At 35.3% G+C, this 144179-nt stretch overlaps 2 protein-coding genes across 2 annotated transcripts; both read right to left on the reverse strand.

Moving 5' to 3' along the window:
- Positions 1-2191: 2191 nt before the first annotated feature.
- LOC131034686 (uncharacterized) lies at positions 2192-88634 on the reverse strand. Its single transcript, XM_057966258.2, has 4 exons — positions 88124-88634; positions 86430-86484; positions 3336-3543; positions 2192-2737 (listed from the first exon to the last, which is right to left on the reverse strand). Exons 1-4 carry the CDS (start codon positions 88632-88634, stop codon positions 2192-2194), a joined length of 1320 nt encoding a protein of 439 aa, XP_057822241.2.
- Positions 88635-100581: 11947 nt separating this feature from the next.
- Positions 100582-131658, reverse strand: LOC131034651 (ADP-ribosylation factor 1-like). The gene is made up of 3 exons (XM_059221839.1): positions 131265-131658; positions 117451-117459; positions 100582-100703 (listed from the first exon to the last, which is right to left on the reverse strand). Exons 1-3 carry the CDS (start codon positions 131656-131658, stop codon positions 100582-100584), a joined length of 525 nt encoding a protein of 174 aa, XP_059077822.1.
- Between the last annotated feature and the right edge of the window lie 12521 nt (positions 131659-144179).

A 144179-nucleotide genomic window follows, 5' to 3' on the forward strand; every position in this document is an offset into this window, starting at 1 on the left:
TTTATAATATATTTATTTTAATACAATAATTTAAATTAATTTATAAGAAATCAAATTTAAAGTCATGGGTTGGAAGAGAGGAAGACACAAGATGGAGAGATATGTTAAAATTTGAATATAATTTCCCTACCATAGTTTATTTTAATATGTTACAAATTACTTAATGACAAACACCAGAATTAATGTTTAAATTTGACTTATAGTAATATTTAAAAAGTAATAACAATCATTTATCAAAAAAATAGTTAGAAAAGAATTTAAATTTACATTAAATAGATTATATGTTAATCATTAGTTTAAATTTTATTTCAATAAATGTATTATATCATAATTTAATTTATTATTATATGATTCTTAATTTCAATATATAGAATATTATTAAAATTATTTTTTGGTGAATGTACAACTTGCACAAAATTGACTTAAATCTATTTTATTAATCATTTAAAATTCCTTTTCTAATTGGTGTGGGACTTGCTAATTCATCTAACATTAATGAACTCTTTTATGCGATCACTTTAGTTGTAGTCCAGGTTCAATGATTATATTATATAATAAAATTATAATATTATAACATTATATTTTAATGTTTAATAATTTAATAAATATAAGTTTTATTGCATTAGATTATATTTTATTATAATAATAATTATATGTTTCTTAATTTTAATATATAAAATATTATTAATTTTTTTTTATAATTAATAATGTTTAATTATTGTAATATAATATTAAATTGAATTTTCTATTAAATACATAAAAAAAAAATTAAGCTATCTATGTATCTCTTTTTATCCATATGCTTCTCTACCTCCATCTTCCCCCTTTACTCCCTACCTACAGGGGCTATATATCTCTCTATTTCTACTTCCATCTCTTATTTTTCAATCATGACCGCCCAATCAATAGGGCTCATGACTTACCCTCAAGCTGCAAATCATCCCCTAATTATATATTTATTATATATAAAAATTTAATATTATATTAAATTTATTATTAAAATATAAAATATGATATACATCATTAAATATATAACAATATAACATACAATTAATATTTTTATCCATATGTTTCTCTCTCTATTTCTACTTCCATCTCACTTTCTCTTCCCATATCTCTCTCTCTCTTCCCATATCTTTATTTCCCCCTCTTTCTATCTCCCTCTATTTTATTTTGCAAAATGACCTCTAATTCATGACAACACGGTCTTAAAAAGTTAGCATCAACAAACCACATCAACTACAAAAAAAAGAGATAGTAATCCTCGTGATAATTATATTTACTTTCATCAACTTCATTACATAAAAAGAAGCCATATCAATGATGAAAATCAAATCTATTCACTATAATCTATTTCACTTATGACATACTATAAATTATTATTACAGTTAATTTCACTTATGACATACTATAAATTATTATTAGAGTTAAATTCAATTCTCGCATTCTTCAATATATTTAATAATATATATTTTACTATCGATATAACCATTATACTTCCTTTTAGTATAAGTGTTAATAGAATACTTGTATTCATTAGATATAAAAAGAATAATAAATATAACAACATAATATAATTACTCACACTTACAAGTGTAGACTGTAAATTTTAAAACAATTTACTATAAGATTTTTTTCCTATTTTATAAAAAGTCTATTGGTGACTGAACATATCATTAAAGGTAATGCTCGCATCATCTCTAACACTATGATTCAAGCATTTTCTTAGACTTAACCCTGCTGAAATGAAACATTCCAAATCAGACAAATTTATTGCAGAACCATTAAAAAAAATTGTGTCCCAAATTTTTTGAATGAAGAATAAGTAAACAAAATATGAATCCAGAAGGTAGTGTTCCATTTAAAACCCATCCTGGAAACTATCCAACCCTTTTGAAATGGATGAATGTCTCATATGAGAGGAAATATTTTCAATAGTATTTCGATTTTAATAACGTTTACAAGATCAAACTATCATATTTAAAAACAACATTCACAAGATCGAAGCAGTCTATAAGATTCAAGAACAACACAGTTTATAATATTCAAAAACGACATTCACAAGATCGAAGCAGTCTATAAGATCCAAGAACATCAAACTTTTACAAAATTTGTAATCTCCTCTCAAATCCGATCTTGTAATCTCTTCTAGAAATTTTGATATCATCGAATGCTTGCCAAAACTGAAACCCTAAACATTATTCGAAAGCCAATCTAAGCCATCAAGCAACCCTTTGCCAGAAATAGCACAGGAGCCCTGAACATGCCATCGACGCTGAGTCAAAGACTGCAGATCAAGCTTCTCCCTTATCTCATCACAAGTCATTGCATTGGGAGAATCCTGCTTGTTTGCAAAGAGAAGAAGAGCAACATTTCTCAAAGACTGCTCACTCATTATCCTGTGCAACATCTCAGTTGCCTCATATATACGCTCTCTGTCACTGCTATCCACCACATACACAACACCTTTGCATGACTTGCCAATGTATTCTCTCCACAGATGCCTCATGTTTTCCTGGCCCCCAACATCCCAAACAACAAACCGGGCATTCTTGTAGTCCAGAGTTTCTACATTGAAGCCCACTGTGGGAAACGATCGGATCACTTCCCCAAGCTGTAAGTTGTATAAAATGGTAGTTTTGCCTGCTGCATCAAGACCCAACATCAGAATTCGGCTCTCCTTGTCACTCAAACATTCTGAAAGTTTGCTAAATTTACAGCCCATTTTCTCCAAATTCTTAGAATTACACACAGTGCTTTCAGAAATCACACACAACAAGATGTCTACACCAAATGCTTGTTTATTATCTCATTTATATATAACTCTTATGATTGAAATACTTGCGTAAAACATGTTCATACTTAGCCGACAGCTACCTAAGTTTAATATTTTGTTCAAATGATGTCTTGAAGTATTAATTGAACTTATAATAGCTGCTTTAGAATAGACTTTTTATCATTAGGGAATTCAAGTAGTAATAATTATAGTATGAATATTTTAAATATCTCATTTATAAAGAAATGTCGAGAGATATCAATTGAATCTATTTAATTTACTTTAAAAATATTTTATTTTACTTTAATTTATATTTTATTATATATAAGAGCATTTAAATTTTATTGTATTTACACCATTTTACTATATCAAACTATTGTAATGTACCATTTGATATATAATTTAACATTTGAGCATTATCTTGAATAAAAAAAACACAAAACAAATCAATTAACCTAGAAGTCATAGATTTTTAGCAAGCTCTATGTCTAAGAAGATTTTTATCAAATTTTATAGATGAAAAAGTTTTTCATCAACCTCTCTAGATCAACAAAATCACCTTCATGTAGTTGCTTAGCCTCAGCCCTACACTAGTACATTCGGGGCTAATTTCCGACGGCCTATCGTCAGAATTCCGAACACCTTTCGTCATACTACCGACAAATGAAGTCGTCGAAAACTTGTCGTTGGACTTTCCGATGATGCCATTGAAGGTCGGCATTTCGAAGACACCATGAACTCTTTCGATGACGACCATGATTGCTCCTCTGGCCAAAAATATCATCAAATGGACATTGGAATGCCGACACACCCCCACTACTATGCATCGATGACCGTCCGACAAGGAAATGTCATCGGACATACAACATCCTCGTCAGATGTTTCTTTAGTTGGCGTCGGACGTCCGACGGATACCAAAAACTTTACACCGACGAGAATGTTCTTGGTCCAACGGTTCAGTCGTAGGTGCAAAGTTTGGTTCCCATCGGAATTCCGACGGCAATTTATTTTGTTAAAAAAAAAATTGATTATTCCGTACTATGGCTGGTTCTCCTTATCTAGACTTAAAGCACACCTCATTGATATGTATAGGGAATGGTATTCTATCCCCATCAGCTACCAATAGGGGGCATAGGTTTCAAGCTAATATGAGGGGCACTGGTTTCAAGCTAATATGAGACGCACCATGGTTGAGATGGTCCAACTCCTAAGAGGACTATATGAACCACTGAGTACTGGTAAACCTATTAAAAATGGGATCAAAGGGAGTAGCTCTGGTGCTGATAGGGAATTAGCTAACCCAAATAAAAGAGCCTTTAAAGCCAATTTTCTAGAAAAGGAAGGGGCAGCACCAATGGAAGAAGAGCAACCCAATCAGGGAGATGCAATGACTTTATCTACTTTATCTAAGTTAGTTGCTCTTGTTCTTCTTTGTTATTTTCATAAGTTAGTTGTATGAGTCACATTTGGTTTGCAATGACTTTATCTACTTGAAACCTACTTTGGATGTTTTTCTTAAGCTTGTAGCCTCTGACTCCCTTGCATGTTTTCAACATTGCCTCCTATCAGGTTTCCATTTTAGGTTATCAACCTAATGGGAATGGTACAACTCTATCTTAGTAGAAAAACCCATTTACCTTTAACATATTCTCCCCAAGTTTGGTATCTAGCTCGAATGACCATTTATCATATTCTATAAAAAATCTAGTACCATAAAAATTTCATAGCACCAGTCACATAGAGGTTCACATTCACTAGAATCAAGGCTTATTCACAGACCAATTGTTCATATCCAACACCTCCTAAATTCCAAATAGATGTCAACACCTTCACAAAACACTTTACAATAAGTTTAAGGTATACTTAGCTCTAAAATTTCTCTCTACTTGGGTGGTTTTTTTTCCATTATTTATGGGTTGGGTTTTATCTTTCTTTTGGAAGGGTTTTCTTCTCTTGAAGCATTTCTATGCTAAGCTCACTCTCTCTTTCTCACATTGTATTTGTGGTGAAGGATTGAGGGTCCGATATCTCCATGTATCAGACATTTGAGGACAACAAGATTTCATATACACCATGTTCAATGAATAGAGATTAATTCACCTTGTGTTTGGTGATAGAGAGATGTGTGGGGGCCTTGTGCATCTGATCAACAAGGTTGGAGACCATGTTGTAAAGGAAGAACACAAGCACTATTGATTGTCCTATAAGGACAGACTATGACAAATTGAAATTACTAGTGTCATTGTTGTAAAACATAGTCTTGTTGGAGGGTTTGGGAGGTTGGAAGTCCAAGAGATTGGTCCCAGTTCTTGTGTAGGTTCTGCAAGTCAGTTTCAAGGGGTTTTTTTTTAAGGTATAGATGTGTTGATTTGGCCTTTGGCCATCAATATTGACAGTCCTAATTGCAAAGGACTAGTAACCATCAATGATATTATGTGTGACATTGTTGAGATCCACTAAGGCACTTGTTATGATGTCACAAGCCCAAGACTAGTTTACCACGATGTTTATATTGCCTTGTAATGGGATCAAGCCTTGAAAGGGTGATCAAATTCTAGTGGCCAATAGATATGTCCAAGGGTACCCATAAAGGATGGGATATGAAACCATTGTCATTGTGAATTGAAACACTTGTGAATTTTTAATTTGTGAATTCTCATGTTATGGATTTGTTAATTATTGTTATCTAGTGAATGACCTTTTGGCCATTTCCTTATATTAAGTTCATTTCTATATCTTCTTAAGCATATTTGAATATTTTGCTTCTCCCTAGAAAAGTGAATGCAAAGAACCTATTGAATATCTTATACTTAGTTCTCATAATCACGAGATGATTGTGCTTGATCAAGTATTAGAGTGCGACATATCTACACACCAACAATACTATAGGTAGACTAAAATTAAATAACAATTAACAAAATAGTGGAAGAACGTTAAATTTATAAAGAATTACTATCATACTTACAAACTTACAATAATGTCTTGAAAGTTATTTTCTTTGTCCATCATGTCTCTCAACTATCTTCAATTTCTATTTGTTAGCTCTCTTAGTTTATCTCAATTTATATATACTGGTGAGCATGCTAACATGAGTACAAGGATCATGTGACAAACACGATCTCTTGCCAATTCTAGGGTTTCTACATATAATCAATCTATGCATAATGAATTGGTCCCTAAGGAACCCTTGAAAGGGATTTCTATCAATGGGTCGACAAAAGTGACAAAGTTTGCTCGAGGAGTTGCTGTATATCCTTCCTCAATTGTGTAAACTACTTTATGTAAAACTCCATTGGATTTATATCTTAAGACTGAAATCTAAACTTAATTATTATTATAATGACATCAAGCAAACAATAAGGTAAAGAAAAATCGAAACCAAGCAAAACCTTAGACAAAAGACCTTCATCATCATCACCTGAAGTACCTACAACATCCTGATCACAGCCACCAGTTTCATGAGGGCGCATAAATTGCTGTAAAAACAATTTATACATATTTTAGTTAATGCTATAAAAGAGAATAAAATATAAACCATTATTGAACTTTTGTTATAATTAAAGATTTCATTACTACTTACTTGCAAGCTTTCTGTTGTCCGAATCAATACTTGCACCCTCTCTCGTATCTCATTAGTTTGAGGATCCACAGATGCCAAAGCAACAATCTCTCTACTAATTTTTCTAAGAGACCTTTTTATCAATTCCATAGGGTTTGTGGAATTTCTAGGGTCATCATCACTTAATCCAGTTGATTCCACATCCTTAGAGAGGTTCTCAAGTATTGCAGCTCCCTTTCCCTTTCCCCGAACATTCATCTATGTCAAGAATATCATTAACAATTATAAAATTAATCTAAAACACTCAAGAACATAATAATGTAACAGTTTGCTTCTATATAATTTGTATAATTACAATGAGGTTTACCTGCACAGTAGAAGTGTCACGACGTACATCCCTGTCTGCGCTATGTGATGGATCCATGTCGCCCTGTGACAAAGAAAAAATATAAAAAACGTTAGCAAAATTAAACCAATAGACTAGGCAAAAAAACTTTATAATAAAATGGTATATTGGAGTCATTAATTGGACGTTGGTTAATTTAAATGGTATATAGTATGTACTACCCCCATGATAGTAACTGTGTGTATCTATACGATTCAAAATGTAATTGATTAGAAGCTCTTCCCCTACACTTATTGATTTTATCGCACATACGAATACATGATTTCCCTCACGCACCTCAAATATGCAATTGGGTTGTTTATTAGTTGACCCAAGTCATGTACTATTTATAAAACCTGGAATATTCCATGTTTCTTTTGGCCTTCCATCAATGTATACAACCACTCATTCACTTTGATCATTATCTTTCTATTGTATATAGTTTGTTGACAGTGCATACCTACAGATACTTTTTAATATCGAATAGTCTACATCCAATTAGTGTAATTGTAACAAGGTCCGACAAACTCCATCAATTCAGCAACTTTGTTGTAACAGACCTTTATGCCGTCCATGGAAAATAGGTCGAAACCATGTAACGATGAAGGTGCTATGCGATATATTCTATCATTAACACAAAAATCAGTGTTTATTGGAGGAAGTTCCTTGGGTACCCATTGTTTCTGGAGATATTTTTACCTCAAGGGCACCTCAATGTCACCTTTGGTCTCATCATCATAAGAACATGAACCCCCTTGAGCAAGGAAAAATTTAATGCGTTTATTGAATTTTCTTCTAATCTTTTGACCTCTAGTTGATCTCCCTATTGTAGACCTACTACATGTCTCACTTTCATTTTCTATTCCTGCATTTCCCTCACTCGAGGAAGACACATCTGACAAATATCTATTTGGTGGTACTTGCACTCCATCAAATGAGAGAGTTAGTTGGTAATGAGATAGATATTTTGCAAATGAGGGTAATGTTATGAAGAAGTCAGCCCTAAAGTTGATAATTGTATAGATTTGCTGATAATGTCAAGGTTTGAAAAACTGAGGAAGTTTGTTTTCCAAGTTATTTTTAAAAAATAAACTATTTCTATAGGGTGTATTGACTAGTTATACCTGTCAATCCATGAGACTGTGCAGGATCCCCGTCAAAGAGTTTCAGGTTCCTGCATGTGTAATTTGTGAGAGTTGAGAAATACAATACCATAGGAGCCTAAAGATCTTTGCAAGTTGAATAACCTGTTACAAGGAGAAGCAAGGAAGCAAATAACTTAAAAAACAATACACAGAAAAATATGCTCAAAAGATGAGAGCTCAATATTCACAAAAATATGTAATGTGATAATAATACAAGGAAAAGAAAATTAACCTCTAATAGGTCAAGAAACCCTAAAAGGGAAAACCTAGGCTTGCACATAATAATTAATAAAAGAATTAATTATTATGCACCTAATGTTAGTTTAAGTGTAAAAAGAAATAATAGGGAACTTAAAGAATTAAACAAATGTTGTTTAATTAATCAAGTAAAGACCTAATTACTCTAACACCCCCCCTTAAGCTAGACTTAGGGAGAAGCTAAAACCTAGAACGGCTATTGAAAGCAGGAAAGATGGGTCCCAACAACAAGGCTTGATCAGGTACCCAAATACAATGAAATCTCTATGAAACGGAAATTTCCCATGTTTTGGAGGAAATGGTGGTTTAGAATCAGACTTAGGAGGTGGCTTGGAGGAATGCTCACTGCCTGCAGAATTCTTCTTTGGCTTCGATTTCTTCTTTTGCTTCTCCTTAGAGGACTAAGCAACCAATGCTTTGTTATTGGCCCTGAGAGCATGTCTAACTGAGAAAGATGAGACTGTTCATGAGACAAATGCTCGCAAAAGAGATCATAGGTAGGCATGGTGAAACGAGCACCCAAGCCATCCATGGTGGAGTAGAAAAAAGAGGCAAAAAACTAAAAATGACCCCGAAGTTTCGAAAGAATCAAGTGAATGCACTCAGTGTCTGTCTTGATCTTGCCACATCCCTAAAGAATGGATCTGGTAGTCTTGAACTTGTTCAAAAAATCCTCAATGGTGGGAAAGGAATCAGGTGACAAGGAAACAACCTCTGCCTCAATCTGTAATGCCTGAATCTCATTAACCCTCCCGAAGAGAGACTCAAACTTCAACCACATAGCGTGAGGAGTGAGCAACTCATCAAGGTGAAACAGAAGATTGTCGAAGACATGCAAAGAGAGCAAACCCATGGCCTCATCCATCTTGTTTCTGTGCTGAAGAAGCTCATAAGGACATTGCAATAGAGGTTGAACCTCATCCAAACAAGACCATAACCCTCATTCCTAGAGAAGCTTCGTAATGTAGGGCTTCCAGGTGTGATAGTTGTGTGATGTCAACAACTCAACTGAAGGATCTATCATGAAAACTCTGCACCTGCACTTGCTTGTTGATTTTGTTTATTATGTGATCTTTCAGAATAGACAGAAGATGCAGAAGGGGTTATTTGTTTTGAGAGTTTTGGTGTTCTGTATTTCTGATATAAATGATAGAAGTGAGAAAAAAACACCCCCCCACAATAGATAAACCCAAACTCTAGTACATATTGATGAGAAGGAAGTAGTGCATAAGCAAAAAAACTTCAAACTGAAATCTCATGTACCTGATGAAAATTTTGAGAAACAAGATCACATATCTGAATAGAGCATGCTGAGATTTTTTCAACACCTATTCTTTTTTGAAAAATAGAGTCTGTTTGCCCATTCTATGGCCCTGGAAGTGCATAAAAGAGACCCAACTTTGACTGGAAAAAAGTATAGTCAAACAGAAAAATACAGCAAAAATTCTAATACCATGAGGTCCGACTCAGAACCAGATTTCTGATGCCTATTTGTTTTTGAAAAAATGACTCTGTATTCTCGAGATATGGCCAAAAAATGAACCCCTCCCCCCCCCCCCCCCCTTAAAGAGACAAGAGGGTGGAGGTCCAGTGGCAGGGGCTTGGTAGTGGTGGTGCTCCCGTGGCGCTCCGGGGAGGAGCAGTGGAGTGGCAGAGAGGGAGAGGTGGTGGCGGGAAGCGCCAAGGTGGCTAGCAGCGAGGAGAAGGGCTTTGGCGGGCGGAGCGGCAGGCACTAATGGCGGGAGCAGGGGCCAGCGGGAGCAGGAGCGGACGGTGAGGAGGGGAAGCTGGCAGTGGGGGCAAGAGCCAGCGGGGGTCGGGGCTGGAGGGTACCCTGAACCCCAACTTCAAAAATTTTGGTTTTTCAAAAACTTTTTTTTTTTGCCTTTTGCCAATAAAAATAAAAATAAAAAAATTTCAAAAAATCAGCTTGCGTTCCATAAGAAGGCAAAAAATTTTTTTTTGAAAATTTTTCTCGAGCTACGTGTTATGGCCGTACGACCTGGTACTGAAGAAAAATTACCCTCAGATGCTTAGGATTCAAAACTAGGCAAGTTTTATATGACTATAGGTGTTTTTTGGCCTTTTGAGAACGATGGTGAGGTCTATTTAGGCCCAAAGGGCTCAGAAAAAAGGCCTATCCCTAAGTACATAAAAAAACTTCCTGAAACCCTAGATCTGCTTCCAATACAAAAATTCTCAAAACAAGAAAAAATAGCTACAAATCTGAAGCGCTGATACCATGTGAGAGTTGAGAAATACAACACCATAGGAGCCTAAAGATCTCTGCAAGTTGTATAACCTATTACAAGGAGAAGCAAGGAAGCAAATAACTGAAAAAATAATACACAAAAATATATGCTCAAAAGATGAGAGCTCAATATTCACAATTTTTTTTAATGTGATATTAATAGAAGGAAAAGAAAATTAACCTCTAATAGGTCAAGAAACCCTAAAAGGGAAAACCTAGGCTTACACATAATAATTAATAAAATAATTAATTATTATGCACCTAATGTTAGCTTAAGTGTAAAAAGAGATAATAGGGAACTTAAAAAACAAATGTTGTTTAATTAATCAAGTAAAGACCTGATTACTCTAACATAATTCAATTATCTTATGTTAGCTAAAAATTACATAGTACACAACATGAACAACATGAATTTTGTAGACAAAAAGAGTATTAAATAAAAAAATATGTTGTCATCATAATCATTGTAATTTTTTTAATTCATTACCTTTACTTTATATAGACTATGCAGGATCCTCAACTAAATGGGTGATGATGTCTATAGTCAATGACTTGTTCCCACCAAGGGTGACAACATCACACAGGGACTATATATCAAATCAACACCATCAATTAAGCATCATAAACATTACATTTGTGAGTTGATAAACAATAAATACATACATATCATAAGCATCACATGATGTATCATCATATATGTAATTGAGCATCATAATTAGCATCACATATGTGTCATCATAAACATGTAATCCATCACATATGTATCATAAATCACCATCCATCACATAGGTAATAAACAATCCACATTCTATAAATAAACACAAAGTTCAAAAAATGTCACATGTATCATCATAAACAAGTAATCCATCAATATGTATTTTAAATCAACATCCATCACATAGCTAATAAACAATCCAAATTGCATAAATAAACACAAAGTTTGAAAAATATCACATAAATAGTCACTCTCCCTATCTCCATCTCCTCGAGGTGGTATAGTTCTACTATAAGGACCCGCTAGAGGTCATGGAACATGAATTAAAAACATTAAAAGGTGCATCATGAATTAATTATGTAATGGCATTAGAATTCAAAACATAATGAAAGAATTATGTAACCATATAAGTCAAAAAAAATCTATCAAGAAATCAATATTAAATAGATAATATAATAATCATGAACCTCATACATTTCATTCATCATCATGACCATCATCATCATCACCACCATCATCATCATCATCATCATCATAATCATCATCACCACCACCACCACCATCACCATCATCATGTTTGTCATCTCATCACCATCATCACCATCACCATCACCATCACCATCACCATCACCATCATCGAGAAACTGTCAATCGTGATCATCATCTACTTCATCTTCTACTTCTTCGGTATCTTCTTCTTCCATCACATTATACTTTCAGTAATACATTTGCACTAGATTTCTGATGGAGAAGGTATATTGTGGCCAAATTTGATTTTTTTTGGAAAAAATGCCCGCATTCATTGTAATTCCAACAACAATTTCCCATTTGGTTTCGATGAAGAAGGCATTAACAATGAGAATTTTTTTATTTTTTTAAAAGTGCTCGAGTTCATCGTAATTTTTATGACAATGGCCATTACTTAAAAAAAAAGAAGAGGGGAATTCATGTTTGTGCATTGTAATCCCACATAGGCATTTGTGGGGACTTCAACCCCCAAGAACATCAAACCCACATCGAAGGCATTTGTGGCATTGCTTGCAATCCTGTGCAGGAGGTAGATTCAAATTGCCCTAGTTTTTAATTTCATGTTGCAAAAAATATACATGTGGTGGTTAATTGCCCTAGTTTAATCTCGTAAAACCATAGAACTATGATTGAGGAGTGAGCATTCATTTTTGTAGCAGCAATCCCTTCCTCCCGTATACGCGTGTGTTGATTGCGGCATCGTATCAAACAATTCACAAGCCTTGTCCATGTTTCCAGATTTTGCATTCATGTCAAGCAGGGCATTTGCAAGTACAACACCTAACAAAATTCCTCTATCCATTATGCTCTGATGGATGTCCATACCCTATTCCAAAGCTCCCATTTTTACACAGGCAAGGAGGATGCTGGCAAAGGTTGTGGAATTTGGCTTTATGCCTTCCAATTTCATTTGCTTGAAAGTGTCTAAATCCTTTTTGACAAATCTATTTTGTGCATATCCAACAATCATTACAGTCCACGAGACAACATTTCTTTCAGGCATTCTATCAAACAGTTCACATGCCTTGTCTATGGTTCCACATTTTGCATACATGTCTACCAAGGCAGTTGCAACTACAACATCTGACAAAATTCCTCTATCCTTTATGCTTCGATGAATGTCCATACCATGTTCCAAATCTCCCATTTTGGCACAGGCAGGGAGGATAGTAGCAATGGTCGTGGAATTTGGCTTTACACATGCCGATTGCATTTGCTTGAAATTTTCTAAAGCCTTCTCAAAAAATCCATTTTGTGCATATCTAGCAATCATTGCAGTCCAGGAAACCACATTTCTTTGAGGCAATCCATCAACAGTTCCCGTGCCTTGTCTATGCTTCCACATTTTGCATACATGCTAACAAAGCAGTTGTAACTACAACTGACAAAATTCCTCTATCTTTTATGCTTTGATGTGTTGGGAAAAATGGTGTCTCAACCTTGCATTTATGCGAGGTTACTATTTATAGTAAGTTTTCATTTGAGCATGAAATGGTGCGAAACTCTCCCTGAAGCTTCTGGTTGGCTAGATAAGCATTTCGGTAAAGTTGCGTCGCAAGGTCACAACTAGTTTTGAAGATATTAAAGTTTTCGTCTTGGAGGGGTGCAATAAAATGTTTAAACTTAATTTTGGGGACTTTAGAGGCTCTAAAACGCCCTGAAAAGTGGCTGTAACTGGCGAAGTGGGTTACGAGGTGATAGAGCACTTCGCGAGCTTTCCGACGCTTCAAACGGTTCGTCAATCGGATACCCGGTTCTCAAGTTATGGCCTCCGGAAGTTTGTACTCCTGAAATAAGAAAAAATAATTTGTATCGGATACATAAATGAGCTGTAAAAGGGAGTGACACATGTTGATGTGTGCTTTAACATGTCATAGGGCATCTAGAAGGAAGATAAGGTCAGCTACACCTTATTGGGTGGTTTTAGCCCATGGTTTTGTAATACCGTTTGACAGTTTCTTGTATTGTATCTCCTATTTATGAGGTGTGAGAGATAGAGGCTGTGTGTAAGAGTCTTATGGCTATTGAGTTGCCTCTGAATCTTTGATTAGTGGTACTCCTGTGAAGAGATTTCTCTGCAAGTATGTTGTAATCTATTTTTGATTGCTGAATAAAATATTGAGCTGCTTTTGGAGGGTGGGGTTTTTCTCCCGAAAGGGTTTTCCCCATGTAAATCATTGTGTTGTGGTATGAATGTTATTATATCTATTTCTATTTTCTATAACTATTGTAATGATCTGAAAAAGTTTTGCATTACCCTCCTCTCAAGGTTAGTGTAGGAAGTTGTTTCCGCTACTTAACTTCCTTACAAGTGGTATCAGAGCCTGATCACCTTTGGTTTCAATTGTGGGCAGTTGGGTTTTTTGAACTAATCCAGATTTGAGTGGGAGCTTGTGCAGAAGATACTTTTTGATCTTGTTGCAGGAATATTCAGATGGCGAGTTCGTCAGGGAGAATAGAGGTGGAGAAATTTAATGGAAGTAATTTTGAGATGTGGAAGCTGAAGATGGAAGATCTGCTAATAGATCGAGATCTTTGGGATGCTGTTGATGCGAATGTCCAAAGGCCCTCAGATCCTACTGCGGCAGCTCAGTATGATGTTATGGACCAAAAAGCCAAGGGTCTAATCAGACTATGCCTGGCAGACTCTGTTCTAATCAATGTCCATGAAGAGAACTCTGCAAAGAAGCTATGGACTAAGCTTGGTGAGATGTATCAAGTGAAATCTTTATTAAATCAAATTTTCTTAAGAAAGAAATTGTATTCCTTGAAGATGGAAGAAGGTGGACGAATTACAGACCACCTGGAAGCATTCAATATGTTGGTGGCTCAATTAGTATCCGTCGATGTTAAGATGGACGAGGAGGAGAAATGTCAGATCTTGCTTTGTTCTTTGCCTGATTCATGGGATTCTCTTGTTATGGCTATTGGTAGTACTTCTGTTGTTTTGAAATCTGAAGACATGGTGGGTGTCCTACTCGGTGAAGAGATGCAAAGGAAGGTATCCATCAGTTCAAAGGAAGCCCTAACCGTTCGTGGAAGACCTAAGGAGAAAGGCAAGAAGAATGAGAAGCACCACAAGTCCAAATCCAAAGGGAGATCAAAATCTCCTGGAAAGTCCAAAGTCATTTGCTAGAATTGCAGTAAACCGGGTCACATCCGTAAGGACTGCAAAGAAGAAAAGAAGAAGAAGAAAAAGAAAAAGTTCGATTCTGATTCTGAGTCCGACAAGGAAGATGGCGATGCATTTATTGCGGCTTTGGCGACTCATGCAGGTAATGATGCCTGGCTAATTGACTCAGGTGCATCTTTTCATATGACTTCCAATAGAGATTGGTTTTCTGAATATGAAGGATTTAATGGAGGTAAGGTGTACTTGGGTGATGGTTCACATCTAGACATTGTTGGTCGAGGTAAAGTTAGAATCAGGTTTTCTGATGGTAGAATAAAAAGGATTAATGGTGTGCTGCATATCCCTCGATTAAAACGAAACCTGTTATCTATGAGCAAACTGATAGATGCGGGTGTGCAGGTAGTCTTTTCTGAAGCAGGATGTAAGATGATTAAAGGTGCTATGGTAGTTGCTAGAGGTGTCAGGTTTGGCACTTTGTATAAGCTTGAAGCATACACTGTTGAGTGTAATAGCACTTCTATAAAAAGTAAATCTATGGATACTTCACTGGAAGATTTGAAGGTTTCACCTTCAGCAGATGGAAATGGTTTTTGGGTACCTAAGGGTGCTCTTTCGTCTGAAGAAAAGTTACCTGTAGAGAAGACTATGTTATGGCACCAGAGACTTGGCCACATTGGAGAAAAGGATCTAAGGACCTTGAAAAATAAAAACCTTTTTGAAGGTTTGAATGACTGTAATCTTGACTTTGATTTCTGTGAGCATTGCATTTATGGAAAACAAAACCGCGTTCAGTTTTACTCGAGTTCTCATAAAACTTGTGGTGTTTTGGATCTTATCCATTCTGATGTGTTTGGTCTAGTAGATGTCTCTTCGATTGGAAAATCCACATATTATGTTTCATTTATTGATGATTTTAGTAGAAGGACATGGGTTTATTTTCTAAAGAGTAAATATGAAGTTTTTAGTTGTTTTAAAGAATTTAAAGCAATGGTTGAGTTGCAGACTGGAAAGAAAATAAAATGTTTGAGAACTGATAATGGCGGTGAGTTTTGCTCTAATGATTTTGATAGATTCTGTAAAGACTGTGGAATTAACAGGCAGAAGACAACTCCATATTCTCCACAGCAGAATGGAGTTGCAGAAAGAATGAATAGGACACTGATGGAGAAGGCTAGGAGTATGTTGAGTGGTGCTGGTCTCGAACAAAAGTTTTGGGCTGAAGCTGTTGCCACTACTTGCTACCTGATTAACAGGTCTCCTACATCAGCTCTTGTTGATAAAACGCCTATGGAAGCATGGTCAGGTCACAAGCCTTCATTGAGACATCTTAGAGTTTTTGGTTGCGAGGCATATGCACATGTGCCAAAGGAGAAGCAAACAAAGTTGGAGAACAAGGCTGTGAAATGTATCTTCATCGGGTATAGTTATGGTGTGAAAGGATACAAGCTTTGGGACCCTGTTGCACAAAAGGTAATTAACAGTAGAAGTGTTATTTTTAGAGAAATTAAGTCTCCTTCTATTACATTGCAGCCAGGACAGACTAAAAAGGAAGATGTGATTCAACTTCCTTCTACACCTAAAAGAGTTGAATCGAGACCCCTAGATAGGCAAGAATTTGAGGAGAGCTCGTCTAGCTCTGAATCTTCAGAAGAGGAGGAAGAACCTCCAACTCAGCTTGTTCGAAGGTCTACAAGACATAGACAACCACCTGAAAGGTATTCACCTAATGATTGGAGATGTATTTTTGCTCTGAATACTAGTGTGGATGAACCGAAATCTGTAGAAGAGGCATTAGGTATGAATGATGCAGAATCTTGGAAGATTGCTATGAAGGAAGAAATGGCAGCTTTGAAAAAGAATGATACATGGGATCTTGTACCATTGCCTGAAGGACGAAAACCTGTTGGTTGTAAATGGGTGTTCAAGAAAAAGATTGGTTCAGATGGAAGCATTGAGAAGTATAAAGCAAGGTTAGTTGCAAAAGGCTACTCTCAGGTTGAGGGTGTTGATTACGGTGAGATATTTTCTCCTGTTGCAAAAATGATGTCCATTAGATTTTTGCTTTCTATTGCTACTGCTTATGATTTAGAGGTTGAGCAAATGGATGTGAAAACTGCTTTCCTTCATGGTGATTTGGAGGAAGATATTTATATGACACAGCCGGAGCACTATGTGGTGAAAGGCAAAAGTAATTTGGTCTATAAATTGAAGAAATCTTTGTATGGCCTCAAACAAAGTCCTAGGATGTGGTACCGGAAATTTGATACATATGTGTTGAGTTTGGGATTTGAACGTTCTAAATTAGATCACTGTGTTTATTATAAATCTTATGGTGATCATTTCTTATTCATTGCATTGTATGTTGATGATATGTTATTCATTGGCAAAGGGAAAGGTATGATTTCAGAACTGAAGTCTCAGCTCGCTGCTAAATTTGAAATGAAAGATCTTGGTGCAGCAAAGCACATTCTTGGGATGGAAATTAGAAGAGATAGGGTGAAAAAAAAGCTATGGCTAGGCCAGAGTAAGTATGTGAATTCAGTATTACAGAGGTTCAACATGCAGAATTGTAGACCATTGAGTGTTCCTTTTACAGTTGGAACGAAACTATCTATTTCAGATTGTCCTACATCCCCATTGGAGATGGAAGACATGAGCAGAGTGCCTTACCAGAGTGCAGTTGGAAGCTTGATGTATGCTATGGTCTGTACTAGACCAGATATTGCCCAAGCAGTGGGAGTAATTTCTAGATATATGTCTAATCCTGGTAGAGTTCATTGGGATGCAGTCAAAAGAGTCTTCAGATATTTGAAGGGTACTTCAGAGTATTCTTTGTGTTATCATGGTAATTCAGTTGGAGACATGAATTCCCTTGATATCCATGGTTATGTGGATTCAGATTGGGCAGGTGATATTGATAGCAGAAGATCCACGAGTGCTTATGTGTTTACTTTGTTTGGTGGTGCAATTAGTTGGATGAGTAAGCGACAGGCTATGGTTGCTTTATCCACTACTGAAGCAGAGTATATGGCAGCTACTCATGCTTGTAAAGAGGCCATTTGGCTTAAGAGACTGTGTTCGGATATTGGAATAAAACAAGGTACGGTGACAATTTACTTTGACAGTCAGAGTGCAATTAGCCTAGCTAAGAACCCAGCATTTCATGCCCAGACCAAACATATTGATGTTCAATATCATTTTGTTAGAGATATGGTCGAAGATGGTAGGGTGAAGCTGGTTAAGGTGGAAACTTTGATGAATGTTGCAGATGCTTTATCTAAGGCTGTGAGCACAGAGAAGTTCAGATGGTGTTCAGAGTCTATGGGCCTTATGGCCCCTAGCAATTGATTCATTGTGTTGACATTCCCTTCCGCTCTTGCAAGGTGTTCGACAAGTGGGAGATTTGTTGGGAAAAATGGTGTCTCAACCTTGCATTTATGCGAGGTTACTATTTATAGTAAGTTTTCATTTGAGCACGAAATGGTGCAAAACTCTCCCTAAAGCTTCTGGTTGGCTAGATAAGCATTCCGGTAAAGTTGCGTCGCAAGGTCACAGCTAGTTTTGAAGATATTAAAGTTTTCGTCTTGGAGGGGTGCAATAAAATGTTTAAACTTAATTTTGGGGACTTTAGAGGCTCCAAAACGCCCTGAAAAGTGGCTGTAACTGGCTAAGTGGGTTACGAGGTGATAGAGCACTTCGCGAGCTTTCCGGCGCTTCAAACGGTTCGTCAATCGGACACCCGGTTCTCAAGTTATGGCCTCCGGAAGTTTGTACTCCTGAAATAGGAAAAAATAATTTGTATCGGATACATAAATGAGCTGTAAAAGGGAGCGACACGTGTTGATGTGTGCTTTAACATGTCATAGGGCATCTAGAAGGAAGATAAGGTCAGCTACACCTTATTGGGTGGTTTTAGCCCATGGTTTTGTAATACCGTTTGACGGTTTCTTGTATTGTATCTCCTATTTATGAGGTGTGAGAGATAGAGGTTGTGTGTAAGAGTCTTATGGCTATTGAGTTGCCTCTGAATCTCTGATTAGTGGTACTCCTGCGAAGAGCTTGCTCTGCAAGTATGTTGTAATCTGTTTTTGATTGCTGAATAAAATATTGAGCTACTTTTGGAGGGTGGGGTTTTTCTCCCGAAAGGGTTTTCCCCACGTAAATCATTGTGTTGTGGTATGAATGTTATTATATCTATTTCTATTTTCTATAACTGTTGTAATGATCTGAAAAAGTTTTGCATTACCCTCCTCTCAAGGTTAGTGTAGGAAGTTGTTTCTGCTACTTAACTTCCTTACATGATGGATGTCCGTACCCTATTCCAAAGCTCCCATTTTGGCACAGGCTGGGAGTACATTGGCAAATGTAACTAAAGAAATGCAATGATCAGCTCCAAAGACATCAAACCACTACTAACAAAATCGAGAGTCTAAAATATGATAGGGAATAGTGTGAGCTGTCCTGAAATAAAATATTTTATTTTCAATTTCAACTAAAACATAATTAGTCAGCCATTTAATGATATTAATAAGTGTTTAATTTATGAAAGAGATAAATGGTTGGCCACAAGTACATGAGTTTCTAAATGCACACAAATAAGTGAATTTGATATTCAAAACTATCTACAATGAATTCAATTCTTGTCCATTAGTCATTTATGTTTGCAATAAGCATCTTTCTTAGTTTTTCTTAATCTTTATTCATAGTTATGTGCATATTTCACATTCTATAATTAGGATATCAATTGTTATGCTGAACACTACCATGATGTTTGTGTTAAGGTATAGATGCATAGAAACATAATTATGGGATTGTTATATTATAGAGATCATAAATCTAGATATGACATATTAGTTCTAGCTCTTCTTGGATTGAGTCTAAAGTTGACATACAATCATAAAGCCATTATTAACAGATCTATCCATTTCTAGTAAAGATAATTGAGAAAGTCATTTTGATATTGAGAGTTTCTTATTTGTTTACCTATTGATCATTATTAAGCCATAATATTTAGGTCTATTTATCTCTCTTGCAAAACCTCTGTAAGTGTCCTAGATTGTCCCTACTACTCACTCTTCAATGAAATAGTGGAGTTCTAAAGATTTGTTGCACAAGATGGTGTTGAACGTATCAACAAGGATAGCATGGAAGGCATGTTCAAGCTTCCACTTGTACAACTTACAACAAATGATTTGTTGATAGAATAAATTCTTGAAATAGGGATACAATCAAAAGACAAGTAAGTACATACAAACCTCCTCAGTTGAAAGTAAAATTTATGTATAAAAAGAGTACATTGAATCCCAATCCATAAACACAATAGAGATACCAATGGAGACTTAATTGGATGTAGCATGTCAAACCAAAGTTGTTAGAGTATGCTAAGCTAGTACATAATGTTTCCTAAAGCCACATTAGTATTTTACCCAGATCATTATCTACCAAAACTAGATATAGTAATCCTTTTGAGGATTCATTTCATGGTTCTAGATCTTCATTTAGTTCCACTTCTTGTTGGAGAAAAGAACAGTTATTTCTTGAGGTAGATGAATATCCCATCAACAAAGGACAAGACCCTTTCTAGAATATAACAAATTCTACTCCAACAAAAGATCATGGGGGTTTCACTAGAGATATTGAATAAGAGATAGACTTCTACTACTACATTAAAAGCATTGGCATGTTCTTCATTTATTGATGTAAACTCTCTATGACGCCACCACAACCAACAAAGGTGTAAAAAGTTGTTTGCAATGCATGGATTTTTAGGATTGTCCTTTGAGAAAATAGAATTAAAGTATGGAAGCAGGATCTGCCAGCTCCTGAGGGAATCTTGATAAAAAATAACTGTAAAATATTTGGGAGAGCTTATATGCAAAAACTCATGCTTCCTGATGGGTTTATGTACATAAATAAGAACGAATTAAGTGGTAAAGGGGCTTCTAGAAATAAGAGGGACAAAGAGGTAGTGGAAGTGAAAACTTCTGGTATTGTGTTTGCTCCATCTCAAAATGGGAATGGAAAAGGTGCTATAAGAGGAGCTGAGAAGGGTGTTGGAAGAAGTGGGGGTGTTTACATTCCCCCATTTAAGCTAGCTCAAATGATGAAAGATGTGGAAGACAAGAGCAGTGTGGAATACCAGTGCATGACATGGGATGCCCTTCAGAAGAGTATCAATGGGTTAGTAAACAAGGTAAATGCATCTAACATCAAGAACATCATTCCAGAGTTGTTTGCAGAGAATCTCATTTGTGGGAGGGGTCTATTTTGTAGGTCTTGTATGAAATCCCAAATGGCATCCCCTAGATTTATAGATGTTTTCGCTACGTTGGTTGCTATGGTAAATACAAAATTTCCTGAAGTTGGCAATCTGCTTTTGTGAAGAATTATTTTGCAGCTTAAGAGGGCATACAAATGCAATGACAATCACATGTTGATAACAACACCCAAATTCATAGCTCATTTAGTGAATCAACAAGTTGCACATGAGATCATTGCCTTGGAACTTCTCACCCTTTTACTAGAGAACCCCACAGATGATAGTGTAGAGGTTGCTATTGGGTTTGTGAAAGAATGTGGTTCTTTGTTGCAAGACCTTTCACCCAAAGGTCTCTATGGGATTTTTGAAAGATTTAGAGGTATTCTCCATGAGGGGGAAATTGACAAACGAATACAATTTTTAATTGAAGGCCTTTTTGCAATTCGCAAAGCTAAGTTTGAGGGTCATCTAGCTGTGCATCCAAATCAGTTAACACATGAAGTTTTCCTAGAAGATGAATTTGATCAAGAAGTTGGTTTGGATGTTTTCAAGCCAGATCCTGATTTCTTAGAGCATGAGGCAACCTATGAAAAACTGAAGAAAGATATCCTTGGAGATGCTTCTTCAGATGAAGTAGAAGGGGAGAATGATTCAAGTGATGATTCAGATGATGATGATGATGATGATGAAGAGGAAGGTGAGGAAGAACTGAGAATACAAGATGAGATAGAGACAAACTTGGTCAATTTAAGACATACAATTTATTTGACAATTATGTCAAGTGTTGATTTTGAGGAAGCTGGTCATAAGCTACTAAAGATCAAGCTTGAACCTGGTCAAGAGAGAACATACCTTCGTTATTATGGTCTTCTTGGGAAAAGATTCTGTATGATCAATAAAATTTATGAGGAATTTTTTGATAAGTGTTTTGTACAGCAGTATTCTATGATACACAGATTGGAAACAAATAAACTGCATAATGTTGCAAAGTTTTTTGCCCACTTACTTGGCACATATGCTCTTCCATGGAATTGTCTTCCTTATATACGTCTGATAGAGGAAGATACTACCCCCTCTTCCCATATTTTTATAAAGATTCTCTTGCAGGAGTTGGCAGAGCAGCTTGGTATATTGTTGCTTAATGAAAGGTTGAATTATCCAACAATGCAGGAGTCTTTTGATTCAATTTCTCCAAAGGACAATCCCAAAAAATCATGGTTTGCTATCAATTTATTTACTTCTATTGGTCTTGGTGGTATCACTGAGAGTTTACGTGAGTATTTGAAGAATATGCCAAGGCTTGTAATGCAGCAACAAAAGTCTATTCCTGAGTCAGATGAATCTACCTATAATGACAATTCTTCTAGTTCATCAGGTTCGTCAGATTTTGATACATCAGACTCAGATTCTGAGAGTGGAACTGACTGTGAGAGTAGTAAGAAGTCACCAAGAAAGAAAAATAATTCAAAGCATGACAATGAGTATGAAAAAACAAGAAGAAAAAAAGGGCGAGGGCATCTGACTCGGAGGATGGAAGTGATAGTGAAAAAAATAGAAGGAAAAAGAAAATGAATTAAAAATCTTTCTAGTCAGTTATTCAAGGCTCCAGTAGACACTATTTTCCTGGACTGTGACAAACTAAAGAATAACTCCCAAGTGCTTTGGTTTTATAACAGATGATTATAAGATGCTACAATGTTGTCTTATGTATTTTAATAGCCACAGGTTTTAGAGTTCTGTACTTGACAGGTAATGGATAAACAATGTTAGGAGGAAAAAATATTGAAGGCCAAGTGCAGATTGTGATAATACTAGATCAATGAATCCTATTATTTATTGAGTATTTCTTGTTTTCCATGTTGTGTGATGTACCATAAGCAAACTAGAAATCTAAATTCAATTAGTTGCTTTGTTCAATGATGATAATTTCTATTTTCTTGCCTATGAAGAAAGACCATGTCAGACAATATCAACGAACAACAAAATAAGGAGACAATTGCTAGATTGTGGTCTAACTTGAAAAGAAAAGGTGATGGAAAATGTTATTGTCCATGCAAAATTTGTAAGGGGTTAAAGACTAGAAGACTTCTAATCAAAACAACAAAGAAACATTGTAGGCTGCATGGTCACATTGAAGGTGGACATGATTATCATCCATTGGTAAGTTTTTCATTATATCATTTTGACAATTTATGTACATAATAAATCACGTGATGATGAGATCATGATCATGGTTTATTTATGTTTATCAATTTTATATAGGTCGAGCACCTCGGAGCACATGGTATGAATCAACACAACCCTGAGAATATGGTTTTCAAAGTGGATAAATATGGAGGTGTGAATATCGAAGCTGAAGATAATGATCCCATGGAAGATGACGATCATGAGCTATAAAACACAATTGAAGATGATGGTACAAATACATTGATCCATGACTCATTTATTACTCACACATCTGATCATGATGATGAAGGTGACCTTGATGTTGTTCATGATGTCCCTCTACTTGAGAAGGCATTTGAGGCCCTTTATGAAGGCTCCCAGGCAACTCTTCTCTCCATTGTATTGTTGTTGGCGAACTTGAAGGTTATGAATGGTTTATCCAACATAACAATGTCACGTATGTTAAGGTATGTCATATATGTCATAATAAACTATGAATCATGTTGTACCATTAATATTCTTTATTATAATAAATTATATTTTTTTGCTATAGATTGATAGGTGAGTTTTTGTTACCACCATCAAATATTCTACCTCGCTCATACCAAGAATTATCTACCATTATGAAAGATATTGGAATGGAGTATCAAGCAATAGATGCTTGTCCCAATGATCATATTATATATCACAAACAACATGAATTTCAAACTGAATACCCTAAATGTCATATCAGTAGATATCAAACAGATCAAATAACAAAAAGGGTTCCTCACAAGGTTCTTCGCTATATTCCCATTATTCCATGTATGCAACGATTATTCAAGTGCACTAGCTTGGCACAATTTATCGATTACCATGCATGCAATAAAAGTTGAGATGATATTATTTGAATGCCTATGGATGGTTCAACATTTATAGACATAGAGGAAAAGTGGCCACACTTTAAAGAAGAACCTTGTAATCTCAGGCTTTCATTAGCAGTGGACGGTGTCAATCCATTTGGATAGATGAGATCTATTTACTCAGTGTGGCCTGTTTTTATTATCAACAATAACATTCCTCCATGGATGTCAATAAAGAGGGAGCACATAATGTTGGCAATGATTCTTCCAGGTATTTTATCATTTAAATATAGTCGTCTAAATTTAATTATAAATATTGCAGTAAAATGATCATAATAATTATGTAATGTTTTTGTTCATTTCATTAGGTACGTACCAAGTTAAAGATATGAATGTATATATCGAGCCTCTTATCGACAAGTTGCTGGAGTTATGGAATGGTGTCACTATGTATGACATCTCTAGACCAATAGAACAAAGACAATTTCAATTCCATGTGATGCTTCTATGGACAATACACGATGCCCCGGGGCTAACACATTGTTGTGGTATGTTATAGTGTTTAAGTTGTGCATGAACATTATAATTCAAAAAATTATCATATTTAATGCAATTATACATTATCTTGTAGGTCTTCAAACAAAGGGAAAATTTGCATGTCCTGTTTGTTGTCCAAAGATGAAATCTCATCATTCAAAAAGTTTACGAAAGCAGATGTTTGATGAGTATAGGCACTTTCTCCACAAAAATCATAAGTATCGAAATACTGAAAAACATCTTTTCAATGGGAAAGAAGAGAATACATCAAAGCCACGAAGAATGACACCTCACCTGTGGAAGTTGGAATATAATAGAATTAATCATCAAGGTAATGCCATTCCATCTATTGGTTTGTCATAAAACATCTTTTCTATTTTGTTTTGTTTACTGATGATGTGATTGATGATCATGAAGGTCATGAAGGCATAAATGACCACCTTCCTAAGGGACTAAAAAGTTATCCCAAAAAATTTAGTAGGTTTCCCTCTATGAGCAGTTACAAATTGTTCATTTGTTTGATAGTATGCATATTGGAAAGAATATAATAGAGACAGTATGGAAAATATTGGATGGAAGGCGTGACAAAGAAAAAATTGTCAAAATATGTAGTGAGATTCAGGATTCCAATCATGCAATGATAAATGCCATTCAATCAAATAGCCATGGAGACCAGATTAATATAAGTGAGCTTCCTTGGTTATTAACGGACCAGCAAAGCAATGTTATAAAAGAAGTCATACGAAAAATTCGATTTCCCACAGGATTTGCTGCGAACATAAACAATCTCATATCAAAGAAAAGTGAATTTGGGCCAGGGATGAAAACGCATGATTGGCATACCTTCATTAAGGTAATTCATGCTCTTGTGTTTTTAGTATGTATATTAGTACTACGCGTACGTGTACTTTTTATTATGTTACAAAAAAATGAAAAGATAATTTTATAATTGTTGCAGTACATTCTACCTCTATCTCTCCCAGACGACTTTGACAATAATGTCAAGCAAGTCATATATGATCTTGGAAAATACATGAGGTAACTAGTGATATTTGTTTAGTTCATTGTATAGATATTATATTTGTGATTTGTTTTACTTGTTATGTAATATATTTTTTTGCATCTTGAATACCTTGTAGGTGGTTGTCATGTAAAGAAATCCATAAAGATGATATTAAATATTGGAAGAGAAAAATTCCTCATTTAATGTATGAAATGCAAAAGTGTCTACCTCTAGCTTTTTTCAATGCATAAGAACATACCTCATACACCAAGTTGAGGAGATTGAATTGTGTGGACCTGTACACACTAGGTCAATGTGGATGGTTGAGAGGCACTTGAAATTTTTGAAGGCTTTGGTTCGACAAAGAGCACATCCTGAGGGTTCTATTGTGGAGGGATATATGGTATACCAGACTATGGTGTACATTTCTGAATATCTTCTTAAGTTTGCAACAAAGATCCACATGGATCGCATTTGGGATCCCAACACCATTAACAAATTCGAAGGGGAGTACTTGATGGGAAAAGGTAGATTACAGAAAGTGAGAGTTAATTATAAGATGTTATTGTAGTTAATTAATTCTTAATCTTCAAAATAAATCGATTGTAAGACGTCTATTTATTTTTTGTACAGTTGGTCAAGAGTGGGATGCACTACATTTGTATATTGCAAACAATCTTGATTGGATGACGGTATGGATTGAACGTTGTCAACATTTTGGATGCACGTTAACATGGGAAGGTGTGGCTTCATTGGTTAAAGAAGCACATCATAATGGAGATTCCAATGTTACGCAAAGGGAAATTAATTTAGCATATGGTTTAAGAGATAAACAGGTACGTATAAATTTATTAATCACCCATATGTTTATCAACTCACAATACAATAAATTTTACATGTTTGACATATCGTAGGTCAAACACCACTATGCTATGTGCTGCAATGGTCATAAATTTAGCATTAAAAAGTTGGATGACACGAAGAAAACTTGTGATTTTGGCATCACTGCAGTCTTTGAGGTGACAAATATTTCATCGAGAAATGACATACATCCTCAATAGTTTCAAAACCGATACTATGGCATTTTGGATGATATACTTGAGTGTGACTTTAATTCCTTCAAATTAGTTTTGTTCGTCGTCGAATGGTACAGGCTACGATTGAATAAAAATGATCCTGATAGAACTGTTATTGAACATGATAATGGTTTTATAATGCTAAATACAAGGTCATTTGAACCAATTGGGGATGAGCCCTATGTTCTTCTAAGCCAATGTGAGCAAGTATTTTACCTAGAGGTTCCACATAAACTGGGTTGGTCATTTGTTGTTAGACATGATCCAAGAGGAAGGCTGATAAAGTATAATGTGATGGAAGAAGAAGATACCAAAGAAGTAGAAGATGAAGTGGATGATGATCACGATTGACGGTTTCTCAATGATGATGAAGAAGAACAAGAAGAAGAAGAACAAGAAGAAGAAGATGATGATGATGATGGTGATGGTGATGGTGATGGTGATGGTGATGGTGATGGTGATAATGGTGATGATGATGGCGAAGACATTGGTGATGATGATGATGACAATGATGACGACAACGACGATGATGATGATGATGACGACGACGATGACGACGATGACGACGACGACGACGACGACGACGACGACGACGACGATGATGATGATGATGATGATGATGATGATGATGATGATGATGATGATGATGATGATGATGATGATGATGATGATGATGATGATGGTGTTGATGTATTAAAGCTTCTTGTATCATTCCATGATATGTGAGTGAGGTTTGAATCAAGTCCTAAAGGGATATCTTAGCTTGGGTTGCACAAAGTTTCTCAACAATATCACACTCGTTACCAACATGTTGTGAAATATGAAAGGGGGGGGAGGAGGAACTAGAAGAGGTTGAGGAGGGAGAAGAACATTAGAATATTGCTTGTTTTGATTATTATATGTGTGAGGTACTACATGATAATTAGGTGGGTGATTCACTCCACCTTTAACAACAATGACTGGTTTATTTTTACATTGAAGGACATCTTAACAAAGGTGGACAAAAAATTTAGGCTTCTCCTAACCAACAAAATGATTGACTTGATCTTGGTTAGATTCTTTATCTACTAGAGCTTCATGTTTAAGAGAGAGAGAACATTGTTAGTGATATCTTTCACCTACAACAAAACTTCTTCATGAATAGGATTAATTCTGAGAGGACAAGAAAAACTCATCAATGCTTCATCTATAGAGGGAAGGTCAGTGAAATGATAAGAAACTAAAGCTTTAATAAAGGGATTGTCAATCATATCATCCTCTTGTACCAAAATAGAATCCACTTACACAAAGGTACTCTCATGAGAGGGAGACACATATTAGGAGAATAATCATCATCATTCCTCAATGATTGATTCCAAAGAGAGATATCAATGAGATAAGTTCTAAGAATATCTTCTTGCACTAAAATTCCCTCATTGGGTAGAGAATCTTTAGGATACATGTATGGTGATATAAAAAAGGCTAAAGCAACATCACATGCATCAAATTTATTCGATATAGTACTACTAGGAAAACACAATGCAAAGACAAGTGAATTGAAGGTCGAGGTTTTATCTTAAAATTGATTGCAATGTGAAAAGATTTTAAAATGCCCTTTTTTGTCTATGATTTCTAATCCATTGGAACAAGAAATGAAATTAAACAAAAATTTCTTTCTACATAGGCAGTTAATGAACCAAGTAATGCAATTATATAAAGTAAGAAACACATGTACATGAATTAAGAAATGCAAGTACATAAGTAATAGATGAATATGTCTAAATTTGAAAAATTTGTGCAATAATTCTAGATCTAAAAGTAAGAATAAAAAATATGCAAGTGTAAGACATGTTGGGTTCACCAGAATGTAATGTATAGAAATAGGGTTCACTAACTTATGCATGCAAACTAGGAACAAGACCTACTTCACAATCATGTCCAATTCACCAAAATGTAAAATATAGAAATATGATTCACTAATTTATGCATGCAAACTAAAAACAAGACCTATTTCACAATTATTACATTATACAAAGAATGAACTCAAGATATTTAACTTCAATTTTGTTAGGAAGAGGGCTGAATTTAGATTGGATTCCACTCCTTTTAATTGAGTTAAAAATGAGTAACTAAAAGGATCTAAGAATTAGGGCTAGAGGGTACAAAATTAACAATTCACAACATAAACAAGTAAATGTGGAACTGATAATCACACAACCAAATTAGATTTACAAAAGGGATATAGATAGGAACATGTGATTTAAACTTGACTTAGAACTAAGAGCACAAAGGTGCCCAAAATAACCTTCAAGTCTAAGCAATGAATTCATACACACTAAGCTAGATTTGGGCCTATGAGATACTACTTTGGCACCCTATCAAATTTCAGCCTAGCCTAATATGGGAGGAGAATGGCACCCCGAGAGCTCTTGTCTAGGACAATGACATCTAGAATGCCCTTGTCTTGATGTTTGTGGGTGAAATTTTTAGATATGGCCTCTCTCAAAATTTTGAGTGCATTTTGATCTTTTGTCTTTGCATATAGGAATACGATATACTGAAATGAGTGCTAGGAGAGTTTGAAATTGGACACTCTAAATAAAGATGTATAATTTATGATGCTAAATGTTATACAAAGTTTACATATGATCAATCTCTTGCAATCTTAAATCAAACACAAAGAGAATCGATAAATTAAATCAAGAAAAAAAGATTCAAAAGTAGTGTTTATCATCCAATAGAGAATACATGATTCCCCCCCCCCCCCCCCCCACCCCAACAAATTGCTCCAACTACAAAACAAGAACAAGATTTGTTGTAGAATGAATATTAGGAAGCCTAGAAATTGAAATCAATTAAAATTCATATTTTTTGAAGAGATGTTGAAAATGTATCCATGGAAGAATCTGAACCATAAGTAAAATGCAATTTTTTTATTACGAAACAAATAGGTTTTGAAGGGACCCAAAATCCTTTAACAGGGAACTACATCAAAAAGTTGCATAAAGATAAATAGTTCCACTATAGCTCTAAACATGACAAGAAACTAGTACAAAACCAAAAGCTAGGAAAGAGACAACAAAAGGATAAAAACTAGTACAAGTTCTTAAGGGCCTCAATGAAATCTGTTTCCAGCTAAGTCATGTTCAATGCAATCTTCTTCATCTCCTGAATGTCCTGATTAACTGATTTCTTCTTCAGGTTAGCCCTTGTTCTCTTGCATGGACCCATTGTATCCTTAATATTTTTATCCAACAACTCCACATCCACTGTAGCACCTTCCTAGTGGTTGGCTTCCATATTTCCAACCATGGTATTTATACTCTCAGTCAAGATTTTAGCCACTTTGTGACTAAACAAACTTAGAGATATCAAGTTTTCATTAACTTTTCAAAATTTGTTTTCTATCTTACTCATTCTTCCTTTAAAATGTTTCTTTTGAGTTTTTCCTCCAACTAAGAAATCCTATAGTCATAATCTTTCTTCATATCACTGATTGTACCCATAGTCTTCTACATTGAAGCCACCCTTTCCTTTTTATGATCCACCGTCCATTGTTCATTAGTTTGAGAGTCTTGTTTATTGCTAATAGCCCTCATTTCATATTGATATCTTTAATTTCATGAAAGGCCCATTTAAACATCATGAAATTATCAACATCCATATCATGGGCTACAACCGTAACATCATCAGGATTCTCCTTTTCCATATCGAGGAAAGGGGAATTAGCATTGAGCTCTTTCAAGAAGGGGGGTCTACCACTTTGACTTGACACCTTAATAGATTTGTCTGGGAGTGATTGATGAGATGATAGGGAATAAAAATGTGATGTGGACATAGGGGATGATTTACCCCATTTGTCTTGGTGGCCACTCTTTGAAGAAGACCCAGAATCAGAGTCTGAACCTTCCAAATTTATGTTCCATTCTTCTTCATTCGAGGAAATATTGATATGATCCCCTTCCTTAGAATCACTCAAAGCTTTAAGAACCCTAGCCGAGGGGGAGGGTAGGGTTTTTATGTATTCACGAATGAGGCAAAGAAAACCACCATGAAAAATAGGGGAATTATTGTTTTTATGGTCCTTTATGCTAGCATTAATTGAAACCATCAGATAGAAGGGGAAATAAATTTTATCTTTACGCCTAAAACGATTAAGCAACACAAAATGATGCACGTAGGCCCTAGTAATCTATCATCTAAGGTTACATACTTCATCAAAACCACCAAAACAAAGAGCTAAATGGATTTTATGATACCCGTATCATAGATGCTTTTGTCGACTTTCGCAAGCTTAGCCCTTTCCTTCTTGTTTTTGAGAAATTTTTTGACTACAACATCCACCATTTTCCTATCCCTATAAAACTTCACCCCTTTCATAGAAAAACCCATGACTTGAGAAATAAGTTTCTCATCAATATCGACCATTATGCCTTCAATTTTAATTTTTTCATCCTGTAAACCTTTAACAAATTTCTTAGTCACATTTGCATGGACACCATTTAATCTTTCTATGAAGGGAGTGAGCCCTCCCCGATCTAGAATGCACCAAATTATTTTATTTTTCTTGAGGTATTCACAATTTAAGGGCTCCACCCTCTTCCCTTCTCCGCCCATGGCTTCAGTATTGGCAGTATTGAGTAGGGTCCAATAGTTGTAGAGAAAGCTAGAAAGAACCCAAAAAATGTGTGACCCAAGCATGAGTAATGCCAAAATGACATAAATAATAATTTGAATGTGAGCCGTTAAAAGAGGGTATTTTGTGATCATTTAAAATATGTCTCCCCTAGGCCAAATCATATAACATTAAGGCCTTTATTCCTAGCCCTCATACTTTTTCATCATTGCTACTAACTCCAAGTTTAGCAAAGTAATCGACCAACCCATTGGCTTCTCGATAGGCATGAGAAATATTATGGTTTTGGAAACTTTTTAATAAATCTCTCACAACCAATAACATGATTGACAAGGCCTGCTATATAGGCAACCAATAAATCTCTATATAAGCCTCCTTATATAGGCAAGGCTATATTCATTGTATGTAATGCTTAATGATCCAATTGATCATATTTTTCATCTTGATAGAATATAGTTTATTTCTATCATCTATTTTGTTCTCTCTTCTTTGTACTTTCCATTACCTCTTGATCTTGGCAAAATCTCACATGGTATCAGAGCCATTAGAGTGTCATTGGTTTGCCAATTGAGAGAAATTTGATGCTATTTGGGGTTTGCATTTTGGATCTTTCTATTGCAGGTTATTATTGAAGCTTGATGGATCAAATCTGAGGTTACCATTGGATTGAGGAGGTCCAAGAAAGTCAGTTTTGCCTCTTGTTTCATCCAAATGGGACTTCGGGGGCCAAATCTAGAGGCACTTGAAGTTTGACACAATGGAAAGCACAAATAAGAGAGAAAAAAATATATGATAGAAATAAATTGTATTCTATCAAGATGAAAAATATGATCAACTGGATCATTAAGAATTACATACAATGAATATGAGCCTGCTTATATTATGTTGAGACATGGACTAGCTAGGAATCGAACCTAGGACCTTCCATATGTTGCTGGAGTGCTCTACCATTGAGCTACTGGCCCCTCTTGGACCAGTCCATCATTGGTCTGGGTGTGGCTTATTTCCAACACCAACACCCCCCCTTAAGCCACACCTCTCGTGTGCTTAGGGCTCCTAGCCTGGACTTGGCTTTGATACCTGTAAAGCGGAAAATCGCAATCGAACCCTAGTTGCTCTCCCCTCTTCCAACTCCAAGGAGAGAGAAGGGAGGTTCACTAGGGTTGATGGTTTTCACTTAGGGGAGAGACTTTACATTCAAAAGAGGAGTTGAAACCCACAAGATCCAATCCCACGCAATGCAAGATTGTGCATAGAAAGTGATAGAGATGCATAGAAAGTGATAAAGATTCGCTTATAAACTGAGTTAGGGATATAGTATGAAGCTGCGGACCTGGAATTAGCAGTAAAATGTCGATACGGCGCTGTCCTGCAAATTTGAGCAAAATTTGTCGAGACGATGGCGCCCGGCGCCACGGTCCTCCAAAAAATCCGCGAAACGAAGGGGGATCTGTTCGTCTCTGCACAAGGATTCTAGATCTTCAATTTCAGTCGCGTACCTGCAACCTACACACAGAAAAGCAAAGACGATTGGGGGGTTAGGGATTAGGGGTTTGCCTTTAGGTCAAACCCCGGTTTTGGAATTAACCAAGAAATGAGCAAGTGCTGTAAATGTAAATGACTGTAAAACAAGTACTAATACCTTGTTCTAAGGATGTTTGTATCCTTATGTGCGAAGGTTTAGATGTTGTATGTTGTATGTTGTAGTAGTATGTGATCTCCTCTTCAATGGTTGAATCCTTGTCTTGAATGCAACACTTAGCCTTGAATGGAGACTTGAAATGATCAATTGCTTGAAGGAATGCTTGAATGCTTGAATGCTTGAGTATAGTTTCCACGCCTTTTCCATCATCATCGAATGAAAGAGGAAAATGTAGTTTATATACTTGTCATTTAGGGTTGATAGACTGATTTTCCTGACCTTATGCCGACCAGGAAATGATAATTTCCAAATTGCAAACAAAAAGACCCGAGACCCCTTAGGAGACCGGGCCCAAAATAGGACCCAGGGACCAGGGCGCTGGGCGCCCTGGTCCTGAAGGACCAGGGCGCTGGGCGCTCTGGTCCCACCTCCCGGGACAGCAGGGTGCAGGGAGGTTCAGGCCAGGGTGCTTGAAAAATGCAGTTTTCAGTGTCATAATCAGGTTTCGGGGTCTCCATTCAGGTTGCGTGTTGCGTCGCCATCGTGAAGACCGAAATGCAGTCGAAATTGCAGGTTATTATTGAAGCTTGATGGATCAAATCTGAGGTTACCATTGGATTGAGGAGGTCCAAGAAAGTCAGTTTTGCCTCTTGTTTCATCCAAATGGGACTTCGGGGGCCAAATCTAGAGGCACTTGAAGTTTGACACAATGGAAAGCATAAATAAGAGAGAAAAAAATATATGATAGAAATAAATTGTATTCTATCAAGATGAAAAATATGATCAACTGGATCATTAAGAATTACATACAATGAATATGAGCCTGCTTATATTATGTTGAGACATGGACTAGCTAGGAATCGAACCTAGGACCTTCCATATGTTGCTGGAGTGCTCTACCACTGAGCTACTGGCCCCTCTTGGACCAGTCCATCATTGGTCTGGGTGTGGCTTATTTCCAACACCAACACCCCCCCTTAAGCCACACCTCTCGTGTGCTTAGGGCTCCTAGCCTAGACTTGGCTTTGATACCATGTTGAGACATGGACCAGCTAGGACTCAAACCTAGGACCTTCCATACATTGTTGGAGTGCTCTACCACTGAGCTACTGGCCCCTCTTCGACCAGTCCGTCATCGGTCTGAGTGTGGCTTATTTCCAACACCAATAGTTATTAGAGTCCCCTTCTAATCAAACTGCCTTAGCATTAATTTTTTTGGCCAACAGAACCCCATGATAGGTGGCTACAACCTCAACAAGGTGGTTTGTCTAACATCCCAAGGGGACTGCCACCGCTACCAACAACCTCAGTTAAAATGTGAATTGTTTAATTTTTTTGTGGCTTTTATTTTAATTTATAGGTTTTTTCCTATCAAAATGAACAATTTTTTTTCCACTTCTTTTTAAATCAATCTTTAAATTTTATTTCAATTTAAATAACATATTTTGAATTTTGACTTGTATAAGTGACTCATCTTAAATCACACTAATAAATAGAAGTGTGATTCAGATGAATGACTTAAACAAATCCTATGCTTTATGTTTAATGACGTGCCTTTCAAATTGAATTGAATTTCTTTTTTATTTTATAAATAGCATTCAAATTATACATTTAAAATAATATTAATAGATGACAATATTTTTTCAAATGAATTACCTTAACAAAATTTTATGTGTTAGGTTTGATGTAATGCAATCCAAATTGAATTGAAAGAATTTTTTATTTTACAAAAATAGTGTTGAAAGTATACACTAACCTAAAATATTAATGGGTGGAAAATTGTACCGACTTGTTTCTAATCTCGATGATGAGAATTAGGTTTTTTTTGTGTTACTGACCTAGTTGACTTGTATTTAAGGTCAATGAAGTTTTTTGTAAAGGTTATTGGCAATATTGGCAGAAACTTGTTGAGTGCGTAGTTGCCTAACCGGTGAATGGATCGGCACTTTGAGTGAAGGAAGATTAAATCTTAAAAGGATCTAATCAAGTAAATGTAGTGCTACTCAGATAGATCAAGAAAACCTCTTGTTTTCTAACAATTACAGTAGAAGTGAAATCCCTTAACCGTGTAAGCTCTAACAAGCTTGGTTACTCATTAAATTCTCTAAAAAGGTGGTCCATTAACTTGGATTCTTAAATCCTCCAGCAAGGTTACTCCTAATAGGCTATTGTTCTTTTCATCAAGGCATATTTGTAATTCCCTTAACTGGGTGATTCCTAACCGAAATTAGTTCTTAATAGGACTTATTGTAAAGTTTTAACTGGATTGGATCCTAACAAGGCGGACTTTAGAAGAGTTTAGATAGATTTCCTTGTGAGTCTCATCTCACCGTGGTTTTTACCTATTTGGGTTTTCCACATATAAGCATTTGTGTCAAGTGGTGAATGTTTTTGTGGTTATGATCTTAATTTTTGATTTGATTAACTTCTGATAAGGCATGATAACTAGAAGCATTGAGAGATGAATATGTTGAATTATGATTAAGCATTGTTGATGTTTACAAGATTAAAGTTGATTACTGTTAAGTTTTCATAACAGTCAAACCAGTTGATGTGAAGTATTCTTATGAATATTGATCTTGACTGAGATATGTTTACTTTGTGTGATTGAATTTGAATTTGGGAACTTTGTATCCGTTTTTCAGTATACTGATTCACCCCCCCCTCTCAGTATTCTACTAGATACTTATTCTTTCATCATACCATCAGCCAGCTATGAGAAGTATTACTCATTGTGTGGATTTGATTCTTAATGCATTTTCCAAACAAATAAAAATATAGAATGCCACCAAAAGAGAATGACGAGATAAATAGGAAGGTGCAGAGTTGCTTGTTAAGGTGTTGATTATAGAAAGTTTGAGTTTGTGTGAGGTTATAGTGGTGTTGGCACCAAAGAAGGATGGAGATTGGTGAATGTGTATAGATTTGAGGGAAATAAATAAGATAACCATAAAGTATTGGTACTTGTTGCCAATAATGGATTATATGATACATTTCTTGAGTGGAACCAAATAAATCGGTAAATATTTTTTGAAGAATGGTTGCCATCAAATAAGAATAAGAGAGGTTGATGAATGGAAGACCATGTTCAAGACCAAAGATGGATTGTATGAATGGTTGGTGATGCTATTTCAATTTATGGATGCAACCAACACTTTCATGAGGTTAATGAATGAAGTTTTGAAGGTCTACCTTGGTAACCTTGCGATTGTATATTTAGATGATATTTTGATCTTTAGTAAGACAAAAGAAGACCACTTTCAAGATGTTAGAGCAGTCTTCCAAAGGCTAAAAGAGAAGTTAATAGTGATGAAAAAGCAAGTAATTTTATGAACGAAGAATTGGTGTATTGGGGTTTTGCTTCTAGTAGTGGTCTAAAAATAGACCCAAAAATGGTGTACTGATTTGCAAATAAACCCATAAAAGGTAAAAATAATTATTGATTAGCCTTCATCGAAGTGTATGTTTGAAGCAAGAAGCTTCCATGGGTTAGCAAGCTTCTATAGAATTTTACTAGACTTTTTAGTGGGATTTGTGCATGGATTATAGAGACAATGAAATAAAATATAAAAGAATTTGTTTGGACAACTACAATGAAGAGGAGTTTTAATATTTTGAAGGCAAAGGTAGAAAAGCAACTTGTGTTAGCACTTCTTGACTTTGAAAAAAGGTTCCAAATTGATTGTGATGTAAGTGGGACAAAGATCAAGAGAGTTCTAAGCCAAGAGAGAAAACTAATAGCCTACTTCAATGAAAAATTAAATTAGGCAAAGAGGAATTACTTCGCATATGATCAATCCCTGTAAGTAATTGTCCAAGCACTCCACAAGCGAAGACATTATTTTCTACCAAAGGAGTTCATGTTGTATATCGATCATCATGCATTTCAACTCGTAAATAGACAAGGTAAATTGAGTAAAAACATGTAAATTGGATTGAGATTCTATAACGTTATTATTTTATTTTGAAGAATAAAAGTGGAAAATCAAATAGAGTTGTTGATGCATTCAATAGGAGATGTTTGTTATTGAATGATCTAAGAGTAGGTGTTGTTGGTTTTGATTGTATGAGAGAGTTGTATGAAGAATATGCACATTTAAAATAAGCTTGGGTAGAGTGTAAGAATATAGTTGGGACTAATAGAACTCCATGGTTGGAGTATTTTACACAAGAAAAATCATTGTTCAAAAGGAAGAGGTTATGCCACCTCAAAGTTGAATGAGGGAGAACTTGATGAAGGAGAAACACAGTGGGGCTTTGACTTGACATTTTGAAGTTGACAAAAAATTACCATATCTAAATGAGAGTTACTATTAGCCGAGGATGAGTTTAGATAGCAAAAATAATGGTGTAAATTTTTTATAAATGTCAACCTACCAAGGCAATGAAGCAAAACCTTTGATTATACCTGTAAATGCAGTAGCATGGATTTTGTTTTGGGACTGCCACAAACAAAAAGAGGTAATAATTTTATTTTTGTTTTAGTCGGCATATTGTTGAGGTTCTTATCAAATGCATATAAGATTGAGTTCGATATTTCTCCATTATTTAATGTTGCAGATTTATATAAATATCATGAAGGTGAATCAAGTGAATTGTTAGGACCAATATGGAAAGCTAATGTACTCAGAGGGGAGGGGTGAATCAGTACTCCAAAATTTTTCTTGAATAATAACTTTACTGTTATGCATAAACCAAATAGTGCAGTAACATCAAATAAAGCTAAAACAAATAGATAACAATCATACATGATTCACTCCATAACACATATATTTTGGTTACGTAGAAACTCTTGGTTAGAGAGAAAAACTGTGGTGGGGATGGCACCCACAACTTCACTACTGCAATAATAAAGAGTGCTCTATTAGAGCTACACGTTTAGCTATTTCTAATAGCTTACCCTGTTAGGAGTAACAAGATCTGTTAGATCTACCTTGCTAAAGGATTTTACAACACTTAATCTAAATGTTGCACCTGGTTAGAGGCTTTACAATTTATAGACTTGATTAGAGTCTTTTACCCTGTTAAAGGTTTCTCTTTCAACTTCAAAATATTACAATAAAATCATTACAAATATCTGCAACTTTACATCTGAAATGTTATAGCAGATTCTATGTGCTCAGAATAAGATTACCTTTCTTATAGCATACCTTGGTAACTCATATAGTAACTCGGTAAACCCTTCTGTTTACTCTGTTCTTTGACTATTCTCTGAAAACCTTCTCGGTGACCTCTGTGTCTTTGTAACAGTCTTCTTATATTCATACATACACCCTTAACTCATGCTATATAAATAGATCTCTTAAGACGGTGATCCAATTTATTGCTTCGATCTTACAAACACGATTTATAACCATGTAAAATATTTCATTGGTTAGATGACCTCGAAATCATACATAATCTTCTAGTGCAATTTCCAATGTGATAACGGTTAGATGTGCCTTGATCTTGTAACACGTTTTCATATGCATGTCCAGGTTCAATGAATCTGGTAACATGTTTCACTCGTTGTGTCATCTTTGCTACTCGGTAGACATGAAAAGATACTTGGTAGATAACTCGGTGTATACTGCGTTCTGTGACTGCTTTCTTCTATAACCGACTAGACTATGCATACCGACTGAATATTTTGGTAATAGATAATCGACTAGAGTATATATTATAAATTTGACATAAAACTAATGGCAATCTGATAAGTAGTAACAATCTCCCCTTTTGACATTAGTTGAGATGTTTGACAAAAACTACTTGCAAAGTTCTAACTCAAAAATCTATATACTTTGCAAAATGACTATACTGATAGTATATACAATAGTCAATGAAATAGTATATTCAGATATATTCCCCTTATCATTATACTATACAAAACTCTGATTTTGCATGCTTGGTTCTATATACTGCTCTTGGATACTCTGCTTATTCTGCTCGGTATACTCCCCCTGTATACTATACTCCAAATACTATATCATTCTCTCAATACTGTATCAAAATTGTATCACTCCCCAAATATATTGTATCACTCCCCCTTTTTGACAAACATCAAAAACTTAATTTCCATTCGGGGGTGGTAACTGGTCAAAAATGGATTTGTACTTGTTCCGGGCGTCGGTGAGAGCGACAGAGAGTGCATCCTTGACACTATCCATTAAAGAATTTTGCGCTTAAATATCAGCCAATAGTGATATTAAGCCATCAAGAGTGCTTCCCTCTTGTGTAGTAGACAAGTATGTGGCTTAGTTGATCTGTTCTTGTATGGATGAAAGATGAGGAAGGAATAATGTCTGAAGTGTCATTATGTCCATCCGGATCTTGTGTTCTTCATTTCTTGAGTCCAATTGTTGAGCCATGAGCTGTTGTAACCTTGTATAAAAATTCTGAATTGAATTTGGCTCTGTGGTCAACTTGCTTGAGAGATCAGTGATCTCTTTCTCAATTGTCTTTGTTTTATTCTTAATGTCTTTAATGAATAAAGAAAATGTGCAAAGTTTCTGAAATAAATAATGAATGTGCTTGAGTTGAGGAGTCAACTCAGCAATAAATTTGACAAGTTTGACTTTGCCAATGGCTAGAGCTTTCTGTACCTCTTCTATCATTTTTGCAGTGAGCTCCTTGTCTTTTAGCTTGCTCAAATACTCAGATGCATCAACTCCGGATGTTTCTATTTGATTAAGGAGTTCATCCAGTTGAATATGGATGGCTGCATCAGTTGACACTGTAGCTGTAGGTAGCATATCTGATAGCAGTGTCTTCACCTTCTGAAGTACTTTATTCTTCTTTTGTATGGCCATCTATTTTTCTTGTTTGGCCTTTGCTTTGCATAGTTCACCAAAATCAATGAGTGCTTGCCCCTTTAATTTTGATATATCCACATTGGGCAACACTATTGGTTTAGAAAAATCAACTTTGAAACTATGCTTTTTCACTTTCTTCTCTTTACCTTTGGCTGGTTGGATCAAGACAATAGCTTGGGAGGCTTGCTGACCCTCGGTAGGTTGCTCGGTAGAGGCAACACTTTGGTCGGTTCCTGTAGCCTCTGTGGTTTCTTTGGGTGTCTTGGTACTGGGTGTCTCAGCTACAACATCTTTCAGTTCTCGAAGGTTCTTGTGAGGTCTATTCTAAAGTAGTATCTTCTCTTATTGTAGACTTGTGACCTTTGGTGCCTTGTGTTGTATCCTGAGGAGCTTCAGGAGAGACAGGATGATTGACCGGGGGATAACACTGAACTTGTCCTAAAATGGATTCACTAGATACAAGTTTTGCATATGTAGTGCCTTCTATCATTTCTTGCTCTGGTTCCTCTATATCCATGACATCTTCATCTATTTGAATAGTGTTAGCAGGGTCTTGTTCAGTAGCATCAAGACCTTGCTTGGTGACATTAGGATCGTGCTCGGTGACATCAATGATTTCAACTATAGTTTGTTCACCGACATCCTTGATTTTGAAGATTTCCTGCCACTTTGCTTTTGTCTCATTTTCTATGTCAATATATAGCCCATTCATCAGTTTTAAGGCTCTTTGTTTGACAAGAAACTTTGAATTGTAGGTTGTCAGATTTTCCTTTATTTCAGCTACTGACATATCAGGAAAGAGATGGACTAGACTTCTTTCTCTGATTTGTTTCTCTAAGTCCATTGCATACTTCCACCTATTATCAATATGCAAGTAAAGTTCATTTGGAAGTGACTTTACTAGTTGTAGACACCTAAAATTGTCATGTCTAATTAAATAAATATTTTATTTATTTAATTATCTAAGCTTAATTCTTCTATTAATTAAATAAATCTTTATTTATTTAATTAATTCATTTATCCTCTTCTAGCCTTATTTCTAATTTAAATAAATACATTTATTTATTTAAATTGTCATTTTCCTAAATTAAATAAATATCTTATTTATTTAATTGATCCCACTTCTTCTATTAATTAAATAAATCTTTATTTATTTAATTAATTCATTAACCTTTTCTACCTATGACACATGTCATTCATCTCTTAATTCATACACTACCTACCCCTTTCATTATTTTATTATTTCTTTTACCTACCCTCTAATCATAGCCGACCTCCTTTTACACCTCTCAATCTTATCCCTCCATTTCATATAGTGTCTTCTATATAAGGAGATGCTTCCTTCATTATCAAACCCTAATGATGCATCCTAATGAAAAATCTTAAGGACTTGACTACACTACGATCCTACTTGCAACCACATTCCATTATTTGTTGAGCTCTTGTGCATATAAAATCTGAGAGCAAATATATCAAGCAAGATCAATGGAGATAGGAAGAATGGAGATCAAAACCCTATTGGACATGTAATGGTATAATCTTTGTGATTTCATTTGATTTGCATTGTCTTAGGTAATCTTCATATGTTATGGTGGATCTTTGTTGTTGTTAGGCTAGGGTTTTGTGGTTGAATTCATTTAGCCTTTCAATATTGTTATTATTGTTGTTATCCATTTTCACCATAAACATTTTGGCACGCCTAGTGGGACTCTTGTCCCTTTTTGCATTTAACATCTTGTTGTAGATTTTGTATTTTGAAGTTGCAGATCCGACGTCTTCGGCAACATTTTTGATATTTCCGCATCTGCATACTTTCGGATCGCATTTTTGATTTTCTGGCACATCTACGACATCTGGAATCACGTCTGTGTTATTGGCGATATTTTATTTTGTAGGTTCCAGGAAAGCACGTTTGTGTTTTGAAGTTGCGTTTGTGATGTTTTTAGCCGCATCTGTGTCCAGAAGCCGCGTCTGCGTTCTGTAGTCGCGTCTGTGCTTCACAGAACCACGTCTATGTCACCAAGTCACGTTTGTGTCGAGGGTAACCGCGTCTGTGTTCACCGGTTTCAAATTTTGGATTTTTATTGATTCAGTTTTCGGATTTTGCATTTAGGGTTTCAGATCTGGTTTATTTTGAGCTAACATTTTCAGATCTAGGTAACAAAATTGGTGTAGCTTGTCTTGAAGGCTAAATTGTTTGGTTGAAGGCCCCTATTTTCACAAAGTCTTTTGGGTTTAAAATTTACCTAACTAGTGTGCTTGCAGGAAGGGGTAATCATTTGAAACAATCCAAACTACTAACAAATTTTTGTTGCAAGGCCTTGGCAAGGGTTTTTGGATTTTTGTTGTGTGCCTTGTTTTCATAGACTAGCAAACACTTCAATTGGTGCACTAAAATTGAATCATTTTCTTTTGTGTCTTGAGCAATAGGCTCTTTTTGTTTAATCTTTAGAGGGCCTGTCTTCCCGTGTGGTCATTAGGACTACTAGTGAGAAGAAAATGACCCAAGTGGTAGCAAAAGAAAAGCCATCTTCTTCCAAACCACTATAAATAACTGTATTCATGGTGAAAACTATGAATGACGTGTGCTGATTAGTTCATACTGACACTATGTCTCCCCATAAACCCGTTTGATCAAATTTATTTGATCAGTTGTAGGGTGTAACCCCTACCGGTTGGGAGCCTTCTGTATTTACAGAGCTGAAAGTGCCGCATGTATGGCCACACGAGCAGATGCCCTTACTAGCACCTTTTTGTTTTAGAAGCCCAAATCCTTCTAGTTGTTGAGGCAGGAGGTCAGACCTCTAGTAGCGGCCCACACACATACGGTTCTTAGTAGAGATACAAAGTTCGCCATGGGGAGTTTTCGTGGGGACTGATGCTTGGCTGACCTGAGAAGTGAGTGTCGAGGGTGGAACCAGTGAGGTCAAGCATCTAAGTATCTGCTCTAAATAGCGTAGCCTCAGGGGTAGAACCCCATGTGGGATCAACAACTATTGTCTTGGTCAGCCATAAGAATTGTGCTTGACTTATGTTAAACATTCAAAGCATTCAAGACCAAACAGGAAAACATTGTGTCTTTTGTGTCTTCAAGTGTATGCAAAACATTTGTACATAAAGCAACACATTTTCTTGGAGTCATTTTTGAGTCTAGACACTTGCAAACATTGAGTCCTCATCAAAATTGTGTCCTCTTGTCACAAAAAAATAGTCAAACAGTCAGATTTGGTCACAACAAAACGACTTCACAGATTGGAAAAAATTGCACAAATTTTACAGAAACGTGTCTGTGTCAGACATAATAGCATCTGTGTTGTTTAGCCGCATCTGTGAAGGGCAGAAACGTGTCTGTGTCCACAAAATCAACATTACACTTTGCAAAAAATCTCAGAAAGCACATCTGTGTTAAACAGAGCCGCGTCTATGTTAAATAGAGCCGCGTCTGTGTCAAGAAACCACGTGTGTGAAGTATACAGGCGTGTCTATGTTCAGAATTGAAAAACTATTACAATCCAGCAAACAAACACAATTAGTTTCGGAATGCTTGAGCTTCCTAGGTCATTTCTCCAAGGTTTCATCTAGCAGTCAACCTGTCCTTGGGTCTCACAAAATCCATCATTGCTTTACATCTCTCATTACATTCACAATTGTCTAAACTTGAGTCAAAAGGTCACTTGCTTGTCCTCATCATACTTTGTCAACACACTACATAAAACAACATTTTGCTAAGTGGTCCCTTAATAAGGTTTCTTACCTTTGGGTCTCATTTGGTCTTACTTAGAGTCAAGGTCAACTTACCTCATCAAGAGAAACTATCCTCTCTTTGGAAGTCACACCTACTCTACTACATACATACTTGGTCTTACACTTTGGACATTGCAAGTACACCTCAGATTCATTTACATTCCATCCAACTCTTGGTCTTCCATACTCTTTCCATTTTTCATCTAGTCTCACACATTTTTGTCAATACCTAGTTCATGGTTGAAACCCGTCTTCAAAAATCTAGGAGAGAAAATAAAGAGGCTCAAGAGTCCGCAAACATGAGTTCTTATGAGTATGATAATGATATCTTTTTCAATTCCGATCATACTACATTACCTAACATGGATGCCTATAGAAACATTCCAAATGTTGAGAACATGGACACTAAAAACAACAATGCTACACACAATGACAATGTCAACAACTTTTCAGTACATTCAGCAGATGTGGAAGAATCCATTATGAATCCCCATTTCAATCAACTGGTTGAGGAAATAATGAGGAGGGATAGACAATACTTCTTACAAATGATGGCACAAAGTGGAGCCAAGATACCTCATGATTTTGACATATCTCAAATAATGGAACATAGACCTTTGAAACCACCTCACTCCAACATGGATCAAAGGAGACCTAATAGTGGAGGCAATAGAGGACCACACATGGTACCTGAATCACCATTAGCTTTGCTTCAAAAACTAGAGGTCCCATATACACATGGTCAAGCATATGATACTCACCTTCATAGACCATTATGGAAGTCTTCTACAGATAGATATGCTCAATCACATACTAATGCTAGGGATCAACCACTAAAGCAATTGGATATTCAAAGGCATGCTCAAAATTTGGACACAAGGAAACCTCATGTCAAATTTGGGGGCAACACATTAGAACATGACATGCCTGTAGAATATGGTATACATGCGCAAAATAGATATGGCATTCCTCAACATGAATCTATACCAAGTGGTCCATATACACAACATTACTATAGACCTCCTCCATATGAACATGTGTATGATCAATATCATCCATATATGCAACATGCTCCTCCTCCAATTGGTGCCTCAAGCATGGGGTATGGTCCAAGAAGTCGATCTCCACCTAAGAGCAATTTGGAGCAACAAATCAGGGACTTACAAAAGAAAATGGAGGACATAAATACACCGAAGCCAACATACACAATGAGAGACACATGTCCTTATCCATTTGACAAGAGCATTCCAATGCCTCCATTTCCTACACACTTTGTGATGCCTAAATTTGATAAGTATAGAGGAAAAGGGGATCCTAAGGCACACATAAGACAGTTTTTCATAGCTTGCATTGAGGTAGCAGCAGAAGAGACATATTTGATGAGATTATTCCCAGAAAGCCTAGGCGATCAAGCTATGGAATGGTTCTCCCAACTTCCACCTAGAATTAAGTCATCGGGTGATCTAGCAGAGGCATTTATTCAACATTTCTCCTACAACATAGAGATAGACATATCAGTCACTACTTTGTGCAACACCAAGCAAAAAGAGGGAGAGTCTTTTGCATCATTTTTACAAAGATGGAGGAATCTAGCCAGCAGATGCTCTTGTGAAATTCCACAAAAACAAATGGTAGAAATGTTCACCCAAAATGCTAACAAAGACATTGGCTATGATCTAAGGAAAGCTTGTTTGTCCACCTTCAAGGACATTATTGAAAAAGGCTTAGCGACAGAAAAGGTCCTAATTGAACAAGGAGTCATCAAGATATTTAAGGAAAACAAAGATGACTTTAAAGGAAAAGACAAGCCAAGATTTTGGAATAAAAACAAGAACACAGTCAATGATGGTGTTGTTGATGCCAACACAGTGCAACCCAAATTCATCTTTTTGGGATCAAGTTCTACAAACAATCAAGTGAATACTCAAACAACTTCCAGATCACGAAGGAAGTACACTCCATTGGGAGAACCACTTGAGTCAGTTTTCAAGAAGCTAGTGGCAAACAAAGTAATCACAGTTCCAGATTTCCCGCCATATGAACCAAAGGTTAAACCAAATTGGTGGAATGATGATGAGTATTGTGAATTTCATAAGAGAAAGGGTCATAAGATAGGAACCATTCCCAAAGCATGACAAGGGAAAAGCTAAAGCCACAGAGGATCAAACCAACTATACCAGAGCATCTTACAACTATGATTCAACCATCAATCACATCTCGATCGACAATTATGTCTCTACCATTATCATCAAGGACAAACCCCCTGAGAATTCTACCCAGAGACCCAAGATCATTTTGAAAGGTGTTGGATCTTCTTCTGAACCTACCTCTGAATGTCATGTTACAACCCGCCGAGGTAAAATCACTTTGCAAGGTGCTCCAACTAAAAACACCACTTCTTCATCAACCAAACCTGAATATGACCTTGTAGAACAGTTAGGGAAGACACCCGCGCTCATCTCCATTCTTGAGCTCCTACGCATATCTCCTGCTCACAAAGACATTCTTGACAAAATCTTGAGAGATACTACTATTCCTACTGATCTAAACGTGGACCAGTTTCAAGCCATAGTGGGATACCTTTCCGTTCCACACTCCCTTACTTTCATAGAAGCCGATGACGCCTCTGTAAGTCAGCCACATAATGCACCATTACACATTGAAGCCTTCATACACAAACATCAAATAAAAAGAGTCCTGATAGATGGAGGAGCAGGTCTAAACATTTGCACATTAAGCACTATTACACAATTGGGATATTCTGATAAAGCTATGAATTCTACAAATCAAATCACCATTAAGGCATATGATGACGAAGAGCATTCATCCAAGGGCACAGTCACCTTACCTCTCAGAGTTGGGCCAGTTACAAAGGATGTGGTTTGTCAAGTCCTGGATTTAAATCTCACTTATAACATATTGTTAGGACGTCCTTGGATTCATGAAATGAGGGCATTCCCATCCACATATCACCAATGCATTAAGTTTCCTCACAATGGCATGGAAGTAACAGTTAATGGTGATCCTAATCCATTCATATACTGCAATAACCTAAAATCAAAGACCGAGACCATCATTCCTAGTAATCGTGAGGTTGTTCCTTCCTCGACATATATTGATCCTGAGTCATTAAAACCTTCAACATCAAAACAAGGTGAGCTTAAAGGAAAGTTTCAGGACAAAGGCATGGGGGAATATACTTTCAATCAAACCATGCACTTATGACAAGTCACGAGTTCCTTGAAAGAATATGGAAGACCACATCCTAACAAGCAAGTATCCATCATGATGCTCAAATGGAACCCTACTACCTTTCAAAGATGGGGTGAACTAGAAGAGGAAGATTTATACAAAATGCTTTTCAGGGACAATGAAGAGGAAACACAAGACCACATCAACCTACCATGTGAGAAATATGGCAAAGGCTTCAAAATTCTACAAAAATTCAGGTATGATGGAAAAATCCCTCTGGGGTTACGAAAGGAAGGCATCATTGAACCTTTACAACCTGAATTGACCTTCAAAAAGGAATGCTCGAAAGGACTTGGTTTCTTAACTTCCAAGGTCCACACCCAAAGGACAGAAGAAGCTTTACAAATCAAAGTTGCCAAAATTCAACAAGAGGATCACTATTCCACAGATTCTAACGAATGGGAATGGGGTTTAGACAAGTCTTCCAGTGACTACGAGCTCAATGAGATGTTCAGAGAGCCAGATGAACCCATAGAAGAAGAGGAATTTTATAACAAGTTCAGAGTTGGTCAAGAAACAACCCAGGAGGATTCCACACAGTCCTTGTCTCAAGGTTCTAGGTTGAAATCACATAGGATGAGAACACCTGTCCCCAAAGGTGCTACTAGTGATGATAATTTGGATTCGCTCGTGATTGAGACTGATGAGGAGAGTGTCATCGATGACCTCGATAATTACCTTGACATACCCGAATATAACTCCATCTTCACTCTTAGCTCCCCTAACTTCAAAGACATTAATGGCCTTCCCCTTGTCCACCACCAACTCATTGACTGGGATCATGAAGGACTTGCACAGTTTGATACATTCCAAAACGATGAAGCTTTTATTGACTATCTGGGCATACGAGATGATCTTCCTCCTAGAGACCAGAAAGTGGGATACACTATAGAACTCAATAGCATGGCATATTTTGGTGAGGGTGTCGGACCTTCCAGTCGCAAAAATGTGAAAATAAGAACAAACCAAGGGTCTAATGGCGAAAACCACACTGTGGTGCTGTCTGACCCCAAAAAAGTAAAAAGAAAGGACGTATCTGAGGGTGAAAACCTCTTTGAGGCACCCGAAGATGGAAGGCTTGACATTCTCCCAGCATCATATGAGGAAAAGTCATCCATGTTGGTAGAGGAGACTATCAAAACAAACATTGGTACAGAAGAGGTTCCACACAACATATTCCTAGCTCAATCATTGACAGAGTCCAAAAGGTCAAAATTCATAAGTTTCTTCAAAGAACGACAAATCAACTTTGCCTGGTCATATGCTGATATGCCTGGATTAGATCCAGATTTGGTAATGCATCATTTGATAGTCAAACCAGGGGCAAAACCAGTGAAACATAAATTAAGAAAAATGCATCCGCAAGTGGCATTACTAGTCAAAGCAGAACTTGAGAAGTTGTTGGATGTCGAATTCATACACTCAATCGATTATCCTGAATGGATCTCCAACCTAGTGCCTGTCAGTAAACTAGATCGCAACATCAGAATATGTACAGATTTTAGAGACATCAACAAAGCTTGTCCAAAGGATGACTTCCCATTACCAAATATTGACTTAATTGTCGATCTCACAGTAGGTCATGAAATGCTATCATTGATGGATGGATTCTCTGGTTATAATCAAATAAGGATCACACCCGAGGATCAACACAAAACATCATTTACTTGTCCATGGGGAACTTTTTGCTAGAATGTCATGCCTTTCAGGCTAAAGAATGTAGGTGCTACATATCAAAGAGCCATGACTACTATTTTTCATGATCTTATGCACGTAATTGTGGAAGATTATGTTGACGACCTCTTGGGCAAATCAATAGACAGAAATACACATTTGGACATACTTTCAGTCGTCTTTGATCAGTTAGAAAAATACAAAGTAAGATTAAACCCCAAGAAATGTGTCTTTGGAGTAACCTCCGGGAAGCTCCTAGGATTCATTGTATCCAAAAGAGGAATTGAAGTTGATCCAGCAAAAGTCAAGGCCATCTTGGAAATGCAACCACCAAGAAATATCAGTCAACTTCGATCCTTACAAGGCAGACTCCAGTCCATATAAAGATTCATAGCACAACTGGCAGATAAGTGTAATCCTTTTCAACACCTGCTACATAAAAGCATCAAATTCAAATGGGATGATAACTGTCAACAGGATTTCCACACACTCAAAGATTATCTTCTAAATCCGCCAGTTCTGATGCCACCAGTTCTAGATCAACCACTGTTACTATACATATCAGCTACTCCAACATCACTGGGGGCACTCTTAGCACAACAAATTGCCGAGGGCAAGGAAAAAGCAGTATACTACATCAATCTCATGTTGGTGGGATATGAGCTAAACTACACACCAATTGAGTGTGCATGTCTCACCATGGTATTTGCTTCGTAGAAATTACGACATTACATGCTCACTCATAAGACTAAGTTAGTTGCAAGGATAGACCCATTGAAATACCTTCTCAATAAAGCAACACTTACTGGGCGACTGGCCAAATGGGTAATGATCCTAAGTGAATTCGACATCGAGTATGTGGACAGAAAAGCAATAAAAGGACAAGCCATCGCAGATCAATTAGCAGATGCTCCCATGATAGATGATGTTCCTCTAAGTTCAGAATTTCTAGATGAATCCATTTTGACAATGTCACATGCAAAGCCATGGCAACTGTACTTTGACTGCTTATACACATAGCATGGGGCAGGAGCTGGCATCCTCTTTATAACTCCTCAAGGAGATTCTATACTAAAATCATACTGCTTATCATTTCCTTGCACTAACAATATAGCAGAACATGAGGCATTAACAATAGGATTACGAATTCTAGTTCAATGGAAGATCCAGGAACTTCATGTTTTTGGGGACTCCCAACTTGTCATCCATCAAGAAACTAATGATTACCAAACAAAAGATGAAAAATTAATGCCTTATAAACAAATGGTGGATGACCTGAAACAACACTTCACAAAGATAGACTTTGAGCAGATACCAAGAGAGCAGAATCACGCCGTAGATGCCATGGCTACAATTGCTTCCCTGATTGATTTACCTCCAAATGAGACCCGCTATGAGTTCTTGGTGGATAACCTTTTGGTTCCTTCATATGAGATCATGCCTACTGAGATGATATGCATTGTCAGTCCTGAGTCCCAGTTATATGGTTCCATTTTCACATACCTACGTGACAATACCTTACCTCCTGATCTATCAAATAACCAACGTCGCACTTTCATTCACCAATCCTCTTGATATGTCATTTTAGCTGATATCCTATACCGGTGAGGTCTAGATGGCACTCTTCTTAGATGTTTAGAAAGTGACGAAGCTCAGATTGCATTATGGGAAGTGCATGAAGGGATATGTGGTCCACATGCTAGTGGTCCTACCTTGGCCAAGAAACTCATCACGACTGGATATTACTGGCCCAATATGGAGAAGGACTCATATCAGTTTGTCAAGAAATGTAAGCAATGCCAAATTCATGGAGACCTCATACATGCGCTAGCACAAGAACTTCAACCACTTGCGTCTCCTTGGCCCTTTTGTCAGTGGGGACTCGATCTCATAGGAAAGATTCACCCTCCTTCCAACAATCACAAATTCATTATCACTGCCACAAAGTATTTTACAAAATGGTTTGAAGCTGTGCCTCTCACACAAGTTACTGGAAAACAAATTGCTACATTCATCCTCAACTATATCATCTGTCGATACGATATTCCTATTTCCATTATCACTGATAATGGGCGTCCCTTCAAAAATCAAGATGTTCGTGAACTCTGTGACTGCTTTCATATTTCCCATCGTTTCTCCACACCATATTACCCCCAAGGTAATGGCCAAGTTGAGGCGTCTAACAAAACAATCCTTAAAATCCTAAAGAAGACAGTCGACGATGCTGGCCATAATTGGCATATCCAACTTAATCCTGCACTTTGGGCCTATCGTACAAGTGTCCGCACACCTATAGGAGCTACACCCTATTCACTTGTCTATGGCGCCGAAGCTATCTTTCCTATTGAGGTTGAGTTACCCTCTTTACGGGTATCTTTGCAAAACGTCATTAGTGATGAAGACTATAGGGTCTCTCACTTACAAGAGCTGGAACTACTAGATGAACGAAGACAAACTACTTTTAATCATCTCAAGGCCTATCAACAACGAATGAGTCGCAGCTATAATCACAAAGTCAAGCCTCACACATTTGAGGTAGGGGACTTAGTTCTCAGAGAAAATCCTAAAAATCAACAAGACAGAGAGAAGAAGGGCAAGTTCAAAGCAAACTGGCTTGGTCTCTACATTATTACAGCAACATATGGATCTGGTGCATATCAGCTTTCAACTACAGAAGGTGAAATTTTGGAGGATCCTATCAATAGCATGCACCTTTGCAGGTTGTACACATAGCTCTTCAGAGAATCCTAATTCAAAAAATACAAAAAAAAAAATAAAAAATTTCAAAAATACAAAAAAATTATAAAACAAAAAAATCATTACTTGGTGAAAACCTGGCAAATAGGCACCTTGTGACACAAAAAACATTGAAAAATCAAAAAAAGTAAAGAGAAATAATTTTGTCCAATGGTGAAAACCACTTCAGTGGTGCCCTGGGCAAGTACCATGGTGAAAACTGGGTCACCAGCACCATGTGTAGAGACATTGCTCCTCCCTCCTTCAGGATTCACTTTCATCCTTTCACTTTGCACACACTCACAACCTATTCGTCCATAATAAACTTACCCATTTCCATCATGGCTTGTTATTGATCTACCCAAGATTGGTTATCCATTCATAATAAACCTCCCTTTCCATCCATAACAAATCAGATCCTATCTGTGGCTAAGGCAAATCCTACGTCTAGTGATGGGTGTGGAATTGAGAACATCACATGTTTCGAGGAGTACAGTTTCCTCCAGCTTCCTTCAGTCTGTCCGCGCACACTCTGCAATAAAGAAAAATTTGCATCATAGATCCGCAATAAAGTTTCATCTTCTCCACAATAAGGTATCAGTTTCATGGATTCAGTCAGTTTCAGATGAGACACAGCAGCAACAATGGGCTTCAACAAATCAAATCTTTCAACAGACTCAGACAACTTTATGGTTTAGTGCTATCTATCCTTTTGTGAAAGTAAACATTGTGACCACAATCAAATAAGACTTATACAAGTGACAAGAGACATTAAACTTGAGGACTATAGTGGATTTTGGTGTCGAGTCTTGGTTTTCTTTTGATTTTATCTTTTGGTGACATGTCTTTTAGCTTTTCCAGGATGTCTCTGACTAGAGATTCTATCTCCAGGATGTCTTTGACTAGAAAGGCGAGGATGGGGTATCATAACCTATTTGTATTTGCTGTTTGTGGATTGTCTCTTAGTAATGCTATGACTTGTCCAAGGATATGAGGACACTGAGAGTCTAGTGTGAACTGGGGCATTCCTTGTTTGTGACTGTCTTATCTCCATGCAAACAGGTACAATGACTTTCTGGGTCGAACATATGCCTCGATTGTCATAACCTACTTGCCATAATAAAGCTCAATGATGATAACACACAAGAAGCTCTTTCAATTTCATATCCTCTGTCTTTCATCCCCCTTTCTTGATTGACCTCCATCATCCTTCTCAAGTCCGTGTATCCTGCTATCACATGACTGAGTATAATGACACACCAAAAACATTTGCATTGCATGTAGTTGCACCTACATTACCACATATAAGCATTTCATACATACATATAGATATCACATCCTGCACACAACACCTATTAGAACAATTTACATTTACATTATCATATTCATTTGCATTTTATACATTCACAATTGCATCATGCATACACATTAAAACATAAAAGAACAAAAATATTGCATTGCATCATATACATATTTGCATCCATATCATAAGCATCACAAAAGAACATCTCATCACATAGGTACACATGCATATAGCTGCCGCAAAAATGAATCATCTCATATATATAATCATAAAGTGTCATGATACAATGATGTCAAAATCATATGGCTACGAAAAGCACCTATAAGTGTCTACAATACAAAAATGGTACAATACTGATACATAGGGAGCTCTCTACGGCTATGATGAACTCCCTCCCTCGGAGAAACCTGGCCTCGATGGAATCTGAGCCCCTAAAGGACATGCCCCAGGATCATCCCTCCTATCCCCTCTATCTGGTGGTGGTGGAGGACCCATAACCCCACCACTCGATGCCTGTCTCCTCCAGCTCCCTCTCATAGCTATCACTGTACGCGACGGTCTATGGAAGCTCCTCACCAGCTGATCTACTGGCACTGCACCATAGTAGAGATCTCACCAGTAGGCAATCTCCTCCCCTGCCCGTAGGACATAAGCATATCCTACCCCTGTATCCACCGCTGCCTGTCTCCCGACCCTCAGTGCTGTCTCAGCCTCTGTATAGCGTTGAATAGCCTAATCCTGCTCCTGCTCAGTATCTCTGAGCCTCATCCTAAGCTGATCCATCTCCCTCTCCAGCTCTTGGATCTCATCTACCTAGCCTTGGCAGATCTCCCTCAGCTCTAGCAGCTCCTCCTCCACTGGGTCAGCCCCCTCTGCCTCTGCCTGTGGCTCCCCCTGTACGGGTGCTTACCCCTGTGTCTATACCTGTACCTGTACTGGTTCCTGTCTCTGTCCCTATCCTTGTATCTATACCTATCTGGGACCCTGTGCTACTGGCACCTGTAGCGGCAATCCACCATGACCCCTCACCACCCGAGCCTGCCTCTCCTCGCCACCCTCCCTCCGAGGTGCAACCCTCCTCTCTCCAACTACTCCCCTCCTCCTCTGTCAACCTCTGCCCCCATCACCTCCACCATCATCCTCATCACCACCCCCATCTCCATCCAATGCCTCTCCCGGATCTCTCAAGCGTGGGAAGGGATGCTCTGCCCAATAAGCTGTGTACTCAGCATCCATGTTGGCATCCTCGATCTCTAGCCACATGTCCCAGGGTAGGGGCATCATCTCTACCAGCTGTGTCACTGCCTGATCATATGACAACAAAGGCCCAAACTATTCCTGATCTCTGACCATCCGGGCATACATGCCTGAGCCCCGTGGCATCCTCTGGATCCTACCAAATTGTCGGCCAACCCTGTCCACAAGTTGTCTCTCTAGCACATAGGGCATCCGCCCAATCAGGTACTTGCTTTGGAAGGTGTAGGGAAGCTCAACTGCATCATCCTTCCACTACTCATAGCCCAGGTAATATCATCTATCACTCACCGCCAATGCTCTAGCCTGCCAATCCGTGGCTGCGATGTGATCATGTCATACAAATGAACAAAACTGCATCCATGACCCCTGCCCCTGAAGTGTATCAGTCGAGTAACCAACAAATGCTCAGAGGCCCATACGTACAGCAATGTCACTCTGCAGCCCAATCCTACGGATCCATGATATACAAACTGATGCAGCTCATAATACAAGTGTGCCAGCACACACGGTCCCCAGGCATATCTGGTGTGCTGTGTCACCAGTGTCTGCAGTGCTCCTCCCCAACCTAGAGCCAACCCCTGTGTTTCCCTATCCAGACACAGGAACCCACTAATCCCTCCTCCTATCACTGCCGGTAGCGCTAGCCCTATGGATGTCATGGTAGCCCACGCCACATGTCCTTCCCTCATCTCCAGTCCTGGGTCCTGGAATACTCATCTCAGGGCCTCCCTGTCTCCATCTTGATCGTATGGGATCAACTCCCCATTGATCGGTATCCTCAATATCCTGTATACATCCTCCAGGGTGACTATCATCTCACCCATCGGCAAATGGAATGTGCACGTCTCAAAGTGCCATCTCTCAGCTAATGCAGTCAGCAAACCCATGTTCACCCGAAACTCGGGCACATACAAAACATGTCTCAATCCCATCTCCTCGATGGCAGCTCTATCCTCGAATGACAACTCAGGTCGCAACCTCTGAGTAGACGGGAATCTCTCCCGTGACTCTAGCATTGGCAAATACTCCTGCAGTCAAGCAAATCACTCATGTCAGTCATAGTGGCATTCCCTGTTTATCACAAAATGCTACTTATTATCTAAATGCATCTGGCTATCTATCCTAGTGATAGATCTCCTGAGCTACTCAAGGATGCACTAAGCTACAGAAGCAACAAAGAAATCTAATGTTTTCTTTGGTTTTTTGTCTATAAGGCGATCGTTCATATGGTGCAAACTTGTCTCGAGACATGATTGGAAACATATCATTGAAGATATTTCCCATTTTGCACATTACAATGGTCAACTCTTGTCTGTACTTTTATGCAAACAACACTTAGGTCATGTTGGTTCAATTATACCTCGATGCTTGTGTCATTTTGCCATATAAAAAATCATGAAAGTTATACTCAGGTCATCATGGTTTAATTATACCTTTGATGTTTGTATTAACTTCCAACACTTCAAAAGCTCAATCAAGACAAAAAGGGCCCAAACAAGTGACTAATAGGAATGACAACGACATGATTAAAATGATCATTTAGTGACATTTCATACAATTAGTTGCATTCATACATTTAGCTGCATTTATCATCTCATATCATTATCATTCACATCTCATTTTCAAGATACATCTCATATCATTATCATTATCATTTACATCGCATTTTCAAGATACATCACATATCATTATTATTATCATTTACATCTCATTTTCAAGATACATCTCACATCATTATCATTATCATTCACATCTCATTTTCAAGATACATCTCACATTATATCATTTTCTAAAAACATTACATTCAGATTGCATCACCATCATGTCTCATATCAAAGTACAATCACATACATATCAATAACATCCATGCATCATCACATTATCAATATACATGCATATCCAAAATATCATCATGAAACATACATTCACATCATCATGTGATCAATACATCTAAAATCAATATTATAGAATCAAATTAGGAGCACCATAACATAATCATATTAAATCATGCACATCATAACTCAATCATCATAAATAACACATCACATGTGAATCAAAGAGAATCAATATCATATATCATATAAATCTCACAATAATGTCAAAATATACAACTGAGTATCATGTCTATCAATACAATAACAATGATCCATGTCACAAAATCAGGATTTTGGGTGTGACTATCCCCTAAGGTAGAGGGTCTCAACATGGATGTTCCTGCTTCTGGATACCCACCAGAGGGATCACGTCGTGCTAGTCCTATCACCCCTCTACTCTTTGTCCTCAAATGACTGCATCTAGATCAAGTGGATGCAACTGTAGCATAACTAGGAGCTCTATGCTCTCAAGGGACCATATCCTCATATAAATGCCGATAGTACTCGACATCCTTGGCCGAGTACTGTATCTCCCTTAGTGTATCCTGAAGCGGGGTGCCTGTAGTGACTCTATCTAACCTGTCAGCAAGGGCCTCTAGTCATCCTTGGCACTATTGCATTAGCACCTATGCTTGCAACTATTGTACAAAGGCCTATAGGGCCCTGATCTGTGCATACTGCTGATGTGTCAACACCCTAATCAGGATGGGTACCTACATCATGGTCCTTGATGCACATGTCCCTATCTGAGGTGCTAGTGGTGGCAGAACATTAGATCTCCTCCTCTGCGTAGGTCATCTACCGCCCTCCGTACCACCCTCCATGCCTCCCACAATAGCTAGCACTGCATGACCGCCCGCACCAAACATGAGACCACCTCTACCACCTCCACCATCACCCCTATCACCTCCACCATCACCCCCATCACCTCCACCATCACCTCCATCCTCTCCCTCATCCTCCTCTCTCTGCCTCTGACCACCTTGCCTCTATGACCACTCCTCCTCATCATCACTAAAAGATGGCAACGGCTCCGCTAGATCAGATATATACGATCCATTGCATGTGCAATGAAGTAAGCCAAAAACTCCTTTGTCATCCCAACATCCACTACCTTGGCTTTGTACTCCCATATCTGCCTTGCTAGGCTCATATACTTCACCACTACTGCAACACTATCTATAGTAGGCCCCCACTTGGGCACATCCTACTGCCAATGAGCATAAAAACATGCTCCCTATGGAATACCCTACTATCTCCCATACTGTTTATGGAAATGATTGTGAAAAAATCTCTCAATGAGGAAGGGTGTCCGCTCAATCAGATATATCGACATTTAGACATAGGGCATCTCTATCTCATCCTCGTCCCACACCTCATAGTCCATGTACAATCTCCAAACGACCGTGCCTATATCATCCAAGGCCCTGCACTAGTTTTCTAATTTTCCCAGCTTACGTTGGAAAACTACACCTATGTACCCATATGTGTATGTGCTCCTAGGCCCACAACTGTAATATTGTCACTCTGGCTGATAAACTGGTGTATCCCCGATACACTGCCTAGTGGAGCTCCATGTATAGGTGGGCCAACATGCAGAACCCCATGCAAACCTGCATCCCTATGTAACCATGTCCTCTAGGACCAAACACCATCCTACAACCAGTCCTTTTGACCTACGGTCAGGACAAATGAAACCACCAATTAGACCTGTGAAGACTGAAGGTAGAGGCGCATAACCCAAATCCAAGAACTTCTGCCAAGGGATCTCATAACCACTAATATGGTCATCCTATAACACCTGTCAGAGATCCTCTATGCCACCCTCCTCTATCTGCTCATATGGTAATAAATCCCCAACCATAGGAATCCGCAAGATCCAATAACAATCCTCAGGTGTCACCGTCATCTCCCCGGTCACCAAATGAAAGGTATTGATATCACTGTGCCCCCTCTTTGCTAGTGTTGTCAACAGACCTCAGTTAATGATATATTGGGGCATGTCAAGTAGAGATGATAATCGACATATCTCAATGATATCTTAGTCGACCTGTGTCCACCAGTTCTCACTTCAATAAATTTTATAAAAACAAATCAACTCAAAATTGTGAATCATATCAACTACATCATATCATGTTCAATCAGAAACATATCAGTAGTAAATATCATATAAACCGCATATATCATGATAAATCAGAAACATATCAGTAGCCAATCTTACATCACAAGTATCAACTAACAAACAATCAGTGATCCATATCAACATCATATCAATAATATCTGTAATCCATATCAAAGATCCATATCAACATCATATCAGTGATCCATATCAGTGAAATATTTCAATGCAACAAACAGTGACCCATTTAGCACTCAATATCATTGATTCATAAACAACAACCCATATCAATACACCATATCCACACAACATATCAGACAATTGATCCAATGTCTCATATAAGATACAATGACTCCATCAGACCTATATTAACATCTAAATGAGCTATCAAATCGATCACAACCTACCTCAATCATAACTCATCTCCGAAAACAATTTTTCCAAATTTTCTATCTCACGCGCTACATCAGACCTCCAACATGCTAAACTACCACACATGAGCTACTTTTTTTGTCAAATGAGCTATTAAATGTTCCCAATGCACTATAGACATACAATGCACTAAATCATAGCTCCAATGCGCTACCCTATTTTCCCTATGCGCTAAACTAGTCTATGTGCTAATTGTCACATCCACTGCGCTACAGTTAATTTCGTATGCGCTAATTTGCACCTACGCCCTATTCTACCTATCCTATGCCTAACAACCTAAGCTAGGGTTTCTATGCACTACAGTTAGTTTCGTATGCACTAAAGTCCTACTTCTACACGCTAAACCGTGAAAATTGACCCAAAAAATTGAAAAACATGACAAAAATATCCAAAATCGATAAAAAAACACAAGGATTTGAGCCACTTACTAGTGGGCCATACACGATGGGTCTCCGGTATTGCCTGACGTGCTCAAAATGGTGACAATGGTAGGAAATTGACATTGTGATCAGACTCCAAATGTCCAAATTACAAGACGACAATTGTAAAATCACTTTTCAAAATCACTTTTTACCTTTTAAAAGGGTAAACCCTAGGGTTAATAAGTGGGGCATGTTATTTTTTTTCATCTTTTTCATTATTAACCTTATCAACATATTTTTTTGGGAGATGAATCAAATCATGCGTATCCGACATGTTCAATAGTATCATATCATAATCAACTCAAGCGATCACACATTTTGACAAATTTTACAAATCTTTCACACATACCCTTGATTCATCTCCCAAGGAGGCATCATCAAGATCATTTATCAAATCCACATATGGGGCATCATATCAAACATTTTGACACATAGCATCATATCGATAAAATTTTGGTAGCATATCTAGCGATTTTCTTTGAATCAACATGTGCACACACATCACTTCAAAGAGGGGCAAAATCTAGATGTATAAATATTACCACCTTATTAAATAAATATTTAAACCACATTCCCTTATCAATTAAATCTTATTTAATTAATTTCTTCATTTTCATCTATTTGATTAAATGAATTATTCAATTTATTTAATTAAATTCATCTAACCCCCTCCCTTTCTAGCCTTTAATTAAATAAATCACTTTATTTAATTAAATCCCCTTTATCCATTTTAATTAAATTGATCCTTGCATATAAATAATAAAATTTATTTATACCCCCCCACTTGTATTTTCCTATAAATGGAAGTTGCAACCAACAATTGAAATAAATCAAATTTTATTTTAATTAAATATTAAAAATCCTCCCACTTACGTTCTCCTACAAAATCCACTTGCATGCCTAAACCCCTTCTAGATTCTTCTAATAATCCTAAATTAGCCTAATTCATCTCTTAAACATTTGCACATTAATTAAGAGAAGTCACTTCTCAAAAATCCCCCAAAGTCTTCAAAATGCATTAAAGGCTTTATGCCTTCAACAAGTTAACCCTAAAAGTCTCCCAAACAATTAATGGTTAACTCAACCTTACCACATGATTAGAGACTTTCTCTCTAACTCAACCCTCATCTAACCCAAGGCTCTCATCAAGCACTAATGGCTTTGACCCTAGTTATCCTATTAACCCTTGCACAAGAGTTTACCCTTTAGGTAAAAGCTTTATCCACTAGTTAATCTTAATTAACCCTAACCACACTCTCCTAGTGTCAACGTCATGTCTTCTCAGGCATTTAATGCCTCTTGCATCCCCTCTTGCATCCACCTCTTGTTGACAATTGTCACCATTTCATTGGTGAAAATTGTAAACATGGATTGAGTAACTTTCAATCCTATCCATTGTTAAGATTATTGAATCTTAAGCATCCATTGCCCTATTTCATCTATAAATAGAGCTCACATTCTTCATTCTTCACAGATATCCAAGTTTCATGCATATACATTATAGTCTAATTATATCAATCATTTTAGCCTCTCTTTGTTAGAATAGCATTTTAGCATTAAGAAACATTTCATATCATAACATATCCATGTTAGTATATCATGTTAGGTTAGTTTGTTAATATCTTCATCATATCATTATCTTCATTCTAGCTTAATATCAGGATTTTGAATATATCATATAGATCTTAGAATGCATTCATGCATGTAGATCACAATATTACTCGTTCTTGGAGTTGTCATTCATAAGTAATTTTATCAATGATATGAGAGAAAAACACCAATTTTAGGGATCCTTTGAGATAGAGAACAGTGGGACACACCTTGGGAAGTTAAACTAGTTTAAATATAGTTAATTCTTGCACTCAAGAGTCTCATTGGTATGTTGGCCATTTTGATCTCAATCTTGATATTTTGATCACCATAAATTCTGCATACAAAGATATCATTAGAAATTTGGTTTTGATACTAATATCAATTTATAGGTGGTTTCGTTAGACTCTGCACCAATTTTTCATACCAGGCCTCTAAACTTTCGTTAGACTCTGCACCAATTTTTCATACCAGGCCTCTAAACTTAGTCTTTAGTTTTGCATTTGTGGGGCCATATCTTGCACATCTGAATTCCATTTTTTGAAAACTAGATATCGTCGGAAAGATCTCAAAGTCCTCTATCTAGATCTTAGGTTATTTTTACCAAAAAAATATCAAGTAATAAAAGATCTGAATCTTTTTTATTTTTCAATTTTCTTAGAAAACATGTTAATTGGTTGATTTTTCTGTAATTAAAGTGATTTTTTTTTTTGCATTGAGAGGATATATTGTCAAGTATCAATCCATTTTTGTATTTTTTTTCATAATTTGTTATTGATCTAAATCATAGTGCTCCCCTTACTCAATTCAATTGCTATGGTTAAAAAAAACAAATGGAGATTCACCTAAAGTGCTAGGGGTTATACAAAGTGACCATGGGTACATAAGCTGAGCCTACATTTACTACTAAGAAGAGAAAGTGGTACAATAGGTGTGATGAGTCTTTTGGGACATTATGAATGTCTATGTCTCCATATCTTCTTTTTCATGTTGAGTCTTGCACCACAACCAATTAGATATGGACTACATTAGAGTCATTGTTTGGGAAGCAAGATGCGTTAAGGGGATTTCAATTGAAGAATGAGCTTAGTGGCTTGAATCCTATATATTTTGATAGTATACAAGACTACATTAGAAGAGACAAGGGTAACATTGGTGAGTTTGACTCAAGATTTATTAAGGCTATATTTTTTCAGTTCTTCAACAAGAAGTAAGGCACATAAATGCTATATAATAAAAAAGTGAAGTAGATAGTTGAAATTAATAATGTGAAATTTGATGAGGTACTAAATTATGAGATGGCATCAAATGTAGAAGACAATGATTTAGATGGATCATACCACATCAATGAATAAGTTATATAAGATGAACACAAGAACATATACTTAAACTTTGGCAAGGTATGTTTAGATAAATCATGAAATGAAAGTCAAATTCATAGAGATAAAGATTGTGGAATTAGAACTAGAAGAATGTTAACTAAAATGAATGAACAAGTACACTTTGCTTTGCTATCTAAAATTGAGCCTAAAGATTTTTTGGAGGCTTGTAAATATGAGAATTGGATAGATGCAAAGGAAGACAAACTAAATTAGATTGAAAAGAATAATATATGGGAATTTCTTCCAATACCTAAGGAAAAGAATGTAATTGACACAAAATGGGTATTCCAAAACAAATTAAATGAAGGAAAAAGTGATTAAATATAAGGCAAGACTAGTCTACAAGGGATACACTCAAATGGAAGTTGTTGAATTTGAAGAAACCTTTTATTTGGTAGTAATGGTAGAGAAGTAGTTAGGATGTTCTTAGCACTTTTGGTATTCAATCATTTTAAATTATATCAGATGGATAGCAAGTTAGCATTCCTAAATGGTAATTTGGAAGAAGTGTACATTGAACAATTAGAAATGTTTCAATTGTTTGAGAATCGGAATTTTGTTTGCAAACTAAAAAGTAACTAATATGGAATCAAGTAGGCCCCTTGGACTTGGTACTCAAGATAGGATTAGTATCTATAGTAGAAAGGATTCAAAAAAGGTATTTTTGACATTAATCTCTATATTAAAATTGAAAATGATCGTTAGTTGCTTGTTGTTGTCTATGTTGATTATATTATTTTGGGCACCTAGTAGTGATAAAATGTGTAAGAAATTTGTTGAAGAAATTCAAAAGGATTTTGAGATGTCCATGGTGATAGTTCTGATACTTAATGTAAGTACAGATCCAATAGCCAATAAGATGAGAGGGGGGGGGGGTGAATCATACAAACTTAATCATCCATAAAAACATCAGATTAAACCTTGGTAACATATATATCAGTCATATAACCAAAACTGTCAAACATGCAAACTCAAAAGCATATGAACAATATAAACCTCATATCACCAGATTTAAAGCGGAAACCCAAATAGGGAAAAACCACTATGAGATTTCGGACCCACTAAGAAATATACTCTTCTAGAGTATGCTTGGTTAAAAGAAAATCCTATTAAAGATTACAAACACATTACTAGATGTGACCCAGTTAAGGGATTTCCCTCAGATCTGTTAGTATCTTCACTTTGTAAGAAGTGACCTTGTCAAAGGATTTCAAACACTCAATCAAAATTTCACCTTGCTAGAGGATTTACATATAAGACTGTTAAGTCCACTCGATTAAGAGATTTTCTGTCACTTTCACAAAATAACAGTAATAAAAATCTATCTGCAACTTCAGATCTAAAATGCTAAAGCAGATTCCTATTTGTTCAATACAATCTAGACATAGAACTAATCTTGTCTATCTGCTGGGCTTCTATACTTTGTTATTCTAATAGGTCTTCAAGCTTCTGTGCTCAGTAATCACTATGTAGCATCCCTATGCATACACTTGCCTGCGTACATTGTTTATCAAAAGTTTCCTATTTATAAACAATTAGGTAGCCACTTAATCTCCTTGATCACATTTCCCATGATCAATCATAGCCATCAGATCTTCAATCTTGTCCAGGTTCAATGCATCTTTCGATCTGAAAACATTTTACCCTACCTTGGAACTTGCATAATAGTCTTAGAACTTGTGCCAGGGTATTGCAGTTCAAATAATATGAAATACTTATCACCATAATAACTTTAAACTTTCATAGGACCACAAAGATCAGTGTGCACTAGATCTAAAATTCCATTAGAAGTGTAAGACTTACTTGTAAATCTTGATCTTGTCATCTTACCCATTCGACATCCTCGACACATAGCATTCTTAGGTTTTTCAAGACTCGGTAGACCTCTTACTCTGTGCTTCTTACTTATTTTGATCAGATTATCAAAATTTACATGACAAAACCTCTTATGCCATAACTAGGTATATCAATCTTTGCATGCAAATACTTATTCCGAGTTGAGTCAAGGTGAAATGTATTACCTTTTGTTTGTGTCCTGGTAGTAGCTAACTTTCCATTCTTGTCATAAACTTTGACAATTCCTTTATGAAATTCTATTCGGTAACCTGTGTTGTTTAGTTGTGCTACACTCAACAAATTGCATTTCAAACCTTCAACCCAATAAACATCATTTCATCTTGCATTATCAAGAAGTGTTATAGATCCTTTACCTTTTACCAGACATGGTGCATCATTACCAAATCTAACATAGCCTCCATCATAATCTTCTAATATAACAAACTTGTGTTTATCTCCTGTCATATGATGTGAGCATCCACTATCTATAATCCAAGAATCATTAGTGTTTATGTGAGATATTAGGGCTTTTTCTTCATACCTTTCTTCATCTAATCCATCCTTGATAGCCACATAAACAAATTCCTCTGTATCAGTCTCATCTGATTTATCATCGTTAGATTCCTCATCAGCTATTAAGCATGTCTTTCTATCTCTTCTTTTGAAGTCTCGGTGTCCTCTGTAATGATTATCTTTCTGTCTGTCATCTCGGTAATCTCTTTTTTCAGTAAAATCTTTGTCAAGACAGTTAGAAGCCATATGTCCTATCTTATCACAATTGAAACATTTCAAAGGTAGTTTTCCTTTATACTTACCTTTGCCTCTCAGTAACCTTTTGGCTAATAGTGCTTCAAACACTTTTTGCTTTCTGATTTCCTCATACAGTTTGTGTACTTCTTCCATGTTCTTCCGAAATCTTTCACTTGCTCCACTGTGATCTCCTTCATAGTACTTATACTTTCTTTCATTGTAATCATTAGATTCATCAAGATGAAAAGAACTAAATGCAGATTCAACTTTATTTACCAAAGATCCACTGTTATCAAAATTACTTAACTCAAATGCATGTAGCTTACCAATAGTAGAATCCAAGGAAACTAGCATTTAGGTACAGACCTCAATTCATTGATTGTAGAGACTCGGATTGCATAGGCTAATAGAAGGGTTCTTAACAAATTACTTGTTATGTCCTTTTCTTCAATAGTTCCACTTGCTCCTTTGATTTGATTGACAATCTCCTTTAGTCTTGTACTGTACTGAGTTATATTCTCACCTTCATTCATCCTCATAGATTCAAGTTGTCCTCTTAGACTGTCTACTTTTGCTCTTTGAACATGTTCATCTCCTCCATATACTGATATGAGCTTATCCCACATTGCCTTTGCATCATTGCAGCCTTCTAGATCATTAAACTCTGAATCAGTCAATGCAGATGTTATTTGAATCATTGCTTGAATATGTTCTTGCTTTGCCTTTATCTCTTCCATAGTTAATGGATAGGTGATCAGTGTAACAAAATCATTCTCTAGATAGTATACAACATATTCTCCAACTCTTGATAGATGTAGCTTCATCCTTTTCTGCCATGTAGAGAAACTTGACTTGTTCAGCTTCGATGCATCCCTGTTATACATCTTTGGATCATTAACTCAAGTGCCTTTAAACTTTCCTTCCAGAGTCCAAAGCTTTGATACCAATTGATAGTTCTGATACTTAATGTAAGTATAGATCCAATAGCCAACAAGATGAGAGGGGGGGGGGGTGAATCATACAAACTTAATCATCCATAAAAACATCAGATTCAACCTCGGTAACATATATATCAGTCATATAACCAAAACTGTCAAACATGCAAACTCAAAAGCATATGAATAATATAAACCTCATAACACAAGATTTAACATGGAAACCCAAATAGGCAAAAACCACTGTGGGATTTCAGACCCACTAAGAAATATACTCTTCTAGAGTATGCTCGGTTAAAAGCAAATTCTATTAAAGATTACAAACACATTGCTAGATGTGACCTGGTTAAGGGATTTCCCTCAGATCTGTTAGGATCTTCACTTTGTTAGAAGTAACCTTGTCAAAGGATTTCAAACACTCAATTAGAATGTCACCTTGCTAGAGGATTTACATATAAGACTGTTAAGTCCACTCAGTTAAGAGATTTTCTATCACTTCCACAAAATAACAGTAATAAAAATCTATCTGCAACATCACATCTAAAATGCTAAAGTAGATTCCTTTTTGTTCAATACAATCTAGACATAGAACTAATCTTGTCTATCTGCTGGGCTTTTATACTCTATTATTCTAACAAGTCTTCAAGCTTCTGTGCTCGGTAATCACTATGTAGCATCTCTATGCATACACTTGCCCGCATAAATTGTTTATCAACAGTTTCCTATTTATAAACAATTAGGTAACCGCTTAATCTCCTTGATCACATATCCCATGATCAATCATAGCCATCAGATCTTCAATCTTGTCCAAGTTCAATGCATCTTTCGATCTGAAAATGTTTTACCCTGCCTTGGAACTTGCATAATAGTCTTGGAACTTGTGCCAGGGTATTGCGGTTCAATCTAAGCTTTAGATCTTCATGCCGACTTTCCATTGCCTTAGATTCGTTAACAAACTTCTTCCACGGCTTACCAATCATTGATCCACTCTAGCTCATCAGCTTCCTTCATTAAATACCACATGAAAACATTTAATGCTTTCTATTATAGCTCGATTACAACTCGGTAACAACTCGGTGAATACTAAACTTCACTTGGTAGACATTCCACCTTCATTAACCGATAGCGATAACCTTAGGGTTTTACCTACTAGGTTCCTTAGGGTTTACCGACTAGGTTCTTTGGTTGATAACATAGTATAGTATTGACCTTTACAATTTACAACATATGTATGATGTTAAAACAATCTAAAACATCATGATCTCATCATTGTTTGACTCGGTAGTAGTTGCCCATTGAATACCTTATTCATCCCCTTATTCATCATATTCTTTCCTATGTCTTTTACTGACATCTTCATAATCTTCATATCATACTTCTCAAGATATGACAACATCATACTAAATTAGAAAATCAATTTTTTGACATCAATGACAAAATAATAATATCAAGATAGTAAAACATCTTTAATTAGTTATATCCATAATCGTCAACAACCTTCTCAATATCCTTAAGAAATGCCAACAATCTCTCATTGTTTGTTATAATGCAATATTGCCAACACATGCTTTGTGAGTTATCATTTTTCCTTGGTTTATAAACCTTAAAGTCAAACAAAGCTATATCAAAAACCAAGTATGTCAAGGAGATGTTGAAGAAATTTGGAATAGAGGATTACAAATAGTCAGTACACGTATGGCTACTAGGTGTAAGTAAAGTAAGGATGTCTTCCAAAGAAAATAAAACTTTCTATAAACCAATGATTGGAAGCCTATTATATGTGACTACATATAGACCTAACATTATGCAAGTAATTTGTATAGTTGTAATATTTTAAGTTGCAACTAAGGAGACATATGTAAAAGAAGTAAAAAATAAATTTTAGATATTTGAATCTATTATGAGTAATGATGTAATCCAAAGACCACACTTTGATATTATGTGTCTATATGAGCATGTTGTTTCATTATTTGTTGCAAAACAAAAGTGTTGAGAGGTAGATAATGTTGCAAATCATTTGCTAGTTGATTTTAATCAAAATTTGGATGAATGCAAATTGAATTTGAAAAAATCTTTATAACAAATTCTTCTATTACTCTTATATCATTTTTTGTAATTTGAGTTTGGTGCCTCTTGATATTAGTTGGTACATAGTGACTAGATTAAAGCTCAATCAAAGGGGATTGGTGTCTCCTATGGTTTGGTTCCTATAAATCAATTTGTAAAAGGGAGTTGATGTGCAAAGACTAGGTTGAAGCTTAGTCAAAGAGGATTAGAGTCTCCTATGGGTGGGTGCCTATAAAATCAATTTGTATAAGGGGGTTGGTGCATAAAAAATAGATTGTAAAGGGATTGGTGTCTCTTTTGGGTTTAAATTATCACAAGTTTGCTTGCAAAATAATTGTAATGTTTATTTCATTTTGTGAGGTGGCAATAGATTCAAACTACTATTCTCACCATGTTTTTCCCCATCAAAATTTCCACATAAATTTGGTTTCCTCTTATGTAGATGTATTCACATCTTGCATAACCTCTTTTGTTATTGTTTTTATAATAACGATTTTAAATTAAATTGTTAAAATACTAATTCACCTTCCCTCCACCCCTCTCAATGTTTATGTGTCCTATAGGTTCAAGATTGAATACACCTTGGCTATCTATCTTATACAACAATAGTAGAGTCATCTTAATAAGGGTAACATGAGGTAACAAGGATTGAGGAATAAAACCATAGCCTCTACCTAAGAGAAAATCTCAATTTACATGAAACCTTTTGTATTACAAAATTCTTTTGAACCATTTTTAACAAGTGGCTTGTTGAGACACTAGATATACTCTTGGAATAATATTTAAATGTCCTTTAATTATAATAGGGTTATATAAACCACTACTAATTTATTCATTTGGGTGCATACTATAGTAGTTTGTTATTTCAACCCATGAGTTTCCCAACACATATATGTTCAAGATTGGTGAATGAAGACTGTTATAATACATAAGTAATTTATACATGATATATATACAAGACAAAATAGAACAGTTTTTATTAGTCTCCTCTATGAATAGTTTTTATTTTCTTTGGATTTTTGTTCTTTTTCTTTTATTTCATTTTTATTTGTTAATATAATTAATGTAATTTATTTTCAATAGTAATGTTTGGGTTTAAATTAGTTGAAGATTATATATATGCACCTTATAAATTGATTAAGATAAAGGTGTTTGTCATCAAAATCTATATATCAATGCTTGCTTATAGAGATAAAGATTTCCTAGCTTGTCATTAATATAATATATAGGTAAAGATGAGAGATTTAATTGAACATCATCATGAGTAAGGTGACTAGCGAAGGTCAAGGATATTGCAACAAAATTCTTAATAAGGTGCCTCAATCTCTTAAAGCTAGACCAAGTTACAAGGTTTAAGGTTTGCTTACAATATAAATTGTTTAGGTTTGCCATTTTTGGCACCCCAAGTACTTACAAAACTAATTAAATACTCACACACACATTATCACAAATATGAACACTTGGTTAGTTCAACAATAATAGCATATATGCATAGATATAATTATGTCATAATAAAAAAAATCATTAAATTAACCACTCTCATTTACTTGACAATAACACCATTTAACAATTAAAATATTAATTAAGTTTAGAACATTTGTTATTACGTCCATACAACATCAAGTAAAGGAACAAATATAATATTGATACTAGGGTTCCACCTTCATCTAACTTACAATGGGATAATAGATGATTAACACAAAACAAAATATAAAATTTACAAAGATGTGATAAGAATATCTTGATGAAATAATAGTATTTTGTAGAAAAAAAATGAATGATATACAATATCTTAAAATAGTATTCAAGTCATATTATCAAAATGAGATTTCATAAAATCCTAAAAGATCTATTTTAATGCTGTCAAAAGATAAGTTACTTGAACATATAGTATGTAAGGAAAATTACCCGGCTTGGGTATACAACAAGTTAGCATTGACTTAACATATTACTAATATAATAAAAAATAAATTATGCAATTTCCACCATTATAGGGGGAAGGGCTCAGTAGTTGTGCACCCTAATTTTGCGCTTCTCAAAATCTTACTTGGAAATTTCAAATCACTCAGATTGAGACCAATAGGCATGCAAAGGAGACCCCAATAGTTGTGTAGCTGATATGGCATCACCTGGTTGGTTACTTTTTAAAAAATTAGTACATTTCTTAACAACTATTGGTACATTTCCTAACAACTGTTGGTACATTTCCTAAGAAAAATTGATATTTTTTGTTTGAAACAATAGGTTTTATTTGTTCAATTTTTGGAACAAAAGGTACCAAGAACCCTCACAACAATTGGTACATGCTCAACTACTAGGTCCTTTCCCCTATATCATAGAAAATTGATTCTCACTAAAATGGGAAAGCAAAAATAAAATTAAATTCAAGATACACATCAACCTACTACTTGTAAACTAAGTTATTACATAGAAAACATTTTGTATGCGGGAAAAGCGGGTCGATAGAACTCAATATGCAAAAAATGGAGCTCTATGGAGCCTTGCTCACACACCCACAGGACTTCTTGGTGCAAGCTATGGAGTCATGAAGCATGACTCAGCTTCCCAAGGATGGTTCTAGGGTTCTCTATCTTGCATGGTCCCTCAAACCAATGTTTTTGCTCTCAGATCACTGAGCAAAATGGTTTAGGGATGGCAAATGCAAGAACGAGGGATGCTTTTGTTGATTTTAATATGAGATGCATCTTAAGCTATGCATGATTCTAGAAATGCAATAAACTAACTATAAGATGACAAGGTTAGTAAACAAACTATCCTAGCATACTATATTAGTTAGATTTAAGCTAATGATAATAGAAATACTCTAAAATGCATATTAGATTAATTTCTATTTTAAAGAGAGGCTAAATGATGAGCATAAATGGTATATGAAAGCTTGAATGTATTTGAGCATAAGTATGATACTACAAACTTGGATGATTAAATGCAGGAATGAGAGCTCTATTTATAGCAAAAATAGGGCAATGGATGGCCAGGATTGAAAGGTTTAATCAAGGGTTGAGTTTGAAAGTTGGGAATCCATGTTTGCAATTGGCACCAATGAAATGGTGACAATTGTCAACATAAGGTTGGTTGAGAGATGTAAGAAGCATTAAATTCTTGAGAAGACCTCATGGTTACCCTAGGGGTTAAGGGTTAAGGTTAAGTTAAGATTATCCATTGGATAAAGCTTTTACCCAAAGGATAAACTCTTGTGCAAAGGTTTAAGAATAACTATGGTCAAAGCAATAAATGCTTGATGAGACCCTTGGGTTAGGTGAAGGTTGAGTTAATGGAAATTCTTTAACCATGTAAGAAGGTTTGAGTTAACCATTAATGGTTATGAAGACTTTGGGGACAAATTTGTAAGAGTTTCCAAATTTGGGGGCTTTCAACAAGTTAGCTTGTTGAATGGATAAAGGCTTTAATGCATTTTAAAGACTTTACTCCAAATTTGAGAAGTGACCTCCTCAAATTTAGGGAAAAGGGATAATGGATGGGTTAGGGTTAATTAATTAGGATTTGATGGATTCTAGAAGAAATTAGGAATAGGTTTTAGGATAGAAGTGGGAGATGTAGGAAAATGCAAGTGGGTGGAGAGATAATAGGATTTAATTGAAATAAAGTTAATTTAATTCAATTTGGTTGCAATTGAATAAATTAGATTTATTCAATTTAGGGTCAACTTATTTAATTAAATTTGAATTTAATTAAAAGTGGATAGAAGGGATTTAATTGAATAAAATGATTTATTCGTTAAATGGTAAAAAGAAGTCTGATGAATTTAATTTAAATAAATTAAGTAATTTACTTAATTTAAATAGAAGAATGTGGGTGATTCAATTAAATTATATTTAATTAAATAGATAAATGAACATAAAATATTCATTTAGGAATATGGTCATTTTTATACGTCAACATTTTGCCCCTCTTTGAAGTGATGTGTGTGCACATGTTATTTCAAAGAAAATGATGTGTTATCATGATTTATGATCAAATGAAATTTTATGTTGCTTTTATGATTTTCAAGTCGTGCCCCAGATTTGATTTGATGTGTGATGCCCCAGATTCGATATTTGATGGTGATGCCCCAGATTTGATATTTGATGGTGATGCCCCCTCGGGAGATGAATCAATATTTGGAAAATTTTGATTGGATTTGGCTATGTGTGTTTGGTGTGTATGATTTTGTCTATGTGAAATATTTAAATTGATTCATCTCTCGATAATTTACACATTTTAGGGTATAAGGGAGACCACGAGCAAATTACATGGCCATTTCCCTAACACTGATTTCATTTTTCTCCTATAAAAGGGGAAAAGTGCTTTGATTTGATTCATTTGTGCACTATTGACTTTGGAGAAAGAGATTTTGGAGAGAAGTCAAAATGCCCATTCCATATTCCAGGCATCGTTTTGAGCGCATTCAGAGGTACTGGAGACTTGCTGCATATGGACCACCAGTAAGTCAACGCCTTTAACCCTTTTTTGATTTTTGATTTTGTCATTTTTGGTTAGTTTTTTATTTTTGAAATCCAGTTTCATTGGTTTAGCGCGTAGAAGTCATAATTTAGCGCATACGATAATTTACGTAGCGCATAGCGTTTTAAGGTAGGGCTGTGTTCGAAATAAATAGGGTAGCACATGAAAGTTGTAGGTTAGCGCATGGTGGTAGAATGGCACATGTTGAACACAGGGTAGCGCGTCAGGTCAACAGGGTAGCGCTTGAGTTAGACCTAGCGTATAGGGGTTGTAGGGGTTCGCATGGGTAAGGGTTTTTAGCACATAGGTTAGACCTAGTGTATAGGGTCAAATAGGTAGTGCCAACATGTTATAGGTTAGTGCATAAACCGGTTTTAGCGCATAGGGTAGGTTGGGTGGCGCATGGAGAAAAAAGGATAACATGTAGAGTCAGTCTAGCACATAGGGTAAATAGATTAGTGCGTGGAAAAAATAGCATAGCACATGAGTGCATTTTAGCGTGTAGATAATCTATTTTAGCACATCAGGAAAATTTTTTGTGAGATGGGGTGATTTTGTGAATGAGAAAAATTGATAGGATAAGGCCAGTTTTGTCAGGATAAGTGTAATTTGTGCATTGCTGTGTTTTGCTGTCATTGTTTTTATTGATTTGTCCAATATGAGTGTTGATATAACTTGTTTTGATTTGTGATATTTCAAGTTATGCATAGATATTAATGTGTTGTTTTGATCAAAGTATGATTTGTTTTCGCACTGTGTTTCAAGTTCATTGTGTGGAGCCTGATTTGTGTTACAAGCTGATATGGGTTGGAAACTTGAGTTGTTTTACAAGCTGATATGGGTGGGAAACTTGAGTTGTTTTACAAGTTTATGTGATTTGGAGACTTGAGTTGTTTTACAAGTTTTGATATGGTTTTTGATAACTTGAGTTGTTTTACAAGCTGATATGAAATAATAGGATGTTGAACTTGATGTAGAGGAGCAAATTGTTTCATGTTTGTGATGTGATTTTGATTTTGATATCTTTGTTTTGATGTGGAAACTGATATTGGACTTGTTTTGCTAGTTGACAGGAGCGATTGGGCGTGGTTCAGTCGCGTGAGTGATTTCCTAGGCCTTGGACTTTGATACCATGGTTGGCACAGGCCGATCTTGACATTATTGAGCGATGCGGTCTTACTTCCTTGTTGGATATGCCTCGGTTCACTGTGAACCGGGGTTTACTTATAGCGCTCGCAGAGAGGTGGCACAATGACATGAACACTTTCCACTTTACCACGAGTGAGATGATAGTCACGCCAGAGGACTGTTACAGGATTCTGCGCATACTAGTAGTAGGGTCACTACTACCTTATGAGCAGTCAAAGGAGGGCGGTACAGAGGCACTTTGCTGCATATTCCATGATGAGACAGTATGTGGATATGAGATCCCTTGGTAGGAGTTCTTGGAATTGGATTATGCACCGCCCCCATTAGTATTGGCAGGGTTTATAGGTGGCTTTCTATGTCCCGACCGCAGGTCGAAGGGACTATCTGTGGCATGGGGGCTGGTTTTAGAGGATATGGTGACACAGGGTCACAGGTTTGCGTGGGGATCACCTATGCTAGCCCATCTGTACAGGGATTTGCACGAGGTGGTATACCTAGGTTACGACAATTTGTCAACTGGCGTGACGCTCCTATAGGTATGGTGCTGGGAGCACATTCCGATAGCTAGGCCATTAGCAGACAGAGATAGGCCCATTGGACATGCCTATACTTATGGTTATAGGGGTCTAGTTGTCCAGCAGAAGCTGGGCAAACTAGAGCATTGGAGGAGAGTGCTGGACGACATTGATATAGTCACTTGGCGACCGTATACAGGGTGCGAGGTATGGGCGGAGGATAGGCTGGAGATGCCCTATGTTTTTATGACGAGATACCTAATCGGGAGGACCCCATTCATGATTGAGAGGTTTGTGGTCACCTGAGTTTTGTGACAGTTTGGTCAACAGTAGGGTATACCTCAGGGGGCCTGCTTGTATGCATGCCAGAGGTAGGACATACCAGATTGGGGTTCGACTATTGATAGTGCGATGGTGGTAGAGGAGTTTGTCAGCTTAGCGGGTCAGATATGGGATTATGCCCCAGAGATTTTGGATGCGGGCATGACAGACAAGTTTCCCAGATTGTTTGTCACGCGGGCAGTGGCGAGGATATCAGATCCAGAGGAGATGCGGCCGTCATTTGATGATGATGATGACGAGGGAGGTGGAGATGAAGAGGATGATGGAGATGGTGGAGGAGGACAATGAGGGAGAGGAGATAGAGGGAGTAGAGGAGATAGAGGTTTGGACAGAGCAGTGAGACGGGCGGTGAGGGATAGAGGGAGAGGAGGGTTGACCCTTGGAGCAGGTGGAGAGGGGAGGGTGGGAGAGGTTTTAGTTGCAGTGGGGCGAACTGATGAGGCGAAACAGCCAATGCAGAGGAGGAGGACAGATGTGCTACCACCTCCTACACCAAGGACAGGCAGAGGGAGAGGGGATGTCCCTGCATAGGAATAGCTACAGGTCAGGATCCCTACTCATGTGGAGGATGCATAGATTAGGACCCTACAACAGCTGCAGGCACAGTTACTGACATATCAGCGACAAATTGTGCAGTTGACCACTAAGTGAGACACGGAGATAGAGCGGCGGGGTCGAGTGGAGGAGCTTGCAATGAGCGTGCAGAGAGTAGCGGCGGGTGGTCCGATGAGAGACACCCTAAGAGAGCTATCTTTGAGAGCTCAGGAGGTGGAGTACTACCATCGTCACTATGAGGTTGCGGTACCCAGGGATCGCTGAGTACAGAGCTTTACACAGTCGAGATCTAGTTGATCTCAAGATACTGGGTCACGGTCCAAGAGCCGAGGTGTGACAGGGCCATCGATACATGATCCTCTTGGAGATCCAGGGGTGGGGACTTCTGGAGCCAGACTATCTCTGTCAGGGGATAGCCATACTTGAGAGATGTTGTCTCTGTTGTATTTTTGATCATTGTATTCTTTGTATTGGGCACAAAGATGACAGATTTTGTATATTTTGATCATTTTTGATATATATATATATATATATATATACGGCATCATTATCTTTGATCATGTGGTGTGTTATATGGATGTATGTGCTTATGCGTTCTTTTCTTTACTTTATGATGATGCAATGCTTAAATATATGATATAATGTATGATGCAGGATGTATGCTTTGATACGTTGTGAGATGTATCGTGAAAATGAGATGTATGATAATGATATGCTGTGAGATGTATCTTGAAAATGGGATGTATGGTAATGATATGCTGTGAGATGTATCTTGAAAATGAGATGTATGATAATGATATGCTGTGAGATGTATCTTGAAAATGAGATGTATGATAATGATATGCTGTGAGATGTATCTTGAAAATGAGATGTATGGTAATGATATGCTATGCTATGAGATGTATCTTGAAAATGAGATGTATGATAATGATATGCAACTAATTGTAAAATGATATGCAACTATGTTAAAATGATATGCAACTATGTTTTTGGAGCATCCTCATTCTACATTTGTCATCCGATATAGCCACATGTTATTTGCTTTCGAGATAAGTGTCATCAGTGAGCATTGATTTGATTTTGGGATATGTTAAAAATTTATACAAGCATAATGGTATAATTGAACCATAATGACCTGAGAAAAATTTACATGATGTTTGATTTTGCAAGATAGCACAAGCGTCAAGGTATAATTGAACCAGGACAACCAGAGTGCGGATTGTGTATAAACAGACAAGATTAAATCATTTGTATGCGTGAAGTGGAATCATGCCTTCAGTGATATTTGATGTATCATGTCTCGAGGCAAGTATTCACACAGTACAAGTGATCACCTCCCAGACAGAAGACTAAGAAAATATAGGAGTTTCCCGATGATCTCTATCTTTGAAGCATTTAGTGAGAAAAGGCAGAGAATCCAATAATTTAAAAAGTTCAAAATGCAAAAATAGTCAAGATTTTATGCGATAATGCAACATTTAGTACTTCAGAAAATCATCCATCCTTGGTATTTCTGTGATTCTTTGTTTTGTCTTGCAATGAAGTGTAGTTTTGGTTGTTGGATGTAATGTTTCTGAGTTTTGTAAATAGTTTTGATGTCTTGAATGTGTTGCAAGTTTTGATGATTTATTGCCCCTAGCTGAGTGTGCCTTTTGATGTGAATATGTACAAGGATTTCCAAGCCATGGTGGAATGTGGTAAGAGGATATATATGGATAGACCAGGATAGTGACTACGCTAAGTATGTCCTGAATGGATATTTGCTAAGTGTCGGGCGATGGCCAATAGTGTTTTAAGGATATGGATAAAATGGTATGGAGATAGATAAAGGAGCCGTCCTCTCACAATAGCGCCTGTTACCAAGTTTTCACCAGTTGCTTTTATTGTATCTTGTTATTTTCTTTTTCTGGATTTTTTGATTTTTTTTTTTTTGGTTGTTTTGGCTTTTTCCATGCATTAGACTACTCAAGTGTAGTACTTCTTTGGATGGATGCTGTTAGTTAGTTCATCAAGCACATATCCTTCTGAAGTTGTTAGCTGATAGGCACTTGATCCATAGATTGATATGATGACATAGGGACCCAACCAGTTAGGTTCAAACTTCCCTTTCTTTTCTCGATCTTGCTGATTTCTTGGATTTTCTTTGAGGACTAGGTCACCAACTTTGAAGTTGCGAGGGATGACCTTGTGATTGTAGTTCCGACACATGCATTGCTGATATGCTTTGAGATGAGTGTAAGCATGCTAATGTCTTTCATCTAATAGTTCAAGTTCTTGCAATTGGTTAACTCGATACTCTTCATCCAGGATTAAACCTTTCAAAGAGACTCTGAGAGATGGGATTTCTACCTCCAGGGGTAAAATGGCTTTTGATCCATATACCAATGAGTATGGTGTTGCTCCTGTAGGTGTGTAGATGCTGGTTCTGTATGTCCAAAGTGCTGGATTAAGTTGTACATGCCAATCTTTGCCTACATCATTCACTGTTTTCTTTAGGATTTTTAGTATTGTCTTGTTAGATGCTTATGCTTGACCATTTCCCTGTGGGTAGTATGGTGTAGAGAACCGATGTTGGATTTTGAATTTCTTACATAGTTCTTGTACATATTGATTTTTGAAAGGTTGTCCATTATCTGTGATGATTTAACTTGGAATACCATATCTGCAGATCAGATAATTTAGGATAAAAGAGGCAATTTGTTTCCTAGTTACTGTGGTCATGGGAACTGCTTCTATCCTTTGGTAAAATATTCCATTGCAGTTATAATGAACTTGTGTCCATTGGAAGATGAAGGAAGAATTTTGCCAACTAAGTCTAGTCCCCATTGACAAAAGGGCCAGGATGTTGTAAATGGCTGTAGTTCCTATGCTGGTGCATGTATCAGATTGCCATGGATCTAGTATTTAGGATATTTCTTAGCGAAGTGGTAAGAATATTTCTCCATTATAGGCCAGTAGTATCCCATCTGTAGAAGCTTTTTAGCAAGAGTAGTCCCACTTGAATGCGTTCCACAAATAGCTTCATGAAGCTCGTGTAAAGCGGAATCAGAATCATTACGATCAAGGTAATGAAGAAGAGTACCATCTAGACCTCGATGGTACAAAGTATCAACGGTAAGGGTATAATGGGCATCTTGCCAGATAAAATTACGTTTTTGGTTATAGGATTGGTCAATGGGTAAGATATTGTTCTTGAGGTAGTCGTATATCGGTCCATATAACGGAGAATCTAAACCAGTCAAGGCATAGATAACATGGGATTCAGAGTGGTCATAGGCTGGGGAGAACAGTTGCTCTACTAGGAACTCATAACGACTCTATTGTTTTAGAATTTGTAGTAATGAAGCGATAGTAGCCATGGCATCGACTGCTTTGTTGTTCAACCTTGGTATCTGCTTGAAGGTGATGTGTAAAAAATACTGCTTGAAGTCATCCACCATTCACTTGTAGGGTAGCAACTTGTCATCCTTTGTGTGATAGTCATTGTTGATTTGATTGACGACTAGTTGTGAGTCGCCGTAGACCTTTAACTCTGTGATTTTCCATTCTACAACCGTTTTGATGCCTATAACCAATGCCTCATATTCAGCCACATTATTTGTGCAGGGGAACATAAGCCTATATGATCTTGGTATAGTGTGTCCTTTAGGAGTGATGAATAGAATGCCAACACCTGAACTATGTTATGTATAGGATCCGTCAAAGTATAGGGTCCATTGTTTGGTAGAAATAGGAAGAACGTCCCTGTCCAGAAATTCAATCTCCATAGTTTGTTTTCCTAGTAGTGGTGCTTTAGCCAGCTGATCTGCAAATTGCTTGTCCTTTGATGGCTCGTCTTTCTATGTATTGGATGTCGAATTCACTGAGAATCATGACCCATTTAGCCAATCATCTAGTAAGAGCTGCTTTGCTGAGTAGATATTTGAGAGGATCGATTTTTGCTACTAGCTTAATGGTGTGTGCTAGCATATAATGTCGAAACTTCTGAGATGCGAAGACCACTGTTAGGCAAGCCTTTTCAATGAATGTATAGTTAAGTTCATAGCCATTCAATGTCCTACTAATGTAGTAGATGGCTCGTTCCTTTCCTTGTTGATCTTCTTGTGCCAATAGTGCCCCTAGCGATATATCTGTTGTTGAGATATATAGGATAAGTGGCTTTCTTGCGAATGGTTGTACTAGAACTAGTGGATTCATCAAGTACTGTTTGATTTGATAAAAAGATTCTACACACTTGGTCTCCCATCTGAATGGTACATTTTTGTTTAGTAAATGATTGAATGTTAGACTTTTATCGGCTAGTTGAGCGATGAATCGCCTGATTGATTGGAGCTGTCCTTGTAGAGATCTAAGTTGACTGATATTCTTTGGTGGTGGCATCTCCATAATGGCTTGTACCTTTGCTAGATCTACTTCAATACCTTTAGCTGAGACTATGTAGCCTAGTAACTTGCCCGATGTAACCCCGAAGACACACTTCTTAGGGTTGAGCCTGACTTGGAATTTCTCCAATCGATCAAAGTCTTTGTTAGGATGCTGAGATGTTCCGCTCTAGTGAAGGATTTAGCTAGTAAATCATCCACGTAATCTTCCATAAATGTGTGCATCATGTCATGAAAGATTGTTGTCATTGCTCTTTGATTAGTAGCCCTTACATTCTTTAAGCCAAAAGGCATAACATTCCAATAGTACGTTCCCCAAGGATAGGTGAACACGATTTTATCTTGATCTTCTGGGGCTATTTTGATTTGATTATAGCCTGAGAAACCATCCATTAGTGAGAGAATTGCATGGCCCGCTTTGAGGTCTATAATTATGTCGATACTGGGCAAAGGAAAGTCGTCTTTTGGACAAGCTTTGTTGACATCTCAAAAATCAGTGCAGATTCTGATACTGTCATCTAATTTTGATATTGGTACTATATTGGAAATCCATTCTACATAGTCAATGGGTTGGATGAACCCGACATCTAATAGTTTCTTGAGTTCAGCTTTGACCATGAGTGCCACCTATGGATTCATCTTTCATAGATTTTGTTTGACTAGTTTAACTCCTAGAGAGATGGACAAGTGATGCATGATTAAGTGTGGATCGACTCCGGGCATATCGGCATATGACCAAGCAAAGTTAATTTGTTGTTCTTTAAAGAAAATGATAAATGCTGATCTTTCCTCCTCTGTCAGAGATTCTGCAAGGTGTATGTTTTTGATTATTTCTGTGGTACCAATGTTGATTGATTGAGTGGGCTCAATCAATATGGGTGATTGCTCATGAAAGTGCTCAGGAAGAGTGTCAAGTCTCCCATCATTAGGTGCCTTAAAAAGGTTTTCACCCTTAGATGCATCCTTTATTTTTACTTTTTTGTGATCTAGAGCTGCCATTGATTGGTTTTCAGCACCAGATCTTTTACTTGGTTCATTTTTGCGACTGAGAGACTTGGCACTCCCTGATTGGCAGACATCGTTACTTTGTTCACTGGTAGAGCCCGTTTCCGGGTTAACGGTACATAGGTGGTGGATAATAGATTCATCATCTGAAAAAATTGGTATATCATGAATTTTAGGTTCATCCCAGTCTATGAGGTCAGGAAAGACAAGCAGTAAGGAATCGTTTGGTGGATTAAGTTCTACTACTGTAAGTGTTAAGATAGAGGTTTCATCGTGATTTTTCTTGGTTTTAAAGATGTCCAGGATTTCATCGAGGTCTTCGATGGTATTATCTTCCGTATAGACTTGTTCATAATGTTTCTGTTCGCTTTCCTTGGCTTCATAGATGTTCTGTGGTCCAAATTCAAGAGGTCTATCTTCTGCGTTATGCTCTTCTTGAGAAAGGGGTATGTTGTCAGTGTTATTAGGGATATCTGTAGTAGCATTTGAGCAGGTACCCCACTCATATTCATTGGAATCAGTTTTGGAGGCATCATCCCAAATTCTATCAGTGCTATAAACTGGTATGTTGTATGGTGAAAACAAATCTTTGATAATGGATACCATTTTGCTAGTTTTTGTTGATTCGGTGTCAGATCCTTCTTTTACTTTCTGTATTTGTTCATAGACTGTGCCTCCTCGGGGAGAAATAATGGTATCCTGAGATGATTTTATTTGTTCTTGAAATAGTGGATCTTGAATATGAGCTACTGCTGCAGATATGGCCTTCTTGTGGCTTAGAAGCTTCTCCTGATGTAACTTGTGTTCTTGATGTTCCTGTGCCTTGTAGATTGTTTCTGTTGACTCAAAGAGTGCTTCCTGCTAGGATTCTTCTTTGTACTTCTTTTTTTCTTTCCATTGAGGTTTTGCAGTTATGCATGGCGGCTTTCTTAATAGAAAAGTGAGCTTACAACCCAATTCTGTTTTGTCTCTACTGGGTTGTGAAGGAAGATCTATGGGTTCAGTGACTCCTTCTTTGCATTTCCCAATAGGTCCTTTATCGTCATATCCCATTTGTTGCATGATTAAGTATCCTTTTCCATATAGGTGTGTAGGTAGAACAATGTCCAAAGCAGCTGCTCTATTATCTTCTTCCTCATCTTTGTATAACCAGCTAAGAATATCCTTTTCTTCTAGTTCATGTGCTAGAGTGCCCAATTGGATGAAGGTACCATCAAATTTGGTGATGGGCTGAGTTACCAGATGCGTTGATGTAGTAGGCAATCCATGAGATCTGGGTGATGTTGGTAATTTGGCCAAACATAAGGGCTCCAAAGAGTATTCTCCCATACCTTGGTCTTTGATTTGCATTTGCTGTTTGAAATCTCAAGATAATAAGGTGGGCTTCGCTGTTTGTAGATCTAATGTTGAAGATCGTTGCTTTTCTCTATTATGAGGAACTAAACTGTCCTGGGCTATCCCCATTGCGTTGCAATGTTAAAATGGATTCTGATCAATAGATATGGAGATTTCTTGTTCGTCATAAGGAAATTTGACACACTGGTGATACGTAGAAGGCACTGCTTGCATTTCATGTATCCAGGGTCACCCTAATAGAATATTGTAAGTGAGATCTATGTCTAAGACCTGACACATAGTATCCTTTTGCACTGGTCCCACTTGAATAGGTAACATCACGGTTCCTTTAGAGGACCTTTCCTCATCATCATAGGCCTTTATGGTAATCTTTTTGCAGGGATCAATAGACTCTTCTAAGAAGCCTAATGCATGGATAAGCTTTAAAGTACATATATTAAGTCCAGCTCCTCCATCTATTAAGACTCTTTTTACTTGGTGTTTGCAAATGATGACTTTAATATGGAGAGGAGTATTATGTGGATGACTCAAGGAAGTATTATCCTGCTTTGAGAAGGTGAGATTATGAGGTCCTGTCATATGGGCGACCATGGCTTGAAATCTGTCCGCGTCCAGACCTTGAGGTACATTGGTTTCCAAGAGCACTTTTTCCAATATGTTTTTGTGTTTGGGTGATAGTTTCAACAATTCTAGTATAGATATCTGAGCTGGAGTTTTGCGTAGTTGGCTAACCAAGTCATATTGGATTTTTGGTGCAGGAATTATAGGTGCAGTATGTCCTTTTAAGACATATTTTTGAGTTCGAGTTGTCACATTGATAGATTCATGATCACACTGATCTCGGATGGTGATGACATTGACTTGATGATCTTCAGCTGATATGTGATTTATGGTGTTGTTGTAGATATGGTCGATACAAGCTCCGCATGTATTGTTCGAGGTTGAAGCTCCATCTTTGTTGTAATTTGGAAGAAGATTTTTAAAGGCTCTGTGATCACCATTTGTTTTGAGACCATCTACTGTTAAGTCACCTTGATCAATCATGTCTTGCACAATGTTTTTCAATCTCATGCAATCGTTCGTCCGATGACACTTGTTACGATGAAAATCACAATAGTGTGAATCATTCCACCAAGGTGGTTTGATTTGGGGTTCATAGTTGCTGATTGTAGGCAAGGAGAGAATTTTGTTTGCCAGAAGTTCTCTGAATGCTGATTCTAGTGATTGCCCCAATGGTGTGAAGACACGCTTTTGGAAATTGTTTGTGCTGTCGTGTGAATTGTTGTTAGGTCCTGGATTCATGTTTTTGCTTTGAGTATCGTTGGTGTTGTTTGTGTTGAGTTGTCCTTGATTGGTATTTGGTGCATATGTGTTAGCATTTGGATTAGCACTTTAACATTTTTCATAGTCTAAGGATTTCTGGATAATGCAAGCACTGGTTGCTTAGATTTGGGATCATGGGATTCATTGTTGCCTTTGTTTTTGTTTCGAGTCCAGAATCGAGACTTGTCCAAGTTGCTATTGTTCTGGTTATTGTAGTTTGATGAGTTTGTTCCTTCCTTGAAGAATTTGAGTGTTCACTTTTTGACACACGCTTCCTCTACTTGAATGCTGTTTTCAATCAATTTAGTGAAAGACAGTATGCATTGGAGTTTTAGCCTGTAACTCATTTCACCATTCAAATTGTCAATGAAGATTTCCATTTTCTCCTTTTCGGGAATATCTCGAGGATATTGTGATACCATACGTCGCCAGCGTTGAAGGAATATCATGAATGTTTCGTTGTTCTTTTGTTTAGTGTTACAGACGTCTAGCATGGTTATAGCATGTTGGATGTTATAGGAGTATTGGGTTATGAACTTGTTAACCAATTCATCAAACAATCTGACATGTGGTGTAATTTTGGATAACAATTCCATTGTTTGCCCTCCCAAGCTTCTTGGGAATAACCTCATCAGATAGGTGTCATCATAAGACAACTCAAGACTCATGGTACAGAATTCCCCGACATGATCACGGGGATCACTTTTTCCATCGTATTTGTCAAATTTAGGCACATCTGAGTTTGGAGGAAAAGGGATCATGTGCAATCTCCTGTCAAAAGGATAAGGGCAGATTTCATTTAAAGAGTACCATACTGTTGTCCCTTGTTGTATGTCTTGCATTTGCCTTTGTAACATTTGCATTTGTTGAGTAAGGGCAGCCAAAGGTACATTGTCTTGCCGAGGGAAAAGTTCTTCCCTTGTATTGATCCTGGGTTGGAATTGTGTTTGGAACGGTATGTTTTTCTTGGGAATGTATTGTCTTGGTGTATGTTACTCTCGTATGTTTTGATCCGAGATGTTTTGCATTGGTGTATTTTGTTCTGGTATGTTCTGATCCGGGATGTTTTGTTCAAGGTCTCGGATTTCTCTTTCTCATTGTCGTTCTTGATATTCGTAATGCTGAGGGTGTGTTCTAAACACATCTGCATCAAGGTTGTCAAGGAGTTTTACTCCTTTACTTGTGAGCATGAGCAAATATTTTTCTTTGTCATTTTCTATGAGCCTTTCTACAAGCTTTTGGAATGAAGCATTTTCCTGACATTGCTGAAGAATTGCTTCAGAAATTTCAGTATCCTCTAGGTGTGGACCCTCAAAAGGATTTGACAACCTTCGATTCATACTAGACTCCGCGTGTGTCTTGCTCTGTTGGTTTTGTTGAGAGCGAGTAATAGGCATTTTAGTAGAAACTTTCAGTGACGAAGGGGACAAAATCCTCTTCAATGTGGTGCTCGGGGGTTGGAGGTTCTGGCCGGGGTGTGTTATAAGTGATACACTCGTCGGGTAAGAATGCCGGATTGATCCTTCCTCCACGGTTTATGATTTGATTAAAAGCGGACTTTTGACAATATGCCCTAGTCTTTAAAGGCTCTTTGTCAAATTTGTTGGATTTGTTTTGGATATAACGTTTGACGTGATGAAGGAATACTTGATGAGATTTGAAGAGTTGACGATTGATGTATAAAAACTTATTTCTCTTGATGAATTTGGAAAAACTAGGTTGTTGTTTCTTCAATGTGATGTTACAGTAAAGGTTTTTTCTTCTCAGAATATGGGGATTAGTCATGCATGAGTGATTAATAGTTTCCTTTGATTTGTTTGGATTCAGTTGATCTTGTTTTGAAAATTTCAAGTCTTACTCTATCAAAATGAAGGTTTAGATTCCCCTTCACGACAAAGTGTGCCAAATGATATGGATAAAAAGGCTCTCGATATGGAGACTTGATTTGACAACCTGATATTGTTTAAAACAAGTGTTTTTGAGATGAAATCCGTAAAATGGTAAAGGATTCTGTTGATACTTATGATGAGGTTTCTGGATTATGATAGGATAGATATGTTTTACTGTGCGATTAGTTTAAGATTTTTACAACGTTTGTTTTGACACAAATTTGGCTCAAGAAATAGCTTTTAAAGTCTTGTTTTCGCTACTCCACTTTGATGAGAATTGATGCTGATGAAAAGAGGCTTCTGAAAATGTTTTTAAAATTTTTAAAATTTCTCACTGTTTTGCCCCCTGTCTATATGTTTTTGGTCATGCGCTAGAACAGGGACGAAATGCGCTACCAAAATTACTCCACGTGCTAAAAGAATGACCACACGCGCTTAGCTGCCCCCAGACACGTGCCAAAGTTTTTACTGTTCAACCTGATGCGCTAATGTTTGGCTCCTACGCGCTAAGCTGATGCTTCCACGCGCTAGACTATTTTTCTGATGCGCTAAATGTTTTAACATTGTTTTGGACTTGGGATAAAACGTGACTGTTTGGAATAGACGCGCTAACTGGATGGTTTGATGCGCTAATAGAAATACCCTACGCGCTAAGGAGTTGTCCCCATGTGCTAATCTACCCCGTTCTTTTTTTCTTTGGTTGGTTTTTTTTTCAATTTTTGGTTTTGATTGTGAGTTTTTCAGTTTAGATGGATGATTTTCTGAAGTATCAAATGTAAGCACAACACAAAAAGTACAACCATTTTGCCTAATCTAACAAAAAGTGTATGTTCTATGAGGATGTGTTCAAATCTCCAATATTTTCACAGGTTTGGATACGAATAACACATTTCAGAAAGAATTTTTATTCAAAGGTCATAAATAACACCATAGCCCACTAGTCTTGATACTCCATTGGCTCAAACAGCCGTGTCACCCCCTAGAGGGCACCCTTTTTTTTGCTTTTTGCTAGAAATTAACTCAAAGTGAATTGCTTCATAGTTGAGTAGTTATCTTGGGAGATATATGGTGAGTAATCTTGGGGGCGAATTCTTCCCCACCCTTGCACTATGATATTATAAATGTCTGGTTATTGACTCGATTCAAAGTTTCTATTTCTATGGCTCGTAATCAGGCTTCCTATTCGGCCATCAGTGATAAACTCCCTCAGGAGGCTTCCCAACCTTTAGAACAAAGGCTTTACGTATCTCAAGGATACTGGGGGAAGGCTAATCGCTGCGCACAACTGCTGAAAAGGACTTTCGTCACTTTTCACTTTTGATTATAGTGGGTTGGAATACTTGGCGTCAAAGTCGTTTCCCACTTAGGTCGTTCCCTTCACACCGGCCATAAACGGCTTTAAGAGTTGATTTCAACTCCTCGGGAAGACAGGCCTGCTAAAGGATGTAAATGCTTGAAGGAAAGAAAACTTTTTAAGAGAGGTCTGGCTTTTTGATCACCCAATTAAGGTGAGAGCATATACCTTCCACTTTCAATACAAGGCAATCAAAGTTCTTTTTAAGCCTTCAATTCAGTGATTTGCTAACCTCTACTTGGAGATGTTGCTCCAAGAAAAACATGGTGTTCCTTTTAGTCTCTCAAAGCAATGATTATTTAATATAGTGAAAGAATCTGGTCAACAAAGCAAAATTATCGATGTGGTCAACAAAAGAAAATTGAAAAAGGGGAATAACTTCCCTCCTTTTGATTTTGAACAAAACTTCGTAAGTGAGGTTCTTTCCTTTGCAAAATTTTAAAAATGAATCCTTTTATACACCAAAGGATGGTGAGGTTCTTTTTTTTTTAGAGCTATGTTTGCAAAAAGAAAAGTTTGTGTTGTTATTTTTAGAGCCTAAAATAAAAGTTTTCTCCTATGAAAGCAAGAAAATTTTTGGTAGTGGTTCTTTTTATAGCCTAAAAACAAGGTGAGTTCAATTTGAAGAAAAGAAAATCAAATTTTAAACTAACATAGGTAAGTTAGTAAAAATCTAACTATCTTGATCCTAAGAAGAAGCTCGCATTTGCAATAAAGTTTGTTAGAAACTTGCAAAATAACCAGTTAGATACCTCGGTGTACTTCTACAAGTCTAATTTCTAACTTTCGGGTACAATTTTTATTTTTCTTATTTCTGTCTGTGATGCGCTACAGAACAAATTGTACGCACTACAAAATCACAGTAATGTGCTAAGATAAATCTGTGATGTGCTATACTGTCTTAGGGATGTGCTACTCTGTGTTCCAGGAATGCTACTTAGTTTTTCTCCTGGGCCGAAACCTACAGGAAAAATTAGTATTATGATGCGCTAATACACGGACTTTGCATGCTAGATGATGGACCCTGAACAGTGAACCGAATGCGCTAGGCTGTTAACAGGATGTGCTAAACAGTTAACTCAATGTGCTAATTCATTTTTCCCGCATACCTGCAAAAGGGGTTAAATTAAAAAAATGATTTGATATATGGGGTAATGCCCCACGGTGGGCGCCAGATATGTATGCGGGAAAAGCGGGTCGATAGAACTCAATATGCAAAAAATGAAACTCTATGGAGCCTTGCTCACACACCCACAAGACTTCTTGGTGCAAGCTATGGAGTCATGAAGTATGACTCAGCTTCCCAAGGATGGTTCCATGGTTCTCTATCTTGCATGGTCCTTCAAACCAATGTTTTTGCTCTCAGATCACTGAGCAAAATGGTTTAGGAATGACAAATGCAAGAACGAGGGATGCTTTTGTTGATTTTAATATGAGATGCATCTTAAGCTATGCATGATTCTAGAAATGCAATAAACTAACTATAAGATGACAAGGTTAGTAAACAAACTATCCTAGCATACTATATTAGTTAATGATTTAAGCTAGTGATAATAGAAATACTCTAAAATGCATATTAGATTAATTTCTATTTTAAAAAGAGGCTAAATGATGAGCATAAATGGTATATGAAAGCTTGAATGTATTTGAGCATAAGTATGATACTACAAACTTGGATGATTAAATGGAAGAATGAGAGCTCTATTTATAGCAAAAATAGGGTAATGGATGGCTAGGATTGAAAGGTTTAATCAAGGGTTGAGTTTGAAAGTTGGGAATCCATGTTTGCAATTGGCACCAATGAAATGGTGACAATTGTCAACATAAGATTGGTTGAGAGGAGATGTAAGAAGCATTAAATGCTTGAGAAGACTTCATGGTTACCCTAGGGGTTAAGGGTTAAGGTTAAGTTAAGATTATCCATTGGATAAAGCTTTTACCCAAAGGATAAACTCTTGTGCAAAGGTTTAAGAATAACTATGGTCAAAGCAATAAATGCTTGATGAGACCCTTGGGTTAGATGAAGGTTGAGTTAATGAAAATTCTTGAACCATTGAAGAAGGTTTGAGTTAACCATTAATGGTTATGAAGACTTTGGGGACAAATTTGTAAGAGTCCTTCCAAATTTGGGGGCTTTCAACAAGTTAGCTTGTTGAATGGATAAAGGCTTTAATGCATTTTAAAAACTTTACTCCAAATTTGAGAAGTGACCTCCTCAAATTTAGGGAAAAGGGATAATGGATGGGTTTGGGTTAATTAATTAGAATTAGATGGATTCTAGAAGAAATTAGGAATAGGTTTTAGGATGCAAGTGGGAGATGTAGGAAAATGCAAGTGGGTGGAGAGATAATAGGATTTAATTGAAATAAAGTTAATTTAATTCAACTTGGTTGCAATTGAATAGATTAGACTTATTCAATTTAGGGTCAACTTCTTTAATTAAATTTGAATTTAATTAAAAGTGGATAGAAGGGATTTAATTGAATAAAATGATTTATTCATTAAATGGTAAAAAGAAGTCTAGTGAATTTAATTTAAATAAATTGAGTAATTTACTTAATTTAAATAGAAGAATGTGGGTGATTCAATTAAATTAGATTTAATTAAATAGATAAATGAACATAAAATATTCATTTAGGAATATGGTCATTTTTATACGTCTACACATTTTTTACATAAAAACTAGTTAAGTACACGCTATCTACATATCATTTTACAAAGCCAATCCAGGCCTTTATAGAGACCTTCACCAGAAGTAGCACAGGAGCTCTGAACATGCCAATGGTGGCGAGGCAAACGGTGCAATTCAAGCTTCTCACTTGTCTCTGCAACACTCATTGCATTGGGAAAATCATTCTTTTTGGCAAACACAAGAAGAGCAGCATCTCGCAATGCCTCCTCTTTGAGAAGAGTGTGCAACAAATCTCTTGCCTCTGCAATACGTTCCTTGTCATCGCTATCCACCACGTATATAAGTCCCTTGGAATCCCCAATGTAGTGTCTCCACAGTGGCCTCATACTTTCTTGGCCCCCAACATCACACACAACCAACTCAACGTTTTTGTGCTTCACTGTCTCCGAATTGAAGCCCACCGTGGGAATGGTTCGAATAACTTCCCCAAGTTTTAGGTTATATAGAATTGTGGATTTACCAGAAGCATCAAGACCCACCATCAGAATACGTAACCCCTTTGTAAGGTGTGAGATTTTGCTTGATTTGATGCCCATATTTTCTAGGTCTTCTGAATATTGCAGGAGAGTTGAGTACAAATCAAAATCTTTATAAACAGGAAGATATATACCCAAAAGCTTCTTGGTGGCTGTTTTTAACCGGCACATACTTTCCAATGTGCCCCTTGACGTGGCAACTCGGTGCAATTCTTCACCCATTAAGATTTTAGGTTAGTGTATACTTTCAACACTATTTTTGTAAAATGAAAAATTCTTTCAATTCAATTTGGATTGCATTACATCAAACCTAACACATAAAATTTGTTAAGGTAATTCATTTGAAATCTTATTCTCATCTATTAATATTATTTTAAATGTATAATTTCATTGCTATTTATAAATTAAAAAAGAAATTCAATTCAATTTGAAAGGCACTTCATTAAACATAAAGCATAGGATTTGTTTAAGTCATTCATCTAAATCACACTTCTATTTATTAGTGTGATTTAAGATGAGTCACTTCTACAAGTCAAAATTCAAAATGTGTTATTTAAATTGAAATAAAATTTAAAGATTGATTTAAAAAGAAGCGGAAAAAAACTGTTTATTTTGATAGGAAAAAACCTATAATTTAAAATAAAAGTCATAAAAACTTAAACAATTCACATTTTAACTAAGGTTGTTGGCAGCAATGGCACTCCCCTTGGGATGTTAGACAAACCACCTTGTTGAGGCTGTAGCCACTAAAAAGTTTCCAAAACCATAATATTTCTCATGCCTATTGAGAAGCCAACGGGTTGGTCGATTACTTTGGTAAACTTGGAGTTAGTAGCAATGAAGAAAAAGTATGGGAGCTAGGAGATAATCTTTTGGCTGAAATAAAGGCCTTAATGTTATATGATTTGGCCCAGGGGAGACATATTTTAAATGATCACAAAATACCCTCTTTTGATGGCTTGCATTCTAATTATTAATTGTGTCATTTTGGCATTACTCATGCTTGGGTCACACACTTTTTGGGTTCTTTCTAGCTTGCCCAACAACTATTCGACCTTGCTCAATATTTTCAGTATTGAAACCATGGGCGGAGAAGGGAAGAGGGTGGAGCCCTTAAATTGTGAAGACCTCAAGAAAAATAAAACAATTTGGTGCATTCTGGATCGGGGAGGGCTCACTCCCTTCATCGAAAGATTACACAGTTCCCATGCAAATATGACTAAGAAATTTGCTAAGGGTTTTAAGGATGGAAAAATTAAAACTGAAGGCATAATGGTCGAGATTGATGGGAAACTTATTGTTGAAGTCATGGGTCTTTCTATGGAAGGGGAAAAGTTTTATAGGGACAAGAAAATAGTGGATGTTGCGATCAAGAAATTTCTCAGAAACAAGAAGGAGAGGGCTAAGCTTGCGAAAGTCGACAAAAGAAGCTACGATATGGGTAACATCAAATCCACTTAGCGCTTTCTTTTGGTGGTTTTGATGAAGTATGTAACCCTAGATGATAGATTACTAGGGCCTACAGGCATCATTTTGTGTTTCTTAATCATTTTAGGCATAAAGAGAAAATTTATTTTCCCTTCTATCCGATGGCTTCAATTTAATGCTAGCATAAAGGACCACAAAAAAAAGAATTCCCCTATTTTGCATGGTGGTTTTCTTTTCCTCATTCATGAATATATAAAAACCCTACCCTCCCCCTCTGCTAGGGTTCCTAGAGCTTTGAGTGATTCTGAGGAAGGGGATCATGTATCAATCTTTCCTCGAATGAAGAAGAATGGAACGTAGATTTGGAAGGTTCAGACTCTGATTCTGGGTCTTCTCCGAAGAGTAGCCACCAAGATAAATGAGTTAGATCATCTTGTGTGCACATCACATTTTGATTCCCTGTCGTCTCATCAGTCACTCCCAAACAAATCTGTCTAGGTGTCGAGCCAAAGTGGTAGACCCCCCTTCCTGAAAGAGCTCAATGCCGATTCCCCTTTCCTCAATATGGAAATGGAGAATCCTGATGTTATTATGGCTGTAGCCCATGATACAAAAGTTGATAATTTTAGGATGTTTAAATAGGCCTTTCATGAAATTAAAGATATCAATGTGAAAATGAGGGCTATTAGCAATAAACAAGACTCTCAAACTAATGAACAGTGGATGATAGATCAGAGAAAGGCAATGGTGGATTCAATTTAGAAGACTATGGGTACAGTTAGTGATATGAAGTAAGATTATGACTACATGATTTCTCAGTTGGAGGAAAAAATCAAGAAATATTTTCAAGGAAGACTGAGTAAGATGGAAAACAAATCTTGAAAAGTTAATGAAAACTTGATATCTCTAGTTACCTTCAATCACAAACTGGTTAAGAGATCGACTGAGAGTATAAATACCATGGTTGGAAAGATGGAAGCGAACCACTAGGAAGGTGCTACAATGGATGTGGAGGTGCTGGATAAAAAGATTAAGGATACAGTGGGACCGTGCAAGAGAACAAGGGGTAACCTGGAGAACAAATCTGCTAATCGGGACATTCAGGAGCTGAAGAAGATTGCACTAAACACGACTCAGCTAGAAACAGAGGCCACTAAGGCCCTTAAGAACTTGTACTAGTTTCTATCCTTTTGTTGTCTCTTTCCTAGTTTTTGGTTTTGTATTAGTTTCTTGTCATCTTTAGAGTTGCAATGGAACTATTTATCTTTATGTAGCTTTTTGATGTAGTTCTCTGTTAAAGGGTTTCGGGTCCCTTCAAAACCTATTTATTTCATAATAATAAAAAATTGCATTTTACTTATGGTTCAGATTCTTCTATGGATACATTTTAAAAATCTCTTTAAAACATATAAATTTTCATTGTTTTCACTTTCTAGGTTTCCTAATATTGATTCTACAACAAATCTTGTTCTTGTTTTGTAGTTGGAGCTATTTGTGGGGGAAAAAAATCATGTATTATCTATTGGATGATAAACACTACTTTTGAATCTTTTTTCTTGATTTTATTTATCTAATCTCCCTGTGTTTGACTTAAGATTGCAAGAGATTGAGCATATGTAAACTTTGTATAACATTTAGCATCATAAATTGTACATCTTTATTTAGGGTGTCCAATTTCAAACTCTCCTAGCACTCATTTTAGTATATTTCGAGTATCAAGACCCTATTATCTTGCATCCCTAGAAATTTAGACCTAAGTGTCGAGGAAATTTCGGTCGCGATGACCTTGTTTGACACTTTTTGGCTAATAATTTTGTGAGAATAATATGTTAGTATAACTCATTTCTTCATTTCATTATTATCATTTCAATTCAAGAGCAAATTTGAGTCTAAGGAGCAACAAGCTACACCAAGGAATCTTCAATTATGATTTAATGATGAATATTTTGATGTTTTATCATGTTATTGCATCAACACATGGACGACTTGTCCTAGGAGCATTGCATCACCCATTGAAGGTATAATCAATTCAGACAATCATTTCAATCTAGGTTTCAATTTTAATTCATCTATAGGGTTCATTCCAAACCCAAGGTTTGGCATAAGCAAACCCCTATCAGCTGAACATAGTCTTTTTTCTTTTGTGTGCATATTTAGGTTCTTCTACAGGTCTATAGCAAAGACATAAGATCATCATGCACTCAAAATTTTTAGAGAGGCCATATCTCAAAAGTTCACCCACAAACACCAAGACAAAGGCATTCTAGGTATCATTGTCCTAGACAAGGGCTCTCATGGCACCATTCTCCTCCCATATTAGGTTAGGATAAAATTTGATATGGTGCCAATGTAGTATCTCGTAGGCCCAAATCTAGATCAGTGTGTATGAATTCATTAGTTAGAATTGCAGGTTGTTTTGGGCACCTTTGTGCTCTTAGTTCTAAGTCAAATTTAAAGCACATGTCCCTATCTATATCTCCTTTGCAAATCGAATTTGGTTTTGTGATAATTAGTTCCACATTTAGTTTTTATGTTGTCAATTGTTAATTTTGTACCTTCTAGCCCTAATTCGAGCATATCCTTTCAATTGCTCAATTTTAACTCAATCAAAAGGAGTGGAATCCAATATGAATTGAACCCTCTTCCTAACAAAATTGAAGTTAAATATCTTGAGTTCATTCTCTGTATAATGTAATAATTCTGAAATAGGTCTTGTTCCTAGTTTGCATGCATAAATTAGTGAATCCCATTTCTATACATTACATTTTGGTGAACTGGACATGATTTTGAAGTAGGTCTTGGTCCCAGTTTGCATGCATAAGTTAGTGAACCCTATTTCTATACGTTACATTTTGGTCAACCAAACATTTCTTACACTTGCATATTTTTATTCTTACTTTTAGATCTAATTATTGCACACATTTTTCAAATTTAGACATATTCATCCGTTAGTTATGTACTTGCATTGCATAATTCATTTACATGTGTTTCTTACTTTATATACTTGCATTAATTGGTTTATTAATTGCCTATGTTAGAAAGTAATTTTTGTTTCATTTCATTGCTTGTTCCATTGGATTAGACATCATAGACAAAAAAAAGGGCATTTTAAAATCTTTTTATGTTGCCATCAATTTTACGATAAAACATCAACCTTCAATTCACTTGTCTTTGCATTGTATTTTTCCTAGTAGTACTATATCGAATAAGTTTGATGCATGTGATGTTGCTTTAGCCTCTTTTATATCACCATACATGTCTCCTAAATATTATCTCCCCAATGAGGTCATTTTAGTGCAAGAAGATATTCTTAGAACTTATCTCACTGATATCTCTCTTTGGAATCAATCATTGAGGAATGATGTCGATTATTCTCCTAATATGTGTCTCCTCGGCATGAGATTACCTTTGTGCAAGAGGATTCTATTGTGGTAAAAGAGGATGATATGATTGACATTCCCCTTAATAAAGATTTAGTTTCTTCTCATTTCAATGACCTTCCCTCTATAGATGAAGCATTGACGAGTTTTGCTTCTCCCAAAATTGATCTTATTCATGAAGAAATTTTGGTGTAAGTGAAAGATATCACTAACAATGTTCTCTTTCTCTTAAACATGAAGCTCTAGTAGATAAATAATCTAACAAGGATCAAGTCAATCATGTTACTGGTTATGAGAAGAGTAAAATTGTTGTCCACCTTTGTTAAGATGTCCTTCAATGTAAAAATAAACCAGTCATTGTTGTTAAAGGTAGAGTGAATCACCCACCTAATTACCATGTAGTATATCGCACATATAATACTTAATACAACAAGAAAATTTTTAATGTTCTTCTCCCTTCCCAACGTCTTCTTCCTCCCCCCCCCTTTCATATTTCACAACATGTTGGTAAGGAGTGTGATCTTGTTGAGAAACTTTGTGCAACCCAAGCTAAGATATCCCTTTAGTACTTAATTCAAATCTCACTCACATATCATGGAATGATACAAGAAGCTTTAATACATCAACACTTTATTATTTGGGCCCTTATTTTAATCATGACCTTTATATCTTATTTCATTTCAAGGTTCAATGTACGTTTTTCCATGTCTAAATATTACATATTTTCATATAAATTATATTTCTAGTAGAAATACCCTATTATCTTGCATCCCTAAAAATTTAGGTCTAAAGTGTTAAGACAATTTTGATTGGGGTGACCTTATTCGACACTTTTTGGCTAAAATTTTGGGAGGATAATATGCTAGACTTGTTATTCCTAAAACTATCCTCGATGCAAAAAATGATAATTCTAAGTCTTCGAAAAGGTGATTTTACATTGAGATCCCTATATAAGACATCCCTCCTAACTTATTTCATCATCTCTCATTAATATCATTTCAATTGAAGAGTAGATTCGAGTCTATGGAGAAATAAGCTACATTCAAGGAATCTTCAATTATGTTTCAATTATTATTTCATCATGAATTTTGTGACCGTTTGCCATGTTATTATAGGAGTTGAGAAAATACAACACCACAAGAGCCTGAAGATCTTTTGCAAGCCGAATAACCTATTACAAGGAGAAGCAATGAAACAAAATATGAAGAACATACAAAACATAGAGAATATGCTCAAAAAGAGAGAGCTCAATATTCACAAAAATATGTAATGTGATTCTTACAATGAAAAGAAAGAACTTAACCTTTAATAGGTCAAGAAACCCTAAAAAGGGAAAACCTAGGTTTGCACATAATAATTAATTAAAATAATTAATTATATGTACCTAAAGTTAGCTTAAGTGTAAAAGAGATAAAGGGAACTTAAATAATTAAACAAAGAATGTTTAATTAATCAAGTAAATACCCGAGTACTCTAATACCCCCCCTTAAGCTAGACTTAGGGAGAAGCTAAAACCTAGAATAGCTACTGAAAGCAATAAAGATGGGTCTCAACAACAAGGCCTGATCAGGTACCCAAATACAATGAAATCTCTATGAACTGGAGAAATAGAGAAAACCACATGGGAACAAAACTCTACTCCAAAAAGAGATGGAAAAAATATCACTGAAGCATGAAGACCCTGCAAACTCTGTCAAAGAATAACTGCTGACTTGAAGAGCATCCATTGAACTAGAACATGACCAGGTAGAAAAGACTGTAATCTGCATGAGTGCCCTCAAATGACACTACTCGAATCAGGAGGCAAACAAGGAAAAAACAACTGAAATCGAAGATGTAGATGGCATGAGAAACCAAAGCCTGAAGAGCTGATCAATCAAACCACGGAAGCATTAGAACCAACAGGATAAACCTCCCCATAATGCGGAAGTGGGAGAGGGACAGGAACACTAAAAAGGACAGCCAAAACCAACTACATGACGAAGAACCAAGAACATCAAAGGTGCTGAGACACATCATCATGAGGTGAATGTCATGGAAGAAACACTCACTTGACAAAGGAATATGGGAAATAACAGGCAAACATCAACCCCCTCATGGCACTTGATCAACAGTGCATGTACAACAAGACACAAGATATGCAAGATTCCAAGTAAACAATGCATGATGGTACTTTATCTTAGTGCATTTGCATAATTACAAGCTACAATGATAAGAAGACTGGAAATAGAAATGAGAATCAAAACAGAGACACCCTACTCAGAAAAGAGATCCCAGGACCTGAAACAACCATGATATCCACCAGAGTGCTGAAAAGCAAAAAACTGAATAAAATATACATGGAGTAGAATCTAGAAATAAAACCCATTTTTCTGGAAAGTACACAGCACAAGCTTTCCAAAAATATAAAGTTTTTGAAAAACGGAGTTCGGATGCTCATTCTATGTCTCTCGGAGTGCAAAAAAGAGACCTCACTTTGACTGCAAAAAAACATAGTTAAACAACAAAATTGAAAAAAAAATACCAACACCATGAGGTCCGCCTCGGAACCAACTTTCTGATGCCTATTCGTTTTTGAAAAAATGACTCCGTATGCCCAAGATACGGCCAAAAAACCAAGCCCCCCATGAAAAAGCCAAAAAAGGGAGTTTGGTGGCTTGTGGGTGGTCCGGTGGCCAGGGAGTGGAGCTCCGGTGGCGTACTGGTGGTGGCCGGGTGGCAAGGTGGCGGCCCGGTGGCGGAGCGGTGGTCGGTGGGCTGGGCAGAGATTTCCCAGCGGCAAAGGAGGCTGGGCTGGGCGAAGCTTTCCTGGCGGCAAGGGTTTTCGGCGACGACAGTGGGTTGCATGGAGGCCGGCAACAGCGGTAGGCAGGGCGGCCGGGAGGATTCCGGTGGCGGGGAGACCAGCGGTAGCAGTAGACAGGGCAGCCGGGAGGATTCTGGTGGTAGGGAGACCAGCGGCGGTGGCTGGTAGGACAGGAGGGCCGGTGGGGGCCGAGAGACCAACGACGCAGGGCTCGAGGTGATGGCGACAACTTGCAACAATGCAGGGGCCCCATGGTATGGCCTGGATCTGAGAAAAAAATTGCTCCCAGAGGCTCAGGAACCAAAATAGGTCAAATTTTATATGACCATAGAAGTTTTTGGGCCTTCTGAGCACGATGGTGAGGTCCGTTTAGGCCCAAAGTGCTCAGAAAAAAGTTCAAACCCTAGGTACACAAAAAATTCCTGAAACCCTAGATTTGCTTCCAAAGCAAAAAATTTTCAAAACAAGAACAGGTAGCTGTAGATCTGAAGCTCTGATACCATATAGGAGTTGAGAAAATACAACACCACAAGAGCCTGAAGATCTTCTACAAGCCAAATAACCTGTTACAAGGAGAAGCAATAAAGCAAAATCTGAAGAACATACAAAACACAAAGAATATGCTCAAAAAGAGAGAGCTCAATATTCACAAAAATATGTAATGTGATTCTTACAATGAAAAGAAAGAACTCAACCTTTAATAGGTCAAGAAACCCTAAAAAGGGAAAACCTAGGTTTGAACATTAATAATTAATTAAAATAATTAATTATATGTACCTAAAGTTAGCTTAAGTGTAAAAGAGATAAAGGGAAGTTAAATAATTAAACAAAGAATGTTTAATTAATCAAGTAAATACCCGAATACTCTAACAGTTATTGCATCAACACATGGAGGACTTATCCTAAGAGCATTGAATCACCTATTGAAGGTATAATCAATTCAATCAATCATTTCAATTCAAGTAGTTCAATCCAAGTTTCAATCTCAATTCAATTATAGGGTTAATTCCAAACTTGGGGTTGACCTAGGTAAACCCCTATCAACCCAACACCAATTTTCTCCTTTTATGTGCAGATTCAGGTGCAACTATAGGTCCCTGATAGAGACTAAAGATCAAAAAGCACTCAAATTCATCGACATAACCCATATCTCAATATCTCATCCAAAAAAACTAGGACAAGGGTGTTCTAGGTGCCATTATCCTAGACAAGGACATCTAGGGAACCATTCTCCTCCAAGACTAGGTTTAGGCTGAAATTTGATAAGGTGCCAGTGTAATATCTCATAGGTCCAAATTTGAATCAATGCAGAGGAATTCATTAGTAGGACTTGAAGGACGTTTTGGCCATCACTTTTCTCTTTGTTCTAACTCTATTTTCAAGCACAAGTTCCTCTGTGTATCCTATTTGCAAATATAATTTGGTTATATGATTATCAATTCTTAATTCAATTCTGAATTTACCTGTTTATGTTGTCCATTGTTAATTTTCCACCTTTTAGCCTTAATTCTCACATTGAATTCACATCTTTTCAATTGCTCTTTTTCAACTCGATTACTCAATCAAAAGGAATGGAATCCAATCTACATTCAACCCTCTTCCTAATATAATTTAGGCTGAATATATTGAGTTTATTCTTCTTATAATATAATCATTGTGAAGTAGCTCTTGTTTCTAGTTTGCATGCACAAGCTAATGAACCCTATTTCCATACATTACATTTTGGTGAACCCAACATGTCTTACACTCATGTATTTTTATTCTTACTTTTAGATTTAATTATTTCATCAAAAAAATTAAATTTAGACACATTCATTCATTACTTATGTACTTGCATTAATTAATTCATGTACATGCATTTCTTAGTTTATACACTTGCATTACCTAGTTGCTTCATTAATTGCCTATATTGGAAAGAAAGTTTTGTTTCATTTCATTGCTTGGTCCATTGGATTAGACATCCTAGACAAAAAAATGGGACTTTTCAAAATCCTTTCATGTTGTCAATTTTGAGATAAAACTAAACCTTCGACCAACTTGTCTTTGTATAGTGTTCTTCGTAGTAGTATAGAAAGGAATAATTTTGATGCATGTGATACTCCTTTAGCCTCATTTATATCACCTTACACCTCTCCTAAATTTTCTCTTCCTAATGGGAACATTTTAATGTAGGAAGATATTCTTAAAACTTATCTCATTGATATTTCTTTTTGGAATTAATCATTGAGAAATGATGTTGATTATTATCCTAATATGTATCTCCTCCACAAGAGTACCTTGGTGAAAGAGGATTCTATTATGGTACAAGAAGATATATAATTGAAAATCCCCTTAATGAAGCTTTACCTTCTACTCATTTCAATGACTTTCCATCTAGAGATGAAGGATTGATGAGTTTTTCTTGTCCTCCTGCCAAAGTCGATCCTATTCATGAAGAAGTTTTAGTGCAAGTGAAAGATATCAAGTTAACAATTCTCTCTCTCTTAAACATGAATCTTTATTAGATAAATAATCTAAGGGTCAGTGCAAGAAGATGAGTCCACTTTTTGGCCAAAAAGTGGAAGTGTTTTCCCTGATTTTCAGGTTTTGTCTCATTTGTGCTTAAATTTTGAAATACTTGGAGATTGAATCTTGAAAAAAGTCAGGAATATAATAGATAGCCCTATAAGTCTACTCTCCAAATATGTAATTTATTTTAATACCCACATAATAAAAAATAACTTTTGAATGGATTTCTAAAAACTATGTTTTAAAAATGCCTATTTCAGGACCATACCATGCATGTGTACGACCCACAATTTTTGACACAATTAAAATTATTTTCTCAAAACTTTTTGCGAAATGGTTTGTAGCACATTGAAGATTGATGAGCATATATATTTTTTTTTTTTTTCAAAATATATATATTTTAATTTATTTTTTAATGACCGTAATTATCTTTTTAAAAATTTGACATGTATGGCCCACATAATTTGACGTGTACGACCCACATAATTTGACGTAAAATTAACATATTTTTTTTCTTTCTTTTTTAAATAGAAAATAATTTTGTGTAGATTGATGTCCAAGGGGTTGAGCTTAACTGGTTAAAACACTGGGTTCTCACTATGGAGACCCAAGTTCAATTCCCAATAGGGACATCTAAAGTGGAATTCTAAGGTATGTTTATGGACTCGATTTAGTATAAATTGAATGAAAAATAGTTAAAATAATCAAATTTTAAATAAATCTACATATTTAGAATCTAGACAGTATAGTCTGAAATGATCAGAGGCATGTAAACTATTGAGACATGGACCAGCTAAGACTCGAACCTAGGACCGCATGTAAACTGTTGAGACATGGACCAGCTAAGACTCGAACCTAGGACCTTCCATACGCTGCTGGAGTGCTCTACCACTAAGCTACTAAGCTATTGATCCGGATGTGGCTTATTTCCAACACCAACACCAACAGCACCCCTTAAGCAACACCTCTCGTGTGCTTGGGGCTCCTGGCCTGGACTTGGCTCTGATACCATGTTCAGACATGGACCAGCTAGGACTCGAACCTAGGACCTTCCATACGCTGCTGGAGTGCTCTACCATTGAGCTACTGGCCCCTCTTGGACCAGTCCATCATTGGTCTAGACGTGGCTTATTTCCATCACCAACATAAACTATTTCAGAAGTACATATTTGTGCTTTCATTTATGGAGATTTGGATTTGCAGGTCCATGTCTCAGGTGTGGCCATCCCAGGCGTATCCCGGACCTAATCCTGAAGCAAGTGGTAGGTAGTGGAATCAACTTCCACAAAATGGAGGCCCGTTTACGAAACAGAGGCCCGTTCAAGTAGAATCTTGGTGCCCTCCGTTAATTGTTTGTATTTAAAGACCTAAACCATTTATGTAAACTTATTATTAAACATAAAATTCTGCAATTCAAAGATACAGCATGAAACAAAGTTTTTCTTAATACCAAGAATTTAGCTATTTATAGTAACGATAACTTAAAAAATATTAGGAAAATATAATTGTGCTTTCCCACAAAACATCATTTTATTCAGGAAAATTCATAATTTAAGACGTAAATATTTGCAACAAATTCAAGTGTCTTTTGCATGAACATTTCAGATCATATTTCCGGATACATCATCAAATTCTTATAATCTAAGAACTAACGAATTCAAGTTTGTTTTGTATGCTGTTTTTGGATTGGATTGCTTAAATGAGTCGTGTGCTATTTCTGAATTTGATTGCGAAAGTGGTTATAAATCTTGATCACACTCTCTGTGATCTATCATTCTATGATAAGAGAAAATAAAGAAAAAATAAAGGTAAAATTGATCAACATTACATAAACTTTTGAACAAAATCCACCTTCCTTGTATATTCATGTAAGCTTCAAACATGTCTACACATTATTAGAAAGCCAATCCAAGCCTTCATAGAGACCATCACCAGAAGTAGCACAGGAGCTCTGAACATGCCAATGGCGTTGAGTTAAAGAAGGCATTCCAAGCTCCTCTGTGATCTCTGAAACACAGCAACAGCAGCATCTCTAAGCTCTTTCTCTTTCAGCAAATTGTGCCACACATCTTTTGCCTCACTAATACGCTCCCTGTCATCACTGTCTACAACAAAAATAACGCCATTGGAATGCCCAATGTATGCCCAATGGAAGACCCACCATCAAAATATGCACTTCCTTGGAAACCTCTGGTATTCTGCTGGATTTGTTTCCCATCTTATTCTCCTACTAAGAAAATAGCAAACCTATTGCAGGAAAACCGGCCTCTACAATTTGGAATGCCTTAACAATGTTTATTGATATCCCAAATCATCCATTTAAATATGGTATGGAGTATATTAGCACTTATTGTGGAAATGTAGGCCGACGCATACTATTGTTTTCATTTTCCACTCATGATGGACCCGCATTTGAGAATTTAGGTTTACTTTGGCCCTACATGCTGCTGCGGCTTCCATTCGGTGTGTTTTTAACTATTTTGGGTTGAGGGTGTGTCTTTTATCACGCGTCTTTTTATTCAAATTATGTATTATTATCTTTTAAAATTAATAAAAAATTAAATAAGATTTATTTATTGTATTAAAAATAAAAATTAATTATCTTAATAAACTGGACTTTAGATTAGAGTTTGGTTAAAAATGGAATTCTATTTGTTAAACTCTACAATATTACCAACCTATTTTATTACTTTTAAATCTTACAAATATATTTATTATAATAGTAAACTGGTTCTCCCAGAGGAAAGAACCAGCTAAGAAAACCTCCAACCTACATTCTTCGCTGAAGATTACAATGCATAAAAGGAGTCCACCTCCAAGGATGAAACCTACATACCTAACTATATAGAAATATACTACATCCCAAAAGACCTAAATGGTGTTAAAAAATTTACCCCAAAAACACCAAAACATCCAAGGACTTCAGCCAGAGTAAGCCATTTGGAGACCATAATAAACACCACTAGATAATCAGTACTCCTTGCACAATGTGCATATACAAATATCAACTCCCCTCCTTCATAGTTAACAAATTACTAGTCCTTCCACAGGTGATTGGTGGAGAGGATCCCCGTTGCCCATGTTCATGGCCTAATATAGCTAATATAGCATGTATCTTCGAAAAGATTCGGCTCTTCAAATCTGAACTCAAAACTCTACCCACATTGCGAACAATTAAATGGAAGGGTCTCACATTTTGAAGAGATCGCTTGCCCGTTCTAGAGATCATAATGACGAATAACTTCTAGAAGTTGATTATCTTCCAAAATATTTGCCTTAATGACGACATTTTTCAAAGGAAACCATGTCTGCTTGGGAGGGAAAAATAAACCTCTTTTCTTATGGGCAAAGGATCTTTATTTATATGTTTTACTTTTATTGAAAGAGTTATTTTTACTATTGTAATAAAAAATACTTATTATGTAAACGGTTATATATTTAAGTAAATAATTAATTTAATAAATGATTATATATTTAAGTAAATAAATGTTTTCATTTTTCACTAATTGTGGACCTTAGATTTACTTTGTATAAATCAATAAGTCATATTTTTAAAATAATTATTATTTTAAAGTTAAACAAAAAAAATTGTTTACAATTATTTATTTTGTATTTTATTAAAGAGTTATTTTATTTTTCAATAATAAGATAAAAATCATAAAAAATGTTAGATAAAAAAATTACTTTAATTTTTACTTCATCCCTTATTTTATGTTAAAAAAATAATTATTTTATGTTTAAAGAAGAGTTTGTTTTATGTTAAAAGAAGAATTATTTTATGTTTAATATATTTACTTTAACATTATTTTATGTATGATCTTAACAAATATTTCATTATTATATGTCATTCACTTTCTCCCTTTCTCAAAATTGCTCTTCTTCTCATTGTTGTGCTCTTTGGCTTTTGTTTTCCTTCACATCATATGATCTGAATTATTTTGTCAATTCAGAGGACAATACCCAAAGCAGAATTTGTGTGCCCTTGAATCTATCCCATTTGGGCAAACTCTATAAAAGAGAGTTATATGCCTGGAATCCATCCAATTTGGGCAAACTCTGTAAAAGAGAGTTGTATGCCCAAAATCTATCCAATTTGGGAAAACTCTGTGAAAGAGAGTTGTATGCTTGGAATCCATCCAATTTGGGCAAACTCTGTGAAAAAGAGTTGTATGTCTGAGCGCGTACAAGTTAGGCAATCTTGTGAAGGAGCGTATGTTTGTGGACTTCATGAGAGCTGATACAAATTGGCTAACTCCACATACGAGATGCATGTCATAGCTTTGCAAACTCATCTTAAGAGTTGTATGCCTATAACTCTATAACTCTATAACTCTCTAACTCCCTGCAATTGGATTTGAATTGATCTTATTTATAAGCTTTCAAAGAAGCTGAACAACCACTACATTTATGTCCTCATCAAAAGTCAAAAAGACAATCTAGTATTGAAAGGTTATTATATTTATATGAAAACAAGAGACTATGCCCTACCACTTTTGCTTCCACTGCACGTTGTGGCCACTTCCATCGACTATCTCTACATATGACTCATTTGTCATTCTGGAGAGCGGTTATGAGTTCTACATTAGTGAGATCGGTGTTGATTTTGGAGGAGGAATTAGATCCCTCTAACACACCTTCATTTAGTATAAATTTGAAGTCACATCGTCGTAGAGGAGTTGAAGGGTTTAAATCTGAGGTGATGGCAAAGTGAATCATGAGGCTAATCTTTTCATCCATATGCATTAGACCTTAAGTGAAGGCTATTATATTTCAAAAGAAGAGGATGACTGTTGGCAGGCTCTGCTTCAACATCGAAGCTATTCATGTTGGTCGCGGGATGTGAACACAAAGCTACGAAGAATCTATTTCTGGAGAATCACCAAGAAATCCTAAGGGCTCACTTTTAACTATTTTGTCCATGATTAGGGTATTTGTCATGCTGAGCCAGAGGTCTTAATAGCATTTTTATTTTGTTCTACTATTGAGGAAATTGAATCCAATTAGGGTCTAAGCTTAAGCAAACTCTAGTTATGTGCTTTGTACACCGCACCAGATTATTTTGCTTTTCCACCATGGCTCTAGTGCTTTAGCTTCAGCCCAAGCCTTGTTGCCACCTCTGTCAACTATCTATTTACAGAAGATGAAGTGTCATTAAAGACCCTTCTTTTCTTTTCCATGCACTCTTTCCGAACGAATCTATGATTGTTGCCCATTATGACCCATAACATTATCTTTTTCAGATTCCATTCAACAACCAAAGCCATGTTGAAGGAAACCACCTCCAATGAATTCTTTTCTTGATGGCGGCAACACTTGAGAAGGTTCTTATGCATGAAGCTTTCTCGAATCTAGATTCATTCATGAGATTTCACACTTATAGTAATCTTCTATATGATTCATACCATCGCATCCATCTTAAGATGAAACACTACGAAACTCATCCATCTTAAGCTGAAACACTAGGAAACTACTTATCAACATAAAGATACTAAATATATTGTTTGCTTGTAAATGCACCTAAAATGATCAAAAATGGCTCTAATACCACTGATCTGAATTATTTTGTCAATTCAGAGGACAATACCCAATGCATAATTTGTGGTATTGTAAACACATAACAAATCATATAAAATTTCATTTCTTTGAAAATATGTAAGAACCATACAATTTTTGGCAAACTCTGTGAAAGAGAGTTGTGTGCCCTTGAATCTATCCCATTTGGGAAAACTTTGTATTAGAGAGTTGTATGCCCAGAATCTATCCAATTTGGGAAAACTCTATGAAAGAGAGTTGTATGCTTGAAATTCATCCAATTTGGGCAAACTCTATGAAAAAGAGTTGTATGCCCGAGCCCGTACAAGTTAGGCAATCTTGTGAAGGAGCGTATGTTTGTGGACTTCATGAGAGCTGATACAAATTGGCTAACTCCACATATGAGATGCATGTCATAGCTTTGTAAACTCGTCTTAAGAGTTGTATGCCTATAACTCTATAACTCTCTAACTCACCGCAATTGGATTCGAATTGAGCTTATTTATAAGCTTTCAAAGAAGCTGAACATCCACTACATTTATGTCCTCATCGGAAGTCCAAAATATAATCTAGTATTGAAAGGTTATTACATTTATATGAAAACAAAAATTAATTAAAGATTAAAATATTTAATACTCTGACTTATTTCTAATCATCATATGAAAGGGTATACGTTTTTAAGCCAGCCAATGAATTAGCTTCGATCCAAAAAAACAATGCATTCAAATATTGCTTTATCCTTGTCCTTTTTGCGATTTGTGAATGAATGATTTGATCAATTCTTTCAAACTCTTTTTGTGTCAATTAGTGTGCCCTATCTGATGCATCCAACAAATCTACAACTGTACCTTGTTATGCATTTGATTCACCTTCATGATATTTAGATAAATCTACAACATTAAATAATGGAGAAATATCGAAGCTCAATCTTATATGCATTGGATAAGAAATTCGACAATATCTTGCACAGGTCAATCTTCTTCCATTTTAGCTTATTGTAGGTTCCTTTTGGAAATATTTCCTTTCCCAAATGTCCCATTACGAGCTATCCAATTTTAAACTCTTGCACTCTTCTATCCATATCAACATGTTCTTTGTATCTCATGGCACTTTTCTCCAAGTTCTTCCTCACTTCTTTGTGCAAATCAAGAATGTACTCTACAAAATCTTCTACTAATGCACTCTTTCTACTCAAGCCTCCACTATCTCTCAATCCATGAGCTCTCCAGGAGCTGTACCCATACACAACTTGGAATAGACTCTTTCTCACACTTCAATTATAGAATAATTATATGTAAATTATGCTCATCTCAATATAAAATCTAACTATTTTGGTTTATCATCAACCAAACACCTGAACAAATTTCCCAAACTTTTATTCACAACATCAGTTTGGCCATCAATTTGAGGATGATAGGGTGAACTAAAACCCAATTGTGTTCCCATCTTCTTCCACAAAGTATGCCAAAAATGACCAACAAATTTTATATCCCAATCTAAAACAATACTTTTTGGCAAGCCATGCAAATGTACTATATGTTTGAAAAACAATATAGCTATATGGGAAACATCACTACACTTATGACATGTTATAAAATGAGCCATTTTTAAAAATATGCCCACTAAAACAAAAATAAAATTATTACCTCTTTTTGTCCATGGTAGTCCCAAAACAAAATCCATGCTATTGCATTTATATGTATAATCAAAGGTTTTGCTTCATTCCTTTGGTATGCTGACATATACGAAATCTTTACACCATTATTTTTGCTATATAAACTCATCCTCGGCTAATAGTAACTCTCATTTAGCTATGATAATTTTTTCGTCAACTCCAAAATGTCAAGTCAAAGCCCGACTATGTTTCTCCTTCAACAATTTCTCCCTCATTGAACTTTGATGTGACATAACCTCTTCCTTTTGAACAATAATTTTTCTTGTGTAAAATACTCTAACCATGGAGTTCTATTAGTCCCAACTAGACTCTTACACTCTACCCAATCTTGTTTTAAATGTGCATCTTCTTCATACAACTCTCTGATATAATCAAAACCAGTAACACCTACTCTTAGCTTATTCAATAACAAACATCTCCTATTGAGTGCATCAGCTACTCTATTTGATTTTCCACTTCTATGCTTCAAAATAAAATAATAACTATAGAATCTCAACCCAATTCACATGTTTTTACTCAATTTACCTTGTTTATTTATGAATTCCAATGCATGATGATCAATATACAACATGAACTCCTTTGGTAGAAAATAATGTCTCCACTTGTGGAACGCTTGAACAATTGCGTACAAGTATTCATCATATGCAGAGTACTTCCTCTTTTCCTTATTTAATTTTTCATTGAAGTAAGCTATTAGTTTTCCCTCTTGGCTTAGAACTCTCCCGATCATTGTCCCACTTACATCACAATCAACTTTGAACATTTTTTCAAAGTCAAGAAGTGCTAACACTAGCTGATTTGCTACCTTTACCTTCAAAATATTAAAACTCCTCTTTGTTGTAGTTGTCCAAACAAATTCTTTTATATTTTATTTCATTGTCTCTATAATCCATGCACAAATCCCTCTAAAAAATATAGTAAAATTCTATAGAAGCTTGCTAACCCATGGAAGGTTCTTGCTTCAAACATATGCTTCAATGAAGGCTAATCAATAATTATTTTTACCTTTTATGGGTTTATTTGCAGACCACTACACCATTTTTGGGTCCATTTTTAGACCACTACTAGAAATTGCAAAACCCAAATACACCATTTCTTAGTTCATAAAATTATGTGCTTTTTCATCACTATTAACTTCTCTTTTAGCCTTTGGAAGATTTCTCTAACATCCTGAAAGTGCTCTTCTTTTGTCTTACTAAAGAACAAAATATCATCTAAATATACAATCGCAAGGTTACTAAGGTAGACCTTCAAAACTTCTTTCATTAACCTCATGAAAGTTTTGGTTGCATCCGTAAATTGAAATAGCATCACCAACCATTCCTACAATCCATCTTATTTCTTGAACGTGGTCTTCCATTCATCAACCTCTCTTATTCTTATTTGATGGCAACCATTCTTTGAAAAAAATTTAGTCATTTATTTGGCTCCACTCAATAAATCTATCATATAATCTATTATTGGCAACAAGTACCAATACTTTATGGTTGTCTTCTTTATTGGCCTCAAATCTTTACATATTCACCAATATCCATCCTTCTTTGGTGCCAACACCACTATAACCACACACAAACTCAAAATTTCTATAATTAGCACATTAACAAACAACTCTTGCACCTTCCTATTTATCTCTTCATTCTCTTTTGGTGACTCTCTATATTTTGCCTTGTTTGGCAAATGCATTGAGAATCAAATCCACACAATGACTAACACTTCTCATAGCTGGCTGATGGTATGATGAAAGAATAAGTATCCAGTAGAATACTGAGAGGGGGGGGGGTGCTTGAATCGGTATACTGAAAAACTGATACAAAGTTCCCAAATTCAAATTCAATCACACAAAGTAAACATATCTCAGTCAAGATAAATATTCATAAGAATACTTGACATCAACCGGTTTGACTGTTATGACAACTTAATAGTAAACAACTTTAATCTTGTAAACATCAACAATGTTTAATCATACCTCAACATATTCATCTCTCAATGTTTCTAGTTATCATGCCTTATCAAAAGTTAATCAAATCAACAAATAAGATCATAACCACAAAAACATTCACCACTTGACACAAATGTTTATACGTGGAAAACCCAAATAGGTAAAAACCATGGTGAGATGAGACTCACAAGGATAGCTATCTGAACTCTTCTAAATTTTGCCTTGTTAGGAACCAAACCTGTTAAAGATTTTCAATAAGTCTCGTTGAAAACTAATTCCGGTTAGGAATCATCTGGTTAAGGGATTTATAAATATGCCTTGATGAAAAGAACAATACCCTATTATGAGTAACCTCGTTGGAGGATTTAAGAATCCAAGCTAATGGACCACCTTGTTAGAGAATTTAATGAGTAACCAAGCTTGTTAGAGCTTACTCGGTTAAGGGTTTTCACTTCTGCTGTAATTGTTAGAAAAAAATGGGTTTTCTTGATCTGTCTGAGTAGCATTACATTTTCTTGATCAAATCATTTTAAGCTTCAATCTGCCTTCACTCAAAGTGCAGATCCATTCATTGGTTAGGCAACTACACACTCAGCAGGTTTTTGCCAATATTATCGACAACCTTTACAAACAACTTCATCAACCTTAAATACAAATCAATTAGGTCGGTATCACAACAAAAACCTAATTCTCACCATCGAGATTAGAAACAATTCGGTACAATATTGACCATTAGAAATCATGACAATCTCTTCACATTCTTCAAGAAAATTCCAACCTCTGCATGATCACCGCTTCATCGGACTTTGTAACTCATCACACGTTGTACATTAGATGCAATCCACTTTGCTCCTTCCCTAGACAATAAACAAACGAGCCAAAATAATTTGAACTTATCTCCATCATTACCGCTCATCAGATAATAAACCAACAAAATTGATCAGTTAGGGTTTAACAACTGATAGGGTTTACCGGTTACATTGCATAGAAAGGTTTAACCCCTTACACCAGTTTACCAGTTCATCTCACAAACTTTACATACCAGTTTACAACATCTTCCACAAATCTCTTCTTACCGGTCACTAGCCAATATCAAAAACAACAATATCAGAAATAACGTGAATACCAATACCGGTTCAATTGACATCAATGACAACATATCATTAATGTAATCTCTATGCAAAAATATATTTATGTTAAAAGAAGAATTAATTTATGTTTAATATATTTACTTTAACATTATTTTATGTATGATCTTAATAGATATTTCATTATTCTATGTCATTCACTTTCTCCCTTTCTCAAAATAGCTCTTCTTCTCATTGTTGTGTTCTTTGTTCAAGCTATACTTTGGCTTTTTTTTTCCTTCACATCATATGAAAGGGTATATGTTTTTATGCAGCCAATGATTTGGCTTCGATCCAAAAAAACAATGCATTCAAATACTGCTTTATCCTTGTTCTTTTGGCGATCTGTGAATGACTGATCTCATCAATTCTTTCAAACTCTTTCTGTGTAAATTAGTGTATCCAATTTGGTGCATCCATTAAATCTACAACTGTACCTTTTTATTCAATTGATTCACCTTCATGATATTTATATAAATCTGCAACATTAAATAATGAAGAAATATCGAAGCTCAATCTTATATGCATTGGATAAGAATGTCGACTATATCTTGCATGAGTCAATCTTCTTCAATTTTAGCTTATTGTAGGTTCCTTGTGGAAATATTTCCTTTCCCAGATGTGCCATTATGAGCTATCCAATTTTAAACTCTTACACTCTTCTATCCATATCAGCATGTTCTTTGTATTTCATGACACTCTTCTCCAAGTTCTTCCTCACTTCTTTGTGCAAATCATTAATTTACTCTACAAAATCTACTTCTAATGCACTCTTTCTACTCAAGTCTACACTATCCATACACCACTTGGAATAAACTCTTTCTCACACTTTGATTATAGAATAATTATATGTAAATTTTGCTCGTGTCAATATAAAATCTAACTGTTTTGGTTTATCGTCAAACAAACATTTGAACAAATTTCCCAAACTTCTATTGACAACTTCAGTTTGGCCATCAACTTGAGGATGGTAGGCTGAACTAAAATTCAATTGTGTTCCCATCTTCTTCCACAAAGTATGCCAAAAATGACCAACAAATTTTATATCTCAATCTAAAACAATACTTTTGGCAAGCCATGCAACTGTACTATATGTTTGAAAAACAATATAGCTATATAAGAAAGATCACTACACTTATGACATGTTATAAAATGGGCCGTTTTTTAAAATATGTCCACTAAAAAAATAAAAAAATCATTACCTCTTTTTGTCTGTGGCAATCTAAAAACAAAATCCATGCTACTGCATTTACAGGAATAATCAAAGGTTTTGCTTCATTCCCTTGGCATGTTGACATATACGAAATCTTTACACCCTTATTTTTTCTATCTACACTTATCCTCAGCTAATAGTAACTCTCATTTAGCTATGATATTTTTTTGTCAACTCCAAAATGTCAACTCAAAGCCCCACTATGTTTCTCCTTCATCAAGTTTTCCCTAATTGAAATTTGAGGTGGCATAACCTCTTCCCTTTGAACAATAATTTTTGTTGTGTAAAATACTCCAACCATGGAGTTCTATAAGTCCCAACTGGACTCTTACACTCTACCCAAGCTTGTTTTAAATGTTCATCTTCTTCATACTACTCTCTCATACAATCAAAACCAACAACACCTACTCTTAGCTCATTCAATAACAAACATTTCCTATTGAATGCATCAACAACTCTATTTGATTTTCCACTTCTATGCTTCAAAATAAAATAATAACTTTATAGAATCTCAACCCAATTCGCATGTTTTTACTCAATTTACCTTGTATATTTATGAATTGGAATGCATGATGGTCAGTATACAATATGAACTCCTTTGGTAGAAAATAATGTCTCCACTTTTGGAGTGCTTGAACAATTGCGTACAATTATTGATCATATGCAAAGTACTTCCTCTTTGCCTTATTTAGTTTTTAATTGAAATAAGCTATTAGTGTTCCCTCTTGGCTTAGAACTCTCCCGATCATTGTCCCACTTACATCACAATCAACTTGGAACATTTTTTCAAAGTCAAGAAGTGCTAACATGAGTTACTTCGCTACCTTTGCCTTCAAAATATTAAAACTCCTCTTTGTTGTAGTTGTCCAAACAAATTCTTTTATATTTTCATTCATTGTCTCTATAATCCATGCACAAATCCCACTAAAAATTCTAATAAACTTCTATAGAAGCTTGCTAACCCATGAAAGGTTCTTGCTTGAAAATACTCTTCTATGAAGGCTATTCAACAATTATTTTTACCTTTTTCCAGGTTTATTTTCATTCCACTACACCATTTTTGGGTCCATTTTAAGACCACTGTACTAGAAACCGCAAAACCCCCATACACCAATTCTTGATTCATAAAATTATGTACTTTTTCATTACAATTAACTTCTCTTTTAGCCTTTGGAAGACTTCTCTAACATCCTGAAAGTGCTCTTCTTTTGTCTTACTAAAGATCAAAATATCATCTAAATATACAATCACAAGCTTACCAAGGTAGACATTCAAAACTTCAATCATCAACCTCATTAAAGTGTTGGTTGCATTTGTAAATTGAAATAGCATCACCAACTATTCATACAATACATCTTTGGTCTTGAATGCGGTCTTCCATTCATCAACCTTTCTTATTCTTATTTGATGGCAACCACTCTTTGAATAAATTTTAGTGAAATATTTGGCTCCACTCAAGCAATATATCATATAACCATTATTGGCAACGAGTACCAATACTTGATGGTTATGTTATTAATTTCCCTCAAATCTATACACATTCACCAATCTCCATCCTTCTTTGGTGCCAACACAACTATAACCACACACAGACTCAAACTTTCTATAATTAGCACCTTAACAAGCAACTCTTGCACCTTCCTATTTATCTCTTCATTCTCTTTTGGTGACATTCTATATATTTTTTTTGATAGGTAATTGGTTGAAGCCTGAATAGCTTTTGACTAGAGCTATGAACCAATGGGACCATAGTAGGGGGCCCATCCCCATTACATATCTTTGAATTATTATTATTATTATTATTATTATTATTATTATTATTATTATTATTATTATTATTATTATTGTGTTTGATTAGATTGACCCTAAGACCTTCCCCATCCTATGGAAGGCCAAGAGTCACAACTTAGAATTCCTCTTTAGATGTCCCTATTGGAATTTAAACTTGGGTCTCCACCATGAGAACCCAATGTTTTAACTAGTTAAGGTCAACCCCTTGGACGGTAACATTCTATATTGTGCCTTGTTTGGCGAATGCATTTAGAATCAAATCCATACAATGACAAATACTTCTCATAGGTGGAAACCCATGGAGAAACTCCTACATCAATAAATTTTTGCATACTTCTCCAAAATATCTTGTAGTTTCTTTGGTATTTCATCCTTTTTATTTATTGTCCCAAGTGCTGCAAATTTCTGAACTATAAAAAATCATGATTTATCCTATTTGAATTCTCTCAAAAATTGCTTCCCACTAACCAAACATACCTTTAGTTTTCCTTCAATCTCCTATTCTATATTTTTTATTGTATTGAAGATGTACTAATTTCCATCTTTCTTGATTGCATATGTATTCTTTTCACCATCATCAATAGATTCCCGATGAAATTATCATGCTCTTCCTAGGAGAATAATATATATCTCCATTGCCATTATGTCACACATGACTCCATTCTTCTATTTTGCAATCTAAAAACTCACAAAGCTTTCTTCATTCACCAATAAGTGATACTCTTTTTATAACCATGAAACTCTATATTGGGTTGGGATGCTTAACTCTTTTCAATTTTATCTTTTCACTATTTCCTTAGAGATAATATTATTGGTACTGCTACTATCCACAATGACTTTGCAACATTTTTCGTTCACCTTACACCATGTTCAAAAGAAATTTTGCCTTTGGATTCACTCTAATTTCTCCTTTTCTAAATTCAACAACACTCTTCGCAACATCAAAGATTTTCCATCTTCAGGGTCTTTTCCATGCTTAGTGATCTCCTTCTTATTCTCCATAGTTATTGGTCTTCTCATTTTTAGATGAACTCTTGCCTCCTTTCCTCAACCTGCATCATGCTAGATTTGTCGATAATCAAATGCTTGATGTCCTATTTCCATACGTTGGAAACTTGTACTGCTGAAACTTCTTCCTCTACCTCTTCCAAATGAAGCTCTTCCATGAGAGTAACTTCTCCTTTTCCTCTAAAGAAATCTCTTTTTTTTTGTTACCTTCTTGCATGTTTAGACTTGATGTACTTTCTCTCTCTTGCTTGTTTTGAGTTTCTCTTTTGCTTTCAAGGCATATTGGTATGCCTCATAACTTGTTTGGTGTCATTTTCTACATGACTAGCCCTTATATTTAATCGATAAAATTATTCAGTGTACTCCTCAACACTTCTCTCCTTTTGCTTCAAATTTTGGACTTTTCTAAACAATTTGATTTAGTATATCACCAACAAAAAATTGGATTTAATTTTTGTAACCATTTGATCACAAGATCTAATTTTATCCTTCCTTCTTCACTGCCTATTTGTTTATAAGTGTTCCCACCACAAGGATGTGTTCCCCTTCAATTTGATTCATGCATACTTAACGTTTTAATCTTATTCTATATTTTCATATTCAAAATATTTATCAATTTCAATGATCCAAACTGTAACTAGGAAATTAGAATAAAGCATCAAAAGCATTAACATTAGGTAACCACAAACCTAATTGCAAATGAAATCAACTCCTATCACATTCAATAAAAGAAAATTGAAGATAAGATGTAAGCAAAAAATGCAAACCAAACAAAATCTCCGTGAATTGACCTCCATTGTTTCTCTTTCTCCTTCAAATATGCTGTGGATCTCAACTACAAAGCACAATTGCAAGTGAAAGCAATATTTGCAAGCAAAATTAACAATGTAAGGATACTCGAAATGTGGTTGAAAATCAATGAGAAAAGGGTTCAATTTATAGAAAAATTGAGATTGATTGGATGACTAAGATTGAGAAGATTTTTTGGTTAGATGGATGGACCTGATTGAGTGCATAGTAGAGCTGCCATTCAGGGAAAAATGAAGATAGAAGAAAGCAAAAGGGAAGATATTATGAGAATAAATAATAAAATCTTTAATTATCTTTTCATAAATACCAAACTAGCAAGTTGAAAATATCAAGAAGATTTTAATAATTAAAAATTATTAAATATCTTCATTTGAAAAGATAAATAGAAGAATTGAAAATAAATAAATTATCCTCTCACAAAAAGCAGATTTTTGAAGATGCATACCTCATTTTTTAATTTAAAAATTAAGATTAATGAGATATTGCCAAAAAGATTGGTTTTTGAAAATCAAGGAAAGATATTAGTTTCCAAATTTGAAAATTAGGAGGACTTATGAGAAGATTTAATAATTAAAAATTATTAAATATCTCCACATAAGAGGATAAAATTGAAGAATAATAAGTTAAGAAAAAAAGAAAATACAGATGAATTAATAAATAAAATTTATTTTAATTATCTTTATTTTGGAGGAAGATAAATATGAAAATTAATCAAAATGATTTATTAATTTATTGCTCATATTTATGAATTAGTTAATTAAATAAAATGAATTTATTTAATTTATGGACAAAGGGGATAAATAAATAAATTATTAAATTTATTTATTTAGGACTTAGAAGAGTTGTTAGTAAAAGGGGTTTGATTAATTAATTAAACCTAAAAGGCACTATGTGCATGATATGTTAAAAAAAATAGGAGACACGGGTGTTGACCATTTTTTTAGTGTCTACTTTTTTCCCCTCTTTGAGACAATGTGATTTTGAGTGTTGTTTCAAAGAAACTTGAAAAATAAAGTCATGCCCTAGCAAACCGAGGGACGGAGGTAGGATTTTTTCCCCTCTTTGAGATAATGTGATTTTGAGCGTTGTTCCAAAGAAAATTGAAAAATAAAGTCATGCCCTAGCAAACCGAGGGATGGAGGTAGGATGCCCCCTCGAGAGATTGTTTATGTATGAAAGAAATGAATGATCTCTCGAAAGAAGAGAAGAATGGTTAGTCAGAAGTGAAGGATGTTCATTGATTGTAGAAAAATGGTTGATTGATATCAAATGAAGAAATTCTTGATTGATTAGATAGAATAGATAGGATGATAATGATTGATTTGATGAATAGATAGAAGGATTGATGGGATAGAAGAAATGTTAGCCAGAAGAAATGCAAGTGAGAAGTGAAGAATGATTAATATTATGAAATCTTGCTTTCATAAATTCCAATAGTAGGTGAGAACCTTTTATTTGATATGGAAAAATAGGTGCAGTGCACCATGGCAATGAAGGCCAAGGCGATAATGCAATCCCTTTGCATTAAATAGACATATTGCAGACAAGGAATGAATCAAAACATCCTCAGACATGAATTGCCCCATAATATTATGAACCAATCCCTACCTTTTTGTGACCTTGTGGATGGACACTTTGCAGTCTTAGTACAGGGCTCGAATATCTTCAAGTCTATTTGGAAGGCCTTGGAAAATATTAGGCCTTTCATCAGCAATACCAGAGTTAGCAATAATGAGCTCGTCCATGGGGGTAGATCCATTTGGTGGAACCTATTGCACTCTTCTAAAGACATTATTGAGGATGCCAGGCTGCTTGGATGAGATGTCCTTAGAAATAGATTTAACTTTCAAGTCTCTCATAAGTGGACATATAACATGTTGGAAAAAGCATGCGATAAACTTCAATTGCCATAAAAGTGCAAGAATGATAATGACTTTTGTAAAGATTTTTTGTGTCATAATACCATTTTTGTGTCTAATATTAAAGATATCAATATATACAAGACCCTAACATATGATGAATCCATAATTTTTCATGTTAATAAGTTATGGTTTGCAGATTTTTTAGTAGACTCACCCTTCACCGAATTTTTTTGCAGGTATTTGTGACAATGAATATTGAGAAGCATAAATTTATCCGGTTCATTAAGGATGGAAACACAAAGATGTATCTTCATGAGATGGAGAATGGCTATAAATGGAAGCAGGCAGCAAGAGGGAAGCAGGATGTCGACTTACCAATGTAGTGCCTGGGTTTAAAGGTTGCCAAAGCTAGATACCCTGTTAAAGATCAGATATGTAACTCAAGAGCAGATACTGTAAGCATTATAGTTTCATATATACAAATATGTATATCTCTATTTATAACTCTCAGTAGACAATCCGTTCATATTTTTGCAACTTTGGGCCTATAGTCCAAGTAGACAATCTGTCCATATTTTTGTAACAATGCTTCTTTCCATATATGCAATATAAAAAAAAAAATTGTTTTCATTTTTCACTAATTGTGGACCTTATATTTACTTTGTCCTATATGTATAAATCAGTAAGTCATATTTTTAAAATAATTATTATTTTAAATTTAAACCAAAAAAATTGTTTACAATTATTTATTTTATATTTTATTAAAGAGTTATTGTATTTTTCAATAATAAGACAAAAATCATAAAAAAATGTTTGATAAAAAATTACTTTAATTTTTACTTCATCCCTTATTTTATGTTTAAAGAAGAGTTTGTTTTATGTTAAAATAAGAATTATTTTATGTTTAATATATTTACTTTAATAGTATTTTATGTATGATCTTAATAGATATTTCATTTATTATATGTCATTCACTTTCTCTCTTTCTCAAAATCGCTCTTCTTCTCATTGTTGTGCTCTTTGTTCAAGATATACTTTGGCTTTTTTTTTCCTTGAGATCATATGAAAGGGTATACATTTTTACGCACCCAATGAATTGGTTTGGATCCAAAAAAACATTGCATTCAAATACTGCTTTATCCTTGTTCGTTTGGCGATCTGTGAATGCATGATTAGATCAATTCTTCCGAACTCTTTTTGTGTCAATTAGTGTGCCCAGTCTGGTGCATCCAACAAATCTACAACTATACCTTGTGATTCACTTGATTCACCTTCATGATATTTATATAAATCTGTAACATTAAATAATGGAGAAATATCAAACTCAATCTTATATGCATTTGATAAGAACCTCAACAATATGGGCACTAAAACAAAAATAAAATTATTACCTCTTTTTTTGCATGGCAGTACCAAAACAAAATCCATGCTACTGCATTTACAGGTATAATCAAGGGTTTTGCTTCATTCCCTTGTTATGTTGACATATATGAAATTTTTACACCATAATTTTTGCTATCTAAAGTCATCCTCGGCTAATAGTAACTCTCATTTAGCTATGATAATTTTTTGTCACCTTCAAAATGTCAAGTCAAAGCCCCACTATGTTTCTCCTTCATCATCTTCTCCCTCATTGAACTTTGAGGTGGCTTAACCTCTTCCTTTTGAACAATAGTTTTTCTTGTGTAAAATACTCCAACCATGCAGTTCTATTAGTCCCAACTATACTCTTACACTCTACCCAAGATTATTTTAAATGTGCATATTCTTCATACAGCTCTCTCATACAATCAAAACCAGCAACACCTAGTCTTAGCTCATTCAATAACAAACATCTCCTATTGAATGCATCAACAACTCTATTTGATTTTTAACTTCTATGCTTCAAAATAAAATAATAACGTTATAGAATCTCAATACAATTCACATGTTTTTACTCAATTTACCTTGTCTATTTATGAATTGAAATGCATGATGATTGATATACAACATGAACTCCTTTGGTAGAAAATAATGTCTCCGCTTGTGGAGTGCTTGAACAATTGCTTACAGGGATTGATCATATGCGGAGTACTTCCTCTTTGCCTTATTTAATTTTTCATTGAAGTAAGCTATTAGTTTTCCCTCTTGGCTTAGAACTCTCCTGATCTTTGTCCCACTTACATCACAATCAATTTGGATTATTTTTTCAAAGTCAAGAAGTGCTAACACGAGCTGCTTTTCTACCTTTGCCTTCAAAATATTAAAACTCCTCTTCGTTGTAGTTGTCCAAACAAATTGTTTTATATTTTATTTCATTGTCTCTATAATCCATGCACAAATCTCACTAAAAAATATAGTAAAATTCTATAGAAGCTTTCTAACCCATGGAAGCTTCTTGCTTCAAACATACGGTAACACACTCAACAGGGTTCTGCCAATATTGCCAATAACCTTTACAAAAAACTTCATCGACCTTAAATAAAAATCAAGTAGGTCGGTAATAGAACAAAAACCTAATTCTCATCATCGAGATTAGAAACAAGTCGGTACAATTTTCCACCCATTAATATTTTAGGTGAGTGTATACTTTCAACATCATTTTTGTAAAATAAAAAATTCTTTCAATTCAATTTGGATTGCATTACATGAAACCTAACACATAAAATTTTGTTAAGGTAATTCATTTGAAAAAATATTATCATCTATTAATATTATTTTAAATGTATAATTCCAATGCTATTTATAAAATAAAAAAGAAAATCAATTCAATTTGAAAGGCACTTCATTAAACATAAAGCATAGGATTTGTTTAAGTCATTCATCTGAATCACACTTCTATTAATTAGTGTGATTTAAGATGAGTCACTTATACAAGTCAAAATTCAAAATGTGTTATTTAAATTGAAATAAATTTAAAGATTGATTTAAAAAGAAGCAGAAAAAAACTGTTCATTTTGATAGGAAAAAACCTATAATTTAAAATAAAAGCCACAATAAAATTAAACAATTCACATTTTAACTGAGGTTGTTGGCAGCGGTGGTAGTCCCCTTGGGATGTTAGAGAAACCATCTTGTTGAGGCTGTAGCCACCTATCATGGGGTTCTGTTGGCCAAAAAAATTAATGCTAAGGCAATTTGATTAGAAGGAGACTCTAATAACATTATCCAATGTCTATTTGTTAAGAATAAACCATCATGGAATATAAAATGTTGAATTGAGAAAGGGAGAGATTTATCAAAAAGTTTCCACAACCATAATATTTCTCATGCCTATCGAGAAGCCAACGGGTTGGCCGATTACTTTGCTAAACTTGGAGTTAGTAGCAATGATGAAAAATTATGGGGGCTAGGAATAAAGGCCTTAATGTTATATGATTTAGCCCAGGGGAGACATATTTTAAATGATCACAAAATACCCTCTTTTGATGGCCCGCATTCAAATTATTAATTGTGTCATTTTAGTATTACTCGTGCTTGGGTCACACACTTTTTGGGTTCTTTCTAGCTTTTCTACAACTATTCAACCCTACTCAATATTAAATTTGGTGCATTCTGGATCGGGGAGGGCTAACTCCCTTCATCGAAAGGTTAAATGGTGTCCATGCAAATATGACTAAGAAATTTGTTAAAGGTTTAAAGGTTGGAAAAATTAAAATTGAAGGCATAACGGTCAATATTGATGAGAAACTTATTGCTCAAGTTAGGGGTTTTTCTATGGAAGGGGCGAAGTTTTATAGGGATAGGAAAATGGTGGATTTTGGAGTCAAGAAATTTCTTAGAAACAAGAAGGAAAGGGCTAAGCTTGCGAAATTTGACAAAAAAATCTACAATACGGGTATCATCAAATCCATTTAGCGCTTTGTTTTGGTGGTTTTGATGAAGTATGTAACCCTAGATGATAGATTACTAGGGCCTACGGGCATCATTTTGTGTTGCTTAACCATTTTAGGCATAATGAGAAAATTTATTTACCCTTCTATCTGATGGTTTCAATTAATGCTAGCATAAAGGACCATAAAAAAAATAATTCCCCTATTTTGCATGGTGGTTTTCTTTTCCTCATTCGTGAATACATAAAAACCCTACCCTCACCCTCGGCTAGGGTTCTTGAAGCTTTGAGTGATTCTAAGGAAGGGGATCATATCAATCTTTCCTTGAATGAAGAAGAATGGAACATAGATTTGGAAGGTTTAGACTCTGATTCTGGGTCTTCTTCAAAGAGTGGCCACCAAGATAATTGAGGCAGATCATCCCCTATGTCCACATCACAATCTGATTCCTTGTCATTTCATCAATCACTCCCAGATAAATTTGTTCAGGTGTCAAGCTGAAGTGGTAGACCCTCCTTCCTGAAAGCGCTCAATGCCAATTCTTCTTTCCTGAATATGGAAAGGGAGAATCTTGATGATGTTATGGTTGTAGCCCATGATACGGATGCTAATAATTTCATTATGTTTAAATGAGCCTTTCATGAAATTAAAGATACCAATATGAAAATGAGGGCTATTAGCAATAAACAAGATGGAAGCCAACCACTAGGAAGGTGCTACAGTGGATGTGGAGTTGCTGGATAAAAATATTAAGGATACAATGGGACCGTGCAAGAGAATAAGGGCTAACCTGAAGAACAAATCTCTTAATCAGGACATTCAAGAAATGAAGAAGATTGCATTGAACATGACTCAGCTGGAAATAGAGGCATTGAGGTCCTTAAGAACTTGTACTAGTTTCTATCCTTTTGTTGTCTCTTTCCTAGCTTTTGGTTTTTTACTAGTTTCTTGTCGTGTTTAGAGCTACAATGGAACTATTTATCTTTATGCAAATTTTTGATGTAGTTCCCTGTTAAAGGATTTTGGGTCCCTTCAAAACCCGTTTGTTTCGTAATAAAAAAAAATTGCATTTTACTTATGATTCAGATTCTTCCATGGATACATTTTCAACATCTCTTAAAAAAAAAAAGAATTTAAATTGTTTTCACTTTGTAGGCTTCCTAATATTCATTCTACAACAAATATTGTTCTTGTTTTGTAGTTGGAGCAATTTGTGGGGTGGGGGAGGGGGGGGGGGTGATCATGTATTATCTATTGGATGATAAACACCACTTTTTTTCTTGATTTTATTTATCGATTCTCTTTGTGTCTGACTTAAGATTACAAGAGATTGATCATATGTAAACTTTGTATAACATTTAGCATCATAAATTATACCTCTTTATTTAGGGTGTACAATTTCAAACTCTCCTAGCACTCATTTCAGTATATCATATTCCTATATGCAAAGATAGAAGATCAGAATGCACTCAAAATTTTGAGAGAGGCCATATCTCAAAAGTTCACCCACAAACACCAAGACAAGGGCTCTTGGGGCACCATTCTCCTCCCATATTAGGCTAGGCTGAAATTTGATAGGGTGCGGTTCTCCTCAAATATTCATTTTTTAGACTTGAAGGTTGTTTTGGGCACCTTTGTGCTCTTATTCTAATTGAAGTTTAAATCAGATGTTCCTATCTATATCCCTTTTGCAAATCTAATTTGGTTTTGTGATTATCAGTTCCACATTTACTTATTTATGTTGTTACCCATGGAAGCTTCTTGCTTCAAACATACGGTTTGATGAAGGCTAATCAATAATTATTTTTACCTTTTATGGGTTTATTTGTAGACCACTACTAGAAGCAAAACCCAAATACACCAATTCTTCATTCATTAAATTATGTTCTTTTTCATCACTATTAACTTCTCTTTTAGCCTTTGGAAGACTGCTCTAACATCATGAAAGTTCTCTTCTTTTGTCTTACTAAAGATCAAAATATCATGTAAATATACAATCGCAAGGTTACCAAGGTAGACCTTCAAAACCTCATGAAAGTGTTGGTTGCATCCATACATTGAAATAGCATCACCAACCATTCATACAATCCATATTTGGTCTTGAACGTGGTCTTCCATTCATCAACCTCTCTTATTCTTATTTGATGGCAACCATTCTACGAAAACATTTAGTGATTTATTTTGCTCCACTCAAGAAATGTATCATATAATCCATTATTGGCAACAAGTACCAATAATTTATGGTTATCTTATTTATTTTCCTCAAATCTATACACATTCACCAATCTCCATCCTTCTTTGGTGCCAAGACCACTATAAACATGCAGAAACTCAAACTTTCTATAATCAATACCTTAACAAGCAACAATGCACCTTTCTATTTATCTCGTCATTCTCTTTTGGTGGCATTCTATATTTTTCCTTGTTTGGAAAATGTATTAAGAATCAAATCCACACAATGACTAATACTTCTGATAGCTGGCTGATGGTATTATGAAAGAATAAGTATCTAGTAGAATACTAAGAGGGGGGGAGGGGGGGGGCGGGTTCAATCAGTATAATGAAAAATTGATATAAAGTTCCCAAATTCAAATTCAATCACACAAAGTAAACATATCTCAGTAAAGATAAATATTCGTAAGAATACTTCACATCAACCGGTTTGACTGTTATGACAACTTAACAGTAAACAACTTTAATCTTGTAAACATCAACAATGCTTAATCATAATTCAACATATTGATCTCTTAATGCTTCTAGTTATCATGCCTTATCAAAAGTTAATCATATCAACAAATAAGATCATAACCACAAAAACATTTACCACTTGACACAAATGCTTATACGTGGAAAACCCAAATAGGTAAAAACCACGGTGAGATGAGACTCACAAGGAAAGCTATCTGAACTCTTCTAAAGTTCTCCTTGTTAGGATCCAAGCCAATTAAAACTTTACAATAAGTCTTGTTAAGAACTAATTCTAGTTAGGAATCACCTAGTTAAGGGATTTACAAATATGCCTTGATGAAAAGAACAATACCCTATTAGGAGTAACCTCACTGGAGGATTTAAGAATCCAAGCTAGTGGACCACCTTTTTAGAGAATTTAATGAGTAACCAAGCTTGTTAGAGCTTACTCGGTTAAGGGATATCACTTCTACTATAATTGTTAGGAAACAACAGGTTTTCTTGATCTATCTGAGTAGCACTACGTTTGCTTGATCAGATCCTTTTAAGCTTTAATCTTCCTTCACTCAAAGTGCAGATCCGTTCACTGGTTAGGCAACTACGCACTCAACAGGTTTCTGCCAATATTGCCAATAACCTTTACAAAAAACTTCATCGACCTTAAATAAAAATCAATTAGGTCGGTAACACTTGACAAAAACCTAATTCTCATCATCGAGATTAGAAACAAGTCGATACAATTTTCCACCCATTATACTTTCAACACCATTTTTGTAAAATAAAAAATTCTTTCAATTTAATTTGGATTGCATTACATCAAACCTAACACATAAAATTTTGTTAAGGTAATTCATTTGAAAAAATATTGTCATCTATTAATATTATTTTAAATGTATAATTTCAATTCTATTTATAAAATAAAAGAGAAATTCAATTCAATTTGAAAGGCACTTCATTAAACATAAAGCATAGGATTTGTCTAAGTCATTCATCTGAATCACACTTCTATTTATTAGTGTGATTTAAGATGAGTCACATATACAAGTCAAAATTCAAAATGTGTTATTTAAATTGAAATAAATTTAAAGATTGATTTAAAAAGTAGAAAAAAAACTGTTCATTTTGATAGGAAAAAACCTATAATTTAAAATAAAAGCCACAAAGAAATTAAACAATTCACATTTTAACTGAGGTTGTTGGCAGCGGTGGCACTCCCCTTGGGATTTTAGACAAATGACCTTGTTGAGGTTGTAGCCACCTATCATGGGGTTTTGTTGACCCAAAAAATTAATGCTAAGGCAATTTGATTAGAAGGGGACTCTAATAACATTATCCAATGTCTACTCGGTAAGCATAAACCCTCGTGGAATATAAAATGTTGGATTGAGAAAGTGAGAGGTTTATTAAAAAGTTTCCACAACTATAATATTTCTCATGCCTATCGAGAAGCCAACGGGTTGGCCAATTACTTTGCTAAACTTGGAGTTAGTAGCAATGATGAAAAAGTATGGGGGCTAGGAATAAAGGCCTTAATGTTATATGATTTGGTCCAGGGGAGACATATTTTAAATGATCACAAAATACCCTATTTTAATGGTTCGCATTCAAATTATTAATTGTGTCATTATTACTCATGCTTGGGTCACACATTTTTTGGGTTCTTTCTAGCTTTCTGTACAACTATTTGACCCTACTCAATACTGCCAGTACTGAAGCCATGGGCAGAGAAGGGAAGAGGGTGGAGCCCTTAAATTGTGAAGACCTCAAGAAAAATAAAATAATTTGGTGCATTCTACATCGGGGAGGGCTCACTCCCTTCATTGAAAGATTAAATGGTGTCCATGCAAATGTGACTAAGAAATTTGTTAAAGATTTAAAGGACGGAAAAAGTAAAATTGAAGGCATAACGGTCAATATTGATGAGAAACTTATTGCTCAAGTTAGGGGTTTTTCTATGGAAGGGGCGAAGTTTTATAGGGACAGAAACAAGAAGGAAAGGGCCAAGCTTGCGAAATTCGACAAAAGCATCTACAATACGGATATCATCAAATCTATTTAGCGCTTTGTTTTGGTGGTTTTGATGAAGTATGTAACCCTAGATGGCAGATTACTAGGGCCTATGGGCATCATTTTGTGTTGCTTAATCATTTTAGGCATAAAGAGAAAATTTATTTACCCTTCTATCTGATGGTTTCAATTAATGCTAGCATAAAGGGCCGTAAAAAAAACTAATTCCCCTATTTTACATGGTGGCTTTCTTTTCCTCATTCGTGAATACATAAAAACCCTACCCTCCCCCTTGGCTAGGGTTCTTGAAGCTTTGAGTGATTCTGAGGAAGGGGATCATATCAATCTTTCCTCTAATGAAGAAGAATGGAACATAGATTTGGAAGGTTCAAACTCAAATTCTGGGTCTTCTTCAAAGAGTGGCCACCAAGATAAATGGTGCAGATCATCCCCTATGTCCACATCACATTTTGATTCCTTGTCGTCTCATCAATCACTCCTAGACAAATTTGTTCAGGTGTCAAGTCGAAGAGGTAGACCCCCCTTCCTAAAAGTGCTCAATGCCAATTTCTCTTTCCTGAATGTGGAAAGAGAGAATCTTGATGATGTTATGGTTGTAGCCCATGATACAGATGCTGATAATTTCATGATGTTTAAATGGGCCTTTCATGAAATTAAAGATATCAATATGAAAATGAGGGCTATTAGCAATAAACAAGACTCTCAAACTAATGAACAGTGGACAGTGGATCATAGAAAGGCAATGGTGGATTCAATGTAGAACATTATGGGTACAATTAGTGATATGAAGAAAGATTATGACTATAGGATTTCTCAGTTGGAGGAAAAACTCAAAAGAAAGATTTTGAAGGAATATTGAGTAAGATGGAAAACAAATTTTGAAAAGTTAATGAAAACTTGATATCTCTAGTTTCCTTCAGTCACAAAGTGGTTAAGAGCTTGACTGAGAGTATAAATACCATGGTTGGAAAGATGGAAGCCAACCACTAGGAAGGTGCTACAGTGGATGTGGATTTGCTGGATAAAATTATTAAGGATACAATGGGACCATGCAAGAGAACAAGGGCTAACCTAAAGAACAAATTTGTTAATCAGGACATTCAGGAGATGAAGAAGATTGCATTGAACATGACTCAGCTGGAAATAGAGGCCATTGAGGCCCTTAAGAACTTGTACTAGTTTCTATCCTTTTGTTGTCTCTTTCCTAGCTTTTGGTTTTGTACTAGTTTCTTGTCATGTTTAGAGCTACAGTGGAACTATTTATCTTTATGCAATTTTTTGATGTAGTTCCCTGTTAAACGATTTTGGGTCCCTTCAAAACCTGTTTTTTTTGTAATAAAAAAAATTGCATTTTACTTATGGTTCAGATTCTTCCGTGGATACATTTTCATCATCTCTTCAAAAAATATGAATTTTAATTGTTTTCACTTTCTAGGCTTCCTAATATTCATTCACCAACAAATCTTGTTCTTGTTTTGTAGTTGGAGAAATTTGTGGGGGTGGGGGGGGAGAATCATGTATTATCTATTGGATGATAAACACTACATTTGAATCTTTTTTCTTGATTTTATTTATCGATTCTCTTTGTGTCTGACTTAAGATTGCAATAGATTGATCATATGTAAACTTTGTATAACATTTAGCATCATAAATTATACATCATTATTTAGGGTCTCCAATTTCAAACTCTCCTAGCACTCATTTCAGTATATCGTATTCCTATATGCAAAGATAGAAGATCAGAATGCACTCAAAATTTTGAGAGAGGCCATATCTCAAAAGTTCACCCACAAACACCAAGACAAGGGCATTGTAGATGTCATTGTCCTAGAGAAGGGCTCTCGGGGCACCATTCTTCTCCCATAATAGGCTAGGCTGAAATTTGATAGGGTTCCATTCTCCTCCCATATTCATTGCTTAGACTTGAAGGTTGTTTTTGGCACCTTTGTGCTCTTAGTTCTAAGTCAAGTTTAAATCACATGTTCCTATCTATATCCCTTTTGCAAATCTAATTTGGTTTTGTGATTATCAGTTCCACATTTACTTATTTATGTTGTGAATTTTTAATTTTGTACCCTCTAGCCCGAATTCTTAGATCCTTTCAGTTGCTCATTTTTAACTCAATCAAAAGGAGTGCAATCCAATCTGAATTCAACCCTCTTCCTAACAAAATTGAAGTTAAATATCTTGAGTTCATTCTCGGTATAATGTAATAATTGTGAAATAGGTCTTGTTTTTAGTTTGCGTGCATAAATTAGTGAATCATATTTCTATATTTTATATTTTGGTGAATTGGACATAATTATGAAGTAGGTATTGTTCCTAGTTTGCATGCATAAGTTAGTGAGCCCTATTTCTATACATTACATTCTGGTGAACCCAATATGTCTTACACTTGCATATTTTTTATGCTTACTTTTAGATCTAGAATTATTGCACAAATTTTTCAAATTTAGACATATTCAACTGTTACTTATGTACTTGCATTGCGTAATTCATGTACATGTGTTTCTTACTTTATATAATTGCATTACTTGGCTCATTAATTTCCTATGTTAGAAAGATTTTTTTTTTTCATTTCATTTCTTGTTCCAATGGATTAGAAATCATAGACAAAAAAAGGGCATTTAAAAATCTTTTCACATTACAATCAATTTTAAGATAAAACCTCAACCTTCAATTCACTTGTCTTTGCATTGTGTTTTCCTAGTAGTACTATATTGAATAAGTTTGATGCATGTGATGTTGCTTTAGCCTCTTTTATATCACTATACATGTCTCCTAAAGATTCTCTCCCTAGTGAGGCCATTTTAGTGCAAGAAGATATTCTTAGAACTTATCTCATTGATATCTCTGTTTGGAATCAATCATTGAGGAATGATGTTGATTATTCTCCTAATATGTGTCTCCCTCGTATGAGAGTACCTTTGTGTAAGTGGATTATATTTTGGTACAAGAGGATGATATGATTGACAATCCCTTTAATAAAGCTTTAGTTTCTTATCATTTTGCTGACCTTCCCTCTGTAGATGAAGCATTGATGAGTTTTTCTTGTCCTCCCAGAATTAATCCTATTCATGAAGAGGTTTTGGTGTAGGTGAAAGATATCACTAACAATGTTCTCTCTCTCTCTTAAACATGAAGCTCTAGTAGATAAAGAATCTAACCAAGATCAAGTCAATCATGTTATTGGTTAGGAGAAGCCTAAAATTGTTGTCCACCTTCATTAAGATGTCCTTCAATGTAAAAATAAACTAGTCATTGTTGTTAAAGGTGGAGTGAATCACCCACCTAATTATCATGTAGTACCTCACACATATAATAATCAAAACAACAAGCAATATTCTAATTTTCTTCTCCCTCCTCAACCTCTTCTAGTTCCTCCTCCCCCCCTCTCATATTTCACAACATGTTGGTAAGGAGTGTGATATTGTTGAGAAACTTTGTGCAACCCAAGGTAAGATATCCCTTTAGGACTTGATTCAAACCTCACTCACATATCATTAATATCATTTCAATTCAAGAGTATACTCGAGTCTAAGGAGAAACAAGCTACATCGAGGAATATTCAATTATGTTTAAATTATGATTTTATCATGAATTTTATGATGTTTTGTCATGTTATTGCATGAACACATGGAGGGATTATCCTAAGAGCATTGAATCACCTATTGAATGTATAATCAATTCAGTCAATCATTTCAATTCAAGCATTTCAATCCAAGTTTCAATATCAATTCAATTATAGGATTAATTCCAAACATGAGGTTGACCTAGGTAAACCGCTATCAACCCAACACAATTTTTCTCCTTTTGTGTGTAGATTCAGGTGCAACTACGGGTCCCCGATAGAGACTAAAGATCAAAAAGCACTCAAATTCATAAACATAACCCATATCTCAATATCTCATCCAAAAAAAATAGGACAAGGATGTTCTAGGTGCCATTATCAAAGACAAGGACATCCGAAGAGTCATTATCGTCCAAGATTAGGTTTAGGCTGAAATTTGATAAGGTGCTAGTGTAATGTCTCACAGGTTCGAATTTGAATCAATGTGCATGAATTTATTAGTTGGACTTGAAGGACATTTTGGCAATCACTTTTCTCTCTATTCTAATTCGATTTTCAAGCACAAGTTCCTCTTTGTATCCCCTTTGTAAATATAATTTGGTTCTATGATTATGAATTCTGCATTTACCTATTTATGTTGTCGATTGTTAATTTGCCACCTTCTAGCCTTAATTCTCAGATTGAATTCGCATCCTTTTAATTGCTCCTTTTCAACTCAATCAAAAGGAATGGATACCAATCTGCATTCAACCCTCTTCCTAATATAATTTAGGTTGAATATATTGAGTTTATTCTCCTTATAATATGATCATTGTGAAGTAGCTCTTGTTCCTAGTTTGCATGCATAAGCTTGTGAACCCTATTTCCATACATTACATTTTGGTGAGCCCAACATGTCTTACACTTGCATATTTTTTATTCTTACTTTTAAATTTAATTATTTCATAAAAAATTCAAATTTAGACACATTGATTTGTTACTTATGTACTTGAATTACTTAATTTATGTACATGCATTGCTTAGTTTATATACTTGCATTACTTAGTTTCTTTATTAATTATCTATATTGGAAAGAAATTTTTATTTCATTTCATTGTCTGCTCCATTGGATTAGATATCCTAGACAAAAAATGGGACTTTTCAAAATCCTTTCATGTTGTCAATTTTGAGATAAAACTAAACCTTTGACCGACTTGTCTTTGTATAGTGTTCTTCCATCTGGAGATGAAGCATTGATGAGTTTTTCTTGTCCTCCTCCCAAAGTTGATCATATTCATGAAAAAGTTTTGGTGCAAGTGAAATATATCACTAACAATGCTCTCTCTCCTAAACATGAAGCTTTAGTAGATAATTAATCTAACCAAGATCAATTCAATCATGTTACTAGTTATGAGAAGCCTAAAATTATTGTCCACCTTCATCGAGATGTCCTTCAACCTGAAAATAAAACATTCATTGTTGTTAAATTTAGAGTGAATCAAAATCCTGATTATCATGCAACAACACACATATAATACTGAAAACGAAAATCAAGTTTATAATATTCTTGGACCCCTCATGAACCTCTTCGTCCTCCCCCTCATCTTTCACAACATGAGAGTATGATCTTGTTGAGTAGCTTTGTGCCACCCACGCTAAGATCATCGTTTGAGATGATTCAAACCTCACTCATATATGATGGAATGCTACAAGAAGCTTAAAAAATGATAGGTATTCAGAATCCTAAAAGACCTAATGATGTGACTTCTTTGTTGGAATGTATGCATACAACTTAAGCTAATATTATGTTCTCTCTACATGAGTTACCTTCTTTAGAAATCAAAAATCCATTTGATCCCCTCATGATTATTGTCCTTATAAATGGTAGTTCCATAAGATGAGCTTTTTTGCTAATGAAATTCAAATACAATGTAAATCTTATCTTATATAATTAAGCTATGGTTTATGGATCAAAACAAAAATTATTTTTAAACAAATATAATTATAAATTAAATCGATAGAAAAATGTCAAAAAATCATCAATTTACATTTTTTCAAATTTTTATAATTTATTTTGTATAATTCACAAAACATATTTGAAAAATAGGATATTATATCAAGCTGTCACTTGTTCACAATTGATAATGCATATCTTGAAATTCTATATTTCATCATCAAATTCATAGTTAAATATAAATATCCATTATATTCATAAGTTTTTATATTTACATAATATGTATAATTTTGATGAGGGTATATTGTGTTTTATATGATCTTTATTTTAAAAGTATTAAGTTTATAATTAATAATAATATTTTGACATCGTAAAAGATAAAAAGCTAACATTAACACACTCACATTGTTTCACTCTAGACCCTTTTCTATCATTGTAGAGTGCCTTTAGGTATTAATTAAGAGTAATTTTTTTTTTATTAACTTAAAATTAAAAATTGATTTATTAATTATATTTGAAAAAGTGAAAGCCAAAGGGTTGAGTAAAGATATAGATCTTACATATTTAAGTGATTAAACAAACTAAATTAAATAAAAATTTGAAAGTAAATGAATAGATGTATAAATAAGATTTGGATAAAAATTAGGTTAAGAATTTAGATTAGGGTTAGAACTATAATAAGAATAGAGTTGAAAATAAGGTTACAATTATGATTAAAATTAGAGTTAAATTAAGATAATAGTAGAAATTAAGACTAAGGTTAAGATTACAACAAAACTTAAGAATTGTAATTATGTTTAATTTAAAATTACAAATAAAATTTAAAAAACAAATAAAAATAAACATAACATTAACATTTAATTTAATTATTTAATTTAATTTAATTCAAATTAATTGTTTGAATTAAAATTTCGTTCAAACATTTATATTGTTGTAGATTTTGCTCATCTCTTTAGCACATATTAAATATTTCTACGGTTACAAAATGAATCAGCATCATTCAATGGTGGATCTATGGCAGAAATATCTTCACTGGAACTTACAGCCTCTACAATGTATCTGTCCATCACAAGTATTAAAGTAGAATCTTGGTGCCCTTCGTTAATTGTTTGTATTTAAAAACCTAAATCATTTATGTAAAGTTATTATTAAACATAAAATGCTTGCAACAAATTCAAGTTTGTTTTTCATCAACATTTGATCAGATCATATTTTCTGATACATCATCGAATTCTTATAATCTAAGAACTAACGAATTCAAGTTTGTTTGTATGCTGTTTTTGGATTTGATTGCTTGAATGAATCGTATACTATTTCTGAGTTTGATTGCGTAAATGGTTATAGATCTTGATCACACTCTCTGTGATCTATCATAGAATGATAAGAGAAAATAAAGAAAAAAATAAAGATAAAATCGATCAACATAACATAAACTTTTGAACAAAACCCACCTTCCTTGTATATTCATGTAACCTTCAAACATGTCTACACCCACCAGAAGTAGCACAGGAGCTCTGAACATGCCAATGGCGTTGAGTTAAAGAAGACATTTCAAGCTCCTCTGTGATCTCTAAAACACTCATTGCATTGGGAAAATCATTCTTGTTTGCAAACACAACAACAGGAGCATCTCTCAGCTCTTTCTCTTTCAGCAAATTGTGCCACACATCTTTTGCCTCACTAATACGTTCCCTGTCATCACTGTCTATAACAAAAATAACGCCCTTGGAATGCCCAATGTATTCCTTCCAGAGGGGCCTGATCTTTTCCTGGCCCCCAACATCACACACAACGAAGGTAACATTCTTGTGCTTCACTGTCTCCACATTGAACCCCACTGTGGGAATGGTCTGAATAACTTCATCAAGGTTGAACTTGTATAGGATTGTAGTTTTCCCTGCAGAATCAAGACCCACCATCAAATTATGCACTTCCTTGGAAACCTCTGGTATTCTGCTGGATTTGTTTCCCATCTTCTTCTCCTACTAAGAAAACTCTGTTCTACCCCTGTTGCAGGAAAGCCGGCCTCTACAATTTGGAATGCCTTAACAATGTTTATTGATAGCCCAAATCATCCATTTAAATATGGTATGGAGTATATCAGCACTTATTGTGGAAATGTAGGCCGACACATACTAATGTTTCATTTTCCACTCATGATGGACCAGCATTTGAGAATTTAGGTTTACTTTGGCCCTACATGCTGCTTCCATTCGGTGCGTTTTTAACTATTTTGGGTTGAAGGTGTGTCTTTTATCACGCGTCTTTCTATTCAAATTATGTATTATTATCTTTTAAAATTAATAAAAAATTAAATAGGATTTATTTATTGTATTAAAAATAAAAATTAATTATCTTAATAAACTAGACTTTAGATTAGCGTTTGGTTAGAAATGGAATTCTATTTGCTAAATTCTACAATCTTATCAATCCATTTTATTACTTTCAAATTTTACGAATGTATTTATTATAATAGTAAACTGGTTCAAGAGCTGGTGGAGGAAAGAACCATCTAAGAAAACCTCCAACCTACATTCCTCGCTCAAGATTACAATGCATAAAAGGAGTGCATAAAAGGAGTCCACCTCTGAAGATGAAACCTACATACCTAGCTATATAGAAATATACTACATCCCAAAAAACCTAAATGGTGTTAAAAAATTTACCTCAAAAACACCAAAACATCCAAGGAGTTCAGTGGAGTAAGCCATTTGGAAACCATAATAAACACCACCAGATAATCAGTGTTCCTTGTACAATGTGCATATACAAATATCAGCTCCCCTCTTTCATAGTTAACAAATTACCAGTCGTTCGACAGGGGATTGGTGCAGAGGATCCCGGTTGCCCATGTTAATGACCTAATATAGCTAATATAACATGTATCTTCGAGAAGATTCCGCTCTTCAAATCTGAACTCAAAACTCTACCCACATTGCGAAAAACTAAATGGAAGGATCTCACATTTTGAAGAGACATCTTGATACTTTCACAGATTAGGGAAAATTCTTCATGATTCAGCAAGAAAACTTTAGCTTGCCCCTTCCAGAGATCATAATGATGAATGACTTCTAGAAGTTGATTATCATCCATAATATCTGCCTTAATGGACGATATTTTTCATAGTAACCCATGACTTCTTGGGAGGGAAAAATAAACCTCTTTTCATGTGGGGAAAGGATCTTTATTTATATGTTTTACTTTTATGGAAAGAGTTATTTTTACTATTATAATAAAAAATACTTATTATGTAAACAGTTATATATTTAAGTAAATAAAAATAAAAGTTAATAAATGATTATATATTTAAGTAAATAAATGTTTTCATTTTTCACTAATTGTGGACCTTAGATTTACTTTGTCCTATATTTATAAATCAAGTAAGTCATATTTTTAAAATAATTATTATTTTAAAGTTAAACGAAAAAAATTGTTTACAATTATTTATTTTGTATTTTATTAAATAGTTATTTTATTTTTCAATAATAAGACAAAAATCATAAAAAATGTTAGATAAAAAAATTACTTTAATTTTTACTTCATCCCTTATTTTATGTAAAAAAATAATTATTACAATGCATAAAAGGAGTCCACCTCTCAGGATGAAACCTACGTACCTGACTATATAGAAATATACTACATCCCAAAAAACCTAAATGGTGTTAAAAAATTTACCTCAAAAACACCAAAACATGTAAGCCATTCGAAGACCATAATAAACACCACTAGATAATCAATGTTCCTTGCACAATGTGCATATACAAAAAAATTAATTTAATTTTTACTCCATCCCTTATTTTTTATTTAAAGAAGAGTTTGTTTTATGTTTAAAGAAGAATTATTTTATGTTTAATATATTTTCTTTAACAATATTTTATGTATGATCTAAACAGATATTTCATTTTTATATGTCATTCACTTTCTCCCTTTCTCAAAAATGATCTTCTTCTCATTGTTGTGCAAGTCTCATTTTAGTTTTCTCTTTGTTCAAGCTATACTTTGGCTTTTGTTTTCCTTCACATCATAAGAAAGGGTATACATTTCTACGCAACCAATGAATTGGCTTCGATCCAAAAAAAATAATGCATTCAAATACTGCTTTATCCTTGTCCTTTGGCGATCTGTGAATGAATGATCTGATCAATTCTGTGTCAATTAGTGTGCCCAATCTGGTGCATCCAACAAATATACAACTGTACCTTATTATTCACTTGATTCACCTTCATGATATTTATATAAATCTGCAACATTAAATAATGGAGAAATATCGAAGCTCAATCATGAATGGATTATTTCTCAAACTTCGATTATAGAATAATTATATGTAAATTATGCTTGTATCTATATAAAATCTAACTATTTTGGTTTATGTCAAACAAACATTTGAACAAATTTCCCAAACTTCTATTGACAACTTCAGTTTGGCCATCCATTTGAGGATGGTAGGTTGAACTAAAACTCAATTGCGTTCCCATCTTCTTCCACAAAGTATGCCTAAAATGACCAACATATTTTATATCCCAATCTAAAACAATACTTTTGGCAAGCCATGCAACTCTACTATATGTTTGAAAAACAATATAGCTATATAAGAAACATCACTACACTTATAACATGTTATAAAATGGGCCATTTTTAAAAATATGTCCACTAAAATAAAAATAACATAATTACCTATTTTTGTTTCATTCCCTTGGCATGTTGACATATACGAAAGCTTTACACCCTTATTTTTGCTATCTAAACTCATCCTAGCTAATAGTAACTCGCATTTAGCTATGATATATTTTTTGTACAACTCTCTCATACAATCAAAACCAGCAACACCTACTCTTAGCTCATTCAATAACAAACATCTCCTACTGAATGCATCAGCAACTCTATTTGATTTTCCACTTCTATGCTTTAAAATAAAATAATAACTTTATAGAATCTCAACCCAATTCACATATTTTTACTGAATTTCCCTTGTATATTTATGAATTGCAATGCATGATGATTGATATACAACATGAACTCCTTTGGTACAAAATAATTAACATTCATATAAAAGAATTTGATTTTCCTCATTTAATGTTAATGTTAATGTTAAGTTAAATTTTATTTGTTTTTTAAAAGTAACAAAAAAATTATTTATTAATTTAAAATTTAAAATTGATTTATTTATTATATTTGAAAAATTGAGCATCATAGGGTTGAGTAAATATATAGATCTTACATATTTAAATGATTAAACAAACTAAATTAAATAAAATTTTGAAAGTAAATGAATAGATGTATAAATAAGATTTGCATAAAAATTAGGTTAAGAATTAAGATTAGGGTTAGAACTATAATAAGAATAGAGTTAAAATTAGGGTTACAATTATGATTAAAACTAGAGCTAAAATTAAGATAATAATAGAAATTAAGATTAAGGTTAAGATTACAATAAAACTTAAGAATTGAAATTATGTTTAATGTAGAATTACGAATTAAATTTAAAAAACAAATAAAATTTAACTTTAACATTAACATTAACATTAAAAGTATGGGGGCTAGGAGATAATCTTTCGACTGAAATAGAGGCCTTAATGTTATATGATTTGGCCTAGGGGAGACATATTTTAAATGATCACAAAATACCCTCTTTTGATGGCTTGCATTCAAATTATTAATTGTGTCATTTTGGCATTACTCATGCTTGGGTCACACGCTTTTTGGGTTCTTTCTAGCTTTCTTTACAACTATTCGACCCTACTTAATATTGCTGAAGCCATGGGTGGAGAAGGGAAGAGGGTAGAGTCCTTAAATTGTGAAGACCTCAAGAAAAATAAAACAATTTCATGCATTCTGTATCGGGGAGGGATCACTCCCTTCATCGAAAGATTAAATGGTGTCCATGCAAATGTGACTAAGAAATTTTCTAAAGGTTTTAAGGATGGAAAAATTAAAATTGAAGGCATAGCGGTTGATATTGATGAGAAACTTATTGCTCAAGTAAGGGGTTTTTCTATGGAAGGGGCGAAGTTTTATAGGGACAGGAAAATGGTGGATGTTGCAGTCAAGAAATTTATTAGAAACAAGAAGGAAAGGGCTAAGCTTGCGAAAGTCGACAAAAGCATCTGCGATACAGGTAACATTCTATCCATTTAGCACTTTGTTTTGGTGGTTTTGATGAAGTATGTAACCCTAGATGACATATTACTAGGGCCTATGGGCATCATTTTGTGTTGCTTAATCATTTTAGGCATAAAGAGAAAATTTATTTCCCCTTCTCTCCGATGGCTTCAATTAATGGTATCATAAAGGACCATAAAAAAAAGAATTCTCCTATTTTGCATGGAGGTTTTCTTTTCCTCATTGATGAATATATAAAAACCCTACCTTCCCCCTCGACTAGGGTTCCTGAATCTTTGAGTTATTAAGAGGAAGGGGATCATATCTATCTTTCCTTGAATGAAGAAGAATGGAACATAGATTTGGAAGGTTCAGACTCTGATTTTGGGTCTTCTACAAAGAGTGGCCACCAAGATAAACGGGGCAGATCATCCCCTATGTCCACATCACATTTTGATTCCCTGAAAGAGGTCAATGCCAATTCCCTTTTCCTCAATATGGAAAGGGAGAATCCTGATGATGTTATGGTTGTAGCCTATGATACAGATGTTGATCATTTCATGATGTTTAAATGGGCCTTTCATGAAATTAAAGATATCGATATGAAAATGAGGGCTATTAGCAATAAACAAGACTCTCAAACTAATGAACAATGGACGATTGATCATAGAAAGGCAATGGTGGATTCAATGTAGAAGACTATGGGTACAATTAGTGATCTGAAGAAAGATTATGACTATAGGATTTCTCAGTTGGAGGAAAAACTCAAGAAATATTTCGAAGGAAGACTGAGTAAGATGGAAACCAAAGTTTGAAAAGTTAATGAAAAATTGATATCTCTAGTTAACTTCAGTCACAAAGTGGTTAAGAGCTTGATTGAGAGTATAAATACCATGGTTGGAAAGATGGAAGCCAACCACTAGGAAGGTGCTATAGTGGATGTGGAGTTGCTGGATAAAAATATTAAGGATACAATGGGACTGTGCAAGAGAACAAGGGCTAACTTGAAGAACAAATCTGCTAATCATGACATTCAGGAGATGAAGAAGATTGCATCGAACATGACTCAGCTGGAAACAGAGGCCATTGAGGCCCTTAAGAACTTGTACTAGTTTCTATCCTTTTGTTGTTTCTTTACTATCTTTTGGTTTTGTACTAGTTTCTTGTTGTGTTTAGAGCTACAATGGAACTATTTATCTTTATGCAACTTTTTGATGTAGTTCTCTCTTAAAGGATTTTGGGTCCTTTCAAAACCTGTTTGTTTCGTAATAAAAAAAATTTGCATTTTACTTATGGTTCAGATTCTTCCATGGATACATTTTCAACATGTCTTCAAAACATATGAATTTTAATTGTTTTCACTTTCTAGGCTTCCTAATATTCATTCTACAACAAATCTTGTTCTTGTTTTGTAGTTGGAGCAATTGTGGGGTGGGGGGGAATCATGTATTATCCATTGGATGATAAACACTACTTTTGAATCTTTTTTTCTTGATTTTATTTATCTATTCTCTTTGTGTTTGACTTAAGATTGCAAGAGATTGAGCATATGTAAACTTTGTATAACATTTAGCATCGTAAATTATAGAACTTTATTTAGGGTGTCCAATTTCAAACTCTCCTAGCACTCATTTCAATAAATCGTATTCCTATATGCATTATAGGAACTTTATTGATTTAATATAATATTTAATTCAATATTATGAGTACTATTTCAATTTAATACAATAACACTTTATTATTTCGGTCCTAATTTTAAGTGTTCCCTTTATTTGATTTTATTTCATGTTTTTGTGGGTCCTATGTCATTTCAAAGTTCAATGCACATTTTTCCATGTCTAAATATTATATTTTTTTATATAAATTATATTTCGTGTATCAGGACCCTATTATCTTCCATGCCTAGAAATTCAGAACTAAGTGTCGAGGAAATTTTGGTCGGGATGACCTTGTCTGACACTTTTTGGATAAAATTTTGGGAGGATAATATGTTAGTATTACCATTCCCAAAACAATCCCCATTTTGAAAAACGATAATTCCAAGTCATCCAAAGGTGTTTTTACTTTGAGATCCCTATATAAGACTTATGTCCTAACTCATTTCATCATTTCTCATTATCATTTCAATTCAAGAGCAAATATGAGTCTAAGGAGAAGCAAGCTACACCAAGGAATCTTCAATTATGTTTCAATTATGATTTCATGATGATATTTGTGATGATTTATCATGTTATTGCATCAACACATGAAGGACTTATCCTAAGAGTATTGCATCACCCATTGAAGGTATAATCAATTTAGTCAATCATTTTTAATTCATCCATTGGGTTAAATCCAAACCCAAGGTTTGGCATAAGCAAACCCCTATCAACTAAACACAATTTTTTTCCTTTTATGGGCATATTTAGGTTCTTCTATAGGTCTCTAGCAAAGACAGAAGATCAAAATGCACTCAAAATTTTGAGAGAGGCCGTATCTCAAAACTTCACCCATAAAGATCAAGAAAAGGGCATTCTAGGTGTCATTGTCCTAGACAAGGGCTCTCGGGGCGCCATTCTCCTTCCATATTAGGTTAGGCTAAAATTTGATAGGGTGCCAACGTTGTATCTCATAGGCCCAAATCTAGATCAGTGTGTATGGATTCATTTGTTAGACTTGAAGGTTGTTTTGGGCACCTTCATGCTCTTAGTTCTAGGTCAATTTTAAATCACATGTTCCTATCTATATCCCGTTTGCAAATCTAATTTGGTTTTGTGATTATCAGTTCCATATTTACTTGTTTCTGTTGTCAATTGTTAATTTTGTACCCTCTATCGCTAATTCTCACATCCTTTCAATTTCTCATTTTTAACTCAATCAAAAGGAGTGGAATCCAATCTGAATTCAACCCTCTTCCTAACAAAATTGAAATTAAATATCTTTAGTTCATTCTCTTTATAATGCAATAATTGTGAAATATGTCTTTATTTTATTTTGCATGCATAAATTAGTGAATCCTATTTCTATACATTACATTTTGGTGAATTGGACATGATTGTGAAGTAGGTCTTGTTCCTAGTTTGCATGTATAAGTTAGTGAACCCTATTTCTATACATTACATTCTGGTGAACCCTATTTCTATAGATTTTATTCTTTCAACAAGATCCTCTAGATGTCACTTGGATTTGAATGTCTATATTTTGTGACAGAATGACTCTCACTTGCTTCTACTTGTCGACGTTTATAACTTTATCATTATAAGGATCTCATCATCCATTATTCAAAAAATAAAATATTCTCTTTATGTCAGATTTTCTATGATTGACTTGGGCCCTTTGCACTACTTTCTGCAAATTAATATCATACAATCTTCTTTCTAGGATCACTCTTTCTCAACACAAGTATCCTCTTGATCTACTTGTTTAGTTCCACATGGCTAATTGCAAGCTTGCATTGATTCCCTTTCCATCTGGAGTCAAGCTTGAGGCCATGTGCTCTACTACATTATTTGATGCCACCTTGTATCATCAACTTGTTGGAGCCTCATTCATTTGAATCACACTCACCATAACATTTCTTTTGTGATTGACATGGTTTTGTGTTTTATGTCAAAAAAATGAGCTTCATTAGAAAACTATCATATCCATATTGCATTATATACTTCACTTTGAAACCCACTATGCAATAAATACATGACTCAACTTGGTTGAATATAAGGATTCCGATTGGGATGGTGATCTTGACGATTGCAAGTCCACATCTAGAGTACTCATCAATATGGGATTCATTATGCAATAGGTCATGACTCAACTTGGTTAGATATACAAATTTTGATTCAATTGGTGATCTTGATGATTGTAAATCCACATGCATATAAATTTTATCTTGGTTTAGGTCCCATGTTTGTTGGTAGAGTAAGAAGTAGCATGATGTTTCTTTTTCTTCAGTTGAGATGAGTATCAAGGAGTTGTTAATGCTACCACTAAGGCTATTTGGCTTCAAAATATTTTGATTAATTTTTTGCATCTCTATTCCATGACCAAATGTCCTCCTTTGTGCCACTCAGATCACCATCCATATATTGAAGAACTTGTCAACATTAGTGAGCAAAACACATTGAGATCCACATGCAGTACATGAGGAAGTTGATATAGGAGTAAGTCATTGATTCTTAGTATTGTTATACATTTTTTTGTTTGTGAGAGATTTATTTGTATATGGGTTTCTCATGAAACCTAGTATTTGGGACCCATATTTGCATCTTTGCATGTTTTTTATTCCACATAAATTACATTTAAAGGGCATGGTGGTATGAATATGGGTATTACTTAGCTAGATCCACTATTAGGTCCCTTTCACATCTTATACTTAAGTTTACTTAGGCTACACATAGGATACTTACCACTTTATGTCTCATATCATAAGATTAAGACACTTGTCATAATCTTATGTTATCCTACGTCTTAAATTGGCCTATATAACTAAGGGTTTCTCATACATTGTACATTCATTTTATTTGCAATTTGTTTTAGGAATACAATGAATTCTTGTTATATTGATCTTCTAAGTATCTTGTTCTTTTCATTGAGCTTCTAGATCTTGGGTGGCTATCTCCATAGCTAAATATTGTACAATACAAATTAGGTGATTCTTTCTCCAAAATGAATTATCACATATAATTTAATACATGCGCGCGCATGTGTGTGTGTGTATGTATATGTATGTATGTATGTATGTATGCATGCATGCATATGTATATATTTATCTATATATATATGTGTGTGTGTGTGTACATCCACACACACATACAAACATACATATACATATACATATACATATAAAGTAGGCCTATGTGTATGAAATCCAAAAACAAATATTGAATACTTGAGACCAAGCTTGGATAACACATTGAAAAGAAATTGTAAATCCTCTTTTTGAATATTGCATTCCTTTAGCCGTGTTCTTAATTGCTTGATTCGGGAGGTATAGTCTTGGATGTGGTCAAAATTTCTTGGATCAAGATCCATCAAATCGTTATCAACCTAATATCTCCTAATCTTATTAGTTTACTATACAACATTTCAAGAGTCTCCCATGCCTCCTTAGGTGTTTTACATGATTGAATATGAAACTGTAAATCAAATGAGACTGATGAACATATACATCCAAGTGTTTTCTCCCTTTCAGTCTCCCATTTTGATAATGCATTAGTATTAGTTGGTTGAGAAATTGTTTCCTTTAGATATCCAAGATAACCCTTTTCCATGAGATAATTCTATATTGATTTATTCCATGATGCATAATTATTTTCAATGCTAGGAGTTGAATTTGAGATTTCCCCATCATTAGAACACAATAATATTAAAAAAAAGTGCAATCAACCACTCCAAGGTTATCCCCCAAATTCACTCAATCAATGAATTCCCCCAAAAGCAATGATTTGACACTTTATAATTAATGCAATTACAATGGCCACTCAAAAAATAAAGGCAAAGTGGACTTCTGATTTTGATGTTTACAACAACCACAATTAGGCTATATTAGACTCAAATCAATATGTAAAAGACAAAACTGTGATCTATGCATTACATTTGCCAAAAATAAATCAAATAAGGTCATGTGTTGAATTTAATTTTTTTTTTTTTATCACAATGACTACAAAATGATAGCACCGCTATGAAATATAGAAAAAATTATGCACTTTTGAAAAAAAACCACCTAAAAAGGAGTCCATATGAGCCCAATCGAGGCCCTAAAAGTTGCAATAATAGGGATTTTGCAATTTTCTATGTACTAAAATTAGAAAGCACTTGCACCATTGTGAAGAACAAGAAACAAAAAAAGAGTTTAGATAACTAAGATATTGTTGTTTAAGAAAATTGCTTGCGTAATAATGATGCCTATATTGCCACAACAACTTCAAACTTCAAATGCCTACACATTTGGCCTCCAAAATACGATTTGGATGAGAGAAATAGAAATCTCAACTCTCTCAAACCCTCTAAGCCTAATGGTGACCTTTGATTTGATGCAACATGCTCTATTTTTCACCTGCAATATAAAGCCACAAAAATAAAATGTCAATTTGTACCAAAAAATTTGTCAAAATGACTATCTAAAGGCACCCTAAAAGATCTGATATCATATAAGATTTGGCTATGAAGGTATCCACCCAAGATCTAGAGGCCTAAAATGGAAAGTGCAATAACAAGAAATAAATAATATGATAAGAATAAACTACATTCCTATCAATAATGCAAATTGAATCAATTAACTGGATTGAATTACAATGGATGAAAGTACATAGGAGAGCCCTTGGTTAGATAGGTCAAGGTGAGACATAGGAGTGTATAAGATTATGAGAAGTGTCACAATCTTATGACATGATACAAAAAAGGGTAAACTATCATCCCACTGAGAGTGGAAAAGTGTTGTTGTGATACGTCCACTAAAGGTGGATCACCCACCAAAGGTGGAAAAGTAATCACATGATAAAATCACTAAAGGTGGAAGATCCACTTAAGGTGGATAGGTGATCACATGATAAGACCACTAAAGGTGGAGATGCCACATAAAGTGGAATGTGATAACACAATAACACCACCTAAAGTAGAGATGCTCCTAAAATATCCTATGTGATCCCTAAGCAAACTTAGAATACATGTAATTAGGACCTAGGTGAAGAATAAACCAAGGTACAACACCTTAATTACACACACATAACATAGAGGTTATTTTCAAATACTTCACAAGAATTAACGTGAAAACCAATAAAACTGCCAATATAAATCGAATGATAAAATAAATACACATAAAGAGAACACACACTTCATAGGTTTATTCGCAACACATGGATTTGGAATGTATATTGTTTAGATCACGATTTCACAATTATCAACAAAATATGCATTACAACTTGACCCATGTGAGATTAGAGATACACAAAACATATTTTTCTAAATAGAACTATCTTCGAATAGCCACCATTACTAAAAAATGTATCTTCACACTTAATTATACATTAGGTGTACTTGCTCCATACTAAATAACCAAAGGACATCATAAAATCCTAATATCATATATTATAATTGATGAAACACCAATAACTACATAAAGTAAAATTCATTTTAAGGTCACATTATCTAGAAATATAAGTGTAGAAATTAATTATCATTGAAAACACAATGCTAAACTAGATGATCATAATCGAATCTCAAATAATATGTATAGTAACAATAATGATGCTAAATACCAAACAAGTCCAAAATATACAAACCCATAGATTTGTGAATCAAATCATAGAATGTCATGAAATATGCATCTCATAATTTATAGTTGGATAATAGATGCCAATATAAAATGCCCTCAATAATGCATAGAGATGGAAAACCCAAAATCACAAAAGGTGATAAAGCATATCAAATCACAACACAAGTATCCAAGGTACACAATCAAAATAGCTCAATGACAATATAGGATATCACTAGAAAGTTTGGTGCAAAGGATAAAAACATGCACTAGTTGGAACAGGATATCCTTTTCTTCAATTTTAGCTGCCAGGGCCTACTCTATCGGTGGAATATTAGGTGCTGATTGATCTTCTTTTATTGCAACAAAAGCCCATCCATTGTCTGTTGGTTCTTCATCAGAATCATCAGTAACTCCTTCATCAACATAGTAACATGATTTGTCTCTATTCTTCTTAAATCTGTATCTCTGATATTTAGGGTTAGGTTTATATGTCCTTTTAGCTTCTTCTCTCAATCTTGCATGTCTATCAGAACATGTAGATGCCATATGAACAACTTTATTGCAGTTAAAACATTTAAATGGTGCTTTACCTTCATAATTACTTCCAATAGGACCTTTAGGCATTTTCCTTGCAAATAGTGCTTGAAGTTCTTCCAGTTCTTCATTTTCCCTTCTCATATCTTCAAGTTCTCTTGTATAAAGTTCTTTCCAATTAGATTTGTCAGATGATGATCATGATGCTGCAGATGATGATGCTTTGAAGGCTAAATCTTTTTTAATTGTAGCAACAAGACCAAATTCCTCTAGCTCAAATGCTGAAAGTTTTCCAAAAATGGTATCTCTAGATACTGATGTATTAGGCATTGTTCTCAACTCATTAATAACAGTTACTTTCATTTTGTATGCCGGTGGCAATGCTCTTAAAACTTTAGAAACAATTTCATCTTCACTCAAGGATCCTCCACAACATTGTCTTCCCAAAACAATTTCATTTACCCTTTCCATAAAAGAAAAAATTCTTTCAGCTTCTTCCATTTTCAGATTTTCATACTTGACTCGGAAGCATTCTAGTTTTGCAATTTTGATAGTCGTATCACCTTCATTCAATGTCTCCAATTTATCCCAAATAGCTTTAGCAGTAGATCGGTCTGATAATCCCATAAT

Source organism: Cryptomeria japonica, chromosome 5 (genome assembly GCF_030272615.1).
Source record: "Cryptomeria japonica chromosome 5, Sugi_1.0, whole genome shotgun sequence".
NCBI classification, from domain to species: domain Eukaryota; kingdom Viridiplantae; phylum Streptophyta; class Pinopsida; order Cupressales; family Cupressaceae; genus Cryptomeria; species Cryptomeria japonica.

Bases quoted from the DNA above. Each gene is read 5' to 3' on its own strand.
- LOC131034651 (XM_059221839.1), bottom strand. From the start codon at position 131,658: ATGGGAAACAAATCCAGCAGAATACCAGAGGTTTCCAAGGAAGTGCAT.
- LOC131034686 (XM_057966258.2), bottom strand. From the start codon at position 88,634: ATGGGCATCAAATCAAGCAAAATCTCACACCTTACAAAGGGGTTACGT. The intron at 86,485-88,123 runs GTAAAATGATAT...TAGCACATTGAG, and splicing joins TAAAGGCCTGGATTGGCTTT to TTAACTGTTTAGCACATCCT. The intron at 3,544-86,429 runs GTCCATCATCTA...ATTTTTGGCCAG, and splicing joins CATTCGGTTCACTGTTCAGG to AGGAGCAATCATGGTCGTCA.